The sequence below is a fragment of the Symphalangus syndactylus genome, chromosome 19 (assembly GCF_028878055.3).
Source record: "Symphalangus syndactylus isolate Jambi chromosome 19, NHGRI_mSymSyn1-v2.1_pri, whole genome shotgun sequence".
NCBI lineage: Eukaryota > Metazoa > Chordata > Mammalia > Primates > Hylobatidae > Symphalangus > Symphalangus syndactylus.
Genome location: NC_072434.2, coordinates 72040931 through 72161148, shown reverse-complemented (window position 1 = coordinate 72161148; position 120218 = coordinate 72040931). Strand labels below are relative to the sequence as shown.

Sequence of the window (120218 nt, the reverse complement as noted above, 5' to 3'; positions counted from 1 at the left end):
GCAAAGCCAGGCTCCCTGCATCCTGGGGGCTGTGGCCTGAGGAGAAGGTGCCTCCCCCAGGGACCAAGACCATCCTCATGCTTGTGCCCTTCCACCTGCTGACCCAGCGGAAGGGGCAGCTCCTTGGCCAGCTACCCTGAAGCCCACATCTCAGGTCTGGGGCATCCCTGAGAGCCACATCCAAGGCCACATCCTTCCCTTTGTTCATCCATGCTCCAGAGTGTCAGCCTCAGCCCTGTCCCCCATCCACCACTGTGGGTGGTTGTGGCAGGAAATGGTGCCAGCGTCCCACAGAACTGCAACTACCAGCTGCACCTTGGGTCCCCATGCAGAAAGAAGGCAGGCCCTGGTTTCCAAGTCAGTGACTCGTTCCACCGGCCTAGAAGCCAAGGGTAGGGACCAAGATGTCCAGTGTCCTGTGGTCTGTACCCCCAAAGTCAGCAGCCCTGGAGGCAGGAACTCCAGGGGCCTGGGCCTCTCACTTCTGCCTGGGGGCTGACCCCAGAAGTCCCCTTCCACAGGCCCCAGTTACCCTCCCACTGCAGGCCCTGACCTACAGGAAAACAGCTGGAGCTGGGCTCCTACCCTGTTTCTCTGGGAGAGCCAGACCCTGTCTTGAAGCTAGAGGAAAATCCACGGGCAGAATCCTGCAGACCCCACCTGGCGCCCCACGCCCCAGACAGACTCCACCTGGACCCCTGGCCCCGCCTAGGGAGCCGCGGCCCGTGGATCCTGGCCTTCCTCTGCAGCCTGCTGCCCCGCTCCCCTGCAGGAAGGCACCAGAGTGTCCACCCCCGCGGCCCCACTCAGAGATGCATGCCTGCTCCCATCGGAGGCCTTCGGCTCCGTGGCAGGGCCTGCCTGCTTCCGAGACCGTTCCCCTTGCCTCTCCTGTCGGGAATCGGGGTCTTGGGTATTACCTTCAAATCCGGCCAGCTTCCCGCCACAGCGAAGGTGAATCAGACACCCCGTGCCAGGGACGTAGGCCAGGTCCTCACTGCCCTTGCTTCTGGGACCCTGTGAGGGCAAGAACCGGAGCCTTGCCCTCATGACTTTGGTTGGGGGCAGTGCCAGGTGGGAAGTTTCCTGTCGGGCACTAGATTGGGGCGGGAGGCGGGGCGGGGCCGGGAGGGACAGGCGGGGAGGGGGCGGGAGGAAGGAGGTGGGACCGGGGCGGGAGGGCCAGGTGGGGCGGGGATGGTAGGGAGGCGGGGAGAGGACGGGATGGGAGGGGCAGGCAGGGCGGGCGGCAGGGCCGAGGATGACCCTGGGGCTTCCCTGGCTTCACGTCCCTTCTGAGCACAGCGGGGCCCGCCGCCCCCTGGTGGCAAGCACCGGCCCTGCAGCCCCAGCCAAGAAACCTAGTAACAACCCTTCCCTACCCTTGTGTTCCGGGCAGCCGGACGCCCAGGGTCCAGCGAACCCTGCAGCTGCAGGAGCAATGAGGCGACCCTGGGAAGACCAGGCTCGTGCCCGGAGGTGCCCGTTGACTCACCGCCTGTGGCTCCAGCAGGGACTCTGTGCTCCACAGAGTGCACAACCCCAGGTCCTTGTTCTCCCAGCCCGGCAGGCTACTGTCTATTCAGGAGGAACTCCAGGCAACTTAAATATGTGGAATCAGTCAATGCACTTCAAACTAATGAAAAGGTCGAAGAAGAAATCAAAAGGGACATTAGAAAATACACTGAATGGCCGGGCGCGGTGGCTCAGGCCTATAATCCCAGCACTTTGGGAGGCCGAGGTGGGTGGATCACCTGAGGTCAGGAGTTCAAGATCAGCCTAACCAACACGATGCAACCGCCGTCTCTACTAAAAATAGAAAAGTTAGCCGGGCGTGGTAGCGCAGGCCTGTAATCCCAGGTACTTGGGAGGCTGAGGCAGGAGATTCGCTTGAACCTGGGAGGCGGAGGTTGCAGTGAGCCAAGACTGTGCCACTGCACTCCAGCCTGGGCAACAGAGTGAGACTGTCTCGAAAGAAAAAGAAAACGAGGAGGTCTGAGAAGTTCCCAGATATGTGCAGTTATCTCTTCATGCCACCTCATGGGTCCCATGTGCAAATTGAGGGGGAGTTAGTATGAAACATGCATCGAAATTCAGGCCATGAAGTCAACAAGCTCATTCTGTGGAAATTCCAGCTGGCCATATTGGTTCCAATTGGTTTCAGGCAGTTTTTTCTTTTTTAAGGGACAGCCTCGCTCCATGTTGCCCAGGCTGGGGCACAGTGGCCTAGAACTCCTGGGCTCAGGTGACCCACCCACCTCAGCCTCCCTAATAGCTGGGACCACAGCATGCCCCACCACGCTAGACTTATTTTTACTTTTTGTAGGGACAGTGTCTCTCTGTTTTTTTCTCCCTCAATTTTTTTTTCTTGATATCACAAGCTGGGGGAGTTTCAGGGTTTTGGCAAGTTGTTTATTTTCTTATGTGCCATCCTGCAAGCTCAAGAATTTCTGCTAGTCGGCCGGGCGCGGTGGCTCACGCTTGTAATCCCAGCATTTTGGGAGGCCGAGGCGGGCGGATCACGAGGTCAGGAGATTGAGACCACGGTGAAACCCCGTCTCCACTAAAAATACAAAAAAAAAAAATTAGCCGGGCGTGGTGGCGGGCGCCTGTAGTCCCAGCTACTTGGAGAGGCTGAGGCAGGAGAATGGCATGAACCTGGGAGGCGGAGCTTGCAGTGAGCCAAGATTGCGCCACTGCACTCCAGCCTGGGCGACAGAGCGAGACTCCGTTTCAAAAAAAAAAAAAAAGAATTTCTGCTAGTCATTGGTCTTTGGTGTGAGGTTTTGAGACTATGTTTTCTGAAGGGGCCATATATGCAAAGTGACTCCCAAACACAGAAGGAACTGAGAAACCAAAGAATGAGGCAGACAAATCCAGTTTGTCGCTTGGAGGTGATTTATTGGGGAATTCACAGAAGCATGGTCTTGGGCAGCCACAAGACGGGTAGATCTCTGCACTGTTACCCCCTAGACTCAGGGCTTATATATTTTTTGGGAAAAAGTATATGTGTCCTGGAAGGAATGCACAGGCAACTGAAATAGTGCTACGGGCGTCACAGTTTATGATGTATGCTGTAGCATCGAGGGTTGTTTTGGAGGAATGGCGAGACTTACAGTAAATAGGTGTTTCTACATAGAGAGTACGACTTGAACTAGACATCTTGGAGGCACTCTCAGACTCATGCTTAGTTAGGCGTCAATGTGGCAGATTAGAATCTAAGAGGAGTGACTCTTGTCCCCATACTAAAGATAGAACATTTTTCAAAAAAGTACAAGAAGACAGAATCCAGCAACATATAGAAATAATTATCTCCCATGCCAAAGTTGGATTCCTCCCAATACAAGATTGGTTAACAGCCAAAAATCATTTAATATAATATGCCATATCAATACAATCATAAATAAACCACATGACCATCTCAACAAATGCAGAAAATAAACTTGACAAAATACAACATCTTTATGATGAAAACATTCAACGAGATAAGAACAGGAGGGAATATGCTCAGACCGATAAAGGGCACATGAAAACCCTGCAATGGCTCACGCCTGTAATCCCAGTACTTTGGGAGGCCAAGATGGGTGGATCATTTGAGGTCAGGAGTTTGAGACCAGCCTGACCAACATGGTGAAACCCCATCTCTACTTAAAATACAAAATTAGCTGGGCATGGTGGTGCGTGTCTGTAATCCCAGCTACTTGGGAGGCTGAGGCAGGAGAATCACTTGAACCCGGGAAGCAGAGGTTGCAGTGAGCCAAGATCGTGCCATTGCACTCCAGCCTGGGCCACAAGAGTGAAACTCTGTCTCAAAAAAAAAAGAAAAAGGAAAGAAAACCAGAAAACCCTGCAGCTAACACCATGCTTCGTGGTGGAAACCTGCATACTAATGTCCTAAGATCAGGAACAAGATATATACGTCCGCTCTAATGACATCTGTCCATCATTGTACTGGAGGTGCTAACCAGGACAATTTGGCAACAGAAATGAATAAAAACCATCTAGATTGGAAAGGAAGAAGTACGATGATCTTTGTTCACAAATGATATGATCTTGTATTTAGAAAAATGTAAGCAATTCACTAAAAAATATTAGAACTAATAAAGGAATTCAGCAAACTTAACAGATGCAAAAAACTCGTTGTATTTTTGCACTTAAGAAATGAGCAATGAAAATGAAATTTAAAAAGCCTTCTCTTTACAATAAACTCAAAAGCAAAATAATTAGAAATAACTTTAATGACAGACATGTAAACTGGAACACTGAAAATTATATCTCAAGTGTGGTGCGAGGTCAGAGATAAGGAAGCCCATGGATATATGTCTTTCCACAATGTTAGGCTTTTATTGATTCTGTTCAATCACAAAAGCGACAAGCTACACAGAGTTCCCAAGGAGGCAATTCTACTTAGTAGTTCGCATTCACTGGGTAGTCAGAGCCACAGGCACACAGGCTCAAGCCACTCCAAAAGTCAGTAAATGTTGCAAACCCTACGTAATAGTATACTTAATATGTAAATGTTATAGATTAAACATTTGACAACAAAGTAACATTAACATCAAGAGAGAAGAGATAGGAGAAAATGTTAAAAAACCAGTTCAAGGAGAACTTAAATGAAGACAAAGAGAATCTTCTGGTCTGGGCCAGGCAGTCCATCAATCTTGCAAGAAAGAATCTTTGATGGGCCAGACAGAGGCTTTGGCAGCAGACGTCAAGTTCTTATTATGAGTGCCAGCAAGATGGTGTTAGTTAAGACAGCTGTTTTGAGCTGCTGATGGCCTGCTATTTTTATGACGACAGAGTCCACTGGTGAGAACTGATAGTGGATGAGTATGCTTGTTTATATCCTTATATGGTTGGATGCAGGCTTTTTAAAAAATTTTATTAAGCAAAATATCTTATCCTTGTTGTCAAAGTGTCCTAAGAAATGTAAAACGGAGTCTTTTTTCTAAGATGGGGTTACTTATGTCAAGGGTGCTCTCTACACTACAATACATGGTTCTCATCCTTGAGCCTTCTCTCCTTGGCTCTGAGGACTTTACCTTCTTAGGGGCAAAAAAGGGGATTGCATTCTTGGCCTTTATATTATTAGAGGTGGGCTCTGGGTAAGGTCTACACAACCAAATGAGTATTACTATTTCCATTTTTATGGATAGAAGCCTGAGGCCCACAAAGGGAGGAAATGATGATCCATATCCCAGAGGGCAGAATATCAGGCACCATTTCCCTCTACCCAGCCCCTCCCCACTGTCCTGTATTTAAGGGACCCCCAGATGTGATACCAATGGGTGTTTAAGAGAAAGCCCTGGGGTCCAGGAGTCTGAGGAAGGGGGGTTAGGGATTCCAAGTCTGAGGTGTAAAAAAAAAAAAAAAATGACCAAGGCAAGTCTTAATCATTTTAAGAGGTTTATTTTCCAAGGTTAAGGAGGTGCCCAGAAAAGAATACAGAACCACAGGAAAAAATGTGGTCCATGGTTTTTCCAAGGAGGATCTGGGGACCTCAACATTTAAGAGGAAAAGGGTGGGTATTGGGGATTGAGGAAGAAATTTTGAAAAGGGTGTGGGTAAATAAGAGGCAAGTGGTTGCATCCTTTTGAGTCTTTGATCAGCCATTCAATGAATACACAATTTACATGTGCGGGTGGGTAGAGAAATAGTCACACATTTGTCTAGCTTGGCGAATCTGCATTTTTACATAAGATAAACATAGGGCAGAGGAAGCAATCAGATATGAATATATCTCAGGCAGAGGGATGACTTTGAGTTCTGTCCTTTGTTCCATACCTGTGAATATAAGCTATCAATTTACATTGTCAGGGTGAAATGAAACAGAACTGTTTTAGGGTAAAAATCTTGGAGCCCACAATTTGTGGGCAAATTGTGAGAGAGGTGCGATGCTTTTTTTTCTTTTAAATCTTTGTAGCTATCTTATTTAGACACAAAATTGGAGGCGGGTTTGTGTGACCCAGTTCCCAGATTGACTTTTCCGTTTGGCTTATTTAGTTTAGGGTCTTGAGATTTATTTTCCTTTCACAGGGGCAAGAGGGCCCTGGGAAGATCAAGGCTGAGCTTCCTGGTTCCATAGAATGGAGTCACTGAGGGGCAATTGTAGAATAAGAGAGTGTAGAAAGTAGAAAAGTTCTTCTTCAGAGCTCGTCTTAGTTTAAAAATAAAATAATAGACACTAGAGATAATAGCTTCTTACTCTGAAGCCCCCTATCAACTATTAGTTCTTACACTTTAGCCCAGTTAGTTGCTTTGCCTTACTCAGGCATGTCTGGACAGGCCCTGGCAAGTCTTAGTTCATAGCTTATGCCCCTTCCTTATTTGGAAATGTTATTGCTTCTTTAAGCCTTTCATAAGCAATTTCCTCTCCTTCTTTGTTCTCCCTTGCACTTACCTATTTAGGAAAGTTTCAGGTTGTTAGCAAATCAGGTATCAGTTTAAGATTGTGAGGTCCAGCTCCAGCCAGTGGATGCAGGACACAGCAGAAGGACGACCCAAATGCGTAAGGGATAAATATGTCTGCTTTTCCTTTGTTCAAGTGTACTCTCATCATTGTTCCATCTGCGAGGGTATCGGGGGAAATTCAGCCGGATATTGGGCAAAATTCAGCCAGATATCGGGCAAAATTCATCCCCAATATTTCACGTAGTTTCTTTTCTATTTTCCCTAAGTGTCAGCTGGTCTGAGAAACAAAGGGACAGAGTACAAAAGAGAGAAATTTTAAAGCTGGGTGTCCGGGGGAGACATCACATGTCAGCAGGTTCTGTGATACCCCCTGAGCTGCAAAACTAGCAAGTTTTTATTAGTGATTTTCAAAAAGGGAGGGAGTGTATGAATAGGGTGTGGGTCACAGAGATCACGTGCTTCACAAGGTAATAGAATATCACAAGGCAAATGGAGGCAGGGCGAGATCACAGGACCACAGGACTGGGTCGAAATTAAAATTGCTAATGAAGTTTCAGACACACATTGTCATTGATAACATCTTTAAGGAGACAGGGTTTGAGAGCAGACAACCGGTCTGACCAAAATTTATTAGGTGGGAATTTCCTTGTCCTACTAAGCCTGGGAGCACTATGGGAGACTGGGGCTTGTTTCATCCCTACAGCTTGACCATAAAAGACGGCCACCCACTGAAGCGGCCATTTCAGAGGCCTACCCTCAGAGATGCATTCTCTTTCCCAGGGATTTTTCTTGCTGAGAAAAAGAATTCAGCAATATTTCTCCTATTTGCTTTTGAAAGAAGAGAAATATGGCTCTGTTCCACCTGGCTCACTGGCGGTCAGAGTTTAAGGTTATCTCTCTTGTTCCCTGAATATTGCTGTTATCCTATTCTTTTTTCAAGGTGCCCAGATTTCATATTGTTCAAACACACATGCTCTACAATTTGTGCAGTTAATGCAATCATCACAGGGTCCTGAGGCGACATACGTCCTCCACAGCTTACGAGATGACAGGATTAATAGATTGAAGTAAAGATAGGCATAGGAAATCACAAGGGTATTGATTGGAGAAGTGATAAGTGTCCATGAAATCTTCACAATTTATGTTTGGAGATTGCAGTAAAGACAGGCATAAGAAATTATACAAGTATTAATTTGGGGAACTAATAAATGTCCATGAAATCTTCACAATCCATGTTCTTCTGCCATGGCTTCAGCCGGTCCCTCCGTTCAGGGTTCCTGACTTCCCGCAACACAAGGAGCACCCTTTCTGTAGAAAGTAAAAATGGCCTTGCTGAGAGAATTAAGTTTATGTTCGAGTGCGATTTCTTTGTGGCACCGGGGAACAAGCATTTCTAACAGGATAATGGAATCTGAGCAAGGCAGAGCATGCATTAGGAAAATAGAAAACCAGAAGGAGGTCTTGGGCAAAAGTGAAATCTCTCACACCCCTACCCACCACCCCCCAAACTTTACCCCCACTTTGCTCCACCCTCCATTTCACCACTCAAGGCCGGACCAAGTCAATGACTCAAACTCCACATTTTGCTGTCTGAAGAGGAAGGGCAGTGATGGCAGGGCCTCCAAGAAAACCCTGTGCAGGACCTCTTTCCTAGTTCAGATCCACCTCATACACTTGCCAATGAAAAGAGTCAAACTCTGTAAAATATTTGAAGAGATTTATTCTGAGCCAAATATGAGTGTCCATGGCCCGTGACACAGCCCTCAGGAGACCCTGAGAACATGTGCCCAAAATGGTTGGAGCACAGCTTGGTTTTATATATTTGGGGAGATATGAGACATTGATCAAATGCATTTAAGATATACATTAGTTTGGTCCAGGATGGCGGGACAACTTGAAGTGGGGCTTCCAGGTTCTAGGTAGATTTATAAGTTTTCTAATTGGCAATCGGTTGAGTTATTATCAATAGAAAGGAATGTCTGGGTTATGATAAGAGGTTGTGGAGACCAAAGTTTGATCATGCAGATGAAGCCTCCAGGTAGCAGTCTTTGGAGAGAATAGATCGTAAATGTTTCCTGTCAGACTTAAGGTCTGTGATAATGTTAATGCTGGAGGGTATAATGAGGCATGTCTGACCCTCACTTCCCATCACTGCCAGAATCAGTCATTCTGGTTAACTTTGGAATGCCCTCACAGAGAAGTCCATTCAGATGGTTGGGGGAGGGCTGGGGGCTTAGAATTGTTAGATATGAGTTCTAAATTCCTTTTCAAAGAATATGTCAGTATGTTCAATTCTTTGCCTTCCACTTTTAAACTTAACTTCCTCGTAAAGCAACCTTTTTTGATTACCTACTCCACCCTGACTCATTCTGATCACCTACTCCACCCTACATTCCAATCACCTGCTCCACCCTAACTCATTCCAATTACCTGCTACCTGCTCTGCTCTGACTCCTGCCAAAGCACTCACCCTGTCATTCTCTTTAAACTAGCCAATTGGAATTAGTTTTGCCTGTGCCGTCTAACCCTAGCCAATAGGGGAATGACACAGCAGCAGGGGCCATGTGCGTCAGGGATAAGAACCCCTTCCCCTCCCTTGTCCAAGTGTGCACTCACCATTGTTCCATCTGTAAGGGCGCACCCTTCTATATAGAAGTCACTTGCCTTGCTGAGAATTAAAAAGAAAATTTTATATTCAAGTGCTATTTCTTTTGAGGCACCAAAACTTTATATATAACAATTTGGGGGCTCATCTAGGATTACATCCCCCTCCGAGGATGGTCTCTGGTTCTCTCTCGTGAGGAGGTGCACCCCGCCCTACTGTGGCAGCCTCAGGGATGAGAAATCCAGACCCACCCGGTGCAAGGAATAACTTGAACTCTCAGCAACGTGGAAGAAAAAAAAAACTGGCCAGCAACCTAGCTTAAAGGATCCTCACATACTGCGGTGACAACTCTGTGCACTGACCAAGGAAGGAGACACTGTAGGAGCCAGTAAAGCACTTCCTTGGTGGTCAAATTCTGGAGGGCTAAATGTGTGTGTGCATGAATGATCACAAACAACCCTGCTTTCAGTGTTTTTCATGTGGATGGTGACAAGTCCTGCTGGATGGAGTGAGTAGGTCCTCTCTGCGTTCCACAGCTACTTCATATGGCTTAGGGTGGATCCTGCCATAGGATTTATATTGGTATGCCAACACTAAAATGGCCTGATTCTACCTTGGGGGAGTGGCCAGAGAGGACAGCATGAGTGGGAAGTGTGCAAAGGACCTTCAGAGGGGGAAAGGGGAGAAACAGGTCAACCTTCCAGGACAGGCAAAACACTCCCTGGTTTGAGAGGTTGAGCCTTCCAGGACAGGCAAGACACCCCATGGTTTGAGGGGTTGAGCCTTCCAGGACAGGAAAGGAGAGACACCCCCTGATTTGAGGGGTTAAGCCTTCCAGGACAGGCAAGGCGAGACATCCCTCGTGTTGAGGGGTTGAGACTTCTGCTAATTTCAAGGGTTGAACCTGAAACAACCACCCCCCTTTCCTTTCTTCTCAGGGGAAGAAAGAGTAGCTCCACTCCTATAGGTCCCTACCCTAGGGGGAGAGAGATAGAGAGGATAGAGAGAGACAGAGAAGAGAGAGAGACAGAGAGGAGAGAGAGAGACAGAGGAGAAAAAGAGAGACAGAGGAGAAAAAGATGTAGCAGGACGAGCTGCAGACAAAACTCCTCAGACACTGAGTTAAAGAAGGAAGGGGTTTATTCAGCTGGGAACATCAGCAAGACTCGTGTCTCAAGAGCTGAGCTCCCCAAGTGAGCAATTCCTGTCCCTTTTAAGGGCTCACAACTCTAAGGGGGTCTGAGTGAGAGGGTCGTGATCAATTGAGCAAGGAGGGGGTATGTGACAGGGGCTGCATGCACCAGTGGTCAGAGTGAAACAGAACAGACTGGGAAGTTTCACAATGTCTTTTCTATACAATGTCTGGAATATATAGATAACATAACCGGTTAAGTCAGGGGTCAACTTTTAACTACGAGGCTTAGGTCAGTCAGGCCCAGGCCTCGTTTCAGGTCTGGTTCCTTGGTTTCGGGTCTGGTTCCTATGCGCCGGGCTACCTGCCTTTTGTTTTGCTCTTCTTTTCTTTTCTGAGTATAAAACAATACAAAACAATATGAGAGGGTCTCTCTCTCTTCTCTCATTTCCCACCTTTGAGACTCTCAATTTTATTAGTGGGAGTTCTCACTCTTATTTTCACTACTTATATCTTCCTGTGCAATAGGCTGATAATGATTCATATAGTACACTTGTGCTGATACATAACAGGAAGTGACATTGAGAGACTGGGCTACATGCTCGGCTAATTGCAAAAACAAATTTCTTGTTTTTCCTGGAATTTCTGGTACTGGCACATTCAGTTCATCATAGAAGGTTTGAAATACTGGCTCAGGAGAGCGTTTATAAACTTTTTCTCAAACCACGATATTTACTTGAAGATCCAGTCCAGCTCCATCAATTTTTAGCATTATACATTCTCTTTTATCTAGCGAGGATTAAGGGAGTTGGTTATAACTAGTTCTAAGGGATTATACTGACCACGGGTATAGGAAGGGCCAGTTTTCTCTTGCTGAAGGTGGACAGGATTTTTTCATTTTTTTTTTATTCAAGTAGCCTAAATGACACAAGACCAGTATCTATATTTATTTTCACACAGTCTTAATTCATGATAAATGTACTTATTTTTTGCCATATAGTCTCTTTTCTAATTAAGAGAACCACATCCTATTTTTAATTTATTATTATTAATGCCAGCACAGGCATCAAATTTTAAGGTGACCTGTTTGGGCACCTCTTTTTTTTGTTTTGTTTTGGCTCACACTTTACTCATCTCGTTTATGAGCCCCCACCAGTCTTCAGTTCTTAATCTTATTTTAAAAACTGTGGTCATGGGAGGCTCAGATGGGTCATAACACACATCAGGTTGGTCATTTCTTGGGCTACATACCTTGTATAGAATAACATTATAAAAACAAGTTCTTTTTAGAGTTCCAGTATACTTATAATAACCATAAAATAATAGGACTGTAGCAACCTTTTGTCCTACCTCAGTGACTTGATGTATACACTGGGAACAGCCCTCAGTCTGAGGAAGGTGAGTTGAAGTCTTTACTGTACAAGTCTAAATTTTAAGGAAAATGAGTCCTGTGATGAGTTTCCTCATGCTTCAGCCGTGCGTGGACCAGTCAGCTTCTGGGTGTGACTGGAGCAGGGCTTGTGGTCTTCTTCAGAGTCACTTTGCAGGGGTTGGCGAAGCTGCTCCCATCCACGTACAGCTCCCAGTCTACTGATGTTCAAGGATGGTCTCAGAGGTTGGGCCTACTAGAATAAACTGAGTCTAATACCTCTACATAGTTATGTTTAACTGGGCTCTCTGATACCGGGAGCAAGGTGGTGGGGTTTAGGGTGTTGTAAACTTCAATGATTATGTGGGGATTTTTCACAGAGCAAGCTTTGGTATCTAGTTAGTCTAGCATTCGTTAACTAACGATGTCCTTTGGTATTTAGAATGCTTCCAGCTTTTGCCCATTCAGTATGATATTGACTGTGGGTTTGTCATAAATAGTTCTTATTATTTTGAGATGTTCCAACAATACCTAGTCTATTAAGAGTTTTTAACATGAAGAGACATTGAATTTTATTGAAGGCCTTTTCTGCATCTTTTGAGATAATCATGTGGTTATTGTCATTGGTTATGTTTATGTGATGGATTACATTTATTGATTTGCATATGTTGAACCAGCCTTGCATCCCAGGGATGAACCCAACTTGATCGTGGTGGATAAGCTTTCTGATGTGCTGCTGTATTCAGTTTGCCAGTATTTTATTGAGGATTTTTGTGTCGTTGTTCATCAGGGATATTGGCCTGAAATTTTCTTCTTTTGTTGTGTCTCTTCAGGTTTTAGTATCAGGATGATGCTAGCCTCATAAAATGAGTTAGGGAGGAATCCCTCTTTTTCAATTGTTTGAAAGTTTCTGAAGGAACGTTACTGATTTTTTGTACCTGTGGTAGAATTCAGCTGTGAATCCATCTGGTCCTGGGCTTTTTTTGCTTGGTAGGCGATTTATTACTGTCTCAATTTCAGAACTTGTTAGTGGTCTATTCAGGGATTCAGCTTCTTCCTGGTTTAGTCTTGAGAGGTTGTATGTGTCCAGGAATTTACCAGTTTCTTCTAGATTTTCTAGTTTATTGGTATAGAAGTGTTTATAGTATTCTCTGATGGTAGTTTGCATTTTTGTGGAGTCAGTGGTGATATCCTCTTTATCTTTTTTTATTGTGCCTATTTGATTCTTCTCTCTTTTCTTCTATATTAGTTTAGCTAATGGTCTATCTATTTTGTCAATCTTTTCAAAAAACCAGCTCCTGGATTTATTGATTTTTTTGAAGGGTTTTTCTTGTCTCTCTCTCCTTCAGTTGTACTCTGATCTTAGTTATTTCTTGTCTTCTGCTAACTTCTGGGTTTGTTTGCTCTTGCTTCTCTAGTTCTTTTAATTGGGATGTTAGGGTGTTGATGTGAGATCTTTCTAGCTTTCTGATGTGGGCATTTAGTGCTATAAATTTCTCTCTTAACACTGCTTTAGCTGTGTCCCAGAGATTCTGGTGTGTTGTCTCTTTGTTATCATTGGTTTCAAATAACTTCTTGATTTCTGCCTTAATTTCATAATTTGCCCAGGAATCATTCAGGAGCAGGCTGTTCAATTTCCATGTAGTTGTGTGGTTTTGAGTGAGTTTCTTAATCATGAGTTCTAATTTGATTACACTGTGGTCTGACAGACTGTTGTAATTTCAGTTCTTTTGCATTTGCTGAGGAGTGTTTTACTTCCAATTATGTGGCCAATTTTAGACTAAGCGCCATGTGACACTGAGAATTATATTCTGTTGTTTTGGGGTGGGGAGTTCTGTAGATATCTATTAGGTCCACTTGATCTAGAGTTGAGTTCAAGTCCTGAATATCCTTTTAATTTTCTTTTCCTTTTTTTTTTTTTTTTTTTTTTTTTTTTGAGACAGAGTCTCACTCTATTGCCCAGGCTAGAGTGCAGTGGCAGAACCTCGGCCCACTGCAGCCTCCATCTCCCAGGTTAAAATGATTATCCTTCCTCTGCCTCCTGAGTAGCTGGGATTAGAGGTGCCTGCCACCATGCCCGGCTAATTGTTGTATTTTTAGAAGAGACAGCATTTCACCATGTTGGTCAAGCTGATCTCGAACTCCTGACCTCATGATCCACCTGCCTCAGCCTCCCAAAGTGCTGGGATTACAGGCATGAGCCACTGCACCTGGCCATATCCGTTTAGTTTTGTCTCATTGATCTGTCTAATAGTGACAGCGGGATGTTAAAGTCTCCCAGTATTATTGTGTGGGAGTCTAAATCTCTTTGTAGGTTTGTAAGAACTCATTTTATGAATCTGGGTGCTCCCATATTGGTTACATGTATATTTAGGATAGTTAGCATTTCTTCTTGTTGAATTTATCCCTTTACCATTATATAATGTCCTTCTTTGTCTTTTTTGATCGTTGTTAGTTTAAAGTCTGTTTTGTCAGAGACTGTGATTGCAACCCCTGCTTTTTTCTGCTTTCCATTTGCTTTGTACATTTTCCTCCATCCCTTTATTTTGAACCTATGTGTGTCTTTGCACATGAGCTGGGTCTCTTGAATATGGCACACTGATTGGTCTTGACGCTATCCAATTTGCCAGTTTTTGTCTTTTAATTGGGGCATTTAGTCTATTTACATTTAGGGTTAATGTTGTTATGTGTGAATTTGATCCTGTCATCATGATGCTAGCTGGTTATTTTTCACATGGTTGATGCCGTTTCTTCATAGTGTCATTGGTCTTTACATTTTTGTCTGTTTTGCCGTGGCTGGTACTGGTTCTTCTTTTTCATATTGTTTCCTTTAGGAGCTCTTGCAAGGCATGCCTGGTGGTGAGAAGTCCCTCAGCATTTGCTTGTCTGAAAAGGATTCTATTTCTCCTTTGCTTATGAAGCTTTGCTTGGCTGGACATGAAATTCTTGGTTGAAAAAAGTCTTTTTGTTAAGAATGTTGAATATTGGCCTTCACTGTCTTCTAGCTTGTAAGGGTTTCTACTGAGGGATCCCCTGTTAGTCTGATGGGCTTCCCGTTGTAAGTAACCTGAACTTTCTCTCTGGCTGCCCGTAACATTTTTTCCTTCATTTCAACCTTGGAGAATCTAATGATTATCTGTCTTGGGGTTGATCTTCTTGTGGACTATCTTAGTGGGGTTCTCTGTAATTCCTGAATTTGAATGTTGGCCTGTTTTGCTTGGTTGGGGAATTTCTCCTGGATAATATCCTGAAGTGTGTTTTCCAACTTGATTCCATTATCCTTGTCTTTTTCAGGTACTCCAATCAGTTTTAGGTTTTTTTTTTTACATAGTTCCATATTTCTTGGAGGTTTTGTTCACTCCTTTTTATTCTTTTTTCTCTAATCTTGTCTGCCTGCCTTATTTCAGCAAGATAGTCTTCCATCTCTGATATTTTTTCTTCTGCTTGATCAATTGGGCTATTGATACTTGTATATGCTTCACGAAGTTCTCTTGCTGTGTTTTTCAGCTCCATCTGGTTATTTATGTACATCTCTAAACTGGTTATTCTAGCTAGCAGCTCCTCTAACCTTTTTTTAAGGTTTGTAACTTCTTTGCGTTGAGTTAGAACATGCTCCTTTACCTCAGCAAAGTTTGTTACTACCTTCCTTCTGAAGCCTACTTCTGTGAATTCGTCCATCTTATGCTCTGTCCAGTTCTGTGCCCTTGCTGGAGAGATGTTACAATCATTTAGAGAAGAGTCACTCTGTTCTCTTCTCTAACACTGAGTTAGATTGCTTTTTTGTTAACTCCTTCTCATCTTCATGAGTTTGTCTAGTTTCAATCTTTGAGGCTGCTGACCCTTGGATGAGGTTTTTGTGTGTACTTGTTTTGTTGATGCTGTCATTGCTTTTTGTTTTTTTGTTTTTCTTTCAATAGTCAGGTTCCTCTTCTGTAGGGCTACTGCAGTTCGCTGGGGGTTCACTTCAGTCCCTATTCATCTGGTTTGCTCCCACACCTGGAGATGTCACTCGAGTCTGAAGAACAGCCAAGGCCTGCTCCTTTCTCTGGAATCTCTGACCTTGAGGGGCACCGACCTGATGCCAGTAGGAACGCTCCTGTATAGGATATCTGACAGCTCCTGTTGGGGGGTCTGACCCAGTTGGGTGGCACAGGAAGCAGGACCCATTTAACATAGCACTTTGGCTGTCCCTTGGTGGAGGAGGTTTGCTGCACTTGGGGGAAACCCACTCGTCTGGGCTGCCCGGATTCCTCAGAGCTAGCAGGAGGAAAGAATAAGTCTGCTGGTCCGCGGAGACTATGGGCACCCCTCCGCCTAGGGGCTCAGGTCCAGGGAGATCAGAGTTCTGTACCTAAGCCCCTGGGTGGAGTTGGAGTTCCTGCAGGGAGGCCCTACAGCTTCAGTGTTGGCAGCTGCCCCTCCCCCAAGGATCTCAGATGGCTTAGATGGCAGACAGCCGCAGCAGTGGTGATGGCTGCCCCTCTCCCTGGGAACTCAGCAGGCTTAGGCCGATTCTAGCCAAGTGGCTGTTGAGAATCTGCGCAGCTCCCTGATTGAGACCTAAGGCCCCAGTGGTGTGGGCTCTTGAATGGGATCTTCTGATCCGTGGGTTGCACAGTTTTGTGGGAAAAGCATGGTTTCCCAGGGAGGGTAGCACTCTCACTCACCACCTCCCTTGGCTGGGAGTGAGGGCTCCCCTGCCCCTTGTCACTCTCAGGTGGGCTGCCGCACCACACTGCTCTTCTTTTCTCTGATTGGGTCATGCCAGCCACCTAGTCAGTCCTACTGACAGGATCTGGATATCTCGGTTGCCAGTGCAGGATTTGCATGCTATTTTGGATCTTTTCAATGGGAGCCTCCAATTGTCACTGCTTCTAGTTGGCCATCTTGGCACCCCCCCTTTTAAGTTTCTTATATTATAAAATCTGACTGGGCATGGTGGTTTACGCCTGTAATCCCAGCACTTTGGGAGGCCGAGGTGGGTGGGTCACTTGAGGCCAGGAGTTTGAGACCAGCCTGCCCAACATGGTGAAACCCGTCTCTACCAAAAAATACAAAAATTAGCTGGGTGTGGTGGTGCATGCCTGTAGTCCCAGCTACTCGAGAGGTTGAGGCAGGAGAAATGCTTGAACCTGGGAGGTGGAGGTTGCAGTGAGCCAAGACAGCACCACTGTACTCCAGCTTGGGGCGACAGAGTGAGACCCTGTCTTAAAAAAAAAAAGTCTATTGTCTCTACTTAATATTTTCTATCTGTGTCACACATACATTTCCTGTACTCTAGACTTTGCTTCAGATTGTCCATTTCATTGTCTCTCTCTGTCTTTTATTTTTTTTAACTACACCGAGTCTTTCTTCCACAGAAGCAACTCATACAGAATAGGAATATGCAAATTATGGCTACCATGCCAGATTTAGCCCACTTTCTCTTTTTATATGATCTATGAGTGCGTTTCTTGGATTATTGGTTGTAACTTTTTTGATTTTTTTTGTTTCGATTTTTAAATTTTTTTGTGGAGACAGGATCTCACTATGTTGCTCAGGCTTGTCTCCAACTCCTGGCCTCAAGTGATCCTCCCTCCTTGCCCTCCCAAAGTGCTGGGATTATAGGCATGAGCCACTGCACCTGGACTGATGGTTGTTTTATGGTTCATCATATTCATGTTTGACTTACAGGCTACCTTCAAGTAGTAGTATGCCATCTCACGTATAATATACAAACTTTATAAGGTGCTTCCCTTTAGCTCTTCCCAGTTCCATGCTTATCATACTTTTTACTCCTACATGTTATAAACTCCACAATACATTATTTTCTTGCTTCAAAGAGTCGGTGACTTTTTAACGAGTTCAGAAATAAGATCAATATATATGTTCACTCACATATCTACCATTTCCATTGTTTTGTTTATTTGTATTTACTCAGATTTCTGTTATCTTTTTTCGTGTGTGACAATTTTATCATTGTATACCCTTGGTGTGCTTATCTCTATGTTGTTTTTTTCTGTAAGATGTTTAGATGTCCCCAAAGCTATGATTCTTCTGATAACAGATGCAAATTTGGGGATCCCCAAGAAAACCCCCAGGTTCGGTAATCCTAGAAGGAATTAAGAACTTAGAAAAGGCTTTATACTCACAGTTATGATTTATTACTATGAAAAGATCAACTAAAATTAACCAAGGAACAGGAACAGGGTGCATAGGGCAGGATCTGTGAGCCACCTGGCACAAGTTTCTAGTTGTTTGCTCTTTGTGGAGCCTTGTGGCCATTGTCTGTTTCTGCCAACAATACATATCAGTACTCACAGGACATTAACACAAGGATCTCATTTGAGTCTGTGTTCAAAGTTTTTGTTATGGTTTGGTTATGTAGACTTGCTGACTACATGTCTACATGTTGGTTATGTTGACTACCAATGTGGCTGCCTCTTTATGAAGGTACTCTCTTAGGAGGGCACCCATGTGACCTCTTGTGAGGTCATAAGAGTTGAGACCTTTAATCCAGTAGGATTGATGGTCTTATAAGAAGAGGAAGAGAGAGATCTAGCTATCTCTGTTATGTGAGTACACATCAAGAAGGCTGTGTCATCTGTAAACCAGGAGGAGAGAACTCATTAGGAAGTGATTTGTCTGGCACCTGGATCTTGGACTTTTCAGGCTCCAGAATTGTGAGCAACAAAATTTCTGTTGTTTAAGTCACCCAGTCCGTGGAATGTGTTATGGCAGACACAGCTGACTAATACAGGGAGGAAGGACCAGGTTTTAGGTGAACAGAAATAGAACCTACCACCCACTGTCTATTCTTGTTTAATTTTCCACATAAGTGTTCTTCTGGCTTATCAATATCTAATAATGTGTTATTTTCATAGGATGATATTAAAGTACTTAACTGACTTAGGGAGAATTGGCATCTTTGTGATGTAGACTCTTCCTGTTCATATATCTTTTTATTTGCTTAATTATCTTTTGTATCCCTCACTTTTCCCCCTGCCACCATATAGCTCTATACTAATTTTGTTAAATGTACTGCTAGGTGTGTTGTCTAGGTGTGGTTGTAATATGAATGTTATTACATGTATGCAGACATTTGTAGTCTGTTTATACATTGAACTTTCTTTCTTTCTTTCTTTGTTTATTGAGATGAAATTTCACTCTTGTTGCCAGACTGGAGTGCAATGGCGTGATCTCGGCTCACCGCAACCTCCGCCTCCTGGGTTCAAGCAATTCTCCTGCCTCAGCCTCCCGAGTAGCTGGGATTACAGGCATGCGCCACCATGCCCGGTTAATTTTTGTTTAGTAGAGATGGGGATTTTCCATGTTGGTCAGGCTGGTCTCGAACTCCCGGCCTCAGGTGATCCACCTGCCTCGGCCTCCCAAAGTGCTGGGATTACAGGTGTGAGCCACTGTACCCAGCATATTGAGCTTTCTTATTTGGAATAGTTTTAAGAAGATCCTCATGGGTTTTCTAGGTTTAAATTATATGCAAATCATAGTCTTTCTCATTTTTGTTTCTCTTCATTTGAATTGAACAGTACCTCTTGTACAGTTGTAAGTATTTGTAGAGATGGAGCATATGTGTCTTCCAGTATTTCCTCATTAACTATGAAGCTGCTCTTTGGGCCAAGATATGTCCTTTTTAACATGTTGAAGAATGTCATGTGTCCTTTTTTATTGACTTTTTATTACAAATGGGATGATATATTTAAATATATCTTCTCGATGTCTCTGTGATCACAGGACTTTTTTTCATAAACCTGTGAATATTATGAAATATATTTATAGATTTTATTTCTTCTCAGTTGTCATGGTCTTTTTCTCTTCCTCCGTTGATAAATATCAGTGTTTCCTCAGATTCTGTACTTGCTCCTTTTGTCCTTCCAATCTCTTAGGTTCTCTTTGAGCTATTTTATTCAAGCTGCTGGCTTCAGCTACCACTGAAATTCTGTTGCTTTTCCAATCTTTACCTTGAGCTTAGCTCTCTCTCCTGAGCTCTAGATCGTGAATCGTTTCCAGATGAACATCCCCACATATCTGACTGCAGAAATTTCAGATTGTGTTTCCAAGATCATTTTTGCTTTTCTTTATCATATTCGTTGTTCTTTTCTCAATTTCAGTTTACAACATCAGTATCTACCTAGCTGGTGATGAGACAGCATGGAATTGAACTCCATTTTTCACCCTCAGCGCAACAAATTAGGTCAGAATTCTATTCTGCTTTTGCTTTTGTTTTCTTTTCTTCAAGATTAGTTTCCTATTCTGTACTTTTATTGGCCTGTATCCTGATATAGATGGTCATGTCTAACCCTGGTTTCTTCCCCTCTGACTCTCCCTTTAGTCCTTGCCCTGTGTCCTGGCAGGGAATGACTGTGAAAATGCAAATCTCAGCAAGCACCTTACCACATTTTATTTTCCTTTATTACTTGTATCCTGTGTTTTAGGAAGTGGGTGATTACTTTTATGTGAACACTTAGCAGTTTTTTTTTTGAATGTAGTAGGGAAACATAAGGATGCCTGTGAACATACTTTATAAGTAATTTTTTAAAATCAGTGAGCACATGAAGTTTCTTTTGTTGGAATTAGGTCAAGTATTGAAATGCAGAATCACTTGATAATCATGCCTTGCATACCTTTGTCTCTTGTCACGGCTGGGAAACACTCACTCAGGCATGGTACTCTTTGTAGTTCCATTTATACTTATGACTTTTTTCCTTCTTTCCTTTTTTTTTTTTTTTTGAGATGGAGTCTCACTGTGTCACCCAGGCTGGAGTGCAGTGGCGCAATCTCGGCTCACTGCAAGCTCCACCTCCCAGGTTTATGCCATTCTCCTGCCTCAGCCTCCCAAGTAGCTGGGACTACAGGCGCCTGCCACCGCGCGCAGTTATTTTTTTTATATTTTTAGTAGAGACGGGGTTTCACCGTGTTAGCCAGGATGGTCTTGATCTCCTGACCTCATGATCCGCGCACCTCAGCCTCCCAAAGTGCTGGGATTACAGGTGTGAGTCACTGCGCACAGCCGGAGGACCAGAATTTTTATCTTGACTTTATCCCTAGCAGCAGGGACAATTCCAGATCTGTAAGGGAAAATGTTTAGTAGAACTTTTCATAATTAGTAAATTAATAGCAGGATGCCTCTACTGTCACTTTTCTGTTTCCCATCATAGAGTAAAAAGCAAGCTATATCTCATGTAAGACACATGCACACACACGAGTGAACACCAAGACTCTGTGTTCTCATGATGCAGCGGTGATGTGAGGATAAATGTGGCATATATTCTTAAAATAATCTAGAGGAAAGAAAGTGTTATCAAGAAAATTATGAGAGAACATATGTTCATTGGAGATACTGGTCTTGCTGACTCTGGGGTGGCAGAGACAGAAGAAAATCTGCATGTACATGGACCCATGTAGTTCAAATCCATGTTGTTCAAGAGTCAGCCCTCAGGGAGAATGTTTTCAACTTCTCTTCATTTAGTTGGCTGTGGGTTCGTTATAGCTGGCTTTTATTATCTTAAGGTATTTTTATTCTATGCTGATTTTGCTAAGGGTTTAAATTATAAAGGGATGCTGAATTTTGTCAAATAATTTTTTTACATTTATTAATATGATCAAGTGGTTTGTTTTTAATTCTATTTAATACGGCGTATCACATTTACTGACTTGTGTATGTAAAGCCATCCCTGTATCCCTGATATGAAACACACTTAATTATGGTGAATTATCTTTTTGATATACTGTTGGATTCAGTTAGCTAGTATTTGGCTGATAATTTTTGCATCTATGTTCATCAAAGATATTGTCCTGTAGTTTTCTTTTTTTAATGTCGTTTCCTGGTTTTGGTATTAGGGTGATGCTGGATTCATAGAATGATTTAGGGAGGATTTCCTCTGTCTCTGTCTTTTGGAATAGTGTCAATAAAATTGGTACCAATTCTTTTTTGAATGTCTGATAGAATTTAGCTGTGAATCCATCTGGTCCTGGACTTTTTGTTGTTGTTGTTGGTCCTGACCTTTATTTATTACTGTTTCAATCTTGCTACTTGGGATTGATCTGTTTAGAGTTTCTTTTTCTTTCTGGTTTAATCTAGGAGGGTTATATATTTCCATGAATTCATCACCTCCTCTAGGTTTTCTAGTTTGTATATACAAAGGTGTTCATAGTAGCCTTGAATGATCTTTTGCATTTCTGTGGTATCAGTTGTAATATCTCCTATTTCATTTCTAATTGAGTTTATTTGGATCTTCTCTCTTCTTGGTTGCTCTTGCTAATGGTCTGTTGATTTTATCTTTTGAATCAGCATATATATGTGTGTGTGTGTGTGTGTGTGTGTGTATTTTGTATTGCTTTTTGTTTTAATTTCATTTAGTTCTACTCTGACCTTTCTTATTTCTTTTTTTTTTTTTTTTTTTTTTTTGCTGGGTTTGGGTCTGGTTTGTTCTTGTTTCTCTGTTTCCTTGAGGTGTGAGCTTAGATTGTCTACTTGTGCTCTTTCAGACTTTTTATGTAGGCATTTAATTCTGTGAACTGTCCTCTTTGCTGTATCACAGAGATTTTGATAGATTGTGTCACTATTATTGTTCAGTTTAAAGGATTTTTAAATTTCCATCTTGATTTTATTGTTGACCCAAAGATCATTCAGGAGCAGATGATTTAATTTCCACTTATAGTTTTGAGGATTCCTTTTAGAGTTCATTTTCAATTTTATTCCAGTGTAGTCCAAGAGAGTACTTGATATAATTTTGATTTTTTAAATTTATTGAGGCTTTTTTTGTGGCCCTTCATATGATTTATCTTGGAGAATGTTTCATGTGCTGATGAAAAGAATGTATGTTCTGCAGTTGTTGGGTAGAATGTTCTGCAGGTATCTGTTAAGTCTTTTTGTTCTAGGGTATAGTTTAAGGCTATTGTTTCTTTGTTGACCTGTCTAGTGCTGTCAGTGCAGTGTTGAAGACCCCACTATTGTTGTGTTGCCATCTCTCAATTCTTAGGTCTAATAGTAATTGTATTACAAATGTAGGAACTCCAGTGTTAGGTGCATATATATTTAGAATTGTGATATTTTCCTGTTGGACTAATCCTCTTATTTTTATATAATGCTCCTCTTTGTCTTTTTAAACTGTTGTTGCTTTAAAGTCTATTTTGTTTGATATAAGAATAGCTACTGCTTGCTTTTGGTTTCCATTTGCATGAAATATCTTTTTCCACCTTTTTACCTTAAGTTTATGTGAGCCCTTACATGTTAGGTGAGTCTCTTAAAGACAGCAGACACTTGATTGGTAGATTTTTATCCATTCTGCCATTCTGCATATTTTAAGTGGAGCATTTAGGCCATTTACATTCAACATTAGTATTGAGATATGAGGTACTGTTCTATTCATCATGCTAGTTGGTTTTTGTGTGTGTGTGTGTTATTGTTTTATAGGCCCTGTGAAATTTATGCTTTAAAAAGGTTCTATCTTGGTGTATTTTGAGGTTTTATTTCAAGATGTTGATCTGGCCCCATCTCTTCCTACATAAGTTAGCTGTGCTATATTAAATTGCATCCAAAGAAATATATCACATTGCAAAATGTAATGGTCTTTTGAAGTATTTTAGACAATCTCTGACACTGAGCTTTTTCATTGCTAACATGAAATAGCTATATGATCAATAATATACTTATATTCATTTGTATATATGAACAGATATATTTAATTCACATGTGAAGAATTAATATGCTAGCTAAGATCAAATGGACTCATTTAACTTCCATTTTAGTCACAGCCATCTCATTGGCATACAGAGGTAAGCAGAGGAGGAGAATAACAAGCCCTAATGAGTAAGATCTATTTTCACAAGTAAATTCCATCTCCAGATAAAAAGGAATTGGAACACCACACATCATTATTCTACTGCAACAGGCAAAATCTCCAAGGCTGGCTGACAGTGTTCAATTGCTTCTAACAAGAGCCAGATATTCCCCAAACTTTCAATTGTATTTTCAGATATTTTTTAGATTAGTTCACAGTAATGAAATGACTATTATATAAAGTTGTAAAAATTATACCAAAAATAATATCACAGAAGCTTTTAGTGTGTGTATATTAAAGTTAATGGTTCTATCTTGAAAAGGTATGTGCTGAAGATTGCCCTCTGAGAATGGTGTTACAGTCAGCTGGAATCACTCAACTCACAGGCAGGATGAGTTCCAGTGATGTCAGTTGCTCTAGAGCTCAGTACATTAACTTTTCTTGGAAATGTCAATCATAAGCCAATGACTCCTTAAGCAGCCCTTTGTCTTTACTAACTAAATACTAAATTATCAAAAATTTCAACTTGAGTAATTGGAAATTTCTTGTTGAGAAACAGTTAAGAATTTTGCCTTGGCCAGGCACAGTGGCTGATGCCTGTAATCCCAGCACTTTGGGAGGCTGAGGTGAGCAGATCATGAGGTCAAGAGATTGAGACCATCCTGGCCAACACGGTGAAACCCCGTCTCTACTAAAAATTCAAAAATTAGCTGGGCATGGTGGCACGCACCTGTAGTCCCAGCTACTTGGGAGGCTAAGATAGGAGAATTGCTTGAACCCGGGAAGTGGAGGTTGCAGTGAGCCGAGATTGTGCCACTGTTCTCCAGCCTGGCGACAGGGTAAGACTCCATCAAAAAAAAAAAAAAAAAAAAAAAAAAAAAGATACTTGGAAACTCATGGTTCTTTGTTTGAAATACTGTGAGGAAAATTCATAATGAGACGATTATAATTTTCCAAGAATAAGAGCCTAAGAATTGATTATGTTTGAAAACATTATGTATTTTGGTAGTGTGTTAGATGTAACAATGATATATTTCTCACAATTCTGTGGTTAGCATGAGGTGGTTCTTTTGCAGGGCCTGTATGGGCTCAACGATGTGGCCACAACCTTCTGAGAATTAGACTCAGCTGGGACAGTTAGAACTCTCTGTATGTTGTCTTTAATCTTCAAGAAGTCTGGCCCCCTTCACAGGATGGTGTGAATGTTCCAGAAAGACAAGCCCTAATGTGCAAGTAATTGTCAAGTATCCATTACTGACTCATGGGCCAAAAGAAGTCACATGGCTCACCCCAAAGTAAATGTGTGATGGTTAGTTTTATGCGTTAACTGGGCTATATCACTCAGTTATTTACTCAACATGAATCGAAGTGTTTTTGTGAAGATATTTTCTAAATATGGTTAACATCCACAATCAGTGGGTTTTAATTAAAGGAGACTACTTTGTAATGTGCATGGCTCTCATTTAATCAGTTGAATGCCTTAAGAGCAAAACGCAGGTCTTAAAGAGCAGAATTGTGCCTCTAGCCTGCAGCGTTAACTCTTGCCTGAGTTTCCACTCTTGTCAGCTCCCGCAGTTGTATAAATCAAAATTTAATTCCTTAAGACAAATCACTCTCTATATGTCCTGTTACTGTGTTTCTCTCAACAATGCTGACTGATGCAGTGAAGAGCTATACGAGAGAGTGGAGAGTGAGAGGCATAATACATTAGGGTCGATAATGTGACAATGCACCACAGTTTGTCCTTGGGCCATGTATTTCTTTTTTGTCCTCCAAAATAGTTTTCAAGATGGGATTAGACATGTAATCGGTATACTAGGAAAATTCCTGTGAGAGATGGTGGGGAGAGAGCCCGAAAAGGCACAGAGAATGGATCAGATATCCATTCTCTGAAACCTGTGGAGGAAGTGGGAAGGATTAAGCAGGAGGAATTTCAGATCACAGCACAATTCTAAGAAAGATGTTTTCAGGCCAAAGAGGAAGCTTTGAGCCAAATTGCTTATCTGAGGCATCCTGAGACTCACAGAAATAGGACTCCATTAGTGATCCTGCTGTTGAAATGGGAAGCATAACCTTTCATAAAAGCAGTGGTGAATCAGATGGGCTATAGCTGAAGTTATCACCCCATTATACTCTCCATGGAAGAAGACCTGAGTAGTGCATCTATCACAACCCCCGTGATTCATGCTCCTTTCATATTTAAAGTGCATTTACTGTCTATCAGGAATGTCAGTCTCATTCAATCATGGCATCAGGCTTTGAGTCCATACTTTTATAATCTGCTTCAGGCCCAGTTGCAGTTGAGGTTCTTCTGATTACATATTACAAGGCAAACAAAGAACCAGAACAGTTACAATTCGCATAGGAAAACAAAATTAACCAATGCCAATGCCAACATGACACAGATGTTAGAATTATCTTACAGCATGCAATTATGGACACTCTTGAGGCCAATGAAAAAATAGATAATTTTTTATTTATCTCTTATCTATGTAAAAATATAGAATAAGTAAATAAAAATCAGAGAAAATTTTAGAGCTGAAAACATGAGAAAAAGAGAAAAGAACTACTGGATGATCTCAATAGAAGAATAATGGCAAGAAAGAAAATCAGTGGGCTTGAGAATACACCAGCTAAACTTATTCAATTTAAATATCACAGAAAAAAATACAAAAATGTCATTAAAACCTCAGGAACTTATGAAAAAAAATAGGACTAACATTTTTGTCAGTGAAATCTGACAAGAAAAGATAAAATGCTGAACAATATTTCTGAAAAAAACAGCTAATTTTCTCCAAATTTGATGACAGACTTAAACCAACACATGAAAAAAATCATAGCAAACCTCAAAACAAGAAATCCACACTCAGGCATATAATAATCAAGTTACTTATAACTAAAGACAAAGAAAAATGTAGAAATCAATCAGCAAAATAGTAACACATTACCTTTGGGGAAAAATGATACAAATGGGTACAGATTTCTCATCAAAAATTAGACTCCAGAAACAACATTTTTTAAAGTGATGAAAGAAAAAAATCTTGTCAACTTGGAATTCCATATCCCTTAAAAATATCCCTCAGGAATGATAAAACAAACACATTTTCAGATGAAGATAAACTGAGAAAACTTGTTTCCAGAAGACTTGCTCTAAGACATTTGCTAAAGGAAATTCTTCAGAGATGGGAAATGACAATAGAAGAAAATTGAAACATCAGGAATGAAGGAAGAGAATAAATGTGGTAAACATCTGGGTAAATATAACAGACTATTCTTCTTGAGTTTTTCAAAATATGTGTGACAGCTGAAAGCAAAAAATATAACACTGCCTGATGGAGTTTTTAATGTAGGTAGATGTAATATATAAAACAACTATAACAATTATAAGAGGGAAGACTAAAGGCACCTATATAGGGTAAGATATCTACATTCCATTTAAAGTAATAAAATACTATTTTAAGTGGACCACCATGAAAAGGTTAAGTATGTACAGGGTATCTCACAGTGACCACTAAAAAACTGAAAAAAAAAAAAAAAAGATATTAAAATATGCAGCAAACAAAATAAAAATATGTTCAAATAACTTTTGAAGGTTTTTTGAAACTTTTTGAAAGTTATTCAAATCTTTCAAAAAGGAAAGAAAAGAAATGTAAAGAAGGGGCATTATTTGTCTATTTTCACACTGCTATAAAAAAATGCCTGACACTGGGTAATTTCCAAAGAAAAGAGGTTTAATTGATTCACAGTTCCACATGGGTAGGGAGACCTCAAGAAACTTACCATCTTGGCAGAAAGCAAACGGGAAGCAAAGACCTTCACATGGTAGCAGGAAAGAGAGAAGCGTGAGTGAAGGAAAAACTTCCAAAACACTTATAAAACCATCAGAGCTTGTGTGAACTCACCCACTGTCATGAGAACAGCTTGGGGAAACCACCCCCATGATCCAATCACCTCCTAAAGGGTTCCTCACTTGACATGTGGGTATTATGAAGATTACAATTTAAGATGAGATTTAGGTGGGGATACAGAGCCAAATTATATCATTCCACCCTGGGCCTCTACCAAATCTCACGTCTTTTCACATTTCAAAACCAATCATGGCTTTCACAGTCCCCAAAGTCTTAACTCATTTCAGCATTAACTCAAAAACCCACATCCCAAAGTCTCATCTGAGAGAAGACAAGTCCCTTCCACCTATGAGCCTGTAAAATCAAAAGGAAGTCAGTTACTTCCTAGATACAACCCTGGCTGCTTTCATGACTGGAGCTGAATGTGTGTGGCTTTTTCAGGTGCACAGTGCAAGCTGTCGGTGGATCTATTATTCTGGGGTCTGGAGGATGGTGGCCCCCTTCTCACAGCTCCACTAGGTGGTGCCCCAGTAGGGACTCTGCATGGGGGTTCCAACCCCAGATTTTCCTTCTGCGCTGCCCTAGCAGCGGTTCCCCATGAGGGTTCCACCACTGCAGCACACCTCTGCCTAAACATCCAGACATTTTATAAATCCTCTGAAATCTAGACAGAAGTTCCCAAACCTCAATTCTTGTTTTCTGCACACCAGCAGGACCAACAGCACATGGAAGCTGCCAAGGCTTGGGGCTTGCACCCTCTGAAGCAATGGCCTGAGCTGTACCTTGACCCCTTTTAGCCAGAGCTAGAACGGCTGGGATGCAGGACACCAAGTCCTGAGGCTGCACACAGCAGGTGGGCCTTAGACCTGGACCATAAAAACATTATTTTTTTCCCCTAGGGCTCTGGGCCTCTGTTGGAAGAGGTTGCCGTGAAAGTCTCTGACATGCCCTGGAGACATTACCCCCCATATTGTCCTGACAATTAACATTTGGCTTCTCATTACTTATGAGAATTTCTGCAGCTGGCTTGAATTTTCCCTGGTTTTTCTTTTCTATCGCATTGTCAGGCTGCAAAATTTTAAACGTTTGTTTTTTATTTATTTATGATTTTTTATTTTTTGAGATGGAGTTTCACTCTTGTTGCCCAGGCTGGAGTGCGATGGCACGATCTCAGCTCACTGCAACCTCCAACTCCCAGGTTCAAGCGATTCTCCTGCTTCAGCCTCCTGAGTAGCTGGGATTACAGGCATGTGCCACCACACCCAGCTAATTTTGTATTTTTAGTAGAGATGGGGTTTCTCCATGTTGGTCAGGCTGGTCTCAAACTCCTGACCTCAGGTGATCCAACTGCCTCGGCCTCCCAATGTGCTGGGATTACAGGCATGAGCCACAGCACCTAGCCAAATTTTTAAAACTCTTATGCTCTGCTTCCCTTTTAAACATAAAGTTCCAATTTCAGATCATCACTCTCAAGTTAAAAGTTCCACAGATCTCTAGGGCATGGGAAGAATGCTGCCAGTCTCTTTGCTAAAGCACAGCAAGAGTGACTTTTGGTGCCAATAAGTTCCTCATCTATATCTGAGACCTTCTCATCCTGGATTTCACTGTCCATATCACTACTAGCATTTTGGTGAAAACTATTGAACAAGTGTCTAGGAAGTTCCAAACTTTCCCACATCTTCCTGTCTTTTTCTGAGCCCTTCAAACTATTCCAAACTCTGCTTGTTACCCAGTTCCAAAGTTGCTTCCACATTTTTGGGTATCTTTTTAGCAGTCTACTGCTACCAATTAACTGTATTAGTTAGTTCTCACATTGCTATAAAGAACTGCTCAAGACTGGGTAATTTATAAAGCAAAGAGGTTTAATTGACTCAGTTCAGCATGGCTGGGGAGGCCTCAGGAAACTTACAATCATGGCAGAAGGTGAAGGGGAAGCAAAGACCTTCTTCATATGGTGGCAGAAAAGAGAGAAGAGTGAGTGAAGGAGAAACTTGCCAAATACTTATAAAACCATCAGATTTTATCACTCCCAGCTTCAAGTGATTCTCCTGCCTCAGCCTCCCGAGTAGCTGGGATTACAGGCATGCACCACCATGCCTAGCTAATTTTATATTTTTAGTGGAGATGGGGTTTCTCCATGTTGGTTAGGCTGGTCTCAAACTCCTGACCTCAGGTGATCCAACTGCCTTGGCCTCCCAAAGTGCTGGGATTACAGGCATGAGCCACCACACCCAGCCACTGGGGATTACATTTCAAGATGAGATTTAGGTGGGGACACAGAGTCAAACTGTATCAAGTGGTAACAAAAACAAGTAGTAAAATAGTAGCTATAAATACAAAAACATTATTAATTACATTAAATGCAAAATGCAAATGGAGTAAGTACATTAATTAAAAGACAGAAATTATTAGAATTAATTAAAAAAAGTAAATCAACTACTTTCTACATGAAACTCATTTCAAATATATAAACTAGATTAATAGTAAGGTAAGAGAAAAGCTATATCAAGTAAAAACTAATTAAAAGAAAGCTGGCATGGCTAACAATATCAGATAAAGCAGATTTCATAACAAAAACAATTAACAGGGATAGCTTGAGAGAAGATGGCTGAATAAGAACAGTTCCAGTCTACAACTCCCAGCATGAGTGACGCAGAAGACGAATAATTTCTGCATTTCCAACTGAGGTACCAGGGTCATCTCACTGAGGATTGTCGGACAGTGGGTTCAGGACAGTGGGTGCAGCGCACTGAGCATGAGCCAAAGCAGGGCGAGGCATCACCTCACCAGGGAAGCACAAGGGGTCAGGGAATTCCCTTTCCTAGCCAAGGAAAGGGGTGACAGATGGCACTTGGAAAATCGAGTCACTCCCACCCTAATACTGCACTTTTCCAATAGTCTTAGCAAACAGCACACCAGGAGATTGTAACCCGCGCCTGTCTCGGAGGGTCCTACGCCCATGGAGCCTCCCTCATTGCTAGCACAGCAGTCTGAGATCAAACTGCAAGGCGGCAGCAAGGCTGGGGGAGGGGCGTCCGCCATTGCCGAGGCTTGAGTAGGTAAACAAAGCGGCCGAGAAGCTAGAACTGGGTGGAGACCACCACAGCTCAAGGAGGCCTGCCTGCCTCTGTAGACTCCACCTCTGGGGGCAGGGCATAATCAAACAAAAGGCAGCAGAAACCTCTGCAGACTTAAATGTCCCTGTCTGACAGCTTTGAAGAGAGTAGTGGTTCTCCCAGCACGTAGCTTGAGATCTGAGAACAGACAGACTGCCTCCTCAAGTGGGTACCTGTCCCTGAGTAGCCTAACTGGGAGGCAGCCCCAGTAGGGGCAGACTGACACCTCACATGGCCAGGTACTCCTCTGAGACAAAACTTCCAGAGGAACAATCAGGCAGCAACATTTGCTGTTCACCAATATCCGCTGTTCTGCAGCCTCCGCTGCTGATACCCAGGCAAACAGGGTCTGGAGTGGACCTCCAACAAACTCCAACAGACCTGCAGCTGACGGTCCTGACTGTTAGAATGAAAACTAACAAACAGGAAGGACATCCACGCCAAAACCCCATCTGTACGTCACCATCGTCAAAGACCAAAGGTAGATAAAACCACAAAGATGGGGAAAAAACAGAGCAGAAAAACTGAAAATTCTAAAAATCTGAGCGCCTCTTCTCCTCCAAAGGAATGCAGCTCCTCACCACCAATGGAACAAAGCTGGACGGAGAATGACTTTGATGAGTTGAAAGAAGAAGGCTTCGGATGACCAAACTACTCCGAGCTATAGGAGGAAGTTTGAACCCATGGCAAAGAAGTTAAAAACCTTGAAAAAAGATTAGACGAATGACTAACTAGAATAACCAATGCAGAGAAGTCCTTAAAGGACCTGATGGAGCTGAAAACCATGGTATGAGAACTATGTGACGAATGCACAAGCCTCAGTAGCCGATTTGATCAACTGGAAGAAAGGGTATCAGTGATAGAAGATCAAATGAATGAAATGAAGCGAGAAGAGAAGTTTAGAGAAAAAAGAATAAAAAGAAACGAACAAAGCCTCCGAGAAATATGGGACTATGTGAAAAGACCAAATCTACGTCTGATTGGTGTACCTAAAAGTTACAGGGAGAATGGAACCAAGTTGGAAAACACGCTGCAAAGTGTTTGGGCAAAGGTGCCAACAGCTACAGAGATTTCCAGCTAGAAAAGTGACACCCTAAAGATCTCAAGAAACTAAGAGAATGGTGAACATTTTTCAGGCTTTGGAGAAATGGAAGAAACTGAGGGAAGGAGCTGCTGTGAAGAAAAAGGGTCTGGCCCCTAGCCTCAGCAGATGAGACTTCTGAGCCTCATCTTTAGCAACTGAGAAAAGTGCTCTGAACTCTATGAGTGGAAGAGACAGCCCTTGGAGTTACACTGGTATGAGAACACGAGGAAAAGGAAAAGAGAATTAGGAAATAAAGAAAAGAAAAGAGAAAGGTTTACTTCAGAAATGTGAAATTGAGTGCAAGTTATTTGGGGATCAAGATAAGTACCCCCAGCTCCCCTCTTGCAGCCTTTCCCATAGGTCAGTGGCAAGCTCAGCACTCCCTGCCAGTGCCATTGAATGAAGTGGGTTGGGATCAGCCCCAGTGCCATCCGACCATCCCAAAGGCAACTTCCTTCCCCAAGGATGGGTCCTTCCCCCACTCCCCAGCAACCTACATGTGGGCAGCTGCCATGAAGCTGCATTAGTAAAGATGCCCTGGGGGTGTGGTCCAACTAATGCTCCCTCCAGCTCTGAAGATTAGTAATTGCCATGCCATAGACCACACCGCAGCTTCTGAACTCCACGTGGCAGGTGCCCACCCTGAAGTTTCACTTTCTTCTGGGCTCCCTGCTGCCCAAAGATGCCTCCTCAATCAGGAGATTAATATGTTTCTCCAGGAAAGCCATCAGTGAGCTGAGATTATTACTACAGGCAGTAAATGGCCTTGCTTTACTAATTTGCCTGTGTTTTGAGGGGCTTCTTCTAGTGTGACTTGTTAATTTACTGTAACTTCCTTGTGTGGTGATAGGTAACTACACTTGAGTACTCCACATAGGGGTGCGCTGGGTAGATTTAGGAATCCCTCCACTGACAGTGAGTGTGAAGGCAAGTCTGATGCAAAACCTCCTTACCCTTACTACCCAAAGAGCCCTCTCTTCAGTGTTGTTAATCTCACTCTTGGTGCTGCTTGGGAGGCTGCTAGTTAGAAAGATGGCAGTGGCTATAGGCTGGATTGCCAGAAAAGAAGTTGGCCTAGTCTTGGTATCCAGATAGAGAACTTGAAAAACTTGAAGAGTACCTGTACCCAAATTGGACTGTGTTTTAATGGATAATGGCTGTATTTCCCCCATTAGAAGGATCCCAATGAAAGCACTTGGTTACTATGTTCCCAAAGGTCTAGTTATTCAGACTCCCCATATGTTTTAATCTAGTTAATCAGAATCACTGTGGACCAAGCCCCTCAAGACGCAGGCAAATTAGTGAAGCACGTTCATTCACTGCCTATGGTAATAATCTCAGTTCACCAAAGGCTTTCCTGAAGAATCATAACAGTCTTCCGATTTAGGAGGCAGCTCTTGGCAGCAGGGAGCCCTGAAGGAATTGATAGAATTGATTTCCCTATGGGAGTGGAACCTCAGTCACATTGTAGGAACCAGAATAACTGGAATTTTGTTAGAAACTCAAGCTTCCAAAACCATCCATGTAGTCAAAACTGGGGAAAATGCAAATACAAATAATAAAATTTATTTTTTATATTCATTAATAAGTGCTGTTGTGCTTGAAGATGATCACTCAGATAATATTTTGGTCCTGTTTTGGTTTGTTTTATGCCAATTATTTTGTTATTTATAGTTCCAAACAACTAAGTTGGTTTTATTAAAAAATTAAAAATTGTTGGCCAGGCGCAGTGGCTCATGCCTGTAATCCCAGCACTTTCGGAGGCCAAGGCACGTGGATCACGAGGTCATGAGATCGAGACCATCCTGGCTAACATGGTGAAACTCCGTCTCTACTAAAAAAAAAATACAAAAAATTAGCTGGGCGTGGTGGTGGGCACCTGTAGTCCCAGCTACTCAGGAGGCTGAGGCAGGAGAACGGCATGAACCTGGGAGGCGGAGTTTGCAGTGAGCCGAGATCATGCCACTGCACTCCAGCCTGGGCGACAGAGCGAGACTCCATCTCAAAAAAAAAAAAAAAATTAAAAATTCTTGAGGAAGAGAAGTATCTCAAAAGGAAGAGGAAAAAAAGTCCAAATTTCTTAGTCATCTTTGATACTGAGCACAAATCAAATCACTATCATTTTTGCCTGGATTGAATTATGAAATAAATTAACATTGTTCCATTCAAACGGCTGGCAAATTAATACCTAGTTCATCAATAAAAAGTTTTGTTTACATTTAAGTAAAACGGCAATGAATTTTTAAAAAATATACCTTCAAAATTTGTTATAATCACTCATTTGAATTGAGATAGTATATGTATATGTTTTTGTTAGGATAACAAATTGTATTTACATTTTCTCTTAGTATATAAAAATTACAACACTTTTTGTACATTCACAAAACAGTATGCAAATAAACATAAAGACATATGTGGGCACCCAGCCTGCATGAGAAATCAACATTCTCCTAACAGGTGCAGCTCTTGATTCCCCCACCCCACCCCATCTGTCCTAACTACCCCAGTGAGGACAGCTCTCCCAAATATACCACTTATCAATTCCTTTCCTTTCTCTATATTTTTACTACATATAAATGGATGGAACCCTAAGATGTAGTATGATTTTGTCTTTCAAAAGTATATAAATAGTTACCATTCTGTATATATTTTCTGTGTGTTCTTTTGAGATATACTTTATCATTATTATTATTATTTTTTCCTTTGAGATCGAGTCTTGCTCTGTCCCCCAGGCTGGAGTGCGGTAGCGAGATCTCGGCTCACTGCAAGCTCCACCTCCCGGGTTCACGCCATTCTCCTGCCTCAGCCTCCCGAGTAGCTGGGACTACAGGCACCCACCACGATGCCCGGCTAATTTTTTCTATTGTTAAGTAGAGATGGGGTTTCACTGTGTTAGCCAGGATGGTCTTGATCTCCTGACCTCGTGATCCACCCGCCTTGGCCTCCCAAAGTGCTGGGATTACAGGTGTGAGCCACCATGCCTGGCCCCTGAGATATAATTTATTATTTAACATTATATTTATGGGCTTCTAGCCCTCACTTTCATTTTGTGAACATGTGGCTTCTACTAACTTTTAATGCTGGCTCACACTACGTTCAATATCCATCTGCCACAGTTTATTTGTATACATTCTTCAGTAATGGATAGTTAAATTTTTCCCAATTATTTATTCTTGCAAATAATGTTGCTATAAATAATGTTATACGTGTGCACTTGAACAAAGGTGAGGGCAGCTCTCTGAGGGATGTATATCTAGAAGTGGAATTGCATCTTCAACTTTTCTCTGAGTGACCAAATAGCTCTACAATGTTAGTAAACCATTTTATACTCCAATATTCAGTGTATTCTCATAATTTTATCACTTTATTTTACAAATTTTGAGACTCAGGTACACGAGTGCATATAAATGTATAACTATTATGTTCTTGGAAATGGGATCTTTTATTATTTTGAAGTGACCTTCTCTGTAATAATTACTTTTATCTTAAAATTAATGTGTTTGCAATATAGTTGTAAAGATTTTTAAAATTACTATTTGCCTGGTATTTCTATCTTTCTGCTTTCAAACAGTCTATATCCTTACGCAGGAGGAGTGACTCTCATAAACAGCATACAGCTAGGTTCTTTTAACCCAAACTTTTTATTTTCAAAGATTACCTTTTTCTAAAATGGCAAATTTTGCTTCTTTACATTTGCGATTACTGATATACTTGAATATATTTGTAATATTGCTGCATTGCTATTATCCCCCTTCCCATATATTTTCTTGCAAGTTTTAGATTGATCATTTCTCTTATGTACTGTTTTAGAAGTTATAAATTCTATTGCTACCCTTTAGTGGTTATTCTTAAAGTCTATTTTATTATGTATGCTCAAAACATTCTAAAGTTTCTCTCCATGGTTTCACTCCTACTGAATAATACATCTACTGTAGAAGCCTCCTGTCTTACATCTTAGCATGATTTTGGTTTTGATTTTTTTCTGAAACAAGGTCTAGCTATGTTGCCCAGGCCTGGGTTCAGTGGCATAATCATAGCTCACTGCAGCCTCTAACATTGGGCTCAAGCAATCCTCTTGCCTCAGCTTTGCAAGTAGCTGGGACCACAGACACATGCCACCATGCCTGGCTAATTTTTTTTAAAAGTTCCTTTTGTTGTAAAGATGAGGTCTCCCTATGTTGGCCAGGCTGTTTTCAAACTCCTGGGTTCAAGCAACCCTCCCACCTCATCCTCCCAAAGTGCTAGGATTATAGGCATGAGAGATCAGGCCTGGCCAATATTTTGATTTTGAATGCTGGTCTTAGCTCAAGCTACTGTCACAGGATCTTTAGGGTGCTGCTTTGCCAGCCAGAAACCTCTGTGGCCCATGGCACCTCTGCTTGGGTTTTGCTTATGCCCACTGGACTCACTCTGCCCACTCGGCCCAGCAGTCTGTGCTCGGCTTGCACTGCCAGCCTGGATCCCACACCTGCCAAGGGTAAGCCAGGTACAGAGCAATGAGAGGTGTGTGAGCAAGTGAGGGTGGGGTCCACCCATTGTGCATAGCCAGGCATGCTGGCTGTGGTGGGGTGGGCAGGTCCAGGCACCAGCACAGGTGCTGGCTCTGTGTGAGGCAGCGGCTGGACCAGACATACTGCAAGCAGCATCTGGGGCAGGCACCAATGTCTGGAAAAGGGGAACACAGTGGCATCTGAAAGCTCGGAGATGCCAGGACCCGCAGAGCCCCAAAGATGGTGTTATAACATGTCACAGCCCTGGCTCAGGGATCTCTGACGTCTGGGCTCCCAGAAGGGCCATAGCTCTTCTCTCCTCATCACTCACAATGTGATGAGTGGGTGACGAGGAGAGAAGAGCTGCAGCCCTTCTGGGAGAAGGGGATGTGCTTCAGTTCTGTGTTACAGCTCTCTCAGTCTCACCATTCAGCGGTCCTGAGTTCTTGTCCTGCGTCCAGGAAGAATGAGGTAAGCAGACAACTGGAGAATGAGGTAAGTAGACAACTGGAGAATGAGCAAGGTGGAGAGGAGCTTCAGAACAGCAACAGGACAGCTGTCAGGAGACCTGAAGTGGGTAGCTCCTTTCTGCAGGAAGGTCATCCCAATAAGCATTCAGCTCTCAGTGGAAAGGAGATCCATGGTGAATAGTTCCTTTCTGCAGGGAGGTTGTCCCAAAGAGTCAAGGAGACAGCAGCTAGTAGTCCTGAGGTCTGACTCTGGCTGAGTCCGGAATTATGGGCTCAGAAGGGAGGAATTGCATGCTGATTGGTCCATGAGTGGCCATGGGCAGGCCTGGAAAAAACACCATCCGATTGGCCGAAGAGTGACCAATGAAGTTCTCACTTCTGGCCCCAGAGTTCACCCAGAACTAGTAGCCTGGCTCACAGGCATCAGGCCATCTCTGGCTTGAAGGTGGGGTTTCATTGAGGAACTGCCCCTTTCCACCTAGAAGCCTGTATGGCTCCTGCCACCATCATGTCATTCATGGTGCCCATGCTGTTCATCCTGAGGGGTGCCTGAAGATCTGTGCCCAGTCATCCTCAGTCCCCCAGCCTCCCACCTGTGCTTGTCGGTGCCCAAAGTCTGGAAGGGACCAAGGCAGCAGTTGAGGGGTTGCTGTGTCAGCACTGTCCAGAGCATGCACACACCTGGCAGGGTTGCCACAGTGCCTGGACTGGGCTACAACTTTGCTCTGCACCAGAGTGGGCATCAGGAGTGGGGAGAGGCCAGGGAGTGAGGTCAGGCACTTCTTAGCCTGCAGGGGCAGTGGAGGCTTCCAGGGCCTCTGAGAGTGCAGAGATGCATGGATCTGGAGCCGTGGCTGGGTGGCTGCAGCTGCACCTGGGAGTGCAGTGCTCCCATGTGTTCCCCACCCCTGTTGGCTCTTTGGAGCATACAGCCCCAGCCACACCTCCTCTGCTGCAGCTGGCATCCCTGCAGCAGCTGCTCCAAATGGGCCACCGCCATCATCACTGCTGTAACAAAATACACTGGGTGGCTACCCACAATAGAAGTTTATTTCTCACAGTTATGAAGGCTGGAAATCTGATATCAGGGTTCCTGCATGGTCTGGTTCTCGTGAGGGCCCTTTTCTGGGTTGTGGACTGCCTGTCCTCACATAGTAGAAGGAAAAGCCTCTGATCTCGTTAGCCCCTAATAATAAGGGCACTTATTCTATTCAAGAGGGCCCCATACTCATGACCTTATCATCTTCCAAAGGATCCACCTCCTAATACCATCACATTGGTGGTTGGGATTTCAACATGTGAATTTGGGGAGAAAACATTCAGTCCACTGCAATGCTCAATATAGAGTCATTAATATTTTAAATAATTAGTATGGTTTAGCTTTACATACCTGTTTAACAATTTATTTACTTTCCATGCTCATTTATGTATCTGGTTTTCCAGGGATCTGCTGGCATAAATTGTTTTTGATTGAAAATGACTATGTTTCTTATCTGTTGTTGAACAAAAGTCTAAAAATTCAATTAGATATATAATATACTTATTATCCTCTTTATGTCTTTTAACTGCTGTTTATCATTTCCATCTGTTGCATTCAATTTTTTAAAAATCAATCATCTCTTCAGCTATCTGTTTAATAAAACCATTTGAGCTTTTGTCATGTATTTGACTTTTAGAAATTTCTTTCTTTCCCAATTCCATTTAATTTTTGATACAATCTTATTTTTTACTCATGTTGTTTATGCTTGTTTAAAAATGTTTTGGGATTTATATAGTTTACTTTATCTGAGAAATCATTGTCTTAAGGTTTTTGGAAGTCTAGTTCTGCTATTGTGGTTTCTCCTGTCTCCCATTCATGGCTCTTGTTTCTCTGCATGTTTCTGAGATTTGAAATCATGAGCTTACATTCGGTAGTCTTAAACTGTTAAAATCTTGTAACTCCTAGTTTAAGGGTGAGTCCCTCCTCACAGCATTTGTGTTTGCTCCTTTGAGGCACTCTGGGATGCTATCAATCAAAGGCTTGTTTTAGATTGGTTTGTTGCCTTAGTATTTTCTGGACAGGCAGGTGTTTTAAGTTTAAACTTCAAACTTGAGGGAAGAATTGTGGTTATAAACTCTTAAGGGGAATGCTTTTCCTAGCCAGCAATTACTCCAAAATTGTTAAATGTCCCAAGCACCAACTTTTGTCAAGGATAGATTATTTCCAGTCTCCAATTTCATTTTGAATCTAATCTTTTTAGGATCTCAGCATTATAGTGGGATGGGATTTTATCTTGACCTAAAATCTGAATGCACAGCTTATCGCTCCTTTTCCCTGACACCATTAAATACCGTCCTGAGATTACCAGTACTGGTAAACACCTTGACGATGTTGCTTTTTTTTTTTTTTGAGACACAGTCTCGCTCTGTCGCCCAGGCTGGAGTGCAGTGGCACCATCTCGGCTCACTGCCAGCTCTGCCTCCCGGGTTCACGCCATTATCCTGCCTCAGCCTCCCAAGCAGCTGGGACTACAGGCACCTGCCGCCACCATGCCTGGCTAATTTTTTGTATTTTTAGTAGAAACGGGGTTTCACCATGTTAGCCAGGATGGTCTCGATCTCCTTACCTCGTGATCCGCCCGCCTAGGCCTCCCAAAGTGCTGGGATTACAGGCGTGAGCCACCACGCCCAGCCTGATGTTGCATTCTTAACATGAGTTTATCACTTTGGCTTTCAGCTGCATTTTTGTTTTTGAATCCTAAGGGTTACTATTACTTTTTTACAAGTTTAGATGATTGTTGTTCACTTCATTTTATCCAGCATAATAGGTGTTTTTTACGGGGCCTTTCCCCACCCCCCAGGATATGGACTGTGTACCATGTTGCCAGAAATGAAAGTAACTACATGTATAATTTTAAAGATGTAAAAAAAATGTATTTTAAGTGAATGTTCACAGTCATCAGGAAAAATTTCCTGAATTTTCTTTGCAGTTCAACAAAACATGATGTACTTTTCCCTCTAGTTTGAATAAACAGAATCTATTTTCACAAATTGCAAAGAATTTAGAAATAGTTCATTTGGGGCAACATATAAATATATATAATTAATCAAATAATAAAGGTCAAATAATTAGCTCTTTAGATTTTTATCTTAGTCATCTTGGGCTGTCACAAAAGACCATAATTTGGTGGCTTAAACAATAGAAATTAACTTTCCCACAATTCTGAAGTCTAGAAATCCAAAATCAAGCGTTCTCACAGGATGGGCAGGAGTGGAGGGGAGTGAGAAAGTTCTCTGGTGCATCTTCTTATAAGGGCACTAATTTCATCATGTTGGCCCTACCCTCAAACCTCATCTAAACCTTATTATCTCCCAAAGGCCCTATATCCAAATATTGTCACACTTCAGGTTACGGCTTCAATATGTAAATTTTAGGGAAATACAATTCAGACCATAGCAATGTTCAAATGTATTTCATAAGTTAAATATATACTTCTTATTAAATAAGACTGGAAAAGTGTTTTCTTAATACAATGTATTTATCTCAAAACAAATGTCAACATCATGTTTAATACCAAAACAATAAAAGAATTTCAATTGTAGATATAAAAGTAGAAAAATAGGCTGGGTGCAGTGGCTCATGCCTGTAATCCCAGCACTTTGGGAGGCTGAGGTGGGTGGATCACCTGAGGTTAGGAGTTCGAGACCAGCCTGGCCAACATGGTGAAACCCCGTGTCTACTAAAAATAGAAAAATTAGCTGGGCGTGATGGCAGGCGCCTGTAATCCCAGCTACTCGGGAGGCTGAGGCAGGAGAATTGCTTGAACCTGGGAGGCAGAGGTTGCAGTGAGCCAAGATCCAGGCTGGGCAACAAGAGTTAAACTCTGCCTCAAAAAAAAAAAGAGAAAAATTATATTTAATATCACTATGATTTTTTTCCAAATAAACTTAAATAATTTACATAAAGAAAATGCTCATCTTTTAAGTTCACAATTTCATAAGGTGTGACAAATATATATACCTGTTTCAATCTTTTGTCCTATACTACTTGCTTTCCAGCTTCCAACATTTTTTATCTTGTCTATCCTTCCTATACTTGATTCCTATCCTTGTGGATTTATGCACTTCTAAAATTATCATTTACTCTAAGTTTATTGGGGACAAAGAGAAGATGAAAGCAGATGTGTTTGCTCAATCCACCATCTTTACTTGAAAGTTTCCTGGGAAAGATTTCTAAAAGGATCTAACTCTACTTATGTATCAATTACCATTTGGAACAAAATAAACTAACCTCTAATCTAAAGGCTTAAAACAACCACCATTTATTTAGGTCATGATTCTGTAGGTCATTGCCTTCTCTTCCCTGAAAGTTCCTCTTGCTCCTATAGTAGAATCTGTCAGTGGTTGGTCCTGTCTTAGGTTGTTCTCTGCCAAACCCTTGCCTGACACGGGCAGCCACCTCGGTGGTGTGCCTCTCATTTCTTTTTTTTTTTTTTTTTTTTTTGAGACGGAGTCTTGCTCTGTCGCCCAGGCTGGAGTGCAGTGGTGCAATCTCCGCTCACTACAAGCTCCGCCTCCCAGGTTCACGCCATTCTCCTGCCTCAGCCTCTCCGAGTAGCTGGAACTACAGGCGCCCGCCACAACGCCCGGCTAATTTTTTGTATTTTTTAGTAGAGACGGGGTTTCACCGTGGTCTCGATCTCCTGACCTCGTGATCCGCCCGCCTCGGCCTCCCAAAGTGCTGGGATTACAAGCGTGAGCCACCGCGCCCGGCCGCCTCTCATTTCTTAAGTTCTGGTCTTAAAAATAAAATGTAGAGAGAAAGCTTTTTTTTCTCATATACTTCATAATAATATATTTGTGTTTTAAAAATGTAAGTTTAATTAAAACATATGAAAAGCCTTTATAATAAATCCCAGCATCTCCAAGCAATTTCTGATCTAAATACGTACAATTACCTTTTCCCTTTCAAATTTTTGAAAAACTGTGGAATATTTGAGGAGCTCATAGTTGCCAAGAGTGTTAATATTTTCCAAATAAGAAGTATATCTGAGAAATGTGAAAGGCAGCCCTGTCCTAAAGCTTCATTGGATAAGGCAAATCTTGAGTTTCCACAGCTGCTGGCTTCAGCCTACCCAGAGGAATAGTTTGAGAGAGATATTAATCTCTGAGAAATCCACAGTAATTCATAGAACGCTTGCACAGTGATTCAAGCAGCATGTGTAAAATTTATTTAGTGTTTGGCCCGGAAGAGTTTTAATTATGTGAAGTCTTCAGAATGAGAAGGTGACTAAAGATGTTTGATTAAATCAGTCATGGAGGACCTGGATTCTCCCAGACCTCCCGCCAATTTTGTTTTATTTCTGCAAACCTCAAACCATAAATGCAAAGGAAGCTCTCATGGAATTGGATGATGGCACTGTTAGAACCAAGATGCAACTAGCAGAAACATCATCCAAGACAGGAGATATGAACAGCAGCAGTCTTGAGCCCTCCAGTGTAGCAAAAAGGTCAGGTGTCCAGTGGTGGGTTATCTACAACCAGGGTAGGCTCAGAGGTGAAAAATTATGGGATTGTTGAAAACCCAAGAGGCAGGATGCAAGATGCTTCCATCAAAAACTCCAAGTAAGTGCAAGGTGGAGTGTGACCACCTGCTGGTCAGCTCACACTTTCTGAGTTCCTGCCATAGTGTGGTGTTGAACTTGAAGTAGCACCTGGAAGTGGAGAGAGGGCCAGGGTCCATTTGTGAGGATGATACAGGCATGGCGACTGGACCTTGCAGGAAGAAGAGTTGAGCCAACCCTATTGGGCTTAAAAATGGTCAATAATCAGAAATCATAAGGTGTCACCTAGGCTGATGGATCAGTTAGAAAACCAGTTATCTTTAAGGATTAGTTTTCATCCTCTAGGTTTTGTCCATGGATATTAGGACCCCAGCACAAGACGTGGGGCAGGGGTTTTTGTCCCAGGAGACTGTATATGTCAGAACCTCAGAAAGGGGACAAGAATTTTTAGAGACAATCAAAAGCTAGTCCTGTGAGGTAGAGCACAGAAGCCGGAGTGAGCCTGCAAGGTTCTCATAATCATCCCTAGGTTGACCCACAGCATGAACGTCAGGGGGAGCTGCTGAAGTATTTACTCCCTCAAGTCACACAAGCCTGGGCACCAAAGTAGGCTTTTCCTAGCTGAGAGGAGTAGGGAAGGGAACCAGACCAACCTGACCTGGAGTTCAAAACACTAAGGTTGAGATGATGATGTGAGTAGGAGTCTCCACCAGGGTTTCCCAGAGATCCCATCAGCTCCAACATGCCCTAAATTTATTCCCCCTGCCCCTCTGTGTTTTCTTTTCTCTATACTGTTTATAGTACCCTGAGCCTCCCAATCACTCAGGCTCAAACCTGAAGCTCATTATGGGCCCTTCCTCTTCCCTGCCCTGAAAATTCTACCTCATATCCTTTCTAACTCTCCATCCCCACTGTCACTCCCCTAACTCAAGAATTTCTCCCTTTTCTTCCCCCTATTGTTCCCTAATCTCATATGGTGGTGGCAGGTTGAATATTGAGGAACAGGGTTCTAATAATGTCATTGATCTGTTCTGAAATCATACAAGTATTTATATCACCTGGAATAAAATTCAAATTAAGCCTGTACATCAAAGCCCTTCCTGAGTTTTTTTCAATCTACCTTTCCAATGTCAGGCAAACAAAACCACTCTCTTCTCTGTACACGTTTTACTCAGTTCTACCTTTGCATTTTGCTCTGCATGGAATGCATTTCTCTGCATCACTGCATTTCTGAATCTTACCCATCCTTCAAGATCAGCTCCTGCGTGAATGTTCTCTGATTTTCCTCTGCAAGCACCTCTTTTGGACTCCTGGAACCACATGTCCTATTTTTTTACATTTAAAAAAAGATACGCTTTTTCATATTTTTTCATTAAGTGATAAGCTCCTTGGAAATAAGGGCCTTACATCAAATTCACCTTTATGGAGGCATAGGGAGAGCCAAGAACATTGAATTTGGCCAGTTTGTAAGAAATGTAAAGAAGTTTGGTGGAATAACTTTGAAGAGGTAGATTGGAGTCATATTGTGACTCCAGAGTCATAGCTAAAGGTGGTTGGGAATAATCAGCAGAAGTATAAAAATAGATGTGGTAACCCTGAGAAAGAATATCAAATATGAAGGAAAAAGATCTATGGCTGGAAGCTCAGGGAACATCACCCTGCAAATGTTGGATGGAAAATGAAGAATCCCTTATGGAGACTGGCAAACAATGATTGTATAGGATAAAAGACAGTCACAATATTCATACTACACTGGGCATGAAAAAAAATTCAGCCCTATTGGTCCGTCACACCAATATGTGCATGGATAAGTCTGACGAAAATGTGTGGTTTTTTTCTCTAGAATTGCAAATAGGGCAGAATTGCAAATATGGCGGGACATCCTGACAGACTTATAAACCCTTAATTCAGAACATTAGAAAAATTGATTCTAGCATGGGCAACATGGCAAGGCCCTGTCTCTACAATTTTTTTTTTTAATTTGTAGAGCATGGTGGCATGTGCCTGCAGTACCAGCTAGTTGGGAGCCTAAGGCAAGGGGATTGCTTAAGCCCAGGAGTTTGAGGCTCCAGTGAACTATGATGGCACCACTGCACTCCAGTCTGAGCAACAGAGTGAGATCCTGTCTTAAGAAAAAAAAAAAAAAAAAAGGTGATCTACTCATTGCCATAATTTTCCTAACAAATGGAGCCTCCCAAGCCCAGTAAACCTGAGACATCTACAAATATGAAAATGCCAGACATAAAAAAAAATAAAAAGGCTCACATGAAGGAACACACAAATGGGAATGAGGATTCCTGATAGTCTGATTTTGTGTTGGCCTCCCAGTCCCAAAAGTTATTTTAAAGTTTAACATAATTATTAAAACCAGAGTATAAGCACAGAGACTCTGAGGCAGTAAACAGGGGTTGAATGGGGGCTTAAAAATCCTGACTACAGGAAACCTGAAAGGCTAGGGCAGCCCTTCACAGAGCTGGATAGAAAAGTTCTAGGTGAGGGGTGTGCAATCCTTACTGGATAGGAACTGCGTAGAATCTTGGGACAGTGAGCAGCTTCCACTTGAGACCTTTCTGATCATTCCTGACCAGGGGAAGCTACTGCCACAGACACACAGGACCTGCTCTGTGTCAGCTAAATTTAATTCTGGGCAGACAAAAGCTGAGCTCCTGGGAGGTAAAAAGCCCTCAGCCAGGCAGACATTTACCTGATCAAAGCAGGGAGGCCCTCTGAAGCCCACCCTGGTAAAGGTCCTACCTGAGACCATAATAATCTTACACTTTATTCCAATACAATGGAGGCCAAACTACTCATTTAAATGGTTCTACAAATGTTTCGTTCAAATTACATTTTATTCTTTATTCAGATTTATTAAGGTATAATTGACAAATTACAATTATATATACTTGTGGTGTACAATGTGATTTTTAAAATTTCAGCTTTTATTAAATCAGGGGGATACATGTGTAGGACTGTTACACAGGTATATTGGGTATAGTAAGCATGGCACCCACAGGTAGTCTTTCAACACATGCCCATCTCTCTTCCTACTCTCCTAGGAATCCACAGTGCCTATTTGTTTAGCTTCCACTTCTAAGTGAGAACATGTGGTATTTGGTTTTCTGTTCCAGAGTTAATCTGCTTTAGATTATGGCTTCCAGCTTCATCTATGGTGCTGCTGAGAACACGACTTTATTTTTTTATAGCTTCATAGTATTCCATGGTGTAAATGTACATTTTCTTAATACAATCCAGCATTGTCGGGCACCTATATTGATTCCACTTCTCTGCTACTGTGAGTACTGCAGTGATGAGTATATGAGTGCATGTGTCTTATTGGTATAATAATTTATTTTCATTTGGGGATATACCCAGTTATGGAATTGCTGGGTCAAATGGTAACGTTTTAAGTTGAGAATCTCCAAACTGCTTTCCACAGTGGCTGAACTAATTTACCTTCCCACCAACGGGGTATGGGTTTTTTTTAATCTGCAGCCTTGATAGCATGTGTTGTATTTTTTGACTTTTTAATAAAGCTATTCTGACCGGTGGGAGATGGTATTTCTTTTTTTTTTTTTTTTTTTTTTGAGACGATCTCATTCTGTCTCCCAGGCTGGAACGCAGTGGCACGATCTCGGCTCACTGCAAGCTCCGCCTCCCGGATTCCCGCCATTCTCCTGCCTCAGCCCCCCAAGTAGCTGGGACTACAGGCGCACGCCACCGCACCTGGTTAATTTTATATATATATATATATATATATATTTTTTTTTTTTAGTAGAGATGGGGTTTCACCGTGTTAGCCAGGATGGTCTCGATCTCCTGACCTCGTGATCCACCTGCCTTGGCCTCCCAAAGTGCTGGGATTACAGGCGTGGGGAGATGGTATTTCATTGTGGTTTTAATTTGCATTTCTCTGGTGATTTGTGATGAGTATTTTTTATATGCTCATTGGCCACTTGTATGTCTTACTTTGAAAAGTGTCTGTTCATGTCTTTTGCTCACTTTTGTATGGCACTATTCATTCTCTACTTGTTGACTTAAGTTTCTTATAGATTCAGGGTATTAGACCTTTGTTGGATGCAGTTTATGAATATTTTTTTCCCATTGTGTAGGTTGTTTGTTTACTGTTTTTTTTTTTTTTCCACTTTGCAGAAAATCTTTAATTAGGTCCCATTTGTTAACTTGTGGTTTTGTTGCAATTGCTTTTGGGGGTTTGGTCTTAAATTCCTTGCCAAAGTCGATGTTGAGGAGGGTAATTTCTAGGTTTGTTTTCAGGATTTTTATATTTTGCAATCTTACATTTAAATCTTTAATCCACATAACAGAACAGAATAGGAAACTTGGATATAAGGCCATACACCTACAACCATCTGATCTTTAAGAAGGCTGACAAAAACAAGCAATGAAGAAAAGACTTTCTATTCAATAAATGTTGTTGGCATAACTGGCTGGCAATATGCAGAAGAATACAACTAGATCCTTACCTTTCATCATATACAAAGATTTAACTCAAAGTAGATTAAAAATTCAAATTATATTTTAAACATATTTTTAAAACTGTGAACACAGTCAAATGTGTGATGCCAAATGTGAACACTTGTAGACCCCAGTTGTTTACATAAGCCACAGGTTCATATACTCATGCCCAACTCAGAATAAAGGTTCTCCTGCCAAAACCATGAATGTATTTGAACACAAGAGACCAGCAATGAATCAGAAAACATCTTAAGACACTCTATCCAGCTTGGCATTTTATGTTTACAATGATGGACCATATATGTGTGTGGACTGTTATAAATTTTACTGAGAATCTGTTTGCTAGCCAGAATTATGGATTTTTTTTAGCTCCAATACCAAAGCAGATCAAAACACATTTTAATAAATGTAGTATCTGCAGAATCTTTATAAGCCTGATACTAGTTTTAATTCAACTTGGTTGAATTAAGTTATGTTTAATTATAGAAATTAAATTGCTAATTATAGAACTGGTATCAACAGGCTGAACTATTATCAAACCTATGGATATATTCACAATTTAGTCTAGTAGGTATATTATTGTCTCAAAACTTCAGGGATATGACTTCTTCCTGGGGGATACAAAACACTTTTACTCAAATATCTACATTGTTAGAGCTACCGTTTGGTGTTCTGAATCTCCTGAGGTTTCCATTTCAAGAGTTGCAACAGAAAGTTTAAAAAATAAATTGGGAGTTTCTTCTGATACTGTGACTTCATTTCCATAAAATATCTAAACGTTCCATAAATCTGTATTCTCAATAGAATCAGGGCAGTGGGATAAAGAAAAATACACCCATTTGAATCTGAATACCCTAGCTTTTCTGAATAAATTAGATATCCTTTTTTCTTCCCTATATTTCATGGTTAATGTGTTCATATGTTTCATCACATTATTAAAGACATAAAATTCTCTGATCCATTAGGAGCCTGATAAATAAGTTTGGGGTGTATTTATTTCCCAAAATAATTGACAGTAAACTTCTCTGACTACATTAAATATAATAAACTTACATTTTCTGCTGCAAGTTATTAAAGTATCCCTTAAACAAGAACTGAAAAGTCATCGTTCTGAGAAATATTTGATCTTGCTTACTTTCTTTATCTAATTATGTCAGAAAACAGCTATCAACATTCCCAGGAGAAAATTCTTGGAGAGGAGATTAATGGAAGCTGGGGTCACCAATCTCCTTGTCTTCTCAGCAAAACTGTAGATGCCAGTTCTACTTTTAATTGTAGTGGCTCATCTGTAGCCTGTGAACCAAGTTTTTCCATGGTATTTATATATCAGCAGGGGGAAAGAGCAAGGCCCAGTAGCTATTATCTCAGAATCAAATAACACATTGACTGAGATATAGAGTAGACCTTTTTTATCTTTTTCTGTTCTCAGTGGGGTGTGGTGTCTCATGCCTGAAATCCTAGCACTTTGAGAGGCCAAGGCGGGCGGATCGCTTGAGGTCAGGAATTTGAAACCAGCTTGGGCAACATGGCAAAACCCTGTCTCTACAAAAAATTAGCTGGGTGTGCTGGCGTGCACCTGTAGTCCCAGCTACTTGGGGGGCCGAGGAAGGAGAATCGCTTGACCCCAGGAGATCGAGGCTACAGTGAGCCAAAATCACTCCACTGCACCCCAGCCTGAGTGATGAAATGAGTCTGTTTAAAAAAATAGAGGAGAGGCCGGGTGCGGTGGCTCACGCCTGTAATCCCAGCACTTTGGGAGGCCGAGGTGGATGAATCACCTGAGGTCTGGAGTTCAAGACCAGCTGACCAATATGGTGAAACCCCATCTCTACTAAAAATACAAAAAATTAGCTGGCCGTGGTGGTGCATGCCTGTAATCCCAGCTACTTGGGATGCTGAGGTAGGAGATTTGCTTGAACCCGGGAGGTGGAGGTTGGAGTGAGCCAAGATCCTGCCATTGCACTCCAGCCTGGGCAAAAAGAGCAAAACCCCATCTCAAAAAAAAGAAAAGAAAAAGGAGAGAGCGTGGACTCCTTATAGTGAGCAAGGGATGCTTTTCATCCCCACAGTTCATGAGCAGGATATCCCGTCAAACTGCAGCAAGGCCTACTCAAGGAGAAGCTGCAAGGGCACGTTATCTGTCACTGAGCATAAGAAATTTAGAAAAATATTTTCCCTAAGCCACAAGCCAAGGCTATCCTGTGTAATTTATGGCCTGTTTCATTCCAGTTACCTCAGTTAAGCTTGTTAAAGAACAGTTTAGTTCCTAGAGGACTCATTAGTGAACGGTGACTATAGAAGTTTCACAACTTAAAAAATGGCTCATCTGAATAGGTAAATAGTATCCAGACACAATAGATTAATGCAGCTCAAAAGCCAGGATGGGGCCTTTAGTAAAATTCTATTAGATAATACTGTCAGTGATAAATTTGAAGATAGACTTTTTACCTTTTTGGGCTCCCTTTTTTGTTTACCCTCTTTAGCTTAATAATCAGTCTAGCACAATTATGCCAAGATGAGTATTAATGAGGCAAATCCTCCAATATTCCTGTGTTCTCTCTTGCCAAAGAGAAGCATTTACCATTTCAGAAGTATCAGACTAAATAGTGCAATATACATCAGATAACTTCTGATCTTCTGATTTAAGATGGCTGACAGGTCATCTGTGGCAACCTTTCTTTACCACAAATTCTTAGAATAACTCACTCTGAAAATTAAGATGTATCCTCACTAAACTAGAAGTCAGGAAAAATCATTAAAACATGAAATGTAGATAGGATTGGACTGAAGAAGAAAACCACAGCCAAACGGCATACAGGATAGGGTAGCTACAAAAGGTAAGGTAAACCCGACCAGGCACACCCTCCCAGGAGAGAGCAGTTGCCTAGAGGATAATGGGACCCTGGATTAAATAATAATCACAAGATTATTGACTAGAAAAAGATAATCCACAAAATAGAAAAATTGGCAAAAGATATGTTGTAGTTCACAAAAAATATTAATAGCTTTACATACATAAAATATGCTCAGGCTTAGTCATGACATAATTGTCTAATTCACATTTTGACATCTTAAAGCTGAGGAAACGGAAGGCAATTATATTCTAAGGCTGAAGCCCTCATAATTGGATTTACTGGCTTTATGAAATAGTTATTAAAAAGCTCTTACTCTCTTTGCCAGGTAGGTGTACAACCTTAAGTTTCCAGCCTACAACTTGAGAGCCCTTGCCAAAGCCCAATTATGCCAGACCCTGATATCCAGCCTGAAGTGAAATATAAGTGACATCCCATTGTCTTTGTTGAATTCTGTTGGTCAGAAGTGAGTCATTAGCCCCATAGTGCTGTGAGTTTTTGTGGATGCTGCACATATGATATGCAGCACAAGGGTCTGATTTTACATATAACAGAAAGTCACTGGAATGTGTAATTAGCTGGAAGATGGCAATATTTGGATTTTAACCTCTAATTCAGAATGAAAAATGAGGCCCAGAGAAGTGACTTTCCAAAACCACACTGCTGGGCCCAGGCCTGTCTGAGTTGTAGTCCATGCTACCTCCCACCCCTTCTTGGAATTCTTTCATCTCTAAATTTGTGCATTATCTTCATGTGACACTATGCCATGAGTTTTGTCTCATTTGTACCTGATGAATTTTCTAGGAAGATGCTGGTATAATCCCCATTGGGTAGGTCAGGAGGCTGGGTAGGCACCAAAATACACAATGACTTCTAGGGTCACAGAACTGGTTGGAAAAAAGTCGTTCTGATCCAGCTGTGTCACCACAAACCTGGGGCCCTGACTGCATCCAGTCTCTGTAGGGGACTGAGAGAGGCAGTGCTTGCATAACTGTGTATAGGCAAGGAGTTGACATGGTGGGGAGCGTGAGAAATCAGTAGCCCAGCAGGGCCTTTGGGTAGGTCTTATGGAAGGAAGGGGTCCTGGGGATAGAACCCTGAAGTAACCTTACTTTCTCGGTGACAGACCCCAAGATAACTTAGAACCCTGGTAACCAGGCCCCTACATTCTAGAGACAGCCCCAGTAGTCAACTCACTCAGCAGGAAATGCTCAAGACAGCAAGATGTTCTGCTATATCCTGACTTTCCAAGGCTCTTGATAAGGCCTGACGTGAGAATGCTTTCCAACAATGCAGGCATTGGCTCAACTCTCACCACTGATGCCTCCGGCCATTTGGCAGGGGGCATGCAAAGGTTAACACAGGGCATCACAGGAGAGGCCCATGCAGGTGAGGCCTCACCTGTGATCCTATTAAATAAGACTCACATGTCTTTCTGACACCATGTGTTGGGGAAAGCAAGTGCTGAGGAGGCTATTTCTGGACACAAGCAGATCAAGTGTCGGAAGCCTTAGTGAGCTGGTCAGGTTCACACCACAGGGCATGACAGGACAGCGAGGTGAGTGTTGAAAAACAATTTTGTCTTCTTGGATGTGAACCCCAAGACTTCAAACCATGATCTGGTTTCCTCCCTGGCTGAAGGTCTATGGGAATTCTCTTTTATGCCTGATATAGGGATAATTTTTTTTTTTAAATAGGGTCTCACTTTTGTCTCGCAGGCTGTAGTGCAGTGGTGTAATCATGGCTCAAAGAAGCCTCAACCTTTGGAGAACTTTTAATGGAAGTGTCCCCCTGTGATGACAACCAGGCAACCACTGATGCCTCCTGGCCTAGCTGCAAGGCACTCTCTTTGCAGAGCTCCATGCAGGAGATCAATAAAAAGCTGTTTGATGGGCCCAACTACTCCATCTCTTTGGATGAAGGGCAGGTATACCATGCCACCAACCATATCTAGCACTGGGCTTGGGTGGGAGTGGGCACAGAGAGGTCTTTGCAGACAGGGATCAGAGGAGACAAAAGTGGGCCCAGGACCAAGACCTGAATATACAGACACTCTGGGATCTGTCCTAGGGCTTTTCCACTAGGGTAACTCACCATTCTTTCCCAAAGGAGTCTGGCTTTCATGAGTCCTAAATAGCAAATGGTTAGGCGTAAATCCCTGTTCACATAATTGTAGGAATATCAGAGAAGACATTTTTTTGTTGCTTTTACTTCACACTAGGCCATGAGTATCTTTGCATGTTGCTGTTTTTATTAAATAACTGCACCCAGGTATCTCTTATAGCAGACAGCTCCTTCTCCATACCTTACACACCAGTATTTTTATGAGGGAAGTGTTTACAAAAGGGGAGCTGGGGGTTAACCCAAAAAGGTTAAGGCATCCTATGCATTTCTCTGCAATGTGTCATCTCAGAGAACTCATGCCTATAGTCCCATCAGGGCAAGAGCTCTGCCCTTACATGTTTTGATATCACATCTTTATGTTATTTCATAATCAAAGCTGTTTCCCACAGTGGTTCAGCCTTTCAGTGCTGGTGGAACCTGGCATGAAGACATTTTAGTTCCACTTCAGTCGTGCTGCAGGAAACATATCGTATGTGTCCTAACAAACTATAACGGTTTGCTATGCTGTCATAATACAGCATCACAATCTCAAGGCTTTAATAACAGATTTTTTTTCTCACAATTCTGGAGGCTAGGAATCTGACATCAAGCTATGGCTGGGGTGTTTTTCTGAGGCCATTTTCCTTGACTTGTAGATGGCTGTCTTCCATTGCTGTGTTCACAGGATCTTCTGTTTCTGTATCTTTACCATCACTTCTTATAAAGACCCCAGTCATATCGGATTAGGGCTCACTCCAATAAACTCATTAACCTTAATTACCTCTATAAAAATCATATGTCCAAATATATTCCCATTCTGAGGCACTGGCTATTAAAACATGTGAGCACATACATTTTTGGGAGAAAATGCAATTCAGCTCATAATATATAGTAATAAACTGCAGAAAGGAGTAACTTGGTGAAAGAATATGCATGGGTAAAACTTTAATAGGTACAGCCAGATTACTTTCCAAAAGGGCTGTGGCAAGTATAGTGTCCCCAGCAGTCTCTCGATATTGCTGGTTCCCTATATCCAGCCTCCCTTGAATGTTAAGACTTAATTTTTTGCCAATCTGGTGTCTGTGTAACAAAGAAATTCATGTAATTCCTTGCATTTCCAGTTGTTTAACAGGTAAGTTTGAGTCACCATTTAATACTTATTTGGGGTTTCTCTTCCCTGCATCATCTGCTCACATCCTTGGCCCTGCAGTTTCCCAGCATTTGTCTTTGCCAGGTGAGAAACTGCTGTAGCTGTTTCTTAAGACTCCCCTTAACGTTAAAGAAAACAAGTATGTGCGTTAGGTCAAAAGAGTTATTGTAAATCATCTTGCTCTGTGTATTCTTTCCAAACAAAGAAAAAATTAAACTTCTCCAAGGCTCTTTTCCTTCACGAGGGCAAACAGAACTTCAGGTAGCTTACAGGAAAATTCACACCACTGTCACTCTTCATGTTCTCAATTCTGAACTACACACTACATGCTTTGAGTAGCCATTTGATGCGCAAAAGCCTGTGTTTTCTCATATCTACAATGAGGATGTTTTTCAGGATTCACAGTAATCTCTTAACACAGGCTATTAATACAGATGTGTGCTGTTGCTCCACAGCTGACAAATACCATAAAAATGTCTCGAAAGTATTAATGTTTGAATCAATCCCCAACCTCCACATCCAATTTTACTTTGGAAACCTAGAACCTTCTCCTTAAATACTCATGTCCTCCACATGCACTGAGGTATTGGAATTTCCTGGTCTGAATTTCAATCCCCAAAGCACCTGAGGCTCATGCTGCTATTACTGACTGTAGTTCCCTCCTTGTCCCCTGTGTAGTATAAAAATGAGTCCAAGCTGAATCTAGAGTAAATCTGCATGATGTGGACCACCAGGCTAGGGAGAAGGGAGATGCTGGTGGAATTCCTGACTTCAGCTTTGAAGGCTGGGACCATCTTTTCCTTCACCATTTTCCTAGGCTCCTAACCAGGACTTCACCACAGCACCATAGTTCCTGGAGTAGCTGTTCAGAAGCTCAATGTTTGTCCCTTCCAAGACACACTGATGACTGCCACCTATTGGCTGTGTCTTGGAGATGTCCCCAATGTTCCTGCAGCTCTCTGAACCGAACTTTTCTTCTCTGAAAATGGGTGAAAAGAAGATAAACCTCATAGAGTTCTTGTAGGGACTAATGTTTTGAGACATGGAAAGCAGGTCAACCATGCCTGGCTCCATAAAAAGGCTTCTGGGCATGCTGTGGCTGTTCATATTTATTATTTTTTTCTGAATTTTACTGAAACTCTCTGTAACATGCCCCAATGACTCATGTCCCTTATTGTTGGGAAAAGCATATCAAAAGCAAGTCCATTTTTGCATTTGTAAATGTAGTTTGACATTTCTTTTGCCTGGTCTTTGTTCTTGACATAGACAAAACAGGGGTCCCCTGCTGGTAAAAAAAAAAAAAAAAAAAAAGGTCCCACGTTCAACAAAATATCTGAGAAGGTTCTGGTTGAGATTTATTTAGTCAACACACATACATTAAGCATTTAATCTGAATAGTCACATTTCCAGCCAGACACTTGGCATTATTCAATGAACAAAGCAGTTAGGAGTTTCTGGGCCTCAATTTCATTTGGGGAGTCAGAAACTCACAGTAGACATTATAAGCAGTAGACATTATATGTCACGAGAATGTAACATATGATGCCTTCGTGTCCTCCTCTAGGTATAGATGCATCCTCCTAGATTCTGACAAAGATGAAGGATCTCAGAACCAATTATAACTTTTAAGTGAATGCAGAAAAAGAATTTTAGAAAATTCAAAATTACAACAAAATCTCAAAACAAATTCCATATAGAACATACATGCCTCAAGCCAATAAAGGCCATATATGACAAATGGACATCTGACATCATGCTAAACCTTCAAAAGTTGTAAGCCTTTTTTCTAAGAGTTATAGTAAGGCAAAGATATCTAATTTCATCACTCTTATTTAACATGCTACTGAATTTCCAGGCCAGAACAATTAGAGAACAAAACCAAAGACAGCCAAATTGGAAAGAAAGAAAATAACTGTCCCTGTTTGCAGATACCACAGTCTTATATGTATAAAACTTTAAAAACACTTAGAATAAATTCACTAAAGTTGCAGGATACAAAATCAAGATACAAGGGTCAGTAGCATTTCTATACACTAACAACAAACTATCTGAAAAACAAATAAAGAAAACAACTGACACCTGCAATAGTTACAAAAAGTTTACTTCCAAATAAAATTATTCAAAAATGTTAAAGATCTCTACATTAAAAGCTAAAGAAAATTGAGGTATAAAATTAAACATAAATAAAAGTTATCCCTTATTGATAAATTGGCCAAATTAATATTGCTAAAGTCTATGTTACACAAAATGATGTATATATTTAACATAATGCATATCAAAATATCAATAAAATTTTTCACAAAAACAAAAAAAAACAAAACTTCATATAGTACAGCAAAAGACTCTGAAAGCTGGCAGCATTGCACTACTTGACAGTCAAATATACTGCAAAGCTACAGTAACTGAAACAGTCCAATACTGGCATTAAAAACAGATAAATAGACCAATGGAGCAGAACAGAGAAAGATGAATACCTCACAGTCTCACTCATGTGGAATCTAAACAAGTTGATCTCATAAAAGTAGAGACTAGAAAGAAGACATGCTGAAGTTTTAGGAGAACGGGGCTTAGAGAATTATCTGTTAAATGATAATAAACAATGCCTGTTAGCTAGGAGGAATTAGTTCAAGAGACCTATTGTAGTGCAGAGTGACTACAGTTATTGAGAATATATTGTTTTTTTTTTTAAAGTGCCAAGACAATGTTGAGCGTTCTCACAATAAAAATAACTACTGAGGTAAAGCGTTTTTAATTAGCTAGAATTAAGCATTTCAAACATCATGTGTTACAAGATATATATATGTATATATATAATTTTGTCAATTTAAAAATAATTTTTAAACACATCATGGAGTGATAGCAATTCTCCAAATACTGAGACTGCATCTTTTTCATAACCTTAGCTGAACTATATAGAAAATACAGTTTTTATGATTTTTAAAAATGTCTACTTATCAGCCATAAGCATAGAAACTCTGATATTGACCAGCATGTTCTAGAACCAGCACAGAACATGGCAGTCACCAATGGACTCTATGGCTTTCACTTTAAGTTTGGGACACCTGGAGTTTCTGGTGCTGATGCTGATCATATGGATGACATTAAAGAAGCAGGTGGTGCTAACAGTCCCATCTCTGGCCATGGTGTGAACACAGAAATCAGGTTTGCATCCAATATCACCAAGGAACTATTTCAATCCAAAAGCTCTCTAGATCTCTGAGTTTTTTAATACAGAAAATGACTAAGGAATTGGCTCGTTTTGTGATTATTTATATAAATTCTGCAATGTAAGCTGCACCCATTTAAATAAAACATATTGTGATATGAGTAAGAAACTTCCCAAGATTCCAGTGTCAACGGGGAAGAAAAGATTATTCTAAAATTTAAATCCACAGAAGCATTTAGAAATTTAAACTCAAAAAATTAAATATAAATGTAAACATAAATGTAAATGTTTACTATTGTCTAATATATTACATAAACACTAAAAACTAAAAGATTCTACATGTACACATAAATTGTGCTATATGTAATTTATAAAGGACTAAATTTAAACTTTTTTGCTTGCCATTAAGTGTCCTTAAGATTTCTAAGATATATTTTTGCTTAAGGGGTTTCCAAATTCTAATGTTTCTTTATATAGTGATTATGATATATAGCCTACCATTATTGATGCTTTACTTATTCTAACTGATTTCATGTTTACCACATTTTGTGGTAGAATCTAATAACATTTCTCTCATACAAACATTACTAACTCAGTAATTTAATCCTATAAACTGTGTAGAGTACATCCCAATTATGCCAATTACATGATTCAAATGGTGCATTTATAACTTAAAAATGTCCTCAAACTCTCCAGTTAAATCCAATTTTTCACTATATTAAAAATTTCAAATTTCTTATCACGACCTACAAAATACTGTGTGAAATTACATGGGCTGCAGAGAACAGTGAGAAATCTGTAGCCATAATAAGCAAAGAAGAGAAAGAGCTATGACTGACGCATAGTTGGGCGTGAAAATAAAATAATAGTGAAGTACCAGAGATAACTATGAAACGAACACCATTCCTCTTAATTTCAGAGGCAGTTGTACAGCCTGGGTATACATGTGTTTTCTTTACATGCAGAGTTAATGCCATCTCTTTATGCTGAATATTTCTAATCTCTTACTTGTAGCCAAAAAGTGACTTAAACAAGAATATTTACTGCTAATTATAGAGCATCTATTATACCCCCAGGAAACCTAGCACTTTCCTGTGTTTGTTCACTTCATTTATATGTCAAAACAACTTTGTGAATTATGAAGCCTTCCCAGTGTACATCTAAACAAAGTGGCTCAATAAAGTGAAAAAAATTCAATTATGTAAAATATTAAAATGGAAACAAAAACCAAGTAAAAATTAGCCAAAATAGGGTTCTCCAACTGAAATACAAAAATAGAATGTACTAATTAAATAAAATGCAGCAACACACACATTGTACAATTACATCTTAAAATTATCTTGTGAACATTAATACATTTTGTGAAAGTTATTCTTAGAATTTCTCAGGAATATAGAGAAAATTTTATGAACTTTGGAATGAGAAAACTATACATTAGGTTTAGTATGATCAACAGACAAGAAAAAAACAGGATTTGCATGAGAAGATTCTAAGCCAGCAGCCATAAGATTTTACAGAAGTAAATTCAATACAAAGCAGAGAATAAATATTTACTTTCAGAATCTTTCAGATTCCTAGTTTGCTAGTAAATTACCAATACTTTTAAATTATATTTTGTTCCAATATTGTTTTTTTCTCAAAAAAGTACACACCTACACTCAAACACAATTACATGCTCCATAATTCTCTTCAAGCTAACACTTACGTTTAGAGTGACAGACTTATAAAATTAACTGCATGTTAATCAAAACTAAGTGTATGTTTGTGTTTTTACAGGCCAGAGAGGTCACAGGCTCAAAGAAAAATGTAGTATGACATTTTGTAAATAGTCATTCAGGATTCAAAATACATGGCTTTTCATTATACTCCTTTATAATTATCATTATAGTGGGCAATTGTAATGGTTGTACTGAAGATTATATAAGAGTATGATTGTCCAGTATTTACAAAAGAAAAAAATTAAAATATAACCTATGGTATGTTAGTCCATTTTGTACTGCTAGAAGGGAATACTTAACACTGGCAAATTAATAAAGAAAAGAGGTTTATTAGCCTCAGTTCTGTTGGCTATACAAGCATGACATCAGCATCTGCTTAACTTCTGATGAGGCCTCAGGAAGCTTTTATGCATGATAAAAGGCAAAGGGGTATCATGGCAAAAGACAAAGCAAGGGGAATATCAGCTTTTTTTTTTTTTTTTTTTTTTAACAACCAGCTTTCACATGAACTAACAGAGAACACACTAACTGCAGTAGTAAGAACACCAATCCATTCATGAGGGATCTACACCCATGACCTAAACACCTTCCACCAGACCCCGCCTCCAACATGGGGGAACACATTTCAACATGAGGTAAGGTACAAAAACACCAAAGCATATCATATAAAAAAAAATTCCCCAAGTTGTTTGAAATTAAAAGCCATTGGGAAAAGAGATTACTAGAGGTGTCCTTTCACTGTTACCCAGTAGTGTATTGTTACTATCTGTTACCTACAACTTTGTCTAAGGTGGTATAGGTTAATTATTGTGGCAAGGTATACTTCATTCAATGCAAAATATTCTTAACACATTAAAAATCATTTTGTTTTATGAAAAGAAATTGCATTCTAAAAGTAATATTTCAAAAGCTACTGTATTACCTTAATGTGCAACTCATAAAACATTTTACTACTAAAATTCAAAATGTTTCCCTATTACTATAATGCAAAATACTTCTCTGAATACCTAATGTGTTACTTAAAACACTGTTATACATCAAGAAAAAGCATTTCTATTTAGATTTTCCTTATAAATGTTACATTTAAGTGCCCTTAATCATTCATGAAAAAGCATATAAATGATGGTCATCTAATATAGAAGAACTTCTCATAGCTCTTATGCAGCAACTGACCACATGCTTTAACATAAACAATAAATATAAAATCAAGTGATTTTGAGCTATGAATTACATCAATATTAAAATATATAATCAAAAATATAAAAACTTTTAATGCAAAAAAGTATAACATGAATGTAACGGTACTTCAAAAAGACATCATCTCTTGATTCATTTAAATTTACATACAACTAAATTATCTATTTTAACTTTGAATTATTCTCGACAATCAATACTGCTTTAAAGTAACATCTGAAACTGTTAGTGCCTTAGTACTTTCTACAGTAAATTATGTAATGTTTTATTTAGATTTTATTTTGGACATTTGTTTGTATTCACTGTATCTGTAAAATATATTCTACTATACTATAAACTCTGGTGTTTTCTAAGGTATATATCTTGAAAAAAATGTTTTTCCACATTTGTAGGAGGTTTTTTGCCCCCATAAAATCCTCTAAAGTTGAATAAAGTCTGAATAATTGCTTAAGGGTTTTTCCTCTAGTATAGATCCTATTTACAGGAAGATCTTTGAAATAAGGGTACTGTAATCTTTTATATTTATAAATTTCATTCAGTATAGTGTTGTGCACTCTGAAGCTTACATTTTGTGAAACATCCTTAAACAGTCATTATGCTCATACCACTTTTATTCGGTATGAAATTACTGAAGCCATGTATAATGTAAGCAGTTTTTAAAGACTGCCACATTTTTTACATTTGTCAGGTTCCTCTTCAGTATAAATTCTCTTATACTTACTATGGATTGAGGATTGGTAAAAACCTTTTCCACATTCTTTACATTTGTAGCATTTCTCTCCAGTATGAATTCTTTTATGACGAGTAAGGCTTGAGAACTGGTTAAAGGCTTTGCCACATTCTTCACATTTGTAGGGTTTCTCTTCAGTATGAATTCTCTTATGCTTACTAAGGATTGAGGATTGGTAAAAAGCTTTGCCACATTCTTTACATTTGTAGGGTTTCTCTCCAGTATGAATTCTCTTATGGCTAGTTAGGTGAGAGCACTGTTTAAAAACTTTCCCACATTCTTCACATTTGTAGGGTTTCACTCCAGTATGAATTCTCTTATGTTGAGTAAGGCTTGAGAACTTGTTAAACGCTTTGCCACATTCTTTGCATTTGTAGGGTTTCTCTCCAGTATGAATTCTTTTATGCTGAGTGAGGTTTGAGAATTGAGTAAAGGTTCTGCCACATTCTTCACATTTGTAGGGTTTCTCTCCAGTATGAATTTTCTTATGGCTACTTAGGTGTGAACACCGATTAAAAGTTTTGCCACATTCTTCACATTGGTAGGGTTTTTCTCCAGTATGAATTCTTTTATGACGAGTAAGGCTTGCAAACTGTGTAAAGGCTTTGCCACATTCTTCACATTTGTAGGGTTTCTCGCCAGTATGAATTCTCCTATGTCTAGTTAGGTGTGAGCACTCATTAAAAACGTTGCCACATTCTTCACACTTGTAGGGTTTCTCTCCTGTATGAATTCTCTTATGTTGAGTAAGGTTTGAGAACTTGTTAAAGGCTTTGCAACATTCTTTGCATTTGTAGGGTTTCTCTCCAGTATGAATTCTCTTATGTTGTGTAAGGTTTGAGAACTGGGTAAAGGCTTTACCACATTCTTCACATGTGTATGGTTTCTCTCCACTATGAATTTTCTTATGGCTAGTTAGTTGTGACCACCAATTAAAAACTTTGCCACATTCATCACATTTGTAGGGTTTCTCTCCACTATGAACTTTCTTATGGTTAGTTAGTTGTGACCACCAATTAAAAACTTTGCCACATTCATCACATTTGTAGGGTTTCTCTCCAGTATGAATTCTTTTATGTTTGGTTAGGTTTGAGCATCGATTGAAAACTTTGCCACATTCTTCACATTTGTATGGTTTCTCTCCAGTATGAATTCTCTTATGTTCAGTAAGGATTGACCTCCGGCTAAAATTTCTGCCACATTCAATACATTGAAAGATTTTGCTTTTAGTTGATGAACATTGAGTAAGTCTATTGTAATACTCTTTCTGCCCCTTACCTTCATTCACAGTTCTCCTGTCTTTCACTAAGTGCAAATTGTCAAGGCCCCAGCTTCTATGTCTTGTCAGTGTCACTTTTTGGCATAAATCTTTCATATCCTGCTCTGGCAAAAGGTCTTGAATGGAATAAGATAAAATAGCTGAAAGAAATAAAAACAAAAAGTTATTCTGCTCACTCATCTCCAGGAAATATACTTTACAAATCTAATAAATATAATTATATCAGAGACATTAACAAGATGGCATAATAAAATATCACAGGCCATGATTCTTTTTTGAACATATAAACTTAACAAAAATATACTGACCAAAGTGCCTTTTTGAAAACTAGAAAATCTAGCTAAGAGTTTGCAACACCCTAGGTGAGCACAATTGCAAAATCCATGTAGAATAGAAAGTAAAGTTTGTTACATTTATACATACAGCCTTTCCTCCACCCCAATACAGCATGGTGCCTTTAAGAGTAAACTTCAAACTCCTGGCTTCTCCCTCAAAGCAAAGAACAAAAAAACAAAAACAAAAAAACAAAACATTGCACATGTGCCCATACTTCTGGCTTTTAGGGGCTTTCCAAAGACTGATTTCTGTTTCCCATAACAAAGACTACTGAAAGAAATGGTGGTATGCTTTGAATGACAGCTTTGGTCTGCTAAAAAAAAAAAAGGTAAATAATTGCTACTGCAGCAGAGAGATCACAGTGCCACAGACAGACACCAGGTGTAGCACATGATTACAGGTTTTTACAAAGAAACATGAACAAATCTCTTTAGCTGAACAGTAAACACACAATTCCAGAGAAGACAAATCATAAGAAGAGGTTTGAGAGGCTTTAAGAATCTCCAACCTGGCAAATAGCATCAGCCTCCTCCAGGACAAAGCCACTTATAAAGAGTGTGACAGGTGGCATTTTATTAATTCCCAAATATGAACCAAAGATTACAACATATGCAAAGTTATCAGGGTAACATGGTCCAATCAAGGAAACAAAATAAATAAAAAATTAATTCCAAGAAAATAAATATGTATAAATTATCTAAAAAATTCAAATGACTCATCTGAATGATTGATGCTCAATAAGTGAAATGGGGACGAAGACAACTAAATAAAACCAGGAAATGCGAGTATCAACAAGATAATAAAATATATAACAAGAAACAAACTGTGGGACTGAAGAATACAAGAAAATAACAGAAATGTTTATACATAAGATGTAAAAAAAATCAAGAATAAACACAAAAAGAACCATAACAAGACACATTATGAGCAAGATTTTGAAATCACAGAGAGGAATAAGATGTTGAAAGCAGCAACAGAAAAGTGATGTGTCATTTATAAGCATTCTCCTATGGGATTACCTGTGAATTTATCAACAGAAACCTTGCAGGGCAAAAGGGAGTTGAGTGATATAATTAGGGTGTTGAAAGAAAAAACAAAAACTTTCAAGCAAGAATACTATTAACCGTAAAACTGTCCTTCACAATTAAGAGAAGATGAAGATTTTCCAAGATAGCCAAATGCAGAAAAACTACATCGCCAGTACAACTGTCCCATAGAACATGTAAAATGGACTCCAGCCCACTGAAAATGTGTCGTTAAACAAAAAATTATATACAAATACATAACTGGGAAAGATGTACACATACACAAAAATAAAATTCTGTAGTTTTAGAATGATGGTGCTGAAAACACTTTTACTTATGCTCTACAATTTGAAAAATGCAGGAGAACAATAATAAACATCTGTTGATATCTATATAATATGAAATATATAATTAGTGACATCAATAATATGAAGTTTAGGGTAAATATAATGAAAAAAATTTCCATATGCAACTGAAGTTAAGCTATTACCAGTTTATTATATGTTGTAACTTTGGGGGTTTTAGTGATTCTCATGGTAACCACAAAGAAAATACCTACAGAGTACACATAAACACACACAGAAGAAGAGAATAGAAGCAATGGCTACAAGAATCCGATAAAACAATAAATGACAATAGTAAGTAATTATGTTATAGACAGCTATTCAACTATTCATCAACAAAACATCCCAATCAAAAGACTGAATAAAGAGATTTAGAAAAAAATTTTAAAAACCACAAACTATGTCTTGTCTCCAAGAGACTAACTTTAGACGACTGGTATAACAGACTAAAAGTGGCAGGAAGAAAGAAGATTCTATGCAAATAGCAACCAAATGACAGTTGGAAAGGTAACAATTATATTGGGAAAAGTACATTATATGTCAACAACTGTTATATTTCACAAAGTATACTTTAAGCCAAAATTGTCACAAAATATGAACATCAAGTAATAATAAAAGTGTTCATTTATTGGGAACATATATAATTTATAAGCACTCATGAATACACATAAGATTTACTAAGAACATACGTTCCCCACTAGGTTTCCCAAATAGATATGTTTATTAAAAAATTCCACAAGAATTTGAAATGCAAAGAGAAAACTAAATGGAAAGTGAAACCATATAGGAAGAGTAAAATCAGCAAGTTGTTGGAGCAGGAGGTCCTCTTCTTGCATATCTCCCAAAGCAACAAAAATTTATCAGCCATCTATGGACATAAGTGTCTTTGTGAGAGAGCCAGGCACCATAGCTCATATTTGTAATTCCAGCTATTTGAGAGGGTGAGGCAGAAGGATTACTTCAGGCCAGGTGTTTGAGACCAGCCTGGGTAATATAGCAAGACCCTGTCACACAAAAAGTACATTTATGATTGCTTTGTGATTCAGGGAAGGGGTTGTAATACCCTGCTAAAAGCACAAGACCAAGGAAAGCCTTTTTCAGAAAGCAAGTCTTCCTTCAGGTGGCAAACTTGAGGACCGCTGGTCTTGGCTACAGACGAGGAAATGGCCCATTTAACATGATTCCACTTAGAATTCTGAAGTAACATTGTAACTGTCATTAACTCCTCCCAGCCATAGTCAAGAAGAGATCCTGCCCATTCAGAGAGCTGGGGTCAGATGCTCATTCATGGCCACAGATGCAGAACTGCAGACCTTGACATTTACTGTGGTCTCTGAAGCAGGTGAATAACTCAGTTCTAGACCTTTAAGCTACATTCCATGGACAGTCCTGCCAACCTAGAGACCTGTGACTTGGTAAAAACCTCACAAGTACTGGGTGGGAGCCACACACATACAAACACTTGGTATTAGGCCAAGTGTCTGCCCTATAGATCAAAGTGCTGAAGGCAACTCAGTTGGCCAAGAAATAAGACAGAATTCACAAGCACACAAGCCCCTGCTAATAAGCCCACCAAAGATAGACCCCATTGTGGACCCTGCCAACAACCTTAGGACTCAGGTATATCCCCTCTCTACTATGAACCCAGAAAAGATCTCATCAGCCTGGAGACCCAATAGGATAAAATCTTTACCTGTATAAACCAGTTTATAAAAACTGGTAGAGGTGTTTGCTCCTTCAAATGCACAGACACCAATGCAAAGTGATATTGTGCCCATTATCAATGCTTCTATTTTAACATAGTCCTGGAAGTCCTAGACAGAACAATTAGGCAAGAAAATTTTTTAAAAGCCATAAAAATTGAAAAGAAAGAAGTAAAAATACTGCTGTTTGCTGATGACATTATCTTATATGTAGAAAGCCATAACAAATAAACCAAAAATCTCAGTAAATTGGAAGAATATAAAAGGTTATACAAATATCAGTTTTGTTCTAATACACTAACTACAAACCACTTAATAAAAAAACTCATTTACGGTAACATCTAAATAAATTTCTTAGCAAAAAATGTAAACAAGTGAAAAATCTTTACATTGGGAAATAAAATATTGATAAAAGAAACAAGAAAAAAACAAATAAATGTAAAGATACCCAATGTTTATGAATTAGAAGACTAATTATTGTAAAGTGCCATATTATCCAAAGCAATCAATAGATTCAATAAACTTCCTATCAAAATTCCAGTGGCCATTTTAAAAATAATGGAATAAAATTTTAAAATTTATATAGCATTACAAGACATTGAATAGTTGAGAAATAAGAACAAAGCTGGGGGCATCACACTTTCTGATTTAAAGCTCTATTTGAAAACTATGGTAATAAGAGTAGGATGGAACAAAATAGATACAAAAAAATGGAACAAAATAGAGAGCTCAGAAATAAACCCATGCATATAAGGTCAATGAATCTTTAATAAGGGCATCAAGAATACACAATGCACAAAAGATAGTCTCTTCAATAATTGATGCTGGGCAAAAAGAATATCTACATGCAAGTGAAATTAGACCATTTTTTCTTATATGATACCAAGAAATTAACTCAAAATAAAGACTTAAATGTCAGACAGAAATCCTTAAAAATCTTAAAAGAAAATATATTTTAAAAACTACTTGATATGGTTGTGGTAACGATTTTTTGGATATGACACCAAAAGTACAGGCAACAAAAGCAAATATTAACAAGTTGGACTGCATGAAACTAAAAAGCATCTGCACAGCAAGAAAAGCAATAAAATAAGAAAACCTGAAGGATGGGAGAAAATATTTGCAATCCATATATCAAATAAAAGGTAGATATCAACAATATATGAGGAACTCAGAAATCAAAAGGAACACAATAACAATGATAATAATAAATAATAAAATTGAAAAACAGGCAAAAGACCCAATAGATATTTTTCCAATGAAGACATACAAATGCCAACAGATATATCAGAGGGCTATCACCGATCATCAGGCAATCACAAATCAAAACCATGATGAAATATCACTTCACACTTAAGATGACTAATACATATATATTAAAAAGTGAGATAACAGTTTGACAATAATGTGAAGAAACAGGCTAAGCGTGGTGGCTCATGTCTATATGAGGCTGAAGTGGGCAGATCACCTGAGGTCAGGAGTTTGAGACCAGCCTGGCCAACATGGTGAAACCTCGTCTCTTCTAAAAATACAAAATTAGCCGAGTATGGTGGTGCATGCCTGTAATCTTGGCTACCTGGGAGGCTGAGGCAGGAAAATCACTTGAACCCGGGAGGTGGAGGTCATAGTGAGCTGAGATCGTGCTATTGCACTCCAGCTTGGGCAACAAGAGCAAAACTCCATCTCAAACACAACACAACACAACACAACACACAATGTGAAGAAACAGAAATCCTGTACTGTGTACTTTAAAAGTTGTAAATGGGTGAAGTCATTATAAAAATTAGTATGAAGGCTCTTAGAAAAAGATACAAGTATCATAAAATTCAGCAATCCCAGTTCTGTGTATATAACCAAAGGAAATGAAATCAGTATCTCAAAGAAATATCTGCATCGTCATATTTATTACAGTATCATTCACAATTGCCAAGATATGACAATAACCTAAATGTTTTTAGACAGTAAATAGATAAATATGGTTTACATACACAATAAAATATTATTTGGTCATAAAAATAATGTAATTCTGCCATTTAAACAACATGGATGGACTGGAAAGACACTATGCTAAGTAAAATAAGCCAGATACCAAAAGGCAAATACTGTATGATCTCACTTATACAAAGAATCCAAAATGGTGAAACTCACAGAAGCAGAGAGTACAGAGGGAGTTGGCAGGGCCTAGAAGTGAATAAATTGGGAAGGTGTTTTTCAGTGTTTTTGTTTTTTTGAGACAGAGTCTTGCTCTGTCACCCAGGATGAAGTGCAATGGCAGGATCTGGAGTGCAGTGGCTGCTTGCTGCAGCCTCCACTTCCCAGATTCAAGCAAATTCTCCTGCCTCTGCTTCCCGAGTAGCTGGGATTACAGGCACCCACCACCACGCCCAGCTAATTTTTGTTTTTTTAGTAGAGATGGGGTTTCATTATGTTGGCCAGGCTGGTATCGAACTCCTGACCTCCAGTGATCTGTCCACCTTGGCCTCCCAAAGTGCTGGAATTGTTGTTTGGTTTTAAGATGAATAAATTTAACAGATCGAATGTGTAATTTTATGAATACAGTTAATAATAATGTCTTGTATGCTAAAATTTGCTAAGGCAGTAGACATTAGGAATTCTCACTCCAAATCAATTTGAGTGTGTTAATTATAGTACAATGTGTACACATCAAATTTTTATGTTGGACATAATTTTTATTTGTAAAAGAGTTGTTAAACAAATATATATGCATACATGTATATGTGTGTATGCCCCAGTAAGCTTTACAGTAAATAAAAACAAATTTAAAATATAGTTATTTAAAAATAAGGTAAAAGGTGGGAGTTTAATATATGCTCAGCAATCTTCCAAGCTCCCTAATAAAATAGTATTTTTTTAAATGTAAGGAGTAGATATATTAAATTATATTACTGTTGATATTGTAACAATGTGGGCATAGAGTTTAAATTACCAATCTCGGTTTTTACTTAGAAAATAAAATTTTGAAGTAAAATAAGTTTAGATTTTCTTATATTTAGTGTTCTGATAAAATCACTGAGTATGAGATTCTGTAAAATCACATTTGAAACCTCCATAGGATAGAAAATCATAAAGCTGAAAATACAACACATGTCTGTGGTGTTCCTGGGATTTCTGAACCAAATGCCAATATACCACTACTCTTGCAAATTTCAGACAAGATGCAAAAAGAGAATTAAATGGTTTAAAATAGAGTTTCTCAAAAATATGTAGATATTCCTATGTTCCCCAAAGCAATGGAAAAACAGTCAGATTATATAGTGCCTTCTAAACCATGAAGAGGACTTTGCTTCACTCTGTAACCTCAAAGGAAAATCACTTCATGGGTAGTGGAATCCTTAGAGAACTTAAGAGCATGGGGCAGAAGATGCTCCTGTGAGAGGAAGACAAAGAAAACCAGGCTTTTCTGAAGCAGAGCTGCCCAAACCACATTTTCATTTCTGGCTTTCTCCTTGACATTTGGGCCTCTAACCTGTGTCATCTGCTTTATTTACTCCTACCTGCCTTGAAATTTGGCTACTATCACCTGTCTCTTTAAACTCCCAGGCTGTTTTCTTTGCTCTGGAAAGGTGATCAGGTCTGGATTAGACATTAGCAAGACCTGTTTCATTAGAAAAAATAACATAACTCTTGCTGGCATGCTCCAGTTACCAACCTGGTATGGTGCTCAGTAGGAAAAAAAATTTTTTAGAAGGTTCTAGAAAATTACTCCAAAAATACTATTTTCTGACATTAACTATACAATATTTAGAAAGGATTTTAAATGTATAGGTTCTTTTTGTTTGTTGAGACAGAGTTTCGCTTTTGTTGCCCAAGCTGGAGTGCAATGGCACGATCTCGGCTCACTGCAACCTCTGCCTCTCAGGTTCAAGTGATTCTCCTGCCTCAGCCTCCCAAGTAGCTGGGATTACAGGCACATGCCACCACGCCCATCTAATTTTTTTTTGTATTTTTAGTAGAAATGGGGTTTCACCATGTTAGCCAGGCTGGTCTTGAACTCCTGACCTCAGGTGATCTGCCCATCTCGGCCTCCCAAAAACATACAGGTTCTCAGCTTCACTACCCAATACTACTGAATCAAAACTTGGTAGTGTAATTAGATTCTGAGGTGTGGGCAACAATATCTTATGCCACTAAAGTTCTGGAATTACCAGTAATCTAGAGTGAAGAATTTAGATCACCTTAAAATTTCTGTCAAGATGAAACATTTTGAAGATTTTATTTTCTACACCAACAAATTACCAAGTTTTCCTTAGAAGCAGAGATCAAAAACTCATTCATGCAAATAATAAACTCCCAGGTAACATTTCAGGAGTGAAAAATATGGAATCCGTAGTATGAAATATAAATTGTGTATTGAAGTTATCCTCACCCAGGGAGACCAGGTTTCTGTAGTTCTCGAACATCACATCCCTATACAAATTTCGCTGGGCAGGGTCCAGGCATGCCCACTCCTCTGGAGAGAATTCTATGACCACATCACTGAATGCCAATAGTCCCTGGGGGGGAAAATACACACATATTTACAAAATGTGCCATGGGCAGAATTCTTAATTTGACTCCAACTGAAGAGAGTAAAGTGAATTTGTTCTGGCAGAAATTGTCCAGCAAGACATTGTTTAAAACACAAAGATTCTCAAATGCATTCTGTAACTCTAAGGAAAGAGGATGGCATAAGATTTACAAAACCAGTGTAGATGCTATATTTTTGTAAGTGTTGTAGTATAAAACTAAGGGCGCCAATACAGGCATTACATATTGGATAGCTATATTTACATTACACAGGATAAGCTGGATAAATTTCTCAGATGGAAAAATCATTTGAAGTGCTTCTCAGATTTTAATGCATGTGACAAGAAATTGGAAATCTGTTTAAAATGTAGATTTTGATTCAGAAGGTCTGGGCTGAAACCTGACTTTTTGAATTTTGAACAAGTTCACCTGTGATGCCAATGCTTCCACACCAAGAAGAATATTCTGCCAAACATTAAGTGTCAGAGCCTGCATTTATCTCAGTTCATTTGACCATTAAACGAGAGCCTTCATTTTCCAAAGCAAAATATAGGCCAAATAATTTAAGAAGGAGAACTTCCAAATTAAATGTGATGGTTTATGCCCATCAGTTATTAAATCTCCCCAATGTACTTAATAATACAGAGAAAACTAATTTGCTTTATAGTGAAGAAATCTGTCAGAGAGCACCTTAACCTAGTGAATAAAATTAACATCAACTGTAACAGAAAAAACTGGTATCACGTGTAAAAATGCACAGGAGGAGGTTACAACATCATTGCTATAATAGCATAGGTCAAGAAGGCAAAATCTGAATCTAATCATAAAGAAACATCAGTTTCATGCAAAGTTCCATCAACTTTCCTTTAACTAATCCAAGGACCCAAATCCATCTCCAACGGGAATCTTGGGCATCCACACCTGCCTATGTTCAACAGATACAAAAGAAACATTCATTTTGCAGGTCAAAATTTATAGTAAAGTTTGCTTATGGTACTTAAAAAGCCTGAATGGATATAAAACATTGATATATAGGAAAGAAATATTTTTCAGAGCCCCTTGACTATCATAAGAAGAAAAACTTAAAAAGTACTTGAAATAAACTTATTAGGCAGAAACATTACAAATATATAAATAAAAGTCTGCAAGTTTTAAACACGCGACATTCCTGGAGAAACAGCTGACCCAGCCCTTGACCTAGTACTCACTTACCAGCCATTTCTTCCTCTTTTTCTGATTTCTGTTCAGATGAGATTATCTGGACAAATCACACATCTTGAGAATATGCCTTTAGAGATGTCAGCACAACTCCTTCACCTGATATGACCACACACACAGGCAGAAGGACCTTGAAATGCAGAAAAAGCTACTCTTCTGTTTCTTCATCACACAAGACAGGAACAATGAGCTCCTACGTAAAGGTCAAAATGTGAGTTTTCATTTTCCTGCTATCAAGTGCCCTTCTCTGCCATGGAAGCCAGCAATTTTGGCTACAACAATAAAAATATTGGCTGCACTGACTTGACCACACCAAACCAAAGGAGAGCAGGCCCTGTGACATTCCTCTGGAACAAAGGCTGAACTCAACTCTCACAAATGTATCTAAGGGCCCTCATGCTTGACCCTGACCTTACCTTAGGATCACATGGGGTACTAAACTAAAACAACACTGATGTTCTTACCCAGACCAACAGACAGAACCTGTGGGGAGGGTAAAAGTGAGAGTATTTCTTTAAACTGGCCATGTGATCCTAATTGGAAGCTTGGGCTGAGAGCCACTTAGCTAAGCACTGCTTCTGAAACTTCAGTGTGCATATATCATTTGCTATTCTGAGCCCCACTTTAAGTAATGTGATTCTGTAGGTTTGGAAGAGGTCTATTAACTGGCTTCTGTAAGAAGTCCCTGATCGTGTTAATGTTGATCCTCCTAGGCCCATCATGAGTAGCACTTAGCTAGAAAAAAAACAGGCACAACAGAGTCCCTTTACACAATACTCTTAGCCCAATACAAATATTTATGATCCAAAGTGAAGACCACCAGTCACAATTCTGAAACATGGCATTGTCTGCTAGCCCTTTAAAGTTTAAAGAGGACCACAATGTCTGGGCAAATCTCCATTTGGGAAACAACCTGTGCATATACATTAATGCAATGCATATACATACAATACTATGGGCCTGCCACTTAGGCACAAGACAGCTCATGGGGATACCGGACCCCCATTTACATGCTCAACCGAATCATACGGTTGTAATCTGTCTTGGAGATCATCATTAATAAAACCGGTAAAACCTTGACTGTTCTGGCCCGGCAAGAAACTCAGATGAGAAATGCTATCTATCAAAATAAATGGACTCTCGACTACTTGCTAGCAGCTGAAAGAGAAGTCTGTAGAAAATTTAACCTTACCAATTGCTGCCTGTACACAGATGACCAGGACAAGTAGTCAAAGATATAGTTAAAGACATGATGAAACTGGCACATGTGCCTGTACAAGTGTGGCATGGATTTGACTCTGAGGCCATGTTTAAAAACGGTTCCCAGTGCTAGGAGGATTTAAAACTCTTATAATAAAAATCGTAGTAATAGGAACCTGCTTACCGATCCCTTATTTACTATCTGTACTCATTCAAATGGTAAAAGGTTTCATGGCTACACTAGTTCACCAGAATGCTTCAGCACAAGTGTACTACATAAATCACTATCGATCTGTCATGCAGGAAGACACAGGTAGTGAAAATGAAGTTGAGAACTCCTACTAATAAAATGAGTGAGAGTCTCAAAGGGGGTGAATAAGGGAGGAGACCACCCCTCATATTGTCTTATGCCCAATTTCTGCCTCCAAAGAAAGAAGAAGTAAAAACTAAAAGGCAGAAATGAAATCCACAGGCAGAAAGCCCAGCCCCGTGCTCTGGGCCTGGTAGTTAAAGATCGACCCCTGACCTAACTGGTTATGTTATCTATAGATTCCAGACATTGTATGGAACAGCATTGTAAAAATCCCTGTCCTGTTCTGTTTCGTTCTGATTACTGGTGCATGCAGCCCCCAGTCACGTACCCCCTGCTTGCTCAATCGATCAAGACCCTCTCACATGGACCCCCTTAGGGTTGTGCGCCCTTAAAAGGGACAGGAATTGCTCACTTGGGGAGCTCGGCTCTTGAGACAGGAGTCTTGCCAATACTCCCGGCCGAATAAACCTCTTCCTTCTTTAACTTGGTGTCTGAGGAGTTTTGTCTGTGGCTCATCCTGCTACACAGCCATTTGATCCTCAACAAATCTAACAAAATCAAGCAATGGGGAAAGGATTCCCTATTTAATAAATGGGGCTAAGATAACTGGCTAGCCATATGCACAAAGATGAAACTGGATCGCTTCCTTACACCATATACAAAAATTAACTCAAGATGGATTAAAGACTTTTACATTTGTAAAACCCAAAACTATAAAAACTGTAGAAGAAAATCTAGGTAGTACCATTCAGGACATAGGCACAGGCAAAGTTTTCATGATGAAAATGCCAAAGCAATTGCAACAAAAGCAAAAATTGGCAAATGGGATCTAATTAAACTAAAGAGCTTCTGCACAGCAAAAGAAATGATCATCAGAGTGAAAAGACAACCTACAGAATGGGAGAAAATTTTTGAAATCTATCCATCTGACAAAGGTCCAATATTCAGAGTCTACAAGGAACGTGAACAAATCTACAAGAAAAAAACAACCCCATTAAAAAGTGGGCAAAGGACATGAACAGACACTTCTCAAAAGAAGACATACATGCAGCCAATAAACATATAAAAAAAAAAGCTTAACATTAGATAATTAGAAATTGATCATTAGAAAAATGCAAATCAAAACCATAGTGAGATAGCATCTCATGCCAATCAGAATGGCTATTAAAAAGTCAAAAAGCAGTCTGGGGGCAGTGGCTTACACCTGTAATCCCAGCACTTTGAGAGGCCGAGGCAAGTGGATCACTTGAGGCCAGGAGTTCAAGATCAGCCTGGCCAACACAGTGAAACCCTGCCTCTATTAAAAAATAGAAAAAAATAGCTGGGCATGGTGGTGCATGCCACCATGTAATCCCAGCTACTCAGGAGGTTGAGGCATGAGAATCACTTGAACACAGGAGGTGGAGGTTGCATTGAGTTGACATCATGCCATTATATTCCAGCCTGGTGACAAAGTGAGACTGTTTCAAACAAAAAAAAAAAAGGTAAAAAAACAACAGATGCTGGTGAGGTTGTGGAGAAAAAGAAGCACTTTTACACTGCTGGTGGGAGTGTAATTAGTTCAACCATTGTGGAAGACAGTGTGGCGATTCCTCAAAGACCCAGGGGCAAAAATACCATTTGACTCAACAATCCCATTACCAGATGTACACCCAAAAGAATATAAATCATTCTTTTATAAAGATACATGCATACGTATGTTCACTGTAGTACTATTTACAATAGCAAAGTCATAGAATCAACCTAAATGCTCATCAATGATAGACTGGATAAAGAAAATATGGTACGTGCACACCATGGAATACTATGCAGCCATAAAAAGGAATGAGATCATGTCCTTTTCATGAACACAGATGGAGCTGGAAACCATTATTCTCAGCAAACTAATGCAGAAACAGAAAACCAAACACTGCAAGTTCTCACTTATAAGTGGGAGCTAATTGATGAGAAAACATGAACATGTTGGGGGAACAACACACACTGGGCACCTGTTGGGGGGCTGGGGGGAGGGAGAACATCGGAAAGAATAGCTAATGGATGCTGGGCTTAATACCTAGGTAATGGGGTGATCTGTGCAGTAAACCACTATGGCACACATCTACGTAACAAACCTACACATCCTGCACATGTACCCCTGAATTTTTTTTAAAATCTTGAAAAAAAAAAAAAAAAGGAAAGGATGAATTTCAGGGTTTCCCGAGTGGCTAAAATGTAGAGAGATGTTCCAGATAAGAAGGCATGGAGGAGAAGCTCCAAATTTTACCCATAACTTCCCCTAACATCTTTGGCTGCATCATGCACTTTGTAAATGCAGTGATGATAGCCAAAATTTCAGGAGTCTGCAGCAGTTTAGAAGGTATGAGAACTGACGGGCTACTGCTTAATGCAGAAAATACAAGATAAAATGGATTTAAATATCTCAAAATGTTCTTGAAACACTGAAAGTTGAAACTTTTGGTTCTAGACAAGATGGGATAAGCAAACTCTATTCTATTCTCAAAAATTATAGCAATGGGCTTATAAAAACTTACAAAGCATCAGTCTAAAGACTCTGAAAGTACAGAAAAGAAGGCAGACTAACTTGGAACAGCAGGAGTGGTTTAACGGCTACTGCCCTGGGTATGTCTTTTATTTTGTTTTGCCTCCTATATATCCTGGTTCAGTAGCAGAGAACACAGTAACCTGGAAAAGGCAACTGAAAAATAATTAAAAAAAAAAAATCTAACATGCTCTCTCTAGCCAAAGGAGCATGGGATAAAGATGGCCTATGCAGAAAGTGATTACTTGACAACACTTTTTCATACTCTGGCAAACATCACACACAAGTAAGGCATAACACTTCTCTTCCCACAGTGCTAGTGTTACAAAAACTAGGAGCAGAACTCTTTCATCCTCACCCTGCGATATTGAGGCCTAGCTTCTCCCAACCCAAATTGAACTGAATGCACTGTCAAGGCAAATACTGAACAGGGCTCTGTCTTCCATTCTCATCCTGCCATTTAGGTGCAGCCTATCACCCCACCCCCATGGGCTTTGCATTCAGGGAGACTGTAAGTGGAGCTCTCCCTTACATTCCTGCCCCACAGTAATTAGGGAATGCTGTTTCATCTACCTCCTGATCACCACCTTGATGAGGGAAAAATTGCCTGTTAGGGTTAAGAATATGACCAAACACATGATGCTTGGCACTGGTAAAACTGACTTTAGCTTATTAACTACATATTCTCACATGCCAAGGAAGAAACACCTTGGACACCACACAGAACCACAGAGGGAGTGGTGCTTGCAAGCAGAGTTTAAATGTTGGTGATAATCAGAGATTCTGAAAGTTTTGTTTCTAAATTTCTGCATTACCTTTTTCTTTTGTGTTTACTTTTTAGCAGACTCTTACTTATTTTTAAGTTTATCAATTCTTTTATCTGCTTGCTCAAGTGCTCTGTTAAAGCCCTCTAGTAAATTTTTTATTTCAGGTAGTATACTTTTGTTCTAGAATTTCTATTTGGTTGACTTTTTTAAAGTCCCTATTTGTTTAGTGATATATTCTATTTGGTGGAACATTGTTTTACTCATTTGCTTTTTGTTCATTTTTCTTTTGGCTTTTAAAACATGCTTATGAAAGTTGATGTAAAGGCTTAGTTTAATAAATATTATGTCTGTGCTTCCTAAGAGAGTTTCTGTTAATTCATTAGTATTTTCCTGTGAATAATATTTTGTTGTTCATTTGAATGACTAATTATTTTTTTATTTGCTTATTTATTTTATTTTTTAGAGATGGGGTCTTCCTATGTTGCCCAGTCTGCAGTACAGTGGTTATTCACAGACTCAATCATAGGGCACTGAAATGCCTAGGCTTAAACAATTCTTCCGTCTCAGCCTCCTGAGTATCTGGGACCTGTAGTGCACATCATCTTGCCTGGCTCATCATTTTTTATTGTTGAAAAGTGGACATGTTGAATACTATACTGTAGTAAATCTGGAAATCAAATTCTCCTCCCTCCCTAGGCTTTGTGGCTGTTTGCTGTGAGTTGTGGTAACTTATTTAGTGATCATCTCAGTTTATTTTTAAAGCTCTATTCTTTGTCTTAAGTGGTCCCTGATACCTATGTTTCATTAGTTGTTGGCTCTAGATTCGAGAGAGGATTTTTTAAATGTCTAGAGAATACACTTTTTTTTTTTTTTTTTGAGACTGAATCTCACTCTGTCACCAGGCTGCAGTGCAGTGGTGTGATCTCAGCTCACTGCAACCACCACCTCCCAGGTTCAAGCGATTCTCTTGCCTCAGCCTCCTGAGTAGCTGGGACTAAAGGCATGTGCCACCACATCCAGCTAATTTTTGAATTTTTAGTAGAGACGGGGTTTCAACATGTTGGCCAGGATGGTCTCGATCTCTTGACCTCGTGATCTGCCCACCTTGGCTTCCCAAAGTGCTGGGATTACAGGTGTGCGCCACCGTGCCCGGCCAAGATCTTTGAGCATTTTGTTTTCTATTTCTAACATTTTCTATTTAATGAATACTTTCTCAGTTTGCCTGATTTCTCCACAAAATTAATTTATATATTCACTTATTAGGCATTTAAGGTTCATAGATATGTATTACTTTAATTCATTTTTTTCTACTTACTTGGGACTAAATTTACCCGATGATACCTGTGTTTTCAGCTGTGCTACCTTTGGAACCTGCAATAGTTTTGCTCCACTGACCATGCATATTCAGCTTGGATGTCCACGAGCCCATGTTTAACATAACAGATCTAGACAGAAAACGATAAACTGGCCATCTCCTTGTCATGGATGCAGGCTCTGTCTCCTTTTCTCATCTTCTACTTCTCTACAGTCTTAAATCACATTTTCAAGTAAAACATAATAGAAAAAATTTGTGTCTTCTTTATCAAGCAAGTAATTCAAATTCTAGGTCCCAGTTTCAAGTCTCTCTCAGAGTGACTCCTGTTCTGTTACTGCTGTTGTCAGATTTCTGTACCTTACTCTAGGCCCATCTATAAACTTTCTTGTAAAATTCAGTTGTAGCAAATTACCTTGAAGAGTCAGTTTAGCAAGAACATTTCATCCTTAATATCTGATCAGCTTCAATGTTTCATAAGATTTCTCACTGTCCACCATCCCACAAGTCTGATCACTCTGGCTGTCCCCAGCAAGAATTGGTTTGATCACTTTAACCAGAATACCCCTCATCCTTGTTTCCTCTTAGTAAGTTTTCATCCATCAGCCTTTAGCTTGCTCCTTGGCTATAAGTTCTTACTTACCCATACTGTCTATATTTAGAGTTGAGCACAAGCTTTCTCCCCAACTACAAAAATCTTACTGCAGTGGTATCTACACCCATCTTATTATTCTGAATAAAGTGTTTCTAATTATGCTTTAACAAGTATCATGGAATATTTTTTAACATGTTTGACATGGAATTTGTAAATAGTGTTCCTCACACATGGACAGCCAAAAGTGATCAGCCTTAGCTGGAGATAGAGCAAGGTAAATATCTAGCTGTAGTTTTTTTCAGAATTCTAAGTTGTTAGTGCATCTCAATTAATAGTCATATTTGCTTATTTCTGCATATTTTAAATATTAATGGTTTGACTGGAGAGTGGATAAATGGTTAGTTTAAGGAAGTTCTTGCATCACCAAGGTAGTCATTGATTTTCCTATTTAAGCCTTGAACATTTTCATGCCTGAGAACAGGTACCTGGAAATGATGTATTCATTCAACAGTGAGCTGTTGACTGCTTTAGGCCTTGTGACAAATGAACAAAATAATTCAATATAAAATATCCTGCACCAATGACAGTATAAAGCTCTGCAACAAAATGTTAACTCAATTGGTGTGGACTTCCCCAACCATGTACATTTTAAAGGTCTTCAGAACTGGCTCTAGACTTGCCCTTAGAAGGTAACCTCCACGCTCTTAGAAAATTCTACCTGATAAGAAAGATTGTCTTAGTTCACTTGAGGTCTTGGGCAACAACATATATATGATTCTAACCATATAAGTGGAAGTGAATCTCTTGTTTTTGTATGCACGGGTCTCTAGGCCATGCTGTATTAGTTTGACCTCTACAGTAGAAATGGTGATTGAGTAGCTAGAGCCAGTCATGTGCCCACTGCATGCCTATGCAATTGAATCCCAACAAAATACTTTGGACACCAAGACTCTGGTTGGTTTCTCTACTTGGCAAAACTTTGCACATGTCACATTATGACTGGGAAAATTATGTACTGCTTGTGTGACTCCACTGTGACAGGACAACTGGAGGCGTGCACTTGGTCTCCTTTGAAAGCTTTCCTACCTCCTATTTTTTTTTCCTAAATATAATCTGTATCTTTTCTATTTAATAAATTATAGCCGTAAATGTAACAGTTTTTCTAAGTGTTTTTAGTTTTTCTAGTGAGTCATCAATTCTGAGAGTGGTCAAGGAACTCCTGACAAAGTTAAATCAAAAGTGGAATTGCCTGTAATCCCAGCTACTTGGGAGGCTGAGGTATGAGAATTGTTTGAACCTGGGAGGTGGACATTGCAGGGAGCCGTGATTGTGCCACTGCACTCCAGTCTGGGTGACAAGGCAAGACTCCGTCTCAAAAAAAAAAAAAAAGAAAAGAAAAAGAAATTTTCTAAAATGGACTTACTGAATTGTTGCAAAATTATCATTATAGAAAAGGAAGAATTAATAGTAGGGTTCATAAATATAATATTTGTTGCCTGGAAGTCTACTGAATCACACATGAAATAAGACATCAGGTGTGCTGTGAACAGTTATTAGATGTAAGGGTTACCAATAGAACTTAGAAATAATAGACCCAACTTTAAGGAGTCAGAACAACAGATACATAATATGTAAAATAAATAAAAACAAGTGTTTAAAAATCCTAACAGGGAGGCTATTATAGTGGCAGTCCCAGTGCTTTAGGTTTCTAAGTAAGAAAGCCAGAACGCAATATAAACAGAACAAACCAAACTAGAGACTTTACCTATCAGAAATTGCCAATTAACCTTCAACTAAAATAAAATTCTTTTAAAAACTACTTTTACAAAATATATATGACCAACTTATTAATGACAAAGTTGACAATGAAGTAAGTAAATAACGTCTTATACTGGCACTAGTGGTGCCAAGCCTATTGGACATACACACACACACACACACACACACACACACAGAAAAGATCTTGATTCTTATCTCAGGCCACACACATAAATTGATTATAGATGATTGTAGCTCTGAATGCAAAAGTTAAAATTATAAAGCTCTTAGAAGAAAACATAAGAGAGACATATGTATTATAATTGGCAAAGCTTTTAAATATAGAAACCAGGACCAGGTGTGGTGGCTCATACCTGTAATCTAAGAACTTTGGGAGGATTAGGCAGAAGAATCACTTGAGGCAAGGAGTTCAAGACCAGCTTGGGCAACATAGTGAGAATGCGTCTCTATGGAAAAAAAAAAAAAAAATTAGCTGGGCAGGTGGCATGCCCCTGTGGTCCTAGCTACCTGGGAAGCTGAGATGGAAGGATTGCTTAAGTCCAGAAGTTTGAAGCTATAGTCAGCTATGACAATGTCAATGCACTTCACCAAGGGTGACAGAGTAAAACCCTATCTCTTACACACATATATACATACATAATAATAAATTAACAAAAATAACCAGAAAAAAAGAAAAATTGATGTGTGACTACATTCAATTTAAGAAATTATTATTATCAAAATTAAGAAAATAAAAAACTAGAGTGGAAGAAGATATTTGTGTGTGTATATATATATATCTGACAATATACTTGTATCCAGAATGTATAGAGTATTTGCAAATCAATAAGAAAAAGGTAGACAATGCAGTATAACGATACAAGTCTTAAACTGATACTTGAGAAAAATTACCTTCAGATGGCCATTAAACATGTAAAATGACATCAACTTTATTAGTTATCAAGGAAATGCAAATTATATCTCAATGCAGTTCAGTTACGTAGCCACTAAAATAATTAAAATGAAAAAAGAAAACATACCAAATGTTTGCCAAGATGTAGAACAAATGAAGCTCTCATGCACTGCTGGTGGAAATGTAAATTGTAAGGACCACATTAGAAAACCATTTGGCAGTATATACTAAAGCTGAACATATGCATAACCTATAATCTAGCACTTTTTCCAGGTCTCTAGCATACAGAAACGTGACTACCTTGACACCAAAGACATGCTCTAAAAAGTTCAAAGCAAGAGTATATAATAGTCCCAAACTAGACACAATCGAAATTTTATCAACAATACAAGTTGATTTTATACAATGGAATACAATACAGCAATAAATATAGATAGATTAGATTATGGATGAAAAAGAAGCAATGTGCCACTAAGAATGTTGAGTGAACGAAGCCAATCACAAAGAGTACATATTTTATGACCATAAAGTTCACAAATAGACAAAACTACTTAATGGTTTTAGAAATCAGGGTAATGTTTGCACTTGGTGGACAGGCAGAAACTACAAGAGGGCATCTAGATTTCTAGTAATCCATGTTTCTTTTAATTTTTCCTTTCTTTTTTCCTCCCTTCCTCCCTTCCTTCTTTCCTTTCTTTATTCCTCTTTTTAATGCTCTCCTCCTTGAACTAAGGGCTAGTTATGTAGGTATGTTGCAGAATTTTGTAACATTTATCAAGCTATGTACTTATAACTTATGTATATTTATATATGTATAATTTACTTCAATATAATTTTAATGACAAGCCCTAATACTTTTCTTAGCAATTGACAGGATACAAATTATAAATAAATCTCTATAAGGATTTTATATTTCTAAGAAACCACACTACATTTTCCATTCTTTTTCCTCCTTCATATTTATTAAACCTTTTTCATTTCGGTATTCATATTGAATACTTTGAAAATTATCCAATGAAAATTGTACATGACCTTTATATAGAAGTCCATACTCTAAATGTATCACACTCTTACAATATTAATTTATCAATTTTCTGTGGTAAATTTTTTTTTTTTGAGAGGGAGTTTCATTCTTGAGGCTGGAGTGCAAAGGCGCAATCTCAGCTCACCACAACCTCTGCCTCCCAGGTTCAAGCAATTCTCCTGCCTCAGCTCCCCAAATAGCTGGGATTACAGACATGCACCACCACGCCTGGCTAATTTTGTATTTTAGTAGGTTTCTCCATGTTAGTCAGGCTGGTCTAGAACTCCCGACCTCAGATGATTCGCCTGCCTCGGCCTCCCAAAGTGCTGAGATTACAGGCATGAGCCTCCGTGCCCGGCCTTTTGTGGTAATTTTTGGCCTAAATAGACTTAGAAGTTAGATAAATTATAATGTACTTTCATTCCTCATAAAAGAATGATGTTAATGTTCTTGACAGAAAGACTAGAGACTCAAGGAAGCCCTTAGTTTCACAAAGGCATAAAAAGTAATAATAACAAAAGTTCACTGTATATCAGGACATTAATAGCTTTTCCAGAAATATGGATATAATTTCTGTCAAAAATATTTAGGTTTGAATAACTTCAATTTTATAGCATTTGCTTTAGTATTAAAGGTGAAAGTATGACTAATGAAAGTCAATTTTGTTTTATCTTAAAAAGCAGCATGGGAGGGCAAGATAGCCAACTAGATGCAGCCAGGTAAAACAGCTCTCACCGAGGGACTGAGATGACAGGTATGCTTTTAACAGATCTTCAGAGGAAAGGTGCTGAGAGTGGACAGAGGGAAGACACAAAAGCTGGTCTGAAGTGGCAGAAAGCTGGAAACAATGCATGGGGCTACTGTACACCGGGACTCATTTTTGGACCACAACAGCTCCAGGAGAACGAGTTGAACTGTCAAGAAGCAACCCACTCTCATAGGCCTCTGGAACCCCGAGCAGGAAGAGACCCCTCGACCACCAGAGACACTTGAGTTAGCAGGGAGAGCTGCTGTCCCTTAGAGCTGCAACCCCTACTTGGTAGAGATAGCAAGCCAACTGATGTAGAGCCTAAAGGGTTTGATAAAGAAGCATCTGTAGTGAAGTGTGGACTTGGCCAACCATCCCCACAGGCTCAACTTGCTCCAGTAGGAGACTTTAGCAGCCTTAGGGGAACTGTCAGATCTGATCTCCGCAGGGCTGTCTTGCCTATCAGATGGCGCTGGTCTGACCTGAGCATCCCTTGGTCTGCTGGCCTATCCTGGGGCCCCAGCCTGGCCATGTCTGCTTGCAGGGCAGTCTTGGGTGTCCTGGGGGCCCACACTGTAGCTTTTGCACTGATGCACTATGCCCGACTGGTGAAGAGCTCCAGCGAGATGACCCCCTATGACCACGCACAAGCCTGTCTGTTCCTTCCCCATACTGCAGCTTCCCCCAGGACCATGGTAACTTCCATATCACTTTGCTGGTGCATGTCTATATGGGCAGCTTTTACTTTCATTGTCCACCTGTGCTGGTGGACCCCCCACCAACCACCACTGCAGATTCAGCCTTGGCAGGCACAGAGCCAGCAAGCCCTACCCACACTAGCACCCCACTCTTGCACTAACACTGCACAGAGAACAGCAGGTCCTCCCCTGAGCAATCACTCCTGCTTGTAGGGCACAGATTAGGCACCCAGAGCTGCACCACTAGCATCCTGGCCCTAAGTCAACACCACCTCCAGCACAATGGCACACACACTCTGCAACAGGGACTCCCGCCACTCCTAACCCCCCGCTGTATTGCCTTCACCATTCCAATGAATGCCTGTAGCACGGCAAGCACCCCAGCACCCACTAGCACTCTGCTGCAGCTGCTGCACCTCACCCCCCACCATACACACAGTGCAGTGGATTCCAAACCTCCAGGAGCCAGAAAACAAACGAGGTTCAATACAAATCTCCCAGAGAGCACAAAGTCCAAGATTTGGGAACTGAGTGCCGGCCCCCTAAAATCTGCCAGAAACAAAACCAGTTGGCTGAATCCACATTTTACCACAATCAAATTCTCAAGGCAATCAAACACAATAAAAGAAGAAGAAGAAGAAGAAGAAAGAAGAAGAAGAAGAAGAAGAAGAAGAAGAAGAAGAAGAAGAAGAAGAAGAAGAAGAAGAAGAAGAAGAAGAAGAAGAAGAAGAGGAAGAAGAGGAGGAGGAGGAGGAGGAGGAGGAGGAGGAGGAGGAAAGCGCATCCAAAGGTCAGCTACCTCAAAGATTGAAGGTAGATAAACCAACAAAGATGAGAAAGAATCAGTGCAAGAACCCTGAATGCCCAAAAAGCTAGAGTGCTTTCTTTCCTCCAAACGGCTGTGTCACCTCTCCAGGAAGGGTTCTGAACCAAGCTGAGATTGCTGAAATGACAGAAATAGGATTCAGAATATGAATGGAAATGAAGATCATCTGAGCTATGGGCATACATTGAAACCTAATGCAAGAAAGCTAAAAATCATGACAAAACAATGCAAGAGCTGACAGACAAAATAGCCAGTAAAGAAAAGAACATAACTGATGTGATAGAACTAAAAAATTCATTCGAAGAATTTTGTAATGCAATGACAAGTATTAATAGCAGAATACACCAAATGGAGAAAAGAATCTCAGTGCTTGAAGACTGACGTTCTAAAATAAGACAATCAGACAAGAATAGTGTAAAAAGAAAAAGAGTGAAAAGGAACAAATAAAACATCCAAGATATATCATGTTATGTAAAGAGAATGAATCTAAGACTCATTGGTGTCCCTGAAGGAAATGGGGAGAATGAAAGCAAGTTGGAAAATGTATTTCAGGATGTCATCCATGAGAACTTTCCCAATCTACCTAGAGAGGCCAACATTCAAATTCAAAAAATGCAGACAGTACCAGTAAGACACATCAAAACAAGATCATCTTTAAGACACATAATCATCAGATTCTCTGAGGTTGAAATAAAAGGAAAAATGTTAAAGACAGCTGGAGAGAAAGGTCAGGTAACCCACAAAGGGAAGCCCATCAGACTAAAAGTGGACCTCTCACAGAAACCTTAAAAGCCGGAAGAGATTGGGGACCACTATTCGACATTCTTAAAGAAAAGAAATTCCATCCCAGAATTTCATATTCGGCCAAACTAAGATTCATAAGCAAAAAAGAAATAAGAAGATCCTTTTAAGACAAGCAAATGCTGAGGGAATTTATTACAACCAGATCTGCCTTACAGAAACTCCTGAAAAAAGCACTTAATATGGAGAGAAAAGACTGTTACCAGCCACTACAAAAACACACTGAAGTACACAGACCAGTGACACTATAAAGCAACCACGCAGACAAGTCTGCAAAATAAACAGCTACCTTCATGATGGCAGGATCAAAACCATACATTTTAATACTAACCTTAAACGGAAATGGACTAAATGCCCCAATAAAAAGACAGAGAATGGCAAGATAGATAAAGAACCAAGATCCACTGGTATGCTGTCTTCAAGAATCCCATCTCACACACAACGATACATGTAGGCTAAAAATAAAGCGATGGAGGAAAATCTACCAAGCAAATAAAACACGGAAAAAAGCAAGGATTGCAATCCTAGTTTCTGACAAAACAGATTTTAAACCAAAAAAGACAAAGAAGGGCATTACATAATAGTAAAAGATTCAATTCAATAAGAATATATAACTATCCTAAATACCCCACTGACAGTATTAGATCATTGAGACAGAAAATAAACAAAGATATTCAGGACTTGAACTCAGCACTGGATTACATGGACCTGATAGATATCCACAGAACTGTACACCCAAAACCAACAAAATAAATATTCTTCTCATAGCCACATGGCACGTACTGTAAAATCAATCACATAATCAGAAGAAAGACATTCCTTAGGAAATGCAAAACAACTAAAATCATAACAATCTCTCAGACCACAGCACAAACTAAAAATCAAGACTAAGAAATTCACTCAAAACCATATAATTACATGGAAATTTAATAATCTGCTTCTGAATGACTTTTGGGCAAATAATAAAATTAAGGTGGAAGTCAGGAAGTTCTCTGAAACGAATGAGAATAAAGATACAACATACCAGAATCTCTAAGACACAGCTAAGGCAGTGCTAAGATGGAAGTTTATAACACTAAATGCCAACATCAAAAAGTTAGAAAGATCTCAAATTAACAACCTAACATCACAACTAAAATGACTAGAGAACCAAGTACAAATCCCAAAGCTAGCAGAAGGCAAGACATAACCAAAATCAGAACTGAACTGAAGAAATCTGAGACACGAAAAAGAATTCAAAAGATCAGCAAATCCTGGAGGCGTTTTCTTTTTATTTAATAAAATAGACCATGAGTTAGCCTAATAAAGTAAAAAAGAGAGAAGATTCAAATAAATACAACAGAAAACGACAAGGGGGATATTACCACTGATGCCACAGAAATACAACCAACCATTAGAAAATATTATGTATGCCTCTATGCACATAAACTAGAAAATCTAGAGGAAAATGGATAAATTCCTGGACACATAGACCTTCCCTAGACTTAATTAGGAATAAATTCAAACCCTGAACAGACAAATAGTGAGCTCCGAAATTGAGTAATATCTTCCCAACCAAAAAGCAGCACAGGACAAGACAAATTAACAGCTGAATTCTACCAGATGTACAAAGAACAGCTGGTTCCATTCCTGCTGAAACTCTTCCAAAAACTTGAGAAGGGACTGCTCCCTAACACATTCTCTGAAGCCAGCATCATCCTGATATCAAAACCTGGCAGAGGCAGAACAAAAGAAGAAAACTTCAGGCTGATATTTTTGATGAACATCAGTGCGAAAACCTCAGCCTCAACAAAATGCTGGCAAACTGAATCCAGCAGCACATCAAAAAGCTTATCCACCATGATCAAGTAGGCTTTATCCTGGGGATGCAAGTTTAGTTCAACATATGGAAATCAATAAATGTGATCTATCACATAAACAGAACTATAGACAAAAACAACATGATTATCTCAATAGATGTAGAAAAGGCCTTCAATAAAATTCAACAATCCTTCATGATTAAAACTCTCAATAAACTAGATATTGAAGGAACATACCCCAAAATAATAAGTGCCATATACAAGAAACCCACAGCCAATATCATACTGAATGGGCAAAAGCTCGAAGTATTCCCCTTGAAAACTGGCACAAGACAAGGATGCCTTCTCTTACCACTCCTATTTAACACAGTAACAGAAGTCCTGGCCAGGGCAATCAGGCAAGAGAAAAAAATAATGGGCATGCAAATAGGAAGACAGGAAGTCAAACTATACCTGTTTGCAGATGACATGATCTTATACTTAACAAATCCCACAGTCTTGCCCCAAAATCTCCCTATGCTGACAAACAACTTCAGTAAAGTCTCAGGATACAAAATCAACGTGTGAATATAACTAACATTGCCATATACCAACAACAGCCAAGCCGAGAGCCAAATAAAGAACACAATCCCACTCACAACTGCCACAAAAAAGAGTAACATTCCTAGAAATACAGCTAACTAGGAAGGTGAAAGATCTCTACAAGGAGAACTATCAAATGCTGCTCAAAAAATTAGACAATACAAACAAATGGAAAAACATTCCATGCTTAAGATAGAAAAAAAAAATCAATATAGTACAAATGGCCATACTGCCCAAAAACAATTTATAGATTCAATGCTACTTCTATTAAAGTACCAATGAGATGCTTCACAGAACTAGAGAAAACTATTTTAAAATTCATACAGACCCAAAAAATAGCCTGAATAGCCAAGGCAATCCCATGCAAAAAGAACAAAGCTGGAGGCATCATGCTACCCAACTTCAAACTATACTACAGGGCTACAATAACCAAAATAGCATGGTACCAGAACAGACACATATACCAATGGAACAGAATAGAAAACTTAGAAATAAGGCTGCACACCTACAACTATACAACTATTTGATCTTCGACAAACCTGATAAAAATAAGCAATGGGTGCCACTGCACTCCAGTCTGGGCAACGGAGTGAGACTATATCACAACAACAACAACAACAAAAAAAAACCCCACAAGCAATGGGGAAAAGATTCCCTATTTAATAAATGTTATTGGGATAACTGGCTAGCCGTTTGCAGAAGATTGAAATTGGACCCCTTCCTTACATCATACACAAAAATTAACTTAAGATGGATAGAACACTTAAATATAAAACCCGAAACTATAAAAACCCCAGAAGACAACCTAGACAGTATCATTCAGGACATGGAAATGGGCCAAGAATTCATGACAAAGGCGCCAAAAGCAATTTCAACAAAAGCAAAATTGGCAAATGGGATTTAATTAAACTAAAAAGCTTCTACACAGAAAAGAAAAATATCAACAGAGGAACAGACAACCTACAGAATGGAAGAAAACTGTTGCAAACTATGCACCTGGCAAAGGTATAATATCCAGCATCTATAAGGAACTTAACAAATTTACAAGAAAAAAAAAACCAAAACACAACTCCATTAAAAAGTGGGCAAAGGAAATGAACAGATACTTTTCAAAAGAAAACATCCATGCAACCAAAAATCATATTTCAAAATGCTCAACATAACTGATCATTAGAGAAATGCAAATGAAAACCACAATGACATACCATCTCACACCAGTCAGAATGGCTATTACCAAAAAGTCAAAAAGTAACAAATGCTGGCAAGGTTGCAGAGAAAAAGACCCTTATACACTGTTGGTAGGAGCGTAAATTAGTTCAGCTATTGCGGAAGACAGTGTGGTGCTTCCTCAAAGAACTAAAAACAGAAATACCATTTGACCCAGCTATCTCATTACTGGGTATTACCTGCAGGAATATAAATCATTCTTTTATAAAGACAAATTCATGTGTTTGTTCACTGCAGCACTATTCACAATTGCAAAGACATGGAATCAACCTAAATGCCCATCAATAATAGCCTGAATAAAGAAAGTGTGGTACATATACACCATGAAATCCCAGGCAGCCATAAAAAAGAATGAGATCATGCCCTTTGCAGGAACCTGATTGGAGGGGAAGGCCATTATCCTTAGCAAAATAACATAGGAACAGAAAAACAAATACTGCATATTCTCACTTGTAAGTGGGAGCTAAATGATGAGAACACATGGACACATGGAAAGGAACAAAAGACACTGGGACTTATCTGAGGGTAGAGGTGGGAGGAGGGAGAGAATCAGAAAAAATAACTAATGAATACTAGGCTTAATACCTGGATGATGGAATAATCTGTACAAAAGCTCCCATGACACAAGCTTACCTATATAGCAAACCTGCACATGTACCCCTGAACTTAAAAGTTACAAATAAAAAATAAAAATAAAAAGCAGTACTGAGTGCTAACATTTGTATTAAGAATATGGTTTACTGGGAAAAAACAGACATTTACTAAAACTGTGGACCATTTGTGTGAGTCAAAAACCCTTATAAATGTTAGGTATAATGTAAAGAGCAATGCTAAAATAGCTGCATTTTAAGAGAAACTGTTTAATTTTTTAAATTCATATTTTTATTGACAAGCACACATTATGCATGACCTGAAATCATATCATGTATAAATTAGTGTATGCATTATGAGCTCAATCTGTCAATGGGCTTTTATTCATAAGTGCTGCCGCTCTCTTCCCAACATAATACTAGTGCTACTTTCATTATTTGAGGAGAGCACTATGTTTGTACATGGAATTAAAAACAGAAAATGACACACTTGTGGGGTCCTAAGAAAAAAAATTATTAAAAGGTGGCATTTTCAGCCCTGAGAATTACGTTAATGCACCACCCCCACTCTGTATCTCCTTCAGTGAACTTCTCTCCACTGACAATAAATAACCATGTCTGTGAGCCAGACTGTTTCCCCTCCCTGATTGCCTTCTGGTCACCACATCTGCGTAGTTCAGAATCACAAGAAACCCCATGCCACGTGGCAGAATGCACACTGTTCCCACCTCACCACACTCAACTCTCTCCATCCAGCGCTAGCTGTAGCCAGGCTGTCTCGCAGTCCAGAATGCTAGCCAGAGATCAAGCTTTCTGAAGTGCCTTGGCTGGGGCCCACAGATAACAACCGCCAGGCAGTGCTCCAGAAGCCAGCAGATGCCATCAATCAGTTTCCCACCTGCCAGACACTGAGAATCTCTAGACACCGGAAATGTCCTCTGTAGCCAGAGCTGAACTCTCACATGAAGACTCCAGAAGGCCTTGCAATGTGGGCATGCTTCAATCATTGCCTCTCTGTGGCCACAAGGAACCAGGCTCTTTCCATGGCTAGTGAGTTGTCCAGCACACATGGGGCTCCAGAAAGGCGCCTTTACAACTTTAGGCTTTAGCAGAGCTCTCTATTTACATAAGGCCAGGCAGTGCACATTATGGGAGACACCCCTGGGTACTGGGATGAGGATGGCACTTGGCATGTAAGCTAGGATTGGGTGCCCACTGCTCTTCCCCACCAGGCAGTGGCCAGCTAGCTTCTGTCCCCTTACCGACCTCCTTTGCTACAATTGCATTTCTGGCAGGCAGTGTATCAGGGAAGCATCTGCAGTTTTGGACCATGCAGAGAACCACTACTGGCCAAGCATTCCCAACCTGACAGCAGAACAGTACAGCACTGCTAAGGTGAACTTGGCAAAGAACTTTGAGACCACGAAAGCAGCCAACACTTCCAAGTTATTACAACCTGCCTCTCCCATAGATTTACTGTAGACCAACTCAACCATCTCCATGTCAACAAGAAATGGTCCTCACTCTAAGCCATCACCCTTGAATTTAGATCATGGGGCTGTCCTTTCTTTAGAATGGAACTGAAAAGCTTTAATTTCTACAAAAACGTAAGGTTTTGGACCACAGCCTTATTAAAACAAACAAATATGAGCATAGTTGTCTATATATGGAATATCTGGGATGAACTGCCACTTGAAAGCATAATCACTGTCTTTTTGTTTGTTTGTTTTTGAGACGGAGTCTCCCTCTGTTGCCCAGGCTGGAGTGCAGTGGTGCGATCTCAGCCCACTGCAAGCTCTGCCTCCCGGGTTCACGCCATTCTCCTGCCTCAGCCTCCCAAGCAGCTGGGACTACAGGCACCCGCCACCACGCCCAGCTAATTTTTTGTATTTTTAGTAGAGACGGGGTTTCATCGTGTTAGCCAGGATGGTCTCGATCTCCTGACCTCGTGATCTGCCTGCCTCGGCCTCCCAAAGTGCTGGGATTACAGGCATGAGCCACCACGCCCGGCTTTTTGTTTCTTTAGCCTGATAGGACAGTATCAGAAATTTCCTTGGTCACAGAGGATATAAAACATAGTTTGAACAAAAGCAGCAATAAAGCTACAAACTATTATTCGGTGTATTTGCTTAAGTATAAGATAGTTGACTGGGGCTTTATAATGTAACATTAGTTTGCTTAGTTTTCATTAACTCTGTTGAACTTAAATTGAATTGTGAATACATATATGGCTAATTCATATTGTAATTAAACTGCAAATTGACATAAACTGTACATAAAAAGCTGCACATTGTCATCCAAAATAATGCTTAGGTAAAACCAAGAATACAATAAACCGATGTCAAGGAACCTACCCTAAAATAAAAATACAGTTAACATGGAACTGCAAAACTAGAATGAGAGAAACATTTACCCATAAAATCTTGTTTGGAACGTTGATACAACAGTAGAAAAGAATCTTCTAAATAACTACAATGTTCAATCCGTGACTGTGCACCTATGAAGACCAGGCATTCTGAATCATTGCCCTGTGGTGTATGGCAGTACAATTTTACAGAAAATGCACTACAATAATTAATAAAATTCTCTAATGAGAAAATTTTAATAAGTATTTACACTACAAATATTTATATTACTAATATATTGATGCTATTATTTTACAAAATAAATAACCTGTAATACAGCCTTTAAAAGCAAATAATACCCTCACACTTCTAAATTTAAAAAATACAAATTTTGCAAAATATGGTTAAGAGTAACTGATAAAATAAAAATTTGGGCATAAACTATATTACAGTTTGGACAGAGGTTGAAAAAAGTGGATGAAAATCTTAATGAGCCCTTTTGTCTGCACTAAATTTAATCTTACAGGTGAATATTATAATATATACAGGGTACCTACTAGCCATCTAATTTACCTTTTACACAATGTATAAATTCTACCATGTTGTTCTTAATGTTTGAACCTAAAATAACACACAGACATACAAGAGAACAAAATAAGGCAGAAATGTATGGAGACAATGACATTATCAAGATGATGGAATAGGAGTTCCCTACTTTTATATTCCCTTGCAGCAAAAAAAAAAAAAAAAACTAGTCAGCCATCCATCAACCAAAGTAACTTTATGAGAGAGCCAGGCACAGTGGCTCATGACAGTAATCTCCTCCATTCAGGAGCCTGAGGCAGGAGGGCTGCTTCAGGCCAGGAGTTCAAGAACAGCCTGGACAATATAGTGAGTTTTGGGATACAGGGCATTAGGAAACTGTGCTAAAATCCAGGATCAAGAAGAGTCACTTTGAGAAGACAGGCCCTTTGATTAACAAAGTGTCATATTATCCAAAGCAATCTGAAAATTAACTCAAATCCCTATCACAATTCCTGTGCCACTTTTCATAGTAATAGAAAATGCAAGCCTACAGTGTACATAGAACTACAAGAAATACTGAATGGCTAAACCAATCATGAGGAATAAGAAAAAAGCTGAGGGCATCATACTTGTGACCCACACAAAACAGTTCAAAAGTCACTGTTTGTAGATAACCTGGGGAAACCCTGCTAGGTACTCAGTGGGAGCCACACTCATCCACGCATCTGGTATTAGGCCCACCATATAACAGAACCCTGCCCTAGTGCCTGCTCCACAGAAAGTCCTGAAGACAATCCAGTCTGCCCAAAAACATGACAGGACTCACAACCACATGTGCTCCTGGTAACAAGCCCACTAAAAGTAAAACCCACTCCAGATTTGGCAGCAACCTTGTGACCCAGCTACAACCCTTTTTACTGCAAGCCCAGAAAAGATCTCATCAGCTTTGAGACCCAAAAGATGATCTTTACCTACTGAAACCAGTTTATAAAAATGAAAAGAGGTGTTTGCTCCTTCAAATGCACAAACACCAATGCAAGTCTGTATTATTCCCATTCTAATGGTTCTATTTGAACACAGAACTGGAAGTCCTACATACAATAATTAAGCAAGAAAACGTAGAAGATCAAAATTGAAAAGAAGAAAAAAAGTCACTGTTTGTAGATGGCATAATCTTATATATGTAAAACCATAAATAGTACACCAAGAAATAGCTTAAACTAATAAATGCATTCAGTAAAGTAGCAGAATATACAATTAACATACAAATACCAGTTTTGTTTACACAGAGTAGCAATAAACCAGTAAAAAAAAATCTCATTTACAATAGCAACAAAATAATAGATTTCTTGGCAATAAATTTAACCAATGTGGTGAAAGATCTTTAAACAAAAAAATAAGATATTGATGAAAGAAATTAAAGAAGATACAAATAAATGTAAATATATGACATGTTTATGGATTGGAAGAATAAATATTATGTAAGTGCCATATTATCCAAAGCAAAGATTAATTCAAATTCCTATCAAAATTCTTGTGCCACTTTTTATAGTAATAGAAAATAAAGTCTACAATGTATATAAAACTATAAGAAATATTTAATGGCCAAAGCAATCATGAGGAATAAAACCAAATCTGGGGACATTATACTTCATTATTTAAAACTACATTTCAAGGCTACAGTATAAATAATAGAATGGTATATTTATAGGAACCAACACAAAAACCAGTGGAACAGAATACAGAGCCCAGAAGTAAATCTATGCATCTAAAGTTAATCTTTGACAAGGACACTACAAATACACAATGCAGAAAACATAGCATCTTCAGTACTTGGTGCTGTGAAAACTGGATACTCACAAGCACAATAATAAAATTAAATCATATTTCTTGTACCATACACAAAAATTAACTCAAAATAAAGACTTAAATTTAATACGTAAATCCTTAAAAAAATCTTTAAAAAAGCATATGAAAAGCCTCCATGATACTGACTTGGCAATGATTTTTTAAATATGTTATCAAAAGTATGGCAACAAAACCAAACATAAAGTTGTACTGTATCAAACTAAACATATTGTGCACAGCAAAAAATAAGAACCTTTAAGATGGGATAAAATATTTGCAAACCATGTATGATAAGAGGTTAGTATTCAAAATATAGCAGAAACTCACACAAATCAGAAGCAAAACAGTAATAATAATACCCAACTAAAAAACAGGCAAAAGACTGAATTTTTTTGTTTTTGTTTTTGAGATGGAGTCTCGCTCTGTCACCCAGGCTGGAGTGCCATGGTGCAATCTCGGCTCACTGCAACCTCTGCCTCTCGGGTTCAAGCAATTCTCCTGCCTCAGCCTCCCGAGTAGCTGGGATTACAGGCACGTGCCACCACGCCCGGCTAAAGACTGAATATTTTTTAACATATTAAAATGGCCAACAGGTGTGTAGAAAGATGTTAAACATTACCATGTGTCAGCAAATTGCAAATCAAAATCATGTGATAGCACTTTACAGCAGTTAGAATGGCTATCAAAAAGAAGAAATACAAGTGTTAACAAGGATGTGACAAAATATTTCTGTACACTCTTAATGAGTTGTAAACTGGAAGAGTCATTATGAAAACTAGCATGGAGGTTATTTTAAAAAACTAGAACTGTCTTACAATCCAGCAATTCCACTTCTGTATATAAACAAAATAAAATCAGTATCTCAGAGAAATATCTGCACCCCTGTATTCAATGAAGCATTATTGACAACTGTCAGGGATATTTTTTTTAAAAATGACTTATTTGTGGATGCTGAATGGATAAAGAAAATGTGGTATAAATAGACAACCAAATATTATTCTCCCATAAAAAAGAATGAAATTCTACTATTTCAACAACACAAATGGACCTGAGGACATTATGCTAAGCAAAATAAGCCAGGCACAGAAAGACAAACACTGTATGATCTCACTTAAATGGAGAATCTAAAAAGATTGAACTCAAAAAGCAGAGTTACAATGGTAATGACAAGCTCTGGAGGTAGAAAAAATGATAAGATGTTCAAACAGTACAAACTTTCAGTTATAAGATAAATAAGTTTCGGGGATCTAATGCATAGCTTTAAAATGTAGTTAAGACAGTGTTTTGTATGCTTAAAATTTGCTACAACAGTAGGAGACCTCAAGTGCTCTCACTACAAAAAAACATAACCATGTGAGGTGACATAAATTTTCATCAACTTAATTGTTAAACATTTTACAATATATTATGCCTATCAAATTATTACAATATACACAATACATAATTATGCAATTTTTATTGGTCAAAAAAATCAGTTATGCACACATGCATATATACACGTGTGTATGTACATATACATAAAACATACATACATATCAAGGACATGTTATGTATATACGTATGTATATATAAACACATACATATCAATGACACAATCCTAGTAAGCTTCAAACTAAACAAGAAAAAATTATAAAATAATAACTATTTAAAAATCAGGAAACAAATGGGAATTTAATACATGCTCAGCAATGTTCTAAGTTCCTCAGTGGCACAGTACATTTTTTAAATGTAGAAAGCAGATACATTAAACCATGTACAGTTTAGGAATTGGGGCACAGAGCATTTATAATATATGCCTCGGTACATACTAAAAAACTTGAAATTTTGAAGTAAAATAACATTAGATTTTATTATATGGGGCAGATGCTTAGTGTTCTGATAAAATGATTTGAGTGTAAATTTCTATAGAATCACACTTGAAACCTTCATAGGATATGAAATTATAAAGCAGAAAACATACAACATCTGGGTGTGGTGTTTCTGGGATTTCTAAACCAAATCCCAGTATCTCCACTACTCTTACACATTTTAGACAAGATTCAAAATGGAAATTAGAAAATGTTTAACACAGAGCTCCTTATAAATCACAGATAGCCCCATGTCCTAAAAAGCAATACAAGAGCAGGCAGCCAGGTCCTCCAGTCCCTTGTAAGCCATGAAAAGGACTTTGATTTTCTTTGTAAGCTAGAAGGATTGTGGAAGAGGAAGTCCAGTCCTTAGAGAATTGAAGAGCATGGGACAGAAGATGTCTGTCTCTATATGAGAGCAAGAGAAAGAAACCAGGGCTTCTTAGAAACGATTTCCACTGGAGCATAGCTTCACAAACCACATTTTAAGATCTGGCTTTCTCCTTGACCTTTGGACATCTCATCTGTGTCATCTGCTTTATTCACTCCCACCTACTTGGATGTTTGGCTACTGTCTCCTGTCTCCTCACCCTCCGGGGCTTTTTTTTCTCCATATAGGTGATCAGGTTTGGTTTAGAGAACAGCCAAGGACTCTTTCACTAGAAAAAGTAGTATGACTTCTGCTGGGATTTTCCAATTACTAACTTGGTACTGTGCTCAGTGGAAAAAACAAAAGAGTCTAAAAATTTAACACCAAATACTGTTTCCTCACAGAAACTTTATGATATTTAAAAACTTTTCTAATTTGTGGGTCCTTAGCTCCACTACCCAGTGCTGTGCTGAATCAAAACTTGGTGGTGGTTGGCTGGGCATGGTGGCTCACACCTCTAATCCCAGCACTTTGACAGGCCAAGGCAGCCAAATCACGTAAGCCCAGGAGTTTGAGAGCAGCCTGGGCAACATGGCGAGACCCAGTCTCCCAGGGAAAAAAACAGGTGGTGGTAATGGGAAGTGGTAATGTGATTATAAGGTGCGGGCAACAATATTTTATGCCTCTGAATTTCTGGAGTTACCACTAATCTAAAATAAAGGACACAGATCAGCTGAAGAAAGAAAAAGGTTTATGTCATGATGCAACATCTTCAAGATTTTATTTTCTACACCAACAAATCCCTAAGTTTTTCTTAAAAACGGCGATCTGAAATTCATTCATGCAAAGCAGAGACTCCCTAAAACATTATACAAAAGAAAAAAAAAGCCAGGCGCGGTGGCTCATGCCTGTAATCCCGGCACTTTGGGAGCCTGAGGTAGGCAGATCACAAGGTCAAGAGATCGAGACCATCCTGGCCAACATGGTGAAACCTTGTTTCTACTAAAAATACAAAAAATTAGCTGGGCATAGTGGCATGCGCCTGTAGTCCCAGCTACTCAGGAAGCTGAGGCAGGAGGATAACTTGAACCCGGGAGGTAGAGGTTGCAGTGAGCCGAGATCATGCCACTGCACTCCAATCTGGCCACAGAGCGAGATTTCATCTCAAAAAAAACAAAAGAAAAAAAAAAACTCACAGAGTATATTAGAAATTGTGTATTGAAGTTATCCTCACCAAGAGAGGCCAGGTTTCTGTAGTTTTCTAACACCACATTTCTATTCTGTAGTTTTCTAACATCACAAATTCTGCTGAGCATAGTCAAGCAATTTCCACCCCTCCAGAGAGAATTCTATGATTGAATCCCTGAATGTCAAGAGTCTCTGAAAAAAAAAAAAAAAAAACAAAATAAAACCAAAAACCACATACTACATACTTACTAAGTGGCCATGGGCATAATTCTTAATTTGGCTTAAGGTAAAATGAGAGTAGAGAGAACCAGTTCTGACTAAGTCCTGGAATTATCCAATAAGATAATTTTTTAACTCAGAAATATTTTCAAATATATTCACTAACTTCGAGGAAAAAATGCATAAGATCCATAAATCCAGTATATATACAATATCTTTCTAGATGACAAAGTATAAAATTAAGGGTACCCACACAGGCATTGCACAATTTTGAGTACTATATTTACACTGTACGGACTAAGTTGTGTATATTTCTCAAATGGAAAAGTTGTGGTGAGTTAGAAGATATTTCTCACATTTTAATGTGTACAACAAATAACTGGAAACTTCAGATTTTGATTCAGGAGATCTGGGGTGAAGCCTGAGTTTCTGAATTTCTAAGAAGCTCACCAATGACGCCAATAATTCTAGCCCAATGAGAATATTCTGTCAAACATCCAGTAAGTGGCAGAGCCTGGGTTCATCCCAGTTTTTCTGACCAGTAAACAAAGATGAGAGCCTTCATTTTTCAAAGTAAGGTATTTGCAAAGAGAATTAAAAAAGAGACGTGAGCTTGCTTACAGAATAAATGTGATGGTTTAAACAAATTAGCCAGTAAATTTACAACAGGTACTTAGTAATGCAGAGAAAAATAATTAACTCTATAGTAGAAAAATCTGTCAGAGAACTCGTTAACCAAGTGAGTGAAATTAACATCAACTGTAATAGGACAAATTTTTATCATGTGCCATGGCACACAGAAGAACAAAACATCACTGTTGTAATACTGGTAGTCAAAAAATAAGTAACTTAAAATATTTTTCTTTTCTTTTTTTTTTTTTTGAGACAGAGTCTCATTCTGTCATCCAGGGTGGAGTGTGGTGGTGCAATCTCAACTCACTGCACCCTCCACCTCCCAGGTTGAAGCGATTCTGCCTCAGCCTCCTGAACAGCTGGGATTACAGGCATGCACCACCACACCCAGCTAGTTTTTTTTAGTGGAGATGGGGTTTCACAATGTTGGCCAGGCTGGTCTTGAACTCCTGACCTCAAGTGAACCGCCTGCCTTGGCCTCCCAAACTGCTGGGATTACAGGCGTGAGCCACCACACCCAGCCAAAAAATAAATAACTTAAAATCTGAATCTAATCATGAAAAAACATCAGTTTGAATCTCTATATCTCCTCTCTTTTCTTTTACACTAAGTACCAGGGTACTGAAGCAATTTCCACCTGGGTACCAACCAAATAGACTGAGGAGAGAACCAAGTACTAGGTAACTCATTCCTCTTACTCTGAGAGGGAAGCAAAATTAGACCCTCTTATCAGCCTGGCCACAGTTTGCATAGAACATTTCCAAATTTCTCAGAGACTCCCAGGTGCTGGTGAGAGAGTTCTGGTGTCCCTGGATTGATGCCCTCATTGTGATTCAGGAAATTCACACTCAGGTTGATTCTGAATAGCAAATAAAACTGCCCTGGTGGAGCTGCAGAACCTGAATCCAGGTGTGACAGTACCTGTTCTGATGAGCTAACTCTTGGTTAAGAGGAAAGACAAAAATTCTCTACTCCAGTATCACAGTTTAAAGGTAACTGTAGTTATAGTCATGGCTCTTGCTATTATGTGCTGCTAACCTCCCACTGCTCATGTGCTGGTTTACACTTAAAAATTTTGCCTGAGGTTCTGTTTAAACCAGGAGCCTCTCACACAAATGTAGCAGGTCATGGGACAATCTGAAATGCTCAAAAAATCCCTCTAAAAGAAGGACTTTAAGATGTCTATGTTGATGTCTCAGAATGCAGAACATGTCTCCCATCGGTTTTCTGTTCATCTTCAATCCAAAGTCTTGTCCTGTCTTGTAAATCCCAGGCAGAAGTGAGATCTCCCGTGCAGATTCTAAGTGGGATCAACCTAGCTCAGCAATCTTGGATGTTACCGCAAGCAGAGTAAAACTAGAGGAGAGATTTCCTGATGGAGACTGCTCTAACACATTCCATAAAATGTTGACCTTTAGAAAAAAAAGCTGAGATGAAACTGATATAATTAAGAGTATTATGGGGGCCAAGCTTGAGGATTGCTACCTGGGAGTATAGTTTTAAGTTGACCTGAATATACACTTTGATTAGCAGTACTTCCAAGTGGATTTTCAAAGGCAAAAAAAAAGAGGGCGGGGGAGCGGGACAAAAGAGTGAACTGATGCAAAGTTGTTTGTCTGCAATTCTCATTGGTTTACAGAAATAACATTAGTTAGTGATTGGTGAGTGACCATATAATACAGAGTGTGGGTTATAGTGTCTGGTGTGGTATTATTAGGTTAACTTTCAGCTACTTGTAACAATAGCAAGCACTTTCAAGGAAAGAATACATTAAAAATGAGGAGTAGGTCATGTTTATGCCCTTATTATAACATCTCTCTGGGCCTGATAAGTAAAATGGCTCGGATTCTTCTGACAAAAGTTACTTTCTTTTCTCAAATCCCATGACCTGGATTTAGAATTTGGAGCTGCAGATTTAGGTCTTGGATGGGTCAGAAAGCAGCAGGTGCCCTCTACACATTTGTGGGCCTTTGGGCAAGAGAAAGAGGAGGAGTTTGAGGTCTCAAGTCACGTAATTAATACACATGTGTGACCCTGTTTGGGTCTCTGGGTACCAGGGTCTTTGAGTTAGTTTCAGGTCTGAAGAAGCCAGGGCACTGAAACACATTGAATGGTTGATTGCTGCCCTGTGGAGTTGTTTTGGTAGAAGTCTTTGAACTTCTCTAGAAAAGACTGTAGATCCCAAATAGGCAGAGACCATTCTGCCTGCAGATTTCAGGGGCAGCATGCACTTTGCTGCACAAGTATGAGTTGTGACTAGAAGCCCAAGACGGAAAGCCTCTCTGGAGTGAAGCCTGGTAGGCACCTTATAAGTTTTTTTTTTTTTTTCTTTTTTTTTTTTTTTTTTTTGCATACAAAAACAATAAACATTTTCTAAAAATACATACGAACAAAAAGATGCGTATCAAACATATTAGGAAGGTTGCACATGGGAAGTCGGGGAATAGAAATGGGGGTGGGAGTTAAAATAAATGAGAGAGGGACTTTATATGGATCAGTGATAATAACTCAATCCTCTATTTGACAAAGAAGAGGGAGAAGGAAGAGGAAGAAAAAGAAAGTGGGATAAAGGATCAGAAAGGGAGGAAAATAGAAAAAATTAGAGTATGACTCTAGGGTAGACCTGTTTTGTTGTCATTGAGTTGGTTGGTTGGTTTGTCTGTTGTATTCTTCGTGTTTCGCCAAGTTGGCCAGACTGGTCTCGAACTCCCAGCCCGAAGTGATCAACCCGCCTCGCCCCCCAGAGTGCCGGGACCACAGGCGTGAGCCACCACGTCCAGCCCCCACATTGCTTCTGGCCTCCGTGGTAGACCTCCCAGACGGAGCGGCCAGGCAGAGGAGCTCCTCACTTCTACCCAGACACGGGGCGGCCGGGCAGAGGGGCTCCTCACTTCCCAGACGGGGCGGCCAGGCAGAGACGCTCCTCACCTCTTCCCAGACGATAGGTGGCCGGGCAGAGGCGCTCCTCACTTCCCAGACGATGGGTGGTCGGGCAGAGGCGCTCCCCACTTCCCAGACGATGGGTGGCCGGGCAGAGGCGCTCCTCACTTCCCAGACGATGGGTGGCCGGGCAGAGGCGCTCCTCACTTCTTCCTGGATGGGGCGGCCGGGCAGAGGCGCTCCTCACTTCTTCCCGGATGGGGCGCCCGGGCAGAGGCGCTCCTCATTACTTCCCGGACGGGGCGGCCGGGCAGAGGCGCTCCTCACTTCCCAGACGGGGCGGCCGGGCAGAGGCGCTCCTCACTTCTTCCCGGACGGGGCGGCCGGGCAGAGGCGCTCCTCACTTCTTCCCGGACGGGGCGCCCGGGCAGAGGCACTCCTCACTTCCCAGACGGGGTGGCCGGGCAGAGGCGCTCCTCACTTCCCAGACGGGGCGGCCGGGCAGAGGCGCTCCTCACTTCCCAGACGGTGGGTGGCCGGGCAGAGGCGCTCCTCACTTCCCAGACGATGGGTGGCCGGGCAGAGGTGCTCCTCACTTCTTCCCGGACGGAGCGGCCGGGCAGAGGCGCTCCTCACTTCTTCCCGGACGGGGCGGCCGGGCAGAGGCGCTCCTCACTTCTTCCCGGACGGGGCGCCCGGGCAGAGGCGCTCCTCACTTCTTCCCGGACGGGGCGGCCGGGCAGAGGCGCTCCTCACTTCTTCCCGGACGGGGCGGCCGGGCAGAGGCGCTCCTCACTTCTTCCCGGACGGGGTGGCCGGGCAGAGGCGCTGCTCACTTCCCAGACGGGGCGGCCGGGCAGAGGCACTCCTCACTTCCCAGACGGGGTGGCCGGGCAGAGGCGCTCCTCACTTCCCAGACGGGGCGGCCGGGCAGAGGCGCTCCTCACTTCCCAGACGGTGGGTGGCCGGGCAGAGGCGCTCCTCACTTCCCAGACGATGGGTGGCCGGGCAGAGGTGCTCCTCACTTCTTCCCGGACGGGGTGGCCGGGCAGAGGCGCTCCTCACTTCTTCCCGGACGGGGCGGCCGGGCAGAGGCGCTCCTCACTTCTTCCCGGACGGGGCGCCCGGGCAGAGGCGCTCCTCACTTCTTCCCGGACGGGGCGGCCGGGCAGAGGCGCTCCTCACTTCTTCCCGGACGGGGCGGCCGGGCAGAGGCGCTCCTCACTTCTTCCTGGACGGGGTGGCCGGGCAGAGGCGCTGCTCACTTCCCAGACGGGGCGGCCGGGCAGAGGCACTCCTCACTTCCCAGACGGGGTGGCCGGGCAGAGGCGCTCCTCACTTCCCAGACGGGGCGGCCGGGCAGAGGCGCTCCTCACTTCCCAGACGGTGGGTGGCCGGGCAGAGGCGCTCCTCACTTCCCAGACGATGGGTGGCCGGGCAGAGGTGCTCCTCACTTCTTCCCGGACGGGGCGGCCGGGCAGAGGCGCTCCTCACTTCTTCCCGGACGGGGCGCCCGGGCAGAGGCGCTCCTCACTTCTTCCCGGACGGGGCGGCCGGGCAGAGGCGCTCCTCACTTCTTCCCGGACGGGGCGGCCGGGCAGAGGCGCTCCTCACTTCTTCCCGGACGGGGCGGCCGGGCAGAGGCGCTCCTCACTTCTTCCCGGACGGGGTGGCCGGGCAGAGGCGCTGCTCACTTCCCAGACGGGGCGGCCGTGCAGAGGCGCTCCTCACTTCCCAGACGGGGCGGCCGGGCAGAGGCGCTCCTCACTTCCCAGACGGTGGGTGGCCGGGCAGAGGCGCTCCTCACTTCCCAGACGATGGGTGGCCGGGCAGAGGCGCTCCTCACTTCTTCCCGGATGGGGCGGCCGGGCAGAGGCGCTCCTCACTTCTTCCCGGATGGGGCGCCCGGGCAGAGGCGCTCCTCATTACTTCCCGGACGGGGCGGCCGGGCAGAGGCGCTCCTCACTTCCCAGACGGGGCGGCCGGGCAGAGGCGCTCCTCACTTCTTCCCAGATGGGGGCGGCCGGGCAGAGGCGCTCCTCACTTCTTCCCGGACGGGGCGGCCGGGCAGAGGCGCTCCTCACTTCTTCCCGGGCGGGGCGGCCGGGCAGAGGCGCTCCTCACTTCCCAGACGGGGCGGCCGGGCAGAGGCGCTCCTCACTTCTTCCCAGACGGGGGCGGCCGGGCAGAGGCGCTCCTCACTTCTTCCCGGACGGGGCGGCCGGGCAGAGGCGCTCCTCACTTCTTCACGGGCGGGGCGGCCGGGCAGAGGCGCTCCTCACTTCCTCCCGGACGGGGCGGCCGGGCAGAGGCGCTCCTCACCTCCCAGACGATGGGAGGCCGGGCAGAGGCGCTCCTCACTTCCCAGACGGTGGGTGGCCGGGCAGAGGCGCTCCTCACTTCCCAGACGGTGGGTGGCCGGGCAGAGGCGCTCCTCACTTCCCAGACGGTGGGTGGCCGGGCAGAGGCGCTCCTCACTTCCCAGACGGTGGGTGGCCGGGCAGAGGCGCTCCTCACTTCCCAGTCGGTGGGTGGCCGGGCAGAGGCGCTCCTCACTTCCCAGACGGTGGGTGGCCGGGCAGAGGCGCTCCTCACTTCCCAGACGGTGGGTGGCCGGGCAGAGGCGCTCCTCACTTCCCAGACGGTGGGTGGCCGGGCAGAGGCGCTCCTCACTTCCCAGACGGTGGGTGGCCGGGCAGAGGCGCTCCTCACTTCCCAGACGGGGCGGCCCGGCAGAGGCGCTCCTCACTTCCCAGACGGTGGGTGGCCGGGCAGAGGCGCTCCTCACTTCCCAGACGGTGGGTGGCCGGGCAGAGGCGCTCCTCACTTCCCAGACGGGGCGGCCGGGCAGAGGTGCTCCTCACCTCCCAGACGGGGCGCCCAGGCAGAGGCGCTCCCCACCTTCCAGATGGGGCGGCGGCCGGGCAGGGACTGCAATCCCAGCACCCTGGCAGGCCAAGGCAGGCGGCCGGGGGGTAGAGGCTGCCGCGAGGCCAGGCCACGCCACCGCCCTCCAGCCCGGGCAACACCGAGCACTGGGTGAGCGAGACTCCGTCTGTAGTCCCAGTACCTCGGGAGGCTGAGGCGGGCAGAGCACTCGGCGTCAGGAGCTGGCGACCAGCGTGGCCAAGATGGCGAACGCGTGCCTGCATCCAAAGGAGAAAAGGCAGGCAGCGGTGGCGCGCTCCGGCAGTCCCAGGCAGTCCGCGGCGCGGGCAGCAGCAAGCCGAGTAGATTGTAGCCTGGGCCAGAGAGGGGAAAGAAAGAAGGAAAGAAAGAGAGAAAGAGAGAAAGAAAGAAAGAAAGTGAGAAAAGAAAGAAAGGAAAGAGAGAGAGAGAGAGAAAGAAAGAAAGAAAGGAAGGAAGGAAGGAAGGAAGGAAGGAAGGAAGGAAGGAAGCTTTTTTTTTTTTTTTTGAGACGGAGTCTTGCTCTGGTGCCCAGGCTGCAGGGCAGTGGCGCCATCTCAGCTTACTACAAGCTCTGCCTCCCGGGTTCACGCCATTCTCCTGCCTCAGCCTCCGGCACCTTATAAGTTTATACTATGTCTGGTAATTCTGGACAATGTTTGGGGAATATAAGTACAAGTAAAATCATCTCTAATCCCAGAAAAACTCTCTATAATGGTAGAACAACAAAAAAAAAAACTGGCTTAAATTACACAACTCAACCAGAATGTGACATGCATTACAGATAATCTGCTAAGAGATTAAAAAGACAGAATGTAAGTCACCTTAATTAGTCCTCAAGCAGCAGACCTGACCGCACCATTTATCATATATAGTTCATCCTAAATTCACCTGATAATTGGGGAAAGGGGGAGTCATCTGTGTTAGCTAATTTGCTATATTCCAATGAAAAACAAAATTCCCATATCTGCAAGGCATGAGGTAGTTTTGCAACTTAGAGCCAGGTTGCTTCTACTCTCCTACAGCAACAGTAATGAAAGAATCTATCTTCTTGGCTATTTACATTTCAAAGAAAGAATTTCTGACTCTCCGAGCACCCATCTTCTGCTGGCCTGTATCCACTTCCAACTCTGGCCATCTGCCACCAAGGCACAGCTTACCACCCAGAGCTTACAGCCCATGCAAATGCTGACTGCTGTAGTTGTGCTCCCACACCCTGTTACAGTGCAGGGGCCCCTAGGCTGCAGGAGAGCCTGCAGGACTCCTGAGTAGAACTGCACTTTAGCAGTAATGGAAATGGAAACAGTGTTCCAACCTCAGATTCTATGTATAATGGCAATAGGGGAAAAAAATACTGCCAGATGCCCAGCATAAGTCTGAATAAAATAGCTCCATGAGCTGTCACTATTACCCCCACCTTGCTTACAGACACTGTAAGATACTAACAAAGCTTCTGAAACAGATACCCAAAGCACTGGACAGAAAAACAGCTCTCAATCAGAGAAAGGTTATGTTGAGAGAAGAAAAGAAGTTGAAAACATCTTAAAGAAAAGCTTAGATTAAATAAGGGATTGGTAAATTCAACCAGAAAATATCTAGGTAAAAATTTTTTCATATACTAGTCATGATGTATATAGTATTTTTGAGATTAATATGACCTTAATTCATTGAAATATAAGACATTTTATATTTCAAAAGAATAAATAGCACTGATGTTAAAAATCACTACTTTAAGGGTTTGTTCAAAATAAATATTGCAGCCTCTTAGACAAGGCAGCATGAGAAATAAATAATATTGTGGCCTTATACATACACTATTGTTGAAAATACTGTTTAATTTAAATGAATGCAGGTCATCTACTAAAGACTACACATAACCACACTAACTTTTCCTAAGTAATAAAAAGAAATCATGATATAGCTAGAAACTCTGCTGTACAGGTCATACATTAAACTGTTCTCGCTTCTGCAGTGTAAGTACTTCAGACTCCAAATGTCAGATAATCACCTTGGATGATCAGTTTTTTGTCAAAGGCACCTACTTAGTATCTGTTACCCTTTACCACTCTGGTTGCTGAATTTAATTCTATTCTTTGGGCTCAACTTTTGCATGCTCTTAATCAACTTTAAAAATTTTAAAAACAATAAATTTCTGCCAAATCAAAAAACAAAAAACGATGCAACAGAATCCAGGTCTTTAGATAAAAACAACCATAAGTTAAAAAGAATGATTCAAATTTATTTAGCTGGTAAAATAATTTGCATATATTTCAAGAAGCAGAAGAAAAAATACATATAAGTTGTCCAGGTCAGGCATGGGGGTTCACACCTATAATCTTAGCACCTTGGCAGGCTGAGGTAGAAAGCACCCTTGAGGCCAGGAGTTCAAGACCAGTCTGGACAACATACTGAGACCCCGTCTCAACAACAACTTTACAAATTAGCCAGGCATAGTAGCATATGCCTGTAGTCCTAGTTATTCCAGAGGATGAGGCAGGAAGTCCTTAAGCCCAAGATTTCCAGGTTGCAGTTAGCTATGATTGCACTCCAGCCTAAGTGAAAAAGCAACACCTTGTCTCAAAATAAATAAACAAAAGAATAATAAGATTTTTCTAAATTAAATACTTTAAGAAAAGGGAGGCTGGGCGCGGTGGCTCACGCCTGTAATCCTAGCACTTTGGGAGGCTGAGGCGGGCAGATCACGAGGTCAGGAGATTGAGACTATCCCGGCTAACATGGTGAAACCCCGTCTCTACTAAAAATACAAAAAATTAGCCGGGCGTGATGGTGGGCACCTGTAGTCCCAGCCACTCGGGAGGTGAGGCAGGAGAATGGCGAGAACCCGGGAGGCGGAGCTTGCAGTGGGCCTATCGCGCCACTGCACTCCAGCCTGGGAGACAACGAGACTCCGTCTCAAAAAAAAAAAAAAGAAAAGGGAGAAGAGAAAAATTTCTTCCCTCATTCTCATGTGGAAAAATTAAGTTTCTTCCTTATAATTTGTATTTGCTACTACAACAGCCAGGTCTTGAACTCCTGGACATTGGAATTCCAGTGAGCATTGGATTAAGCACATGAAAGAGGGTTTGTGGGGAAAAAAGCAAAAAAGAGAAAGGTGCTCTCAAGGATCCACAGGTGGGGGACAGTGAAGGATTGAAGGAAGAACTGGTTTATGCTCAGATACTGGTCCATGTGGGGCTATGCCCTGACTTATTTCTGTGTCCATGCAAGAAGACGAGATTATAATCAGCTAGTCCAGAAGCCCAGATTGATGAAGGGAGCAGGTTGTGGCTATAGAAACAGTATCTGAGGTAGGGGATATGCCAAGAGTCCTGAAGACACATGTGTGATTTTTGGTCGGAGACTCTAGGAGCAAAGGTGTTGTATGTGAAATTCCTGAGAGTGAAGCCTTGTTCTGGAAGAGGCATGGCCACATCAATAGTTAGTGGCTATGTTCTTGAGTGGGTGGGAATCATGTGAAAGCAGCTGTGGGGAAAGGGGGTCTGTTTTCAGAACTCCTTCCCTCTAAGTCCTCAGTCCCCTCTCATCTTGGGAGGACACCTGGAATCACAGGACAGTGCAGTGTGACAGCCTGTGTACAGAACAGAGCCTCCCTTTGCTAAGAAACGGCATCTGCCTCCAGCTGCCGCTCCTGCACTTTTGACAAAACTTCTGACACCAGATGTGTGGAGTTCCCTGAACACCAACCAATTCTCCAACACCACTGGTTGCTCAACAATTCAATACTGACACCACTCACTTTGCACAGACCTTGCAAGACCAGGACTCAGTCCCACATCACTGCCCCCACTACAGAGGCCAGTCACATGCATCAGGCACCCACCTATACTTCTTGAGTGACTGCCTGTAACTCTGGGACTCCCATAACCCCATACTCAAGTTCAATAATTTGACAGAACTCCTCACAGAACTCAGCAAAACATGTATCAGTTTGTCATAAAAAGTACATCTCAAAACAGCCAAATGGAAGATCTGTATACAGCAAAGGAAAGTGGCAGGAGAAGATTGGGTGGGTAGGCAATCCTGGTAAATAGATGTGATTGAAGAAATTCCCCATCCTTAATGTTCTCAAAGAACAGCTGAATGAAAAGAAACACTCTTCTCATTTTGACTTAGATGATGCTCCCTTTTTTTTTAACCTATTACAAAGCCAGACACAGATTGCAAATTCCCATTTTTGTCTCATAAACAATCACCTGAACAATTCTCTTTAGTGGTTAACAAAAAAAAAAAAAAAAAAGTACTTGTTCACCAACCACTGCTTAACCCACTTATGCTGGAGGTGGCAAATTTTTGTGTGTGTGAAAAATCAGACCATGGTGATGACCCTGAGCAGTAGGGTCATCTAGCAGTAGGAAGTATAAATAACTCCCATGAGCTTAGTGCTCCCATAATGGAACACTAGGCATAAACGGGTTAGCTTCTCTCTTTCCAACAGGCCCCTGATCTTTGATGCATACTCAGCCTGAGCCAACAAATAATCCCTCTTTATGCCCCTCCTAAACACAGGCTGACCTCAGGGTGAAACATTCTCTGATCTAGGATCTAATTTTGGCACCTTTCATCCTGTCCTCCCCTTCCCACGTTCTTTCTAGTCTTGTGTGTTCCCCTTTAAATAAAGCCCTTTCCTGCCTAACATTTCAGATGACTGCAGATATAGTTGGTATTTTTCCCCTGTTGCAATACTCCTTTAGAATTAAGTAACTTTTTAGGTAAAGCTAAATTAGCTTTATTTGACAAAGTCTAGAAACAGCCCAGGACAATGAAATTTTATCCTCAGAAAGAGCTTCTGAACCCGTCTTCCAACCCAACCCCATTTGCATCTGCCTATGGATCTCCCACTTTCCAGGGCTCTGTAGCTTCTCTCAATGTAAAGAGCTCTTCCATGCTTGTGTGAGCAGGCTGGGACACCTGCAGAGGAGGCTCCTCAGGAAGCACTAACTGGGCCTTCAATGACCTTCTTTTGCAGGCTCAAGATTGGCCTTAACTTAGAGTCACTGGGCTCAGACTTCTACTTTCCAGTCAGGGCTATTCATTTAGTTTTAAATGAGAAAATGCCCAGTGTTTGAAGAATTCAGCAAAATCACTCAAAGACAGTGTTTATAAAAGGGAATAAAATTGTAAGACACTTACATTTTATATTTCAAAAGGAAAGGCAAAAGTGTCTATTCCTTTCAGATAACAAAAACGTCAATTAAATATTTCTATAGCAGATCATTTAGGAAACACTTACTAAATGTGAACCCTTCTAAGAGGAGCCATGTCCCATCTCCTAAAACTTAGCATTGAATTTGCATGTCCAGATAATTGAATACAGAACATTTAAACGTCACAAATTATCCACCCTGTAAAAAAGAGGAACTGATGTTTCATAAATCTATATAATTTACTAATTAATCTACCATACTGTCTTGTGAAAGTGAATTTCCTATAGGCACAATGAAAAAGAGATGCTTCCTATTTTTTTCCCCTGGTAGAATTCCCAAACTTAAGCCCTGAGATTCTGTTTGAAATCACCCTTAAAACAGAACAGAACTGAGAAACTTACTACACTCACTCTGATGAAGAAAAAGGTAAATGAGTTTTTTAACAAATGAAATATATGACTACATAGTTTTTTCCTAGAATTCACCACTTTCATGCCCTTTGTAAATATTTTCTAAACTTTCAAGCTCTACTGATAAAGTGTAATATATACTTAATAAAAAGCTGATGATGAAATAAGTGAACAAATCTTTTTAAGGTGACAAACTCAGGGAGTAGCAATGCTACCCGGAACACAGACACATCCGACTCAAGCATCAAGTCCGGCTATCCTACAACTTGGGACATTCTCCCACTCCCCATTCTGCTCACTGAAGTGCTCACTGACCACTCTGTCTGGAGACAATGCACTGTGCCTCACGGTGTGCCCCAGGGATGTTTTGCTTTGCATGTTCTCGCACCAGCTCCCCGGAGTAGGTTTTGCTTGTCCTTTGGACTAGTTTTTCTCCCTTCACAAGTCTGAGAATCCAAAGGGCAGGAATTATTTCTGTCTTTTCCCAACACCACTGATGTGTCTCCAGGCAATGAAATTGGGGGTTGGGGGAGAATGCCTAAGGGGTTAGCTTTTTAGATGAAGGGTGTACCAGAAGACTTCTCTCAGCCCCAGGACATCCAGCTCCTCCACTGAGAGGCTCCATCTCCATGCCATAGGCTGTCCCTCTGGGAGGAAAAAACCCAGAACTAAAATTCAGTAGATACTCCAAGAGATACAGCCACTGTGGGCATCTTGGGCCATTCCCAGACAATTCTGAAATTCAGGACTAGGGTAAGAGTGGCTGAGGAGCCAGGCGCGGTGGCTCACGCCTGTAATCCCAGCACTTTGGGAGGCCGACGTGGGCAGATCACCAGGTCAGGAGATCAAGACCATCCTGGCTAACACGGTGAAACCCCGTCTCTACTAAAAATACAAACAAATTAGCCGGGCATGGTGGCGGACGCCTGCAGTCCCAGCTACTCGGGAGGCTGAGGCAGAATGGCGTGAACACGGGAGGTGGAGCTTGCAGTGAGCCAAGATCACGCCACTGCGCTCCAGCCTGGCCCACAGAGCGAGACTCCGTCTCAAAAAATAAATAAAAAATAAAAAAGAGTGGCTGAGGATACAACAAGCTGTAAAGTTTCCAAAGCGGAACCTCAACTCAAAGATATTGTACAAGGCGTCTGTGCCTAGGAAAGATAAAAAGCAGAGTGGCACAAATATTGCTTTACAATAGAGTGCCAGGGGGTTATTCTCTGCTTTCACAAACAGAAAACAAATCTTTAAAGAGTGCCACAAGCATGAGTAACTAGTGAAACCCAATCTCTACAAAAAAATAAAATAAAAAGAATTAGCCAGGCATGGTGGCACACACATTTAATCCTAGCCACTCAGGAGGCTGAGGCAGAAAAATCACTTGAGTCCAGGAGTTGGAGGCTTCAGTGAGCTATGACAATGTCACTGCATTCCAGCAGCCTGGATGACAGAGCAAGATCCTCTTAAAAACAACAACAAGCCAGGCGTGGTGGCTCACGCCTGTAATCCCAACACTTTGGGAGGGAGAGGCGGGCAGATCACGAGGTCAAGAGATCAAGACAATCCTGGCCAACATGGTGAAACCCCGTCTCTACTAAAAACACAAAAATTAGCCAGGTGTGGTGGTGCACGCCTATAGTCCCAGCTACTTGGGATGCTAAGGCAGGAGAATCGCTTGAACCCAGGAGGCGGAGGGTGCAGTGAGCCGAGATCACGCCACTGCACTCCAGCCTGGCAACAGAGGAAGACTCCAACTCAACCAGAAAAAAAAAAAAAAAAAAAAAAAAGAGCCGGGTGGGGAAAAAAACAACAGGCCAGGGTGCGGTGGCTCACGCCTGTAATCCCAGCACTTTGGGAGGCCAAGGCGGGGGATCACAAGGTCAGGAGTTGGAGACCAGCCTGACCAACATGGTGAAACTAAAATACAAAATACTAAAAATATAAAAATTAGCCGGGGGTGGGGGCGTGTGTCTGTAATCCCAGCTACTCAGGAAGCTGAGGCAGGAGAATCGTTTGAACCCGGGAGGCAGAGGTTGCAGTGAGCCAAGATCGCGCCACTGCACTACAGCCTGGGCTACAGAGTGAGACTCCTTCTTAAAGAAAAAACAAAAACAAACAAAACAACAACAACAACAGCAACAACAAAGAGTGCCCTCCAATGTTCTGTGAAAAAATGATTAATTAAAATATTGTGCCTGGAGTACGCAATAAAAGACAAATAGCTGACAATGTTGTGAATTGAAGAGGTGATGGTGTTTTTTATGAATTTTGGAAATAAACTGAAAATTGAGTATTTTATTGCAGGCCGGAGTTAGGCTGGGGGAACAGAGGCGTGGATTTGAGACCCTGCTTTCCATGTTATTTGGAAAATGCAGGGGAAAACCAGTCTCTTGTTCAGTGTTAAAATAATTAGCAGGCAATTAGACTGAGGTGGCTCCAGTGTCTTGTGTTTCTACATGAAAAAGAATATTAATAGCTCAAATGCATTTCTTGTTAATGACTACCTTAAGTGGAAACAAAATCCAGGTTCAACCAATCACAAAACTCCAATTAATCATTAAATAACCAGGAAATTTCCACCCGGACAGTCCAAATAAGGTGACTGTAACTGTAGCCAGTCAATTATTAAATTTGGCTTGCTTCCTCATGCACCTTACAAAAAGTCTTTCCTTCAAGCACCTCCTCCATAAACCCACAAGCCACACACCACAGCTGGGCGCTCTCCCATTCATGAAACTCCCTTTGCTCAAACAAACTCTTCAAAGCTTTAAGAGTGACTCCATTTTTCACAGGAAAAAGGATGGACTGCACAGCTAAGATGAGCCCCATGGAATAGCTCTTCCCATGCATGTTTCGCACACCGATTTGGCTTCTTCCCGATGACCCTCCCCTCTGGACCAAGCACACAGTCTGGGGGACCGGCGGGGCTGAGGCTTCATAGCCACCCAGAGGCCAGGGCGGAAGCCGAGGCGCAGTGATGGGAGGAGAATCCCTCGGCGGCCTAGCCCCGCTCCGACCCGACCCGACCCAGAGGTGACAGATCCCACCAGTGCCAGCCGGGACTCCCGGCCGCGGACTCTGGTACTGACGCCAGGAGGCCGGGCCGCCATCTTGGAACACCCTCCCGGGAACTCTCACCATTTTCCGGCTTTCGGGGTGTCCTGGCATCTTAGCTATGTAACTCTCAGCACCTGTAGGTCACAGGGAAACCAGATACTGCAGCAGCAGAGTCACCAGGGCCTCCCGCAGCCGAGGATAAACAGCCGAGAATACGGGACCGAAGCTCCAGCTGGGGTACAAGACAAAGACCCCGCCAGATCCCGGAAACCGCCTCTGCCTCTCAAGCTGCGCTCCTGATTGGACAGTTCCCACGTCAATGTCCCTGATTGGACAGGGCTCCAGGACCCGCCTCCTTTAGTTATGAGTGACAGGAGATGAGGTCCGCAGAGGGGTTGAATGAGACTATTAATAAAATGGGCGATTTTTTGGTATCCTTCCAAAATTGTTCCATGTCTTTCCATGCATACCATCTTTAATAAAGGGCGCACTCTTAAGCCAATCTGCAATCTCTGTTCCTGGAGAAAAACCTGAAGATGAGTTTTCTTTCTAAAGCACAGAACAGTCGGAAGCCGAGGCGTGCTTGGGAATGCTGGCGGGTGGAAAGGGGAGGCTGCCTGTGCATTCCGGTGCACCTGTGGAACTGTCCTTGCAAGCAGGACCCAGCTCCAGAACAGCTTCGCAATGCATGTGTTTCTGACCAAAGGGGGCCTGCTGTCCACCCGCCTCTTCTGCTGGGGAGGGCAGCGCATGGTTGGGGTATTCACACCCAGGCAGGTGTCCCAGGCCAGTCCCCTGTCAACCCATCACAATAAAAAAGTCAGAATCTATTTTCAAAAGTATATTCAAAGGCACATGTTTAGGATACCTACCTGAGAGCATAGACTAAAGCTGCCCTGAATATACACTCCAATTAGTAACCATTGCAAGTGGGTTTTAAGAAAAGAGGCAGTTCCTAAAATTTTCATCAAAAATTTACATTAAAATCCATAAGCCACTGACTGGCTATACATTGTTCTTTGCATCACAAATTCCAGATGAGACAGCTAGTTAGGAACAACATACCTTTAAACAATTGCCCCTGAGAAAGGGTGTGGAGATGTGTCTCAAATCCCATACTCAAGTCTCTCTGGGCCAGAAAAGTCTTCTGTACCTCACAGAGCTTCAGCTGTTCAGAGCTATTCTTCTTTTTTTATCTCCATAGTCAGTACACTTGGACCCTTAACAAGAAATAAGTTCAAACAGAAAACTTGCCAAGCCACAGGAATAATGGCCTGTCAGTGCCCTTCCGGAAGCTGATTGTCACCTTCCTTCAACACCCTTTCCACAGCTTCCCCCAACACACACATCCTGGATCCCGGGAGAGAGGGGCTGAGGCACACCCAGACACACCTCACGACCACCACCACGAGCAAAACCACCCCACACACACAGACACACACGGGCGCACTCGCGCGGGTACACACACACACACAGAGGGAAAGAGACAGCTTGAAGGAGAGCAAGAGAGAGGGATGGAGAGATAGAAGGGAGGAAGAGAGAGACAGCGATAGAGAGAGAGACAGAGTGAGGGAGGAGAGAGAGAGAGAAAGAAGGCGAAAGAAAGGGCGCAAGGGGAGGGGGGAGGGAGAGAGAGAGGGAGAGAGAGAGAAGGCGAAAGAAAGGGCGCAAGGTGGAGGGGGAAGACGAGAAAGAGGGTGAGGGAGATAAAGAGTGAGAGTCATAGAGCCTTAGAGAGGGAGAGCTCTGCTCTGGTACACAGGGCCCCATTGAGTAGTCCTGGGTAGGGTGGAGGGTGCTTGGGCTGGGCCAGAACAGGGTGGCAGGGCCGCCCACGCAGGTGGACCAACGGAGGCCTGAGACGTGTTTTTTCTTGCATTGGTTGGTTGATTTGGGGGTGCGTTTCCTAGGGTTTTTCCTTTGTTGGCTCCTCCCTGTCCTCTTGGTGCGGTGGGCCCCGATATTTGTAGAGTGCGCCCGTCTGTCTGGCGAGAGCCGAGGGGCCGAGCTTGCCGACGGAGCCGGAGGCCTGGGTCTCTCTCGTGTCCTCGGTACTAGAGTTTACACGAAGTTGGTGGCAATGGGATTCCGGGTGCACAGGGACGGTTGTTTTGGTGGCTAATGAAGGCAATGACCTTCCCCGGGGGGAAGCAGCCCATGCGTTCTGGAGCGGAGGTCTTGGCTGGCGTCTGTGGGACCCGCTGCCCCTGCCTGCCCCTTCCCTGGGCTTGGACGGTGGCGGCGGCGCCGGACGATTGAATTGAAGTGCCTGCGCCTCCCGGGAGCGGGAAGACACCTGGGACGGCAGGGATTCCGCCCCTACGCCTTCAGGGTCGGGCCCCGGCCAGCCGCAACCCGGGCTCCTGCTGGGGCGGCGGCGAGGCGGGAGAGGTGTGATGCTGCTACCTGGCGGTGCTGCAGTGGCGGACCCGAGGTCCCGGGCTGCTGCGGGGCGCAGGAGGGCGGAAAAGGGGGAGCAGAGTCAGGGGGCGGTGAAGCAAGGAGATAAAAGGGGAAAAGAGGAAAGGGGGCGGGAAGCCAAAATCCCTACAGCACCCGGTATTCCCAGGTGGAATCCCATCCAAGTACTAACTGGGCCGACCCTGCTTAGCTTCAACGAGATCAGACAAGATCAGGCGCGTTCAGGTTGGTATGGCCGTGGACCGTGACAGTGGCGCCTGGCCGCCCCAAGAACTCGGCCCAACGACGCGTGGCAGACTCCAGGTGACCCGCCACCCGGAGGACGCGGGGCTCGGATGGGAGATCCCAGAGCCGCTCGCCCGCGCCTGGGCTGGGCTGCTCTCCTCCCTCTCTGCCTGAGCACCGCTGGCCGCCGCCCTGCCCCTTCCCTCGGCCTCCTAGAGCCTCCGGCAGTAGCTGGCGGCCAAGCCCCACGAACACCACGGCGCCGCCCTGCTGCCGAACGGGGGCGCCAGAGGCCTCCGTCCCCTGCCCAGGCTTCGGGCTCTCGGGCCGGCCTCCCTTACGCCGACGCTCCAGGCCTTCCCCTGCCTCCCGAGCTCCCGAGCTTCCACCACATCCGGCTGCTCAGGACTGGGTGTGCTCCGAGGCGTCAGGGCCCAGGCCCTCCGGTCTTCCGCCTTAGGGCTGAGGGTTGGTTTTGGATCCCTCGCTGCCCCTCCTGCAAACATACACCCACACACAGACACACAGACAAAGACACACACACAGACAGCTTGAAGGAGAGCCAGAGAGAGGGATGGAGACATAGAAACGGAGGGAGAGAGAGACAGTGATAGAGAGACAGAGTGAGTCAGGAGAGAGAGAGAAGGCGACAGAAAGAGCACGAGGTGGAGGGGGAAGAAGAAGAGAGAGAGTGAGGGACCTAGACAGCCATAGAGCCTTGGAGAGGGAGTGTAGACAGGGCCCCTTTGAACAGGCCGGGGTAGGGCGGAAGGTGCTTGGGCTGGGCCAGAACAGGGTGGAAGGGCTAACGGAATGACCCAACAGAGCCCTGAGCCGTATTTTTTGTTGGATTGGTTGCTTTGGTGGTGCGTTTCATAGAACTTTTCCTTTGTTGGCTCCTCCCTGTCCTCTTGGTGCGGTGGGCCCCGAGATTTGTAGAGTGCTACCGTCCCTCTGGCGAGAGCTGTGGCACCGAGCATGCCCACGGGGCAGAGGCCTAGGTCTGTCTCGTGTCCTTGGGACTGGAGTTTATACGAAGGTGGTGGCAATGGGATTCCGAGTGCACAGGGACGGTTTTCCTGGTGGCTGGCGAAAGCAATATCCTTCCCCTGGGGAAAGCAGCCCATGCGTTCTGGAGCGGAGGTCTTGGCTGGTGTCTTGTGGGGCCCGCTTCCCCTGCCCACCCCTTCCCCCGGCTTGGACGGTGGCAGCGGCGCCGGATGAGTGAATTAAATTCCCTGGGCGTCCCGGGAGAGGGAAGATACCCGGGACGGCAGGGAACCCGCCCCTGAGCCTTCGAGGTTGGCCCCGGCCCGCCCTGCCCCGGGCAGCGATCTGGGCTACTGATGGGGTGGCTGCCAGGCGGAAGAGCTGGGAAGTTGCTAACTGGCGGTGCTGCAGTGGCGGACGCCCCACAAGGACGTCCCGGGGTACCACGAGGGCGCAGGCGGGCGGAAAAGGAGGAGCAGAGTCAGGGGGCGGTTGGGAAGCACCGCGATAAAAGGGGGAAAGAGGGAGGGACCGGGAAACTAAAAAGCCTACAGCACCCGGTATTCCCAAGCGGTCTCCCAGTTAAGTACTAACCAGGCCTGACCCTACTTAGCTTCGAGAGATCAGACAAGATTAGACGCGTTCAGGGTGGTATGGCCATAGACGCCTGGCAGCCCCAAGAGCTCGGCTCAGTCTTGCGCGCCCGACTCCAGGCATCCCGGCAACCCCGGGTCCACGGGGCTCGGATCAAGTACCCCTGAGCTGCTCGCCGGCGGCCGAGCTGGTCTGCTCTCCCCCTCTATCGGCCGCTCTCCCGCTCTAGGCCCCAGCACCGTCCGCCGCGCGCTGCGCCTTCCGCTGGCCTCCCAGAGTCTCCGGCAGTAGCTGGTGGCCAGGCCAAGCGCGGGACCGCCACAGCGCTGCCCTGCTGCCGGGCGGGGGCGCCAGAGGCCTCTATCTCCTGCACAGGCTTCGGGCTCTCGAGGTGGCCTCCCTTCCCCCGAAGATCCAGGCCTTCCCCCAGCTCCCGAGCTCCCGAGCTTCCACTACATCGGGCCCGCTCAGGACCGCGTGTGCTCCGAGGCGTCAGGGCCCAGGGCCCACGGTCCTGGTATCCCCCCGGTCCTCTGCCTTAGCACTCAGGGATTGTTTTGGATCCCTCTGCAAGGCCACCTCTTGTCCCACCCACCCAGAGCCTCTAGGGCTGCCCAAGGGCGATCAGCCGACCCAGTCCTGCGGGCCCTCTTTCTCACAAAGTCTTCACCCCTGTCGCCTGTCCCGACGAGGACCCAGCCCGTGGGCAACAAGGGGGCCGGGTGAGTTCTGCTTTGCCCCCCGCTGGCACCAAAGCCGGCAGCCTGATCCTAGGAGAGAGGGGCCGAGGCACACCCAGACACAACTCACGACCACCATGAGCAAAACCACCCATTCATACAGGGGCGCACGCGCGCGGCCACACACACACACACACACACACAAACAGCATGAAGGAGAGCAAGAGGGATGGAGAGATAGAAACGGAGGAAGAGAGAGACAGCGATAGAGAGACATAGCGAGGGAAGAGAGAGAGAGAAGGCGACAGAAAGAGCGCGAGGTGGAGGGGGAAGAAGAGAAAGAGAGAAAGCGCTCTCCAAGCCACAGAGAGAGAGACAGGGTGAGGGAGGAGAGACAAAGAGAGAGACAGAGAGAGAGAAAAGGCGATAGAAAAAGCGCGAGGTGGAGGGGAAGAAGAGAAAGAGAGGGCGAGGGACCTAGAGAGCGAGAACAATAGAGCCTTGGAGAGGGAGCGCTCTGCTCTGGTAGACAGGGCCCCTTTGAGCAGGCCTGGGTAGGTGGAGGGTGCTTGGGCTGGGCCAGAACAGGCTTTGGGCTCTCCAGGCAGCCTCCCTTCCGCTGAAACTCCAGGTCTTCCCCCGGCTGCCGAGCTCCCGAGATTCCACCACATCGGGCCCGCTCAGGACGGGGTGTGCTCCGAGGCGTCAGGGCCCAGGGCCCACGGTCGTCCGCCTTAGCGCTGAGGGATTGTTTTGGATCCCTCGCTGCCCCTCCTGCAAGGCCCCCTCTTGCCCTACCCAGCCAGAGCTGCCAGGGCTGCCCAAGGGCGATAAGCCGACCCAGCCCCGGGGGCCCTCTTTCTCACAAAGCCTTCACCACCGTTGCCTTTCCCGAGGAGGACCCTGACTGTCGGCAACAAGGGGTCCGGCGAGGGGGCACTGTTTGCACCGCGCTGGCACCAAAGCCGGCAGTCTGATCCCGGGAGACAGGGGGTGCGGCCCACCCAGGCACAACTAACGACCACCACAAGCTAAACCACCGCCCCGCCCCCCCCACAAAGGGTGCACGCGCGTGGGCAGACACACACACACAGACACACAGACAAAGATACACACAGAGACAGCTTGAAGGAGAGCAAAGAATGAGGGATGGAGAGATAGAAACGGAGGAAGAGAGAGACAGCGGTAGAGAGAGGCAGGGTGAGGGTGGAGAGAGAGAGAAGGGTGTGAGAGAGAGAGAGAGAAAGAGAGAGAGAGAGAGAAGGTGACAAAAAGAGCGCGAGGTAAAGGGGGAAGAAGAGAAAGAGAGGGTGAGGGACCTAGAAAGCGAGAGCCATAGAGCCTTGGAGAGGAAGCGTTCTGCTCCAGTACACAGGGCCCCTTTGAGCAGGCTGGGGTAGGGTGGAGGGTGCTTGAGCTGGGCCAGAACAGGGTGGCAGGGCCGCCCACGAGGGTGGGCCAATGGAGCCCTGAGACATGTTTTTTCTTGGATTGGTTGGTTGCGTTGGAGGTACGTTTCGTAGGGTTTTTCCTCTGTTTGCTCCTTCCTGTCCACTTGTTGCGGTGGCCCCGAGATTTGTAGACTGTCCCCATCCATCTGGCGAGAGCCCTGAAGCCTAGAGTGCCCATGGGGCCTGAGGCCTGGGCCTCTCTCGTGTCCTTGGGACTGGAGTTTACATGAAGTTGTTGGCAATGGGATTCCGGTGTACGGTTACGGTTTTCCTGGTGACTGGCGAAGGTAATGTCCTTCCCCCACCCCCCCGGGAAAGCAGCCCAAGCATTCTGGAGCGGAGGTCTTGGCTGGCATCTGTGGGACCCGCTGCCCCTGCCCGCCCCTTCCCCCAACTTGGACAGTGGAGGCGGCGCCAGATGAGTGAATTGAATTGCCTGGGGGTCCTGGGAGCGGAAACCTCTCAGGACTGCAGAGAACCCGCCCCTGCGTCTTTGGGGTCAGGCCCTGGCCCGCCGCTCCCTGCGCAGCAAGCCGGGCTCCTGCTGCTGTGGCGGCGGCGAGGTGGAAGAAGTGGGATGCCGCTACCTTGCGGTGCTGCAATTGTGGACCCCCACGAGGAGGTCCCGGGCTGCAGCGGGGGCGCAGGCGTGCAGAAAATGGGGAGCAGAGTCAGGGGGCTGTTCGGAAGCAGGGCGATAAAAGGGGTAAACAGGGAGGGAGCAGGAAGCCAAAAAGCCTTCAGCACCCGGTATTTCTGTTGTGGGAAACTGAGGACCAGAGAGACCCATAATGGGAAAACAGGGGGATGTTTATATTAAGGTACACACTGACTCAGTGAATTACCATTCAAAAAAATGAGTGTTGAACAAAACAGAGTTTGGTTTATAAAGGCTAGCATACAAGAGCAAAACAAAGGCAGTAAATCATATATTGACAGGTCACGTAATCGATAGCATAACTGATGACTTGATATAACTTGTGGCTTTGTAGCTGCTTCAAAAGAAAAAACAAGAACTGTCTAAATACAGACATTTGTCCTTTTTTTTTTTTTTTTTTTCCTTCACGCTTGCTCCAGAGGAGGGGTGTCTGGGGCCTATTCTGTTGGTTTTGACTTCAGGGACAGCATTATCCTAATGCTATCCCTCCCCCCTCCCCCCACCCCACAACAGTCCCTGGTGTGTGATATTCCTCTTCCTGTGTCCATGTGTTCTCATTGTTCAATTCCCACCTATGAGTGAGAACATGCGGTGTTTGGTTTTTTGTCCTTGCAATAGTTTGCTGAGAATGATGGTTTCCAGCTTCATCCATATCCCTACAAAGGACATGAACTCATCATTTTTTATGGCTGCATAGTATTCCATGGTGTATATGTGCCACATTTCCTTAATCCAGTCTATCATCGTTGGACATTTGGGTTGGTTCCAAGTCTCTGCTATTGTGAATAGTGCCGCAACAAACATATGTGTGCATGTGTCTATAGCAGCATGATTTATAATCCTTTGGGTATATACCCAGTAATGGGATGGCTGGGTCAAATGGTATTTCTAGTTCTAGATCCCTCAGGAATCACCACACCGACTTCCACAATGGTTGAACTAGTTTACAGTCCCACCAACAGTGTAAAAGTGTTCCTATTTCTCTGCATCCTCTCCAGCACCTGTTGTTTCCTAACTTTTTAATGATCACCACTCTAACTGGTGTGAGATGGTATCTCACTGTGGTTTTGATTTGCATTTCTCTGATGGCCAGTGGTGATGAGCATTTTTTCATGTGTCTGTTGGCTGCATAAATGTCTTCTTTTGAGAAGTATCTGTTCATATCCTTCACCCACTTTTTGATGGGGTTGTTTGTTTTTTTCTTGTAAATTTGTTTGAGTTCATTGTAGATTCTGGATATTAGCCCTTTGTCAGATGAGTAGGTTGCAAAAATTTTCTCCCATTCTGTAGGTTGCCTGTTCACTCTGATGGTGGTTTCTTTTGCTGTGCAGAAGCTCTTTAGTTTAATTAGATCCCATTTGTCAATTTTGGCTTTTGTTGCCATTGCTTTTGGTGTTTTAGACATGAAGTCCTTGCCCACGCCTATGTCCTGAATGGTATTGCCTAGGTTTTCTTCTAGGGTTCTTATGGTTTTAGGTCTAACATTTAAGTCTTTAATCCATCTTGAATTAATTTTTGTATAAGGTGTAAGGAAGGGATCCAGTTTCAGCTTTCTACATATGGCTAGCCAGTTTTCCCAGCACCATTTATTAAATAGGGAATCCTTTCCCCATTGCTTGTTTTTGTCAGGTTTGTCAAAGATCAGATAGTTGTAGATATGCAGCATTATTTCTGAGGGCTCTGTTCTGTTCCATTGGTCTATATATCTGTTTTGGTACCAGTACCATGCTGTTTTGGTTACTGCAGCCTTGTAGTATAGTTTGAAGTCAGGTGGCATGATGCCTCCAGCTTTGTTCTTTTGGCTTAGGATTGACTTGGCAATGAGGGCTCTTTTTTGGTTCCATATGAACTTTAAAGTAGTTTTTTCCAATTCTGTGAAGAAAGTCATTGGTAGCTTGATGGGGATGGCATTGAATCTATAAATTACCTTGGGCAATATGGCCATTTTCATGATATTGATTCTTCCTACCCATGAGCATGGAATGTTCTTCCATTTGTTTGTATCCTCTTTTATTTCATTGAGCAGTGGTTTGTAGTTCTCCTTGAAGAGGTCCTTCACATACCTTGTAAGTTGGATTCCTAGGTATTTTATTCTCTTTGAAGCAATTGTGAATGGGAGTTCACTCATGATTTGGCTCTGTTTGTCTGTTATTGGTGTACAAGAATGCTTGTGATTTTTGCACATTGATTTTGTATCCTGAGACTTTGCTGAAGTTGCTAATCAGCTTAAGGAGATTTTGGGCTGAGACAATGGGGTTTTCCAGATATACAATCATGTCATCTCCAAACAGGGACAATTTGACTTCCTCTTTTCCTAATTGAATGCCCTTTATTCCCTTCTCCTGCCTGATTGCCCTGGCCAGAACTTCCAACACTATGTTGAACAGGAGTGGTGAGAGAGGGCATCCCTGTCTTGTGCCAGTTTTCAAAGGGAATGCTTCCAGTTTTTG

At 42.0% G+C, this 120218-nt stretch overlaps 1 protein-coding gene and 2 pseudogenes across 8 annotated transcripts; all 3 read right to left on the bottom strand.

Annotated features, from left to right (window-relative positions):
* Positions 1–53758: 53758 nt before the first annotated feature.
* On the bottom strand, positions 53759–111027 carry ZNF678 (zinc finger protein 678). 8 transcript variants are annotated; one of them, XM_063613388.1, is made up of 5 exons: positions 110831–111004; positions 79191–79232; positions 78525–78617; positions 68309–68435; positions 53759–60653 (listed from the first exon to the last, which is right to left on the bottom strand). In XM_063613388.1, the coding sequence occupies exons 1-5, from the start codon at positions 110858–110860 to the stop codon at positions 59161–59163; spliced, it is 1785 nt and encodes a 594-aa protein (XP_063469458.1). In that variant the 5' UTR covers positions 110861–111004; the 3' UTR covers positions 53759–59160. The 8 variants fall into 8 exon arrangements, with proteins under 8 accessions (XP_063469458.1, XP_055090099.1, XP_063469460.1 ...); XM_055234124.2 differs by lacking the exon at positions 79191–79232 and having other exon boundaries at positions 110831–111027; XM_063613390.1 differs by lacking the exons at positions 79191–79232; positions 110831–111004 and adding an exon at positions 95528–96421.
* A 2266-nt stretch (positions 111028–113293) lies between these two features.
* On the bottom strand, positions 113294–113413 carry LOC129458992 (uncharacterized; annotated as a pseudogene).
* Positions 113414–114930: 1517 nt separating this feature from the next.
* On the bottom strand, positions 114931–115050 carry LOC129458991 (uncharacterized; annotated as a pseudogene).
* Between the last annotated feature and the right edge of the window lie 5168 nt (positions 115051–120218).

Excerpts from the sequence above, each read along its gene's own strand:
- ZNF678 (XM_063613388.1), bottom strand. The coding sequence starts at position 110,860 with ATGCCAGGACACCCCGAAAGCCGGAAAATG. Across the intron at positions 79,233-110,830 it reads ACCCCGAAAGCCGGAAAATG|TGCATGAGAGCTTCATTTGT; the intron begins GTGAGAGTTCCC and ends TTCCACCAGCAG. Across the intron at positions 68,436-78,524 it reads CCAAAGTTCTTAGATTACAG|GGACTATTGGCATTCAGTGA; the intron begins GTATGAGCCACC and ends TTTCCCCCCCAG.